At 43.3% G+C, this 144179-nt stretch overlaps 2 protein-coding genes and 1 long non-coding RNA gene across 11 annotated transcripts; all 3 read right to left on the reverse strand.

Moving 5' to 3' along the window:
• Positions 1–6642: 6642 nt before the first annotated feature.
• Positions 6643–14859, reverse strand: LOC115859855 (uncharacterized). The gene is made up of 5 exons (XR_009559443.1): positions 14730–14859; positions 13882–13958; positions 9447–9612; positions 7130–7256; positions 6643–6728 (listed from the first exon to the last, which is right to left on the reverse strand). It is a non-coding gene; the product is annotated as an uncharacterized lncRNA (long non-coding RNA).
• Positions 14860–17359: 2500 nt separating this feature from the next.
• BCL9 (BCL9 transcription coactivator) lies at positions 17360–32289 on the reverse strand. 2 transcript variants are annotated; one of them, XM_030869244.2, is made up of 7 exons: positions 32157–32289; positions 31095–31189; positions 29484–29673; positions 28490–28589; positions 22486–24727; positions 21042–21302; positions 17360–19710 (listed from the first exon to the last, which is right to left on the reverse strand). In XM_030869244.2, exons 1-7 carry the CDS (start codon positions 32207–32209, stop codon positions 18593–18595), a joined length of 4059 nt encoding a protein of 1352 aa, XP_030725104.1. In that variant the 5' UTR covers positions 32210–32289; the 3' UTR covers positions 17360–18592. The 2 variants fall into 2 exon arrangements, with proteins under 2 accessions (XP_030725104.1, XP_030725103.1); XM_030869243.2 differs by having other exon boundaries at positions 30873–31189.
• LOC132597444 (uncharacterized) lies at positions 32251–98163 on the reverse strand. Of its 8 annotated transcripts, XM_060300385.1 has the most exons (5): positions 97857–98163; positions 47259–47397; positions 38831–38966; positions 36845–36936; positions 32251–32469 (listed from the first exon to the last, which is right to left on the reverse strand). In XM_060300385.1, the coding sequence occupies exon 5, from the start codon at positions 32455–32457 to the stop codon at positions 32251–32253; it is 207 nt and encodes a 68-aa protein (XP_060156368.1). In that variant the 5' UTR covers positions 32458–32469; positions 36845–36936; positions 38831–38966; positions 47259–47397; positions 97857–98163. The 8 variants fall into 8 exon arrangements, with proteins under 8 accessions (XP_060156368.1, XP_060156359.1, XP_060156370.1 ...); XM_060300376.1 differs by lacking the exon at positions 47259–47397; XM_060300387.1 differs by lacking the exons at positions 47259–47397; positions 97857–98163 and adding an exon at positions 90053–90072.
• Positions 98164–144179: the final 46016 nt, after the last annotated feature.

Below are 144179 nucleotides of genomic sequence, written 5' to 3' on the forward strand. Positions count from 1 at the left end.
ACAAAGGGGCTTCTATGTACTCTTCCCCACTCACCACCAGGGGGAAGCATGGAGTAAAGAAAACACGCGGCTTCTACTGGGTTCAAATTCTGAAGCTAGTATTTGTGACCCTTGGACAGGTGTCTCTGAGCCTGTTTTTCCTCTCATGTAAAACAGAGATAATTATACCTACTAATTAGGGTTGTTGTGAGAATTGAGTAAATATAAGGGCGTTCAAACTTTCCTTTTTGCCCTTTGGCTATTTCTTCCCCACTAGATTCTTAGCTGTAACAGGTTTCCTCAACTAGTAGGAAACTGGGATTGTTCTTTCCAGCCACCCTCTCCGTAGGCAGTGTCTGCCCTTACGGAGAAGAGTGAGCCTGTGTGTGCGGGAGAACTCTGGCCCCTCGCCCACCAGTTGTGCAGCTGTGGGCAAGTCATTTAACTTCTCTGAGCTTATGCTTTCCCAACTATAAAACAGTGACGTTGCTATTTGCCTCCCTGACGATTTGTTCCGAGGATGGATGTGCAAAGCACTTCATAAACTCCTAACCAGCCCTTGCCCTTGACTCCTTTCTCTTAATGCTTTTGAAAATGAGTGTTGTTAAGGTTAAAATAATTTCCAGAGGGGATCTCATCCTTGGATGGCAAAGTAAAGGGCCTCCCAGGATAGAGGAGAGCGGTCACTCCTCTTCCCCCACATAACTGGGCTTGCTCGGGTAGGCTGATTTCATGGGGAACTCACCTGCCAAACCCTCCTGAGGGCCTCATGGCTTATCTTACTCAAGAGCTCTTGGTCTGGTACGCAGTGGGATGAAATAGCTGTTAGTAGACAGGGCCAGGCATTGCTATGTGCCGGCACCCCTTTAATAGTTGCATGTAGACAGTTTAAAAGAACAGCAAGGACATCAAAACTCTGAAAGTTCCACCTGGAGAGAGGGAGGAAGAAAGAGTTCCCACCCCACCCCACCCCCAGACCTCAGAGCACTGGGTCTTGGCATGGTGACCTGTTTGTATTTATTATAAGAAACTTGGGTCTTTGTAAGTGATACCTGGCCCCCCCTTTTCCTTAGCTGGACTCCTCTAGGGCACTGCCCGTGTACCTGCGAAGGAGGCTGGGAGGGGCTAAGAGCAACTACTTTGTTTACTATATGCCAGGGACGTATCATTCTTCAGCTTTGGGGCCAAGAGCTGTGGTTTGCTGTGTACCCTGGGTCTGCTAGGGCAAGTGTGAGTCCCTTTGGCTGGCTGGAGAATTGTCTGGGGAGAGGCTTTGTGCTCTGTTCAGACCCTGCCTTCTAGTGGCCAAGGGGACCAGCCATGCAGTCCTGACCCTCTCAGTCCACCCCGCCAGCCTCTAGGAACCTGGTCCCTGTCCAAGGGTGAGTGGAGAGAGGGGAGAAACACTTTCCCCAATAAAAAGCTGGTCTTCCCTGAGCTCCTTTCTCTCCACCTGGCTTTTGAAATGTACACTTCCCTGAAGGTGGGAGGTGGTGGAAGAGGGCTGGTGGCATGGAATCTCCATTTCTGAAGCAAAAATCCAAACTAATGTGTAAGGACTTGAGAGAGAACTGGTCTTGGAGTCACGAGCTGTGAGTTCAAGTCCTACCTCTGTATGTACTTTCTGTGTGACTTTGGACATTCTGTTAACTTTCCATTAACAAGCCTGCGTAGCCTCATTTGTATGGTGGGACTCAAATATAGCGCCTCCCTCACAGAACTATCCCAGGGGTCACATATGTAAAGCACTTCATAATGTAAAAAGTGTTATAAAAACGTGAGGCATTGCTCAAATTATTGCCAGAAAAGCCTCTTTGTGGCTCCTTCTGAGTGTTCCTCAGGCAGCCGTGGCAGTGGGCGCCCCATCCTAGATGGCCTGCCACGGGGGGTTAAGATCCTGGTGACTGTTTTAGAGGCACTTAAGCCACTTGTGGGATGGTAAGAGAGCACCCACCTTGGAGTAAAGAACCAGGGACTTGAATTCCAGCTTTACCACTTTCCTGGGCTCTGTGACCATGTGCCACTCACTTAACATGGCCAAGTCTCTCTTCATCTGTATATTGAGGATGATGATACTCTCTGCACGTTGGAGAGGGAAAGGGGTGGAGAGTGTAAAGCAAAATCACTATATAAAAGGGTCTGGGACATGGTAGCTTCTTAAGTACAAACTTTGAATCTGCATCTTCATGTACTTGGGGCTTAAAGAAACTACAATTCAGCAGCTTGTTACATGCCCTGAAGTTTTGAGTTGCTCCTTGTGGTGTAGAGATGTTTAGAGAGTGCAAGCATGTGCTTTGAAATCAAAAGTAGGGCCTAGGTAAACCAGTAAAGGAAGTGTGCTGCGGGGTAGGTCTGTTTATATTGGTTGGAAAGCAGGGCATTTTTCCCTGAGGCAGGTTTTCCATGGAGGAAAATCTGGATTCAAGAGAGATTAAAAGTCTCAAAGGTAAAGGAAAGATGTAAGAAAATGGCCTGTACTGAATCACTGCAAAGGACAGTATTCATCAGAGAATTAATTTGGAAGGAAATAGAGTGTGAAATAGCAGCAAGGCTTTCAACTCTGGCCTTAGAAACCCAGTCGGTGCTTCAGAGGCCCGCCAAGGCCCAGCCTGGGAGCTACCCCCAGAAAAGCAGCCGGGGGATGCCCAGAGACCACAAATTGCTGAGCTCGGGAGGAACTGATTGAGTGTGTAATTAAGGGGAGGGTTGTATAACACTTGGGTAAGTAGAACTTGATGGGGTCAAACCAGCAGGGCTTCTGGGAGATGAGAGAGCAGTCCCTGGAGCTGCTAGTAATGGAAGCCAGATGCATCATGTTAGACACAGCTTACCTGGGCCTGTGGGGAGAAGGATGGAAGAGATCAGGAAGGAGAAAGGTTGAAAGAGTGATTGCTCCCTAGATCAAAGTGTCCCCAGATGCTTAACACCCTCGTGGTTCAGTTCTAGGTGTAAGGTGGCATTCTGGAGCAATGGGCAAATTCCCCGGAGACTGAAGATCGGAGAGGCTGTGACTTGGCCAAGATCCCATAGCACGATGCAGATGTAATGGATGCTGAATCTTGACTGTGGGTCCAGAGTGTGTCTTGGTATACACCAGTGATGGTGACAGCTAGGAGGGAACTGTCAGAATGTAAAGGGGGCATCTTTGATCATGTGTGGGGATTAGGAATGGAAATCATTCACGTTATATTTGTGGAAAAAATGGTCATGTGGAGGCTGAACACTGAAGCAATTAGGCATGTTTAGGAACGCTTGAATTCCTATAGCTGTATCCCTAGCATTCCCCTAGTACAAGAGGCCCCTCATGATAGGCCCTCTGCCCACCTCTCCTACCTCTTGCTCTTCCCTCAGTTCTTGAGACGTTGGCTCCCCCTCGTCATTCAGACCTCAGCTTAAATGCGACTTTTTCGTATGAGAATATTTCCTTATGTGTTTATGTGTATGTTTAATTTAGTGTTTATATTTGCAGAGACACAATAGAAACTCAGTGGTTAGACAGACAGGCTCTGGAGCCAGACAGCCTAGGCTGAAGCTCCATCCGTTAGGATCTGTGTGATCTCGAGCACGTGTCTTAACTCCTCTGTGCCTCAGAACACTTAATCTATAAAATGGGAATAATGATAGTACTGTATTTACGTCATAAGATTTTGTGAAGAATAAACATGTAAAGTGTTTAGAAAAATACCTGGCCCATAGGAAATGCTCGATAAATGTTAGCTATTAGTATTAGTAGTATTAGCATTATCCTGTCTCCCTCTATAATCAGCAGGAACCTTGTCTGGTTTGTTCACTGCTGTGTGTTCCTCCAGCACATAGATCATGACCTGGCACGTGCAGCCTCAACACATATTAATTGAGTGAATTTTCTGAATTAATAAAGTAACTAAATCAGTGGTCAATCATTCTTCAGGGAGATGTTTCATGTTGTACGGTAGGCCTCTGCCCTTTTGGACATGTTTTTCAACGGTTTGCGTAAAAATATAACTGAATAAACATAGAGCGCAGGCTAGTCACATTTACTAAGTGCATAAAACTGGGAGGAACAGGTTATTGAATGAATGAATGAGAGTGAATAAATGATAAGTATGTTAGATATGTCCAGATATGTCCATGTTGATATCTTTCTTTTGTTCCTGGGCCAAATATTACAAGATGTAACTTACTGGGGATAAATACAGAGTTCTTGATCTCACAATCAGTTGCCCACAACAGTATATGGGTTGTAGTGAGCAGTTTGTTCAGTGTGAATCAATAATATGATGTGTTCCTCAAAATTCTAAGTGTGCTATGTCTGCACTGGTCCCTGAAATGAAGGAGGTGATGGCCCTGTTTTGTCCTGCGCAGCCCGGAGCACACCTAGAGGGCTGTGCTCAGATCTGAGAGCCAGACTTGGTAGCAGAGACAGACAAACATGTCAACTGGAAAAGGACCATCAAGGGGGAGGAATGGAGGCGCTGAGGGAACATGGAAGATTTTTTTATGTGGATCCCAGGGACCACACTCAGACCAGTACGTAAGCTATAGGGACATGTAGACTTTAGATCAATATAAGGATAGTCGATGAAGTAATCAGAGCTGCCATGCATGAACTGGGCTGTCACTGGAGGATTTTGAGCTTATGCTGGCATTTTGCCAGACGATGGAAAAGGGTCGCACACCAGCCAGGCGGTGGAATAAATGGCCTTAAAGTCTCTCCCCACCCTGAGAATCTGTGCTCCTATGATTCCACAGCATCCTTCATTCCCTGTGAACAGTCTGAGTCAGAGGCAGGCCTCGTTTTGTTTTTCATGTGGTCAAGGATGGGGTTTGGTCCTCTAATTTGATGATTCTGAACTTTAAAGAAGAGGGGAGTGCTTGAGAATCTGGTGACCTCAGTATAACCCTGTTAAAAGTGTTGCTACCATCACCTTGGGCCGGTTGGGCTTTGAGACTCCAGGGAATAGTGGCCCTTGAAATAGTACCTTCTTGCTACTGCTCCCACCATCCCGTCTCAGAATTTACACTCTGGTGCTTCTTTCTCTAAGGCTTTTCTGTGCTGCCTTTCAGTGCCCAGGAAAGCAGCAAGAGGGCTCCCTGGGTCTCTCTTCTGAAAGAAGAAACACAATTTCCAGCTCCAGCTAGAACCTTCCTACTGCCCAGACGGCACACATCTTGTGAACTTTTGAATTTACTCACTAGCGCAGCCATTTCAGATCTTCTCTTTCTGCATTGTGAGCCCCGGGATGAATCTCAAAAATGCTTTGATAACTCAGCTTGTACAAGGCATATGCATGTATGTTACCTGATATCAGTCTCATAAAAACTCTGTGACATCCAAATGTAAAGCTGCTGGTTCCGAGGGAACAAAGCTCTGAGGGATCAAAGTCAGTGGTCCAGGGAGAGGCAGAGGCAGGACTCAGAGTCCCACCTTGGACCTTGAGGTCAGCTTGGTTTTCTCCTCATATCCCCATACCTGTCCTCTGGGATGTGGCTTTCCTTTTGCTTTGCCTCCTTCACCACATGTGGTACCTTCTTCTTTTCACTTTCCAGTATCTTCCTTTCTCCAAAGCTTACATCCACCTGTGCTCTGGTTCCTTTTCTGCTTCTTGTGATCTTCCTGCCAAGGATGGTAGGAGGACTCTTGCATCCTCAATCCCTCCCACTCAATTGGTTCCTTCCTTTCTGTCTTAAAATAGTAATATTTCCATTATCTTAAACTTTATTTCTCCTTTCCTTCTAGCTATCATCTTATTTCTCTTGCCTAGTACTGCCAAACCTACTGAGTGTATTATAACTCACTATCTGTCTCCTTGTCTCTTTCACACTCAAACCCTTCTCCCTGATACTTACCCTTGCAATCTGGCTTCCTTTTTTTTTTTTTTTTTTTTTTTCTGCTTTATCAAAACTGTACTCTGGAAGACCAAAGCATCATTTAATCAATTTTGAGGCCCATCCTTAGTGCCCTCTCATTCTTCAATTCCTCTGTACCATTTGGCCCTGTGGACCATCTCCTATTTCTTGAAAACCACTTTCCCCCCGTCTCAGGACGTATACAACTCTATACATTTGTAGCTATTCCACCGACTGATTCTTTTTTATCTGGACAACCATTTCCTCATCAGTTACACGAGAGAGGTGGGCTAGATCATTTCTAAGCTTTCTTCCTATTCTATGAATTTCAGTTTCTTTGGTTGAAACTTCTCCCCGCTTCTGACTGTGCCAATCCTTCATGACTTAGTTCTTGGCCTTCCATGTGACTCTCTTTTCTCCCACTTCCATGGACAGATAATCTATACTCATCTCCATGTGGAAAAATTCACATCTCCATAACCAATCCAAACCTTTCATCCCCCTGCCTTTACTTCCAGCTGTGCACACACAGATGCCACGTCATCACTCACTTCATACTCAGCACTTCCTCAACCCCCAACAAGCACTTCTCCCCAACTCCCCCAATTTTTATCCGTGACACCCGAGGCTTGGGTAAGGTGGGGTGAGGAGGGGAAGCTAACTGCTTTTAAACTATATTCTGAGAATATAATGAAAAAGTAAAATATAGGCCCAAGTATCTGGGGGAAAAGATTTAATAAAAGAGAGAGACAAAATGAAATCACTTAACTCCAAATCTCTTTGCTATAAAGGGAACCAATCTTCAAGCCAAAAATGGCCAAACAAACATGGTTAGGAGGGATCAAAACCTTAAAGAGGTGAGCACGTAACACCGGGTTGCTTTTAATGACTTCAGATCTTCATATCCAGTGAATAATACCCTGAGGTAGATAAAGAAGTTATAAATGTTACTTCAGAGAATTATCTATGAGAAATTAAGATATTTTCAGATTTTGAGTCTCAGAGAGCCAAAAATACAGAGGCAAATGTGGTCCTAGTTTTTTAAAACCCGTGAAATGTTAGATTCCAGAATCTGAAGACCAAGAGCTCCTTGGCCCCCGGTAGAGCCTAGAGTGGACTCTGAAACTAATAAAAGTCTGTGAGCACTTAGAGAAGAAAGCAATAATTACCATTCGGAGTCAGTAGTTAGCTAAAGTATTTTTTTTGTTTGGGTTAATAGACCAATAAGTCAAAGATTCCCAAGAAATTGATAAAATCTTTTTGGTTAGTTTATGTTTCTCAGTCTTACATGTTGGCAGTTTCCTTTTCTTTCATGTCATACCTGTGCTTGTAATCACCTGTTCAGTGTCTGGCTTCTTCAATCAATAGGCTATGAGCTTGGTGAGGGCAGGGTGGGACCATTCCTGACCACTTCACTGCTGTATCCATAATTCTTAGCTTTGTAGGTACTGATTAAAAGAATAGATAAAAGGATTAATTGCTTAATGGGTAGGTGGAAAATGTGAACTGGATGATAATAGATTTATAAGTGATTGCAAAAGTATACTTAAAATATTAATGAATTACTGAATTAATGCCAATCTAAAGATTAGCTCTAACTATAAAACTCTTGGAAGAAAACAGGAGGAAAGCTTCATGACATTGGATTTGGCAATGATTTCTTGGATATGACACCAAAAGCACATGAAAGAAAAAAAGTGGATAAGTTGGACATCATCAAAATTTTTAAAGTTTGTGCTTCAAAGGACACTATCAACAGTGAAAAGGTAGCCCATGGAATGGGAGATACAAATCATGTATCTGATAAGGAATTGATACCCAGAATATATAAAGAACTCCTACAACTCAACAGACACAAACAACCCAAGTCAAAAAAGGGCAAAGGTGGGCTTCCCCGGTGGTGCAGTGGTTGAGAGTCCGCCTGCCGACGCAGGGGACACGGGTTCGTGCCCTGGTCCGGGAGGATCCCACATGCCGCGGAGCGGCTGGTGAGCCATGGCCGCTGAGCCTGTGCGTCCGGAGCCTGTGCTCCGCAATGGGAGAGGCCACAACAGTGAGAGGCCCGCGTACCGCAAAAAAAAAAAAAGGGCAAAGGTCACCATATGTGTGTGTGTTTATCTCTTAGCTTTCTATCCTGTTCCATTGATCTATATTTTTGTTTTTGTGTCAGTACCATACTCTCTTGATTACTGTAGCTTTGTAGTATAGTCTGAAATCAGGGAGCCTGATTCCTCCAGCTCCATTTTTCTTTCTCAAGATTGCTTTGGCTATTCAGGGTCTTTTGTGTTTCCATACAAATTGTGAAATTTTTTGTTCTAGTTCTGTGAAAAATGCCATTGGTAATTTGATAGGGATTGCATTGAATCTGTAGATTGTTTTGGGTAGTATAGTCATTTTCACAATGTTGATTCTTCCAATCCGAGAACGTGGTATATCTCTCCATCTGTTTGTATCATCTTTAATTTCTTTCATCAGTGTCTTACAGTTTTCTGTATATAGGTCTTTTGCCTCCTTAGGTAGGTTATTCCTAGGTATTTTATTCTTTTTGTTGCAATGGTAAATCGGAGTGTTTCCTTAATTTCTCTTTCAGATTTTTCATCATTAATGTATAGGAATGCAAGAGATTTCTGTGCATTAATTTTGTATCCTGCTACTTTACCAAATTCATTGATTAGCTCTAGAGTCATGTACCACAATGTCCATTGCAGCTCTGTTTACAATAGCCAGGATATGGAAGCATCCTAAGTGTCCATTGACAGATGAATGGATAAAGAAGATGTGGCACATATATACAATGGAATATTACTCAGCCATAAAAAGAAATGCAATTGAGTTATTTGTAGTGAGGTGGATGGACCTAGAGACTGTCATACAGAGTGAAATAAGTCAGAAAGAGAAAAATAAATACCGTATGCCAGCACATATATATGGAATCTAAAAAAAAAAAAAAAGGTTCTGAAGAACCTAGCGGCAGGACAGGAATAAAGACGCAGACATAGAGAATGGACTTGAGGACACAGGGAGGGAGAAAGGTAAGCTGGGATGAAGTGAGAGAGTGGCATGGACTTATATATACTACCAAATGTAGAATAGCTAGCTAGTGGGAAGCAGCCGCTTAGCACAGGGAGATCAGCTTGGAGCTTTGTGACCACCTAGAGGGGTGGGATAGGAAGGGTGGTAGGGAGACGCAAGAGGGAGGAGATATGGGGATATATGTATATATATAGCTGATTTACTTTGTTATAAAGCAGAATCTAACACACCATTGTAAAGCAATTATACTCCAATAAAGATGTTAAAAGAAAAAAAAAGGGCAAAGGACTTGAATAGACATTTCTCTAAAGAAGACATACAGATGGCCCATAAGCACGTGAAACAATGTTCAGCATTACTAGTCATCAGGACAATGTAAACCCAAACCACTTCACACCCATTAGGACGGCTATTATTAAACAAACAAACAGAAAATAACAAGTGTTGGCAAGGATGCAGAGAAATTGGAAGCCTTGTACATTCCTGGTGGGAATGCAAAATGGTATAGCCACTGTGGAAAACTGGCAATTCCTCAAAAAAATCAAGCTTAGAATTACCATATGATCCAGCAATTCTACTTCTGTAAGTTAATGAAGTTGACTTACATTAAAGATTAAATAAAGGGCTTCCCTGGTGGCGCAGTGGTTGAGAGTCCGCCTGCCGATGCAGGAAACACGGGTTCGTGCCCCGGTCCGGGAAGATCCCACATGCCGTGGAGCGGCTGGGCCCGTGAGCCATGGCCGCTGAGCCTGCGTGTCCAGAGCCTGTGCTCTGCAACGGGAGAAGCCACAACAGTGAGAGGCCCGCGTACCGCAAAAAAAAAAAAAAAAAGGGATTACTTAAAAAAAGTTAAAGCAGAGACTCAAATAGATATTTGTATACCCACGTTTATAGCAGCATTATTCACAATAGCCAAAAGATGGAAGTAACCCAAGTGTCCATTTCCAGAGGAATGGATTAAAAAAAATGGGATATATACACACAATGGATTTACTCAGTGCTAAAAAGGAGGGAAATTCTCATACATGCTATAACACGGATGAACCTTGAAGAAATTATGCTAAGTGAAATAAGCCAGTCACAAAAGGACAAATACTATATGATAATTCCATTTATTCAAGGTACCTCGAGCAGTCAGATTCATAGAGACAGAGTAGAATGGTGGGTGCCAGGGGCTGGAGGGAGGAGGAAACAGGGAGTTATTGTTAATGGGCACAGAGTTTCAGTTTTGCAAGATGAAGAGTCCTGGAGAGGGATGGTGGTGGTGGTTGAACTACGATGATATACTTACTACCACGGAATTGTACACTTAAAAATGGTTAAAATGGGGGCTTCCCTGGTGGCAGTGGTTGAGAATCTGCCTGCTAATGCAGGGGACACGGGTTCGAGCCCTGGTCTGGGAGGATCCCACATGCCGCGGAGCAACTAGGCCCGTGAGCCACAACTACTGAGCCTGCGCGTCTGGAGCCTGTGCACCGCAGCAAGAGAGGCCACGACAGTGAGAGGCCCGCGCACCGCGATGAAGGGTGGCCCCCGCTTGCCGCAACTAGAGAAAGCCCTCGCACAGAAACGAAGATGCAACACAGCAAAAATAAATAAATTAATTAATAAACTCCTACCCACAACATCTTTAAAAAATAAAAATGGTTAAAATGGTAAATTTTATGTTAGTTCTTTTTTAGCACAATAAAAAGAAATAGGTGAAAAAAAAAAGAGTAACTCTAATTGTGAACTTCAGGACTTTATTCTGGGCCCTTTCATCACTTGGAGAGAACCAAAACAAACAATGTTAGAACAATTTTCTAAGGACTTTAAGATTCTGGAATAATGGATTAAAATTAATATTGAAATTAAGGAGGAATAACTGTAAAATTCTGAATGCAGAATATAAATAAGCAAAATTTATATAGGATTAGGGCAATGACTTATTTTACATGAAAAAGATCTTGGCGTTTTCATTTCCTAAAATTCCAAAGTAACCCCACAGCAGAAATATATATATATATATATATATATATATATATATATATTTTTTTTTTTTTTGCGGTACGCGGGCCTCTCACTGTTGTGGCCTCTCCCGTTGTGGAGCACAGGCTCCGGCCGCGCAGACTCAGCGGCCACGGCTCACGGGCCCAGCCGCTCCACGGCATGTGGGATCTTCCCGGACCGGGGCACGAACCCGCGTCCCCTGCATCGGCAGGCGGACTCTCAACCACAGCGCCACCAGGGAAGCCCCGAAATATATATTTTTTAAAGATAACTTTCCCCTATTCGTAGAACCGTGTTCAGGTAAAAGGAAGTAACAGTCTCACTGTGCTCAGTGCTGATCAGACAAGACTGGGGCACCGCTCTCTTCAGTTCTCGGTATTGTACTTTCAAGGAGTTTATAAGCTGTAATAAAGCAGGATAAAACTGTGAGAACTGTTAGGGAACTCAAAACCAGATCTCACGGTTTTTGGTTGATGAATAAGGGGATTTAGCCTGGGGAAAAGAAAATTAAGAGGGACGGAATAATTGTTTTCAACTATCTGAAAGGCTGGCCTGTGAAATAAGGACTGTCTTTATTCTGTATTTACTCTTAAGAGCAGAATTGGGATAGACAGAAAGCTAAAAGAAGGCTGATTCTTCGTGTGGCAGAATTTTCTAAATATTAGAACTGATGACATTCAGTAGAATGGCCTCCCCGGTACTGGGTGGCCACCTGTCAGGAACGCTGTAGGGCAGTAGGTGGGTCCTTTCCGACACCATGATTCTAGCTTCCTTTCATTTTCTCAGTCTTGGCATTGTTTGACTCCTCCTTCTTTCCCCCAGTATCTAATGACATTTTCAGGGCTCTTCCTTCACAGCCCTCTTGGCTTTACCCTTTACTCTTCACCGCCATTGCCAGCAGCCTGACTTCCTCATCCCTGGATGACTTGTGCGTGCTGCCAGTCAGCTCTTCCAGCTTTAGGGCTGCTTGCTTCAATCCATTCTGCATGCTCCTGCCAGACTCATTTTATAAAATATTTACCATGTAATTCCCCTGATCAAGACCAAAGAGTGGTTTCCCAGTGCCTCCCACGTCAAAATGAAATTTCTTTTCTTGCCTTTTGGGGCCATTCTTCTTTCCCTGTCTTTTCCACCTCACATTCTATTACTCAAATGATCTATTTTGGTTAAGCTGTTCGCTTCAATGTCAACTAGCCTGATTGTCTTCACCGGTTCATTCCCACGCCATTCCCTCATGTGTGCTGTCCTTCTGTGTATCCCCCCCCCCCCGCTTTATTATAGAGACCACCTCATGTACCACAACCATACAAAATCTTTCCTGGCCACCCAAACTCACGCTGATCCTTCCTTTCTTTCATTCACCGAATAAATATTTACTGATTGCTGTTAGAATGCAGGTACTATGCTAGATGCTCGTGAACAAGTGATGAGCAAGAAAAATTCTGTTCCTGACTTCATGGAGTGGGTGAGATAGAATAAACAATTGCTGTAGAGGACACAAATAGGATGTTGTGCTACAAAATGATGATGTGCATATGTGTGTGTGTGCGTGCGCGCGCTGAGGATGGGTGGATGTTTTGATGGGGTAATCAGAAAAGGCCTTTCTGAGGAGGTAACAATTAAGCTGAGACCTGAAGGATGTGAAGGTGTCAGTTCTATTTTACAGCCATTGCTAGTATATATCTCTTCAATTAGATGTAGGCTCCTTGTAGGCAGCTGTTATACTTTCCTTTTACTCTGCTGTGCCCAGCACAGTGCAGGATCTAAGATAAATGCCCAATGTTTCTTATAAGGCCCTTGCTGAAACCATGGATTCTGTTATATAATGCTAAAGACCATTTCTTTCCTGGGCCAAGTGACGCCTAGTTCATACTTTGTATGGATGTGATCCTTGTATTTCCTTATTGGTATTATTACACTTTTAAATAATAATGATTATATTTTAAAGGCCTTGCAGACACTAAGTATAATAGGAATGAAGAGGATTGTAGGAATTCTCTAGCTTCATTGACAAGGAAAAGACAAACCAATCTTTATGACAGTATATTGACATTTCAAAACTAGCATTTAATTATTTACATACTGTAGTATATTAAAAGTACATATACATTTGTATAAATAAATCTGTGTGTGTGTATAAAATTTTTTAATAGCTCAACTACTGACAGCTGTAACAGAGAACTTCACCAAAGCCTTGGAAGAACTTTTGCAGTTTGGAGAACAAAATAAATCACAGTAATCCATGATTCCCTGTAACCAAATACACTTTGAATGAAGGCAATGGTGATGACTCAGTGTCTAGCAAGGTGCTGGGCCCGGCTGGACTGCATTTGATGCTGGGAACTGAGCCGCCAGAGGCCAGAGCTCCAGAGATTTTAAAGCCCAGCCGAAAGCACATGCTTAGATCAGACTGATTCATGGGGAAGGGCGAGAGTTTCCAGGAAAAGAAACTCTCGGCGGAGCTGTGGGGTTTCTATGTGGGAAGCGGGGAAAATGAAAGCTCCTGAAAGCTTGGCAAAGACTGAGAAATAAATACAGGCTCCCAGGAGTCTTCAACGGAAGAAACTTAGGCTGTGACCAAAAAAAAAAAAAAAAAAAAATTTTTTTGAAAAGTTAAATCCACCCTCAACACTAATTAACTGGACACTGAATACCACTGAGATTTCTAAGTTCTTTTTGCCTTTGACCCTAGCTCCAGCCACAGGAGAAAGAAAGAGGGAGTCTAGCACAGAGCTGTGGGCAGGTTGTACAGTATGAAGAACCAAACTTCCTGGAGTCACACATCAAACCAGTCCAGTCCTGTCCCCCTCTCCCCACCATGGGGAAGACCTGCACTTTCCTAAGGCTGGGCTTTTTTTTTTTTTTTTAACCTGTTCTTTGGAACCCTGGGGTCCCTCATAATTGCTTCAGGCTCTGAGGGGGGATTTTGCAAGGGAAGCCTGAGTTCTTGTATGTTTGGTGAAATAACTGAATTTTTCCATGCTTTAAATACGTGTGAGGGACTCATTTCTGAACCTTCTCTTTATCTTCTTTCTGTGATCATATACTCACCTTCTTCCTCTGGCAGTATTTGTTGCCAAGCACAACTAAGCACTGAGCCAGAAAGTTAACAGTTGAAGTGTGGTTACCTATAGGCAGAAAACAGATCGGGTCTGTTACAGTAACCCAGATAAGGAGCCATGTGAGGGGGAGAGAGTGAGAGAGAGAGAGGCTTTTTTAATTTACACAATCCTCATAGCATACCTTCTTTTTAATCTAGTTTATGATTTAACTCCCTCCAGTATAAAATATTGGGCCACAAACTGGCTTCTGGGCTCTATAAACTGTTTGCTTTAAATGTGTCATTAAAATTTTACCACCAAATTAAGATTCCTTGACTTTTCTTAAATATAAGTGTTTGTGATTTTGAAAAACATGACTGGTCTGGGTTAGAGAAAAGAAAGTGACAGTAGGCTCAACTTATTTAAGCAGCAGAAGAAATATGATGCAATTTGATGTTTTTTAAAGCAAAAGAGATGAGTCTGTGAGTTTAAAGATTTCGTAGAATAAGCAAGTTTTTGCATGTGATCTTCCTGTGGTTCTCTCACCCCTCCCCCAGCCTATCCTCCACACCCCAGGGCAGTAATCTTTCTGCAGAGCCAATCTCATCACCAGATTCCCGTGCTTAAAACTTGGAAGTTCAAACTCCTCAGCGGGCCACCCCAGGTTCTCCTGTGGCCTGTTCTCTTTCTGAGCTAATTTCTTCTCTCCACCCCCTTTGAAGAGCCCAGCTGGCTGCAACAAGCAGGCCTTTGCTGCCCCCACTTCCTGTTTAAAAGCCTACCACCACCCTCCACCAGGAAGTACTCCCTCCTTCAAGAGTAAACTCAAAACCACCTTTCGTGGAGTCTTCACCGTACCTTCTTCTCTGGCCTGTGGCACTCTGTCCGCACCTTCACTATGGCAATGCACGGAATGGTCAATTCACACACGCACTTCCCGGTCCCAGCCTTAGCACAGTTCTTGACACACACTAGGCACTCTCTAAATGGTTGCTGGTTGCTGAATAAATGAGTCTTTGGGTTAAATACAGCTTTCCTCTCCTCTCAGCACTTTAAAAGTAGTCAGAAAAGGAAAAGGAAGTGACTAAAGTGTAGACAGTTTAAACAGAACACAGTACCCACCCTGTCTAGGGTACTCCTGGCCACTGGGAAGGAGAAAGCAAGAATAAAGATAGAGACCAGGATCCCAGCTCTGCTTGGAGCTGCTGGAATTTCTCACAACAGCCAGGACCGGCTACTTCATCTGTGGGGCTCAGTACAAAATGGACATGTGGAGCCCCTGGTCAAAGATTATTAAGAATTTCAACATGTGGCAGCAGAGCATTAAACCAAGCCGGGCCTTGTGCAGCTGCACAGGTCGCATGGCCAGGAAGCTGCCCTGATGACAGAAGTTGCATCACGATCACAATATCAAGAAGTACAGGAGAGCAGGGAAGCTGGGAGAAATTTTGGATCAATTTTTTGGATCATAGCTTTAAAATATGTAAAATTGTTTTAAAACTTATTTTCTCTTGCCCCAACCCCTCATAAGGCCCCTTCAGTTATGTTTGCTTGTTTTCATTTATAAGTGCAGATCCTTTAAAAAAGTAATTTTATTTCACATTGTTTTAGGGAAAATACCACATACGCTTCATTAGTCCTTAAGAAATAATGCTATGATCCACACCTCACGACTTACCCCAGAAATGAAGTTACACATCATTACTGTATCTCCTTCATTTAATCCCAAAATTTTGGCAGGGGCAGGAGTGGGAGAGACTGCCTTGGCTTTCACGGGATTATGTTAACGTGAAACATCTTTATCACCCCTTCGCTGTTTTAAAAAATCTTGCATCATTAGTTCTCCATGCAAAAGCATCCAACCTCTCAAATGTGATTTTACTTCATAGCAAGAGTGGCAAATTAGAAATTGTTACATTTAAACCCCAAATGAACTTGGTTTATCAGATGTCATCATGATGAAATGTATAAGCTGATAATGTAAATGAATGAAGATTTATTGAAGGGGTCTTTTCAAAACCCAGCTCCTTTGAAACGGGTAAGTTGGTCTGCACTGCTGCAAGTTCTCCAGCAGGGGGCAGCGCGGAGTGCCACATCCCCAGCCTCTCCCAGCAAGGGTCCACAAGACTCCTGTCTGCCTTTGGCTCCCTCCTTGGGACAGACGCAAAGGGACCACACAGCATTAGTGACCACAGCACTATGAGATGCAGCAGGAAGTGGGGATGCCCACGAAGCCGGACCAGTGGACAAACGCCAGGTCCCAGCCTTCCTTTCAGGGCTCTCATCTCACGCTCCCCATGCCTAGCTGTTTCCCTGTTCTCTTCTATTACTTCAGAGCCAGAGAACCTAGGAACAGGGCTAAATTCATGAAACAAAATGCTCGTTGTACTCTTCTAATTTCTCCACAAGGTAAAATTTTCACCGCCCAGGACCCTCTGTAAAGATCTGATTGTGTCAGAATTCTTAAACCAGTGAGCCCAGTTTTCTCAACTGCAAATGAGATGATTACGACCTACTTCCTAGGGCCCCTCAAGAATTTGCAAGGGAACGCAAGTAGAGTGGACGTGACTGGTAGAGGAGGTGCTCAAATTAAATCTCACTTTTGTGGTCTGGGGCTCTTGTGTTACTGAGAAGATAGTGCTGCTGAAGGTGGAAGAGAAAATGACTCTCAGAACACTCTCGGGGAGAGAGAGAAACATTCACAGGTAAAACTCAGACTGTGGAACACCAGCAGAGCCCCATCTGTACAAGCCTGTCTGCAGACGACTCTGCACCTGCTGCTCCTCGCTTAGATTCTCTCACCTGAGAACAAACACGCACACAGACGCCCACTTGCTTAGCTAAAGACGCCTACAACTCAAATACACACACCAGAACAAACCTAACTGTACAGAAACACAAACAGCTGGTCCCTTAGAGGCGTACCTTGCGGGACACACGCTGACGTGCCGAAGGTGTGTGCGTGGAAGTGAACTGTGTAGACTGAGCAGGGCCTGCAGAGGGGACGCGGACAGGCAGCGGTGGGGAAGCAGAACGGACGACAGAGACCCACGATTGCGGGTGCAGTAAGAATACTTCACCTTGACAAGCTCCAGGGACATTTCATGGCTTTTCAAGTAACTAAAAATATACCTTTGGCCTCTTAATTACTTCACACCATTACATTGGCTCTCACAAAAATTCCCAGTAAAGACCATGAATTGCCTCTAGAGGTGGGGCATGGGGACCAGGGCTGCTCTTCTGCCTATAACTAGGATTTCCTGATTGGGACAGAAACAGCACAGGATCAGTCTACACGGGTAGTTACTCCTCAACAGCAAGCAATACGCTTCATCTGCAAAAGCACTTTTATGTACTTCCCCTAACCTTCACCCAGATCAACTCCGATACAAAGCTACTATGCTTCTGGGTCACATGGCAACTAATAAGCCCAATACTGAACAAACAGGAATCCAAATGGACAAAAAAGGCAATTCAATTTTGTAAGAAACAATATATTTTATTTTTCTGACACCACAGCTCTGGTGAGTGGTTTTGTACCAAATTTAATGGAGGTTACACAGAACGTTTGACGCATGGGACGGGGAGGAAAGGGAAGGAAACACAAAATTAAAAACAAAAACAAAATCTTGGATAGCTTTTAGCATCTGTTCCACTCCCACATTAATAAAATTCACTTGGGAATTCCTAATAAAAGGAGAACAGAAAACAAGGTGGGCAGGGAAGGGTAGGCTGGGGAAGAAAAGACGAAGGGCAAAGAAGACCATTGAGCATCCCAAAGACAGACCTTTCCCTCCCAGAGCCGGGACAACGCTCGGCATGGAAGGCGAGGCTTCGTTAGATTTATTTCCCCAAAATAACACCGTGTATTGCAGCTGCCAAAGGGAAAAAGAGAGGAGGGAAGCAGGGGGTCACCAGTGGGGGACACAACAGGAGGAAACTCACTTAACCAAGAAGATAGGGAAGGAGAGAGGAGGGAAAACAAGAGAAAAATGTGAAGGTGGGTCTTCAGATTGGGAGAGACAGTGCTGAAGAGCACTTGAACTGAAAAACAAATGTCCTAAGCATCATTATTTTTAAAAAGAAAAATCTCCCCCCTCCCCCCACCCCTCGCTGAACTTAGTTCCTCTTTTTGTGCTTTTCATTAATACTCTGCTCTGAGGTCGTAGTTTGGTTTTTCTATACACTGGAGTTGAAAGAAAATAGTCCAAAGGTCTGAAGATGGATTCTCCACCTAAAGTAAACAGCCCAGCATTCCTGTTCTCTTGTCCCAAAGACTAAAGTCTCTGCTAAAATCCCTTTTACAATATAGTACAGTACACACAAAAAAAATAAAGCCCAAAGCAAAAACAAAACCAGAAAAGAATCCTGGGAGAAGCCAGTCCAAAGGACGTAAACATACAGAGAATGGTGCAACACATGGCCCATGGCAATTCTCAAAGCACGGCTACAGATCCCCAAGTAGGTGCTATCATGGGATACCCAAGTCCACAAAAATAATTCTTAAAAAATAAATCTTAAAAAACCACACCTGTTGATTAAATGAATAATTTGTTTTCAGATAAATCCATACATTCTCGAGTTCCCCCCTCCCCCAAAGCAGCCCTTGGGTCTCTGTTCTCCTATTGCATGACCAACAGTACTCCTGGAACTCCCTCAAAGCAGCTCTCAGGACCTGGAATCTCATCTTGACAAGGATCGGCACATCCAATCTTAGCAGCTTAAAACATCATGTTTCCTGGGTTGCCAGGTCCTTGGCTAAATCCACCCATGCCCACGTCAGCAGCCATGCTCCGGGGCCTCATCTGTGGGGGGATCATGATGTTCTGTTGGGGTCCCATCATGCCCTGCATGGACATCATCATGCCTGGAGAGCCCACAGGCCCAGGGTGGGTGTAGAGCCCGGCAGGCCCTCGATCCTTGCCAGGAATCATGCCCACGGCAGCAGCTGGATTGCTCATCAGGGTGGGCTGGCCGGGCATTGTAGATTGTGCTGGTGACATCATCCGATGGTGAGGTCCCATCATGCCTTGCTGGAGAAAGGCTGGTGGTCTCATTGGGTTGTGGCCTGGCATGGATGGAGCTGTACCAAGAGGGATGTCCGGAGTTCCCACCGGCCCTGGACCTCCCATGCCAGGTAATGCTAGTCCCATTCTGGGGGCTTGTTCGCCCATCATCCCCTGCATGTGCGAAAACCCAGGTCCAGGACCCTGGGGCTGTTTACGGCCTGGGACTTCCCCTCGAGGGAAATATTGCAGTGTCTGGCTAGGCTTCTCAGATGGAATAATGCGAGACAGATCAAACTCAGGTATTCCGGTGGCTCCAGGTCGGATGACCTCCTGTAGATCTGGGTCTGTAAACACTGAAGGCATGCTGTTCCCCAGGACAGCGAAGGAGTCAGGACCCCCTGGGCCTCCAGGCTTGCAAAGTGCTGCATCTGCTGAACTTTGGGGCAGGTTGCTGGGGCGGCCGAGGGGCCCTTCTCCTGGGAAACCCATCCCTCCTGGGAAGTTGCCCTGCCCCCCACTGGGGCCATTGTGAGGAAATGGAACCTGCTGTGGAGGAGATTGAACTGGAGGGAAGCCCTGGGGGAAACCCATCCGTCCTTGAGGTACCATCGGAGGCTCCTGGGACCCATGCCCCATGATAGGATTGTGTGACATCAAGCCAGGCCCCATCGGGACCCCATGAGGAGGTATGGTGGGTCCCATGGCATTCGGAGAGGGCATCTGATTGGAGTGAGAAAGTGGCTGGGTCATTCCCATTGGGCTGAGGGTTGGCATTGGAACCACGGGGTTTGGACCTGAAATTCGAGGATTCTGTGTATTAATGCCCAGTCCTAGAAAAATAAAGATATCAAAGGAATCAACTTAACCGAAAGCAACTCAGGAAAACTATCATAAATCAAATTAACAAAAAAACTATTGTGCATCGAGTGTGCATGGTACTGTGCTGGGGAAACATACAATGCACAATCTCTGCCCTCAATAAGGTTATAATACATTTTGGGGCACACAAACCAACAGCTCTACAAGACAATATATCATTGAGTCTTAAACTGTAGGACATAAAGGTATATAGAAGACAGCTAGGAAGAAAGTCTCCTGTGTGAAAAGTTACAAGTGAATATGCAAATGAGTACAGTCTTCTTCATTGGAGACATTTAATATAGAAGAAAACAATTTGCTTGGATGACTTAGTATGGTCCTTTTTGGAGACTAATCAGTCCTATGAGTCTAAGAATCAGCAATAACAACAAGGAAACCAAACAGGCCTTTTTCAATTGATACTGGACATCACTATTTTATATTACCTTACAGAGAGAGCATTTCGAACTCTACGTTACGTGAAATGGTAAAGAAAAGCCAACTTTTAATGGAAAAGGAAAACACACAGGTTCTACTATGGTCTCTGGGACATGTAAATATTTGGTCTCTCCATGGAGTTAACCACTGAGAATGGTAAGGATGGTGCTTGTGCCACACACAGAGCATGCCCTAACCTGCCTGATGATAAAGAGCATCCCTAACAATCAGAATGGAACTGGAACCAGACACCCATGGCTCAAAAGTCATGGTCTCTTTACTGACCACCTTCACCATCCCAGATCATGTCCTATTAGTGAGATTTGGGGAGACAGGAGGTGTAGGGGTGAAGGAGAACAGAATGAGTAGGGAAGGGAGGAATTTTATTCTCTCTCTAGTCCTAAAGAAAGTGATTCTCTAGGAAACAGGGGCTTTCCATTGTCTGAAATCCTGTGGCTGCTTGTGGTTTGAGGCTGCCCTTCCAGGAAAATATCTGAGGACTAAAGACATTCTGATCAGCATGTTGAAAAGATACCGCTCTCAATTTTGTGCCAGGAGGACCTCCCCAACCTCTACCAAAAAAAAAAAAAAAAAGCATCTAGGTACACAGAAGCATCAAAATTTCCATAAGAAAGTGACAAGAACTATAAAGAAGCCTGCTTTCTTATCAACAAACACTGAATTAAGCTAATAAAAAATACTGTGATCATTCTCTTCCTCTAGGCAAGACACTTTAGTTTTACTGAAACTAACTCAGATAGTATACTTTTCCAACTTGGTGAACGTCCAGCCATCAAGAAAAGACTTCAAGAAGTTTTTCTTTTGTCCAGAGCTAGCTCCATATCCTATCTTCCTGATTTCTTACCTGGCATATTATTCATTGATGGCAAGTTGGGAGAACGAGCTGGAGGGGAGTCGTCATCTGAGCTGGCCACGGTCTTGATGGCATCGTGGTATAACGGGGTAGAACTGGGCATTGCAAACTTGGACATTCGAGACATCATAATAGACAGTGGGTTCTGGGAAAGGGTCGGCTCTGGAGGCATGGTGTAAGGTGTACTAGAGGGAAGACTTCCCGGGATACTCACAGAGGCAGACTGGCTGGCTGTAGGAGGTGGGGGGCCACCTAGGAGAAGAAAGCAAAATAAAAAAAGGGCAGGGAATTAGATTTCTCTTGAAAGCTACTGGGCCTATCGTTATGAACGAGCAGGGCCAGGAATGAGACAGATGAACAGGACAGTGTTATTAGGCCCAGGACATGAATCATCAGTCTCTAGTCAAGCTCCGTGTGTGTGCAGAGGGAGACTGCAGTGTGAGATGGAGGTGACAGCTCAGCAGATGGGAAGACAAACGCACCAAGAATGCATAAGAAATATTAGTTCAAACTTGGGAAAACCATGGGTTACAGGCAACTCTTATGGATCTCTTTCCCTTGCCAATCACAATTTAGAATTCGACTCAGGCATTAGTATGCTAGGAAGCCAGATTAGCAATCCCACCCCAGGTACTAACCGAATCGCCCTACACACGCTCTTGATTGATTTTCTGCCACCAAGGTGTCTGAACTGAAAAGGTCTGAGGGGGCAACTCCACTGTACTGCTTTTGTGAACTGCTACCTAACGGAGAGACACACTTGAGCTTGGGAGGATAAATCTATCTTATTCTGATTCTAGTCTTCCTCAAGTGGAGACAGCACAGACCTAGTATTTATACCTCAGTGCTCATCTTCCACTGACCTCCTCTGGTCCCGTTCACAAAACCACCATCATCAGTGAGAGCTTCTCCTAGGAAGAAAATACTAATAAATTGTAGCTGATCTCTGAGAACAGCAGTTTACCAAGGAGAATGTTTCGGTAACAGTTTCTATGGTCAACACATATTTACGAGAACCACTCAAGTCTCTCAGCAGTCTCTCCTCTTTGCTTGGGATGATACTCAGACTCTCTTGACATGATGAAGGGCAGCCCTCTGAAGTGGGTGGATCTAGTATTTAAAGGCACATTTACCCACTGTTGAGACATTCTATTCCACCACCGTGAGTTCACTGTGCAAATGTAAATCATTCAGTGAAATGACACACATTTCCCATTTTCCTCCCAGTCCTATCTGAGAAACATATTCTGCACTAAGAGCATAACCCCATGGAAGTACTGATTACGCACTCTGCCACAAATACGTCCATCTTGGCAAAAGCCACCTCCTTTGGTTGCATAATCAGGTTAAGACACCAGTTTTCTTAAAGGATGTAAATCAGGCTTTTGCAATCTCTGGCTTTAAGGTGCAACTGTGAGGATGAAAGCATACTGACCTGACTCTACACTTCCCAGCATGGCTGGGGAGGCCATGGTGAGGGGTGCTTTATGGTTTGGAGGGATCCCGGGGCTCTGAAGGGGAGGTTTTGGAGAGGAGGTCCATCCCGGTGACGGGGCGGGAAGTGATGGAGACTTGAGGTGAACAGGCGAAGCAGCAGCAGACCCCAAGACAGGGGGGGACTTAATGGAAGCAGCAGCAGCTGGGCCCGCCAGCATGCCTGCCAGCTGCGATGGAGTCTGGGGGGACTTGAGGTTCCCCGAGGGCGAGCCCAGCATTGGCGACTGGACTTGGCGCATCGTGGGAGATTTCAGAGGGTTAATGCCTGGGGAATGCACCTGGCTGCCTGCCACAGAGAGATCCACGGGCTTCCGCCCCAGGCCGCGCTGAACGGAAGGAGCGGTGTTGAGGCTAGTGGGGTTACTAGAAGGGTTGAGAGGTAGTGGTGGCATATGACTGAGCCGGCTGTTAGTCCTTTGGTCGGGCCCAATTGGTTCTCTGAGATTCCGCAAGCCACTGTTGCTGCCTGGACCCTGAGACATGGGGAGGAACGGCCTGGGGCCCATGCCATACTCTTGCTGAGGGTGCTCGCCAAAGGGCAGGGGCACCATCTTCTGCTGAGCAGGCAGCATGTCTGCACCGCCGGCGCGGAGTTTCATCATCTCCTCGGGCCCCACCCCAGCCTCTCTCATCTTCTGAGGTATCATCTGAGAGTTGGATCCCATGTTGACATTTAGACTGACATCTCCCTTCATCCCACTAGGAACCATCCCAAACTCGAGTTCCCGACCGGGGCCCATCTGTGGGGGCATTCCTTTTGGAAAGTCACCCCTAGAAGGGCTCAGCGGGCCCTCTACTGGTATTCGAGGGAAGATGGGATTACTCCCCGGCTCCATGTGTCGCTGGGAGCCAGGGATCAGCCTGTTCATCTCCATGCCGGGCCTGATGCCTTCCATGCTCATCCCCGGGGGCAGACCCAGCTGTTTCTCTGCCAGCTGCTGTTGAAACATCTCTTCAGACAATCCTTGGGGGTTTGGGAAACGTTCCCCTCGGCCAGGACCACTGAACACGCCCTGGCCAGGCGGGAAGTTTCGACCGTCTGGGATTTTTGGCACATCGTCTGGCCAGCTGACTCCAGAAAGACCTGGTCTAGATGCTGGGTTGGGGACATTAGGCCCCTCCATTTCAGAGTTCATCATTCCTGCAAATCCAGGGAGGCGCATCTGGCTACCTGGCATGTTGGGGTGGGGAGCCATGGCCCTCGGGGGCAGAGAATGGGGCATGTTGATACCGTCAGCAAAGGGCTCTGCACCCCCAGGCCCCCAGGCCTCACTGGGGGTCATCTGGTACGGAGGGGGAGGCCCTCGGACCACTCCCCGCGGCCCGTGCTGATGGACCATCATGTCCTGGAGGGAGCACTGCTGCACGACCACTTGCTCCTGCTTTCTCCTCTTCTCCTCATAGAACTCCTGCTGCAGTTTCAGCCACGCTATCTGCTCAGGGGTCATGTGATCCAGGTGGTCGGGTCCAATGGGCCCAGACTGGGAGTTCATGGAAGGTGGAACCATTTCATCCGGAGAAAAGGGCACATCTCTGTGTCCCTGAGGGCCAAATGGAGCCCCCACGTCTGTCCGGGGCCCAGGTCCCTTACCTAGGCTTTGGGATTGAGCCATCATGGCCTGTATTGGCCCTTCTGGTTTTTTCTGAGGTCCATCTAACACCCCAGTATTCTGCTGGGGTCCCCCACTCTGTCCTCCCGGGAATTCTTTCTCATCAGGGAAAAGCATGCGCTGGATATCTCTGAGCGTTTGTAAGGAGCGCTCCCGGTGCTCCAGCTGCTCCTGAGACAGTCCGTCGGGGTTCTCTCCCAGCGGGGGGGGCTCTCCACTGGACACCGGTGGAGGTGGGGGGCCTTTGGGATCTGCTGAAGAGCTACTGCTCCCCTGGGAAACGGGAGTCACTGCTCGGTTGTTGGGCGTCGAGTTTGGCCCGGTACCGTCTGGCGGCAGTGGAGTGGAGCTGGCAGGGCTGCCTACAGAAGGAATCAGTTTGTTTTCTACCCCAGGACTATCCCGGTCCAGGGGACGCGGGGGGGCGGCAGGCTTGGGTGCTGGTGCCGGAATGGGTGGAGTTGGCTGCAGTCTGGTGTTCTGGGAGGAAGTCTGGTCCTGGTTGGCTGGAGTGGGGGGCTGTTGTGGGAGAGGTTTCGGATCATTCCGAAGGGCAGATATCTGTGTGTTCTGAAGATAAATGAGATTTTAAAAATCATTGGTGAACTGAACAGAAGGGCAATGAAAAGAGCAAGATATGTTATAAAGGACTTGTCCCAGCCACATAAATCTACACTGACACTTGCTGTAGAAACTGCTCATGTACAACCCCACTCTGGACATGCAGACATTTTGATTTCTTTCTCACACTTTGCTGTCAAACGGCATCCTCTTTCCCTTGCTGAATAACTTTAAAGCATGCCAAGGGAAAGCCACGCTGCCAAAGTGAATACATTTGAGTATCTATTTCGAGGAACAGGTTTGATATCACATGTCTACTATGTGTTTCTGATTCAGGGAGAGATTAGTTTCTTGGTATGTGGGAGGCTGTACCTAACACCTTTTTCTTTCCCCGAAAGTATAACTGGATATGTAGACTTCTCATTGTCAATCAAAAAGTCTAATGTTTTCAACTGAAAGAGAAAGTCGTTGTCACCTCCAGCTCTGTACTCTGCCCGTCAGAGGCGGGAGGTACGGCCGCTCCACTTCAGTGTTTCCCCTGGCACGGTGACTAGTGAGGTACTCCTATCCTTGAGTTTCCAGGGGCCTGACATCTCCGATTTCTGTTTTCAGTTTGTGATCACTGATTCCGTACGAGAATTTGTACATTAACTGTAGTAAGACCATCTGTAGGCAGGAAGGGTCTGCAGAGAAATCTGAGGCTATCTAGCTTGTGCTGTCCCTTGATCTGTTCTTTCCAATAGACAGCACGCGGCCCTTTCTACAGGCTGGATGATCGCCTTATTATTATTTATTAAGTACCGATGCTATACTAAGTCCTGGGTAAAGGCACGCTCACCTACAATAGGTGACACGGACACTGTCAGTGTCTGGAAGAGGGACTTGTAATGTTCTGGGTCTACACCTCGGCACTGCTGGAGGTACTGGTACTAGAGAAGGGCGGTAATGAAGAACAGACAGGCCCAGTCAAGCGACTCCATCAAGGGATCTCTCACCAGCCTCCAGTGAGCCGCGTGATCCCTTTTTGATGTTCACTTGCTCCTACCTGTTCGCTTAATCCAGCCTGTATTTCCAAACCCCTAACACTCTTACTTACATCCCCACCTACTCTCTGGAACGTTTATCAAGGCGCAGATTTGTACAGGAATCATCATACATATCCCTGAACACGAACAGTTCACGTTCCGTGGGTATGTATGCAAATGTTCCACTTGCTGGTATTCTCCATGCATCTGTGTCTGCAGACCGAGACTGGTGGGGGTAAGACTGGCTGAACTTGGATGACTCTGGATGTTGCAGTGTCCTCTGTCTCTCTGACTCCTTAACTGGAGTGTGGAGGTCACCTTAATTTCCTCTCCAGTGCTAGTTTAAGTTTGGTTCTGTTGTTAAGGGTGGTCACTGATTTCCTACAAGGTGACCGTGACAGAAGAAACAGTTTAGTACCACCCTTTATATTTTAGATTTGGAGCAATGGTGATTGGACTATTCCCAATTCACGCCTTATAAACTCCTTTTCTGATTTCATTTTAGTACCAGAGAAGGTGGAAGTGAAAACTGTCTTAATGACTTAAGATCTGTCATTAAGTCAATAAAATGTCGGTTTGAGTTGCAATGTACCCCGTGCATTCCGAAATGATATAAATTATAAATAAACAAATATTTTTAAAGTATAAATTTAAAAATATATACATTTAAAATATTATACGTATCCATCGTCTACCCTTGAGTAGCAGAGATGCAGAGTGACATGAAATTCTTTTCCTAGGCCTAGGAAAGCCTAAGCCTGCTATGTCACAGGGGGGACTTCTATGTTCATATACAACAAGGACGAAATGTCATCCATTCTGTATTGAATTGTCACTTCAGTCGTTTATTGTCATTTAACTTTTCCCATGTTTAAGTCTCATCCAAGTTTTAGATTTTATGCTTCCTGAACTCAGGGACTGTACCTTGAACCTCTAGTATCCCCACAGCATTTGGTGCAATGCCTTGACAATGTAAGACACAAGAAATATCTTTTGGTTCAATTTGGAACACTACATGTATTAAAACAACCATTATACGCATTTTCTAATGTAATTTATAGTAGGTGCTTAAGTTCCAGAGAGGAAACAGACTAACATTTACTATAATTTTGGAAATATCAAGCAATTAAAAGCATTCAATGGTTCTCTCACTTTGAAATAAATAAGAATCATTTTGAAAGTCACTGAGACCTTAATTATGGTATCATCAGCATGTACTCCAGTACTGCAGTTTTTGTTGCTGCTTTTTCTCTGTTCTTCAAGTAACTCAAGAGTGTTTGCTATTTTTTAAAATCCTGCTCTTTACAGAGGGTCTGAATTCAGAATTTCCCAGAGATGGCTACATGACAGAAATCCTAAGATATCTAAATATCTCCTTTTTTATGTTGTACCTCTTCTCTCCTAGTAATTCATCAATATATCAGCGTGTTAGTAGAAAAGGCCAATGCAGTGTGATATGCCTAAAACCACACAATTAGGTTAAATGCTCAGAATGTAGTTTATACCATCAAGATTATCTCCCATTGAACCTTCATACACTGTTGGTGGGAATGTAAATTGGTGTAGCCAATATGGAAAACAGTGTGGAGATTCCACAAAAAATTAAAAATATAACTAACATACAATCCAGCAATTTCAGTCCTGGGTATTTATCCAAAGAAAACAAAAACACCGATTAGAAAAGACATGTACCCTTATGTTCACTGCAGCATTATTTACAATAGCCAAGATATGGACACAACCTAAGTGCCCATCAATAGATGAACAGATAAAGAAGATGTAGTACATATATACAATGGAATATTACTTGGCCATAAAAAGAATGAAATCTTGCCATTTTCAAAAACATGGATGGACCTAGAAGGTTTAGGCTAAGTGAAATAAGTCAGACAGAGGAAGACAAATACTGTATCATTTCACCTACATGTGGAACCTAAAAAACAAAGCAAATGAACAAACCTAACTAAACGGAAACAGAGTCATAGATACAGAGAACAAACAGGTAGCTGAAAGAGGAGAGAGGGGTTGGGGAGAGGAGAGAAATAGGTGAGGAAAATTAAAAGGTACAATCTTTCAGTTACAAAATAAATAAGTCACGGGTATGAAAGGCACAGTGTGGGGAATACAGTCAATGACTATGTAATATCTTTGTATGGTGATAGACAGTAACTAGACTTATCATGGTGATCATTTTGAAATGTACAGAAATATCAAATCACTATGTGTATACCACAAACTAACATAGTGTTGTAGGTCAATGACCACACAAAAACAAACAAACTCATAGAAAAAGAAATCCGATTTGTGGTTACCAGGGAGGGAGAATTGGAGGAGGGTAGTCAAAAGGCACAAACTTCCAGTTATAGAATAAATAAGTACTAAGAATGTAATGTACAACATGATAAATATAATGAATGCTGCCATATGTTCTATATAAAAGCTGTTAAGAAAGTACATCCTAAAAGTTCTCACCACAAGGAAAATATATATTTTTTTCTATGTCTTTAATTTTGTATCTATATGAGATGATGGTAATCATTTCGTCACGTATGTAAGTTAAAGTATACAGTATACAGCACAGTAGGCTGTACACTTTTAACTTATACGGTGCTGTCGGTCAGTTGTATCTCAATAAAACCGGGAGAAGAAAAAAAGACTATCTCCCTATCAGTGAAATTCACCATCTCCCACCTTTACAGTCACTGCAGAACCTTTAAACCATTATTCCGTTTCCAAAATGACATACCAGAGGGGCTGTGCTTCTCTCTGCCTTGCTGTTAGAGATGTTCTGGATGTGGAAAGAGACAATAGTTTCAACCTGGCCCTTCAATACAGCTTCTGCAGCTCTGCAAAGACAGAAGAGATGCACACACTAGGACTTGTTCCTATTTCACTAACTGTAAATTTAAAGCACTTTAACCGATTAAACTGGTATAAGAGAGGAAGGAGAAGTATAAAGAACCACCAGCAATGTTGAATGAGAAGAAATCAAGAGAAAAAGGTTTTCATTATTTGTCTATCATTTATCATCAAACTTCTGAAATTAAAAGATAGCCATTAGCAAATCTCAAAAAGAGGTACTAAAAACCCCCAGGATTTTCTCCTTCAAAGCCATCCACTCTAGTAGGTGTTTTATAGAGCATCCTAGCTCAAAATCCCAACCCAAGAAGGGTAAAATGAATTCTCACACCTAATAATAATTAAAGGCTGCCAAGATTCATTCTATATCTTAATTTTTAAAACCTTAAATGAAAAAAACTAGGGTATATTCACATTTTAAATAAATAAATAAATATCCATTGACCCATCCATCCACTAGAGACGTATGTACCAAAATGTTCACAGTAGTTATCTCTGTAAATTCCTGAGATTTTTTTAGTTGTTTACATTTTCTAATTATTCCAAAATGGACATTACTTGTGTCATTTTAAAAAGAATACTAAGTTGCAGAAAAGTGTATATTGTGCAATCAATCCCTTTTGTGCTTAAAAAAGTATATATATGTATATTTGTACAAGCACAAAAAATTTCTGGAAGGAAAGCCAAGGAAGTAGCATCAATGGTTGCCTCTGGGGAGTAGGGGTGGGGAGGTTTTATATTTTATTTTACCTCTTTCTGTAGCGTTAACTTTAAGTAATAATACAAGTGGGCAAAAAAAGGATCAATCTTCAAAGGGAGTAAGAACTTAGATGCCCAAACACACAAGCCACGCCAACAGCAAGACATAGCCATCAACTTACTTATTGGCCATCTCAGTAGAAAACACATACACCACTTTGGCGGGAGTCTTCTGAGCAGGTGTGGGCTCTGGGGCAGTAGTCTGGCCATGGGAGGGGGTGGAAGACCTGGGGACTGTAGCATTTGACGGGGTCATCGAGTGTGGCGTGTGCTGGGAATCCTGGGACTTTATGTGGTCAGCAGAATTACATTCTAAAAGAATGAAAAGAGTCATGTCATAGAAAGAATAAAACTCTTTTTTCTGCCAGCATTTACAGCATCATAATGCAAACACCTTGAGAATTTCAAGGAGGAAGTACCTTGCTAAGAGGAAACCTCTTCTATTCATAAAAACACTTCTCCCTAAATGACTAATTACAAAGCACTCCTCCCCCACCTCCTTACTTCTCTACTATGCATTCTTCAGATATTAGCATAAATGTCCCTCCTTCCTGGAAACCCCTTTTGGATCCTCCTGGACTGGCTGCCCCTGCTAGTTGAACCCATAGCCCCCGAACTCCCCTTATTTCAGCATTTATCAAATTTACTGTAATTGTTTAATGATCTGCTGTCTAGGTGCATTCAAACCCTTGAGGATAGCAACTGTTTCTGTTTTGCTGACCATGGCACCCCCAGCCCCCAGCATAGTGCTGGTGCTTGTAACAGGCCTCCTACAAACACCTAAAGAAGAAAGGAAAGACAGGGGAACGATCACCCAGGTTCTCATTTCAAATTTGGGTCGGGAAGTAACACTTCCACTGCTTGAATACTAGTTTCATGTTCTGGCCTATAGTTACGATTTTTTACTTTATACTAGGAGGAAAAAGCCTAAAACCACAGCCATTGGTCCTATACTCTTTCTGGCTCACTCCATTTTGGTGCCTACTGTATCTCTACTACATGTAGCCACTCGTTCCTGCCACACTGAAACTGACTGTGACAAACCTGGACTAGTGCCAGGGCTGCCTCTTGTGCCTACAACTCTGGCCAAATGGCAGCCAGAGTGCACAAAACCCAAGTCTTGAAGGATGGATTTGATGGAGAGGAGGAGTGTCAGAAAGACCGCTCCAGGGTGGACCCTGGCATAGACAAGCTGGAGCTACCGGCTTGACACTTAAGTACCAAGAGTATGGAGGCCAGAAACATCCACAAGAACGTGGCTAGGGCCGTGGAACATCCTAAAACGCTTGCATCCTCAAGAGCAAGAAGTCAACAAGGTGGTTCCAAACTATTCTTAGTTAGCAGGAAAACGACCAGAAATAGTTCCATCTTAAACTGCGAGAACTCCTGAATCTGACGCGCCTACTCTCCCCACTTGGCTGCTATTAGGCTCTCTGGCATCCACCAATGTCAGAGGCCTTTCCTCAGGAATACCTACTTCCCTCTGAGTCTCAAATATCTTATAGACATACCTTTCATGTCAGAGTCATCGTTTGGAGTCCCAGGATCTCTCTGATCAAAGGAGTCGGCGGAAATACTTCGCTCCCTTTTCCCCTTGCCCTTGGCACCATTTCCAGCCCCATTCTTCAGCCCCATGCTCCCACCTGGGCCAGGGAGTGCTTTAGGGGTATGGCCCCCACTCTTGGAGTCACAGGGGGATGGCTGGGATTGGCTGGCTGAGCCCCCCTGTTTACCCTGATTGGAGAATTTGGAATCCAGCTGGGGGTTTCCAGATGGGGACATCACTGTAGGGGGACGGACCATCACCTCCTGCTTTGACTTAGGGCTACTAAAAGAGACAAATAACAAAGGGAGATCAGACACCGGATGCAACTGGGCAGCACAAATTAGGGAGGACTGATTTTTATCATGGGTCAAGGAGACCTGGACCACTAAGTAACCACCCCACCTTTCACCGCAGCCACTTGCTTGCTCCCTCCTCCCCTGCTCTCATCTCAGAGCTCTCAACAGAGAGGAGGATCAAGCAGAGTGGCCTGCCAGGCCTTGGGAACCCTAGAGTCACATGGGGACCCATCTCTAGGGCTTCTGTCAATAAAGGACAACGGTTTCTATGTACATAGAGAAATGACTCTCACACTAAGACTAGCTCAGAGTAAACAAACAGACATCGTTAAGATCAAAATACCACCCGCCCCTCAGCTGATGACAAGGAACAGCTGTAACAGGAGACTAGCCTCCCTGCTGGAAAATACGAGCAGGTCCAGGAGAGCGCGAGGAAACCTGCCCATGACTGGCAGGTTAGGGAAACGCTCCAGGACATACTCCCTGAACAAGCAGGATCACACCAGAGCAGACACACTAACCACTGCCGCCAAGGGAGAAGGAAACAATTCTTTTAGGGCGTCAGCTTAACTTCCATGGAACAGAGGAAAAAGCCTCACGGTGGGAGTCCAGGGGCTGGTGTTTCAGTTCTAGGACCTTAGGCCTCCTCACCATTCCAGGTCTCGGTTTCCTCATTTGCCAAGTTTAGCTCACTGTACTGGCTGGTCTTTAAGGTCTTTTTCTTTATGTTTTGGTGAGGAGAGGGGTGGTAAATAGGAGCGGCCAGGTAATAATGGACAAATAATAACAGAGGAAAACTCTAACCTAAACTCTGATTCACTATTCTATCACTATTTAATTATCTTTTTTTCTTTCCCCATTCGCTTCTAATTCAACATGTTGTTCCACCAGTGAGCATTCATGGTCCACTATGACATCCCAAAGGGGCAGCTGGGCCAGGCCCTAGCCCTCACCTCTGTGTGTTTCCTGACGGAGAGTTCCTCACTTTAGGGTTACTGGAATGCATTGATTGAAATCCTGAGCTTGCAGCCACAAACAGGGACGGGCTCACCGAGTTCCTCTCGGGCTGCAGCAGAAACAGCTGCTGAGGACAGCGGCAGTGGCCCACTGCTTGTTGGGTGAGTCCCTTAGCGCTGGCCACCTGCACGCCTTTTTCCTCTTTGTTTTTCTCCGCTGTGGAAGTGGGTCCTGTCCCCTTGCGGCTCCAGCATTCTCTGGGTGTGTGCCTCCTGCTGCCAAAGGAAAATCTCGCATCTCCAGGGCACACTGGGAGCAAAAAGAGCAAAAACAGAGACATCAAACACCCTTACAGCAGGACCAAGGCTAAAGCACCGCCAACTTGATGGCGCAGAGCTAGATGGTTCCTCAGCTTCCATCAGGGTTAAAGGAAAGGGAGATGTTCATATTCCGGCCAAAAGGCCCTGGTGCTAATGCAGCTGAAGGGTGACTAAGACTTTCTGCCAAGCATACAAGCCTCCCACCCAAGCTTCGTGTACCAGGCGTTTGTAAGCAGATGAGAAAGACATTTTTATCTTTAGCCGTATATCCTCCCTTACATTTCTCTACGTCCAAATACAAAACCCTCAAAAACCTGGGTTTTTCTTTCTTCAAAACAATGCTTTGAAACCACTGAGTACTCCAAATCCATAGCAACTATCTGGTGTTTCACCTCTGATGGCTCTGAAATGTAACCAACCCAACCCAATTTCAAACCATGAAACAAATTACTCTCTGTTTATATTCTCAGGGCCTCAGGGTGGGGAGACATTAAAGGAGGTACTTCTGAAATCAACTATTGAGCCAATACAATCAGTTCTGTCCCCTGATTTCTATCATCTTTCTACTAAATTATGCTGAGTACGTGTCCTGTGTTCTCACTGCTTAATGACAGGAGCTGTAGGCATGGGTAAGCATGGGAATGATCCATAATGCGGAAGGTAAAAGAACATCTTTGAAGGCTAAGATATTTTTTGAGCCAATTTGCAAGGCTAATTTGAAGCATAAAGGTCAAGAAAATATTCCCAAACCTAGCCAGAGAACAAATGAGAAAGCCCTTTATTTAGGGAAGGCTAAACAGGGAAAACCAAGATATACTTGCAGTCACTGGTCCTTCCGGGCAGTTCCAATGTGGTTTTTTGGTAACCACTGTCCCCCCGCACCTCCCGCTCTACCTTCTGGTATCTTATCCATGGGGTATAGGATTGAATGAGGATATTAGATGCAGGATTAGTGGCTAAAGAATCAAAGGGAGTTAGAAGTAGCTTAGGTGTTACATACACTTTGAGAGGCTCAAGAACTGGACTAAAATTGGGAGGGTCCATTATATTCTAGGACTTGGCACTGAATATGATCATTGTCAAGTGTTAGATGTCTATTTCTTCATTTAGAAATTTGCAACAGTCCCAGCGATTTTACCTGAGACCATGAGAGGAATTTATGGAAGTTCTGAGTGCATACAATCACGTTTTTTTCTTTTAAATGAAGAAGTCAGGAAAAAGAAATAGAATACAATGTTACGGAATGTTTCTATGCTGACCTTGGGAGAAAGCATCCTAAAAATATTTTGGTCTTGATTATATTTAAGGTTGTATGTTTATCCCCCACCACCTTTAGCTTTTTTTGTTTTTCCAGTTTAGACTATAAAACTGATTGTGGCTGTCAAGTTCAACATAATATATGATCATACACCATATTGTAACCTCCCACTAAACATCGGGAATCACTGGTAAAACAGAAGTGGTAAATGAATCTTGCATGGACAAAGCCATCAGAAAACATTCACCTCAGGAAAAAAAGAAGTTATCACCTATACAGTCCCCTTCTGTAACTTCTTCTGGTACTTTCTGTCTGCATCACACATTCTAGCACTCAATCATACGTCGAATTGAATAGTCCCATGTGTATTTTTTTTTTTTTTTTTGCGGTACGCGGGCCTCTCACTGCTGTGGCCCCTCCCACCGCGGAGCACAGGCTCCGGACGCGCAGGCCCAGCGGCCATGGCCCACGGGCCCAGTCGCTCTGCGGCACGCGGGACCCTCCTGGACCGGGACACGAACCCGCGTCCCCCGCATCAGCAGGTGGACTCCCAACCACTGTGCCACCAGGGAAGCCCCCACGTGTATTTTTTATCTCCCTATGTAGACTATGCTCTTTGAAGACAAGAACCTTGTTTTAAAGTTCTTTGGTTTTTCTATAATACTCAGCGTGACGTACTAAGAATGTGGTTGGACTCTTGGTGATGTACCCAGTTCCTCTCAGAGCAGAAACACCTGGCACTTGTGTTGCACTCTCCTTCCAAAGAAACTCTAAACATATTACAAATATCAAATCACCTCAATCTGCCAGGCATTTCTGATGAGCTGGTAGCAAAGATTATTTCTAATAATAATCATCAACGGCATTTTACATGAATGAACAGAGCACACAGGTGTGAACAGGCTTCTCCCAGGTTTCGCATCAGTGCTCTCTGACCTGCTCTTTCCTCTAAGCCGTCTCCTTACCATTACTTTACGGGTGGAGAGGCAGCACAGAAGGCTGAAACAAGCTTGTGGGCTCACCTAGTGATGGGAATAAAATCCAGGTGCTTTAACCCCTAATCCAAGGGAGTTGTTGAAGTAAGTCACCCTAGCTTTAGCCTGACACCAAAAACAACCGAGCAAGAAATCTGCCAAGTATCTTATCATACAACACCAAAGAATAAAATGAGGCTCTTTCAGCTCCTACATTTTCAGGTTAGTGCTCAAATGTTTACCTTTAAGGACTAGAAAACATCTTCCACAGAATGGTTAATTGTAGCCAGAGTGAGATATTTCCCCAGTATAACTAAATCTCCTAACTCTAAGATCTGCTTATATAATTTTTCTCTCTTTTCTTCTTAAATAATACTTAAAATTTTTACTATGTGTACATACTAACTCATTCACAACAACCACAGAAGGCAGGTCCTACTACTATCCCTATTTTAGAGATGAGGAAACTGAGGCTCTGAAACAGTAAGTAATTTGCCCAAGTAAGTTGGGTCGCACCCCAGTAAGTGGTGGAGCTGGCATTCAGCCAGACACTGGCCATGCTCTTCATCACTGCAGTGCCTGGCTAAGCATGGACTTGGTGGACAAGGTGAGCCAGTACACAGAAAATGCTTAGCAGCACAACATAAACATTCAGGTTAACCATGGCTACTGCCATTCTCTAGCAAGCTCACCTATCCTGCCTAATGGCATTTCTTACCTTCGCCGTCTCCAACCATCATCCCCCTCTCCTAGTGCATGGCCTTGCCCAGGACTTAACAGGGATAAGAGAAGTCACCAGGCAGGATTCCTCACCACCAAATCTGCAAATCTCTTTTTATCAGTACCTATCCCATCTTTCTTCCCTATTAATGAAACTGAAAAAAAAGCCCACTTCTCCCCAAAGGTCAGTCCTACCACAGGTGATCTAGGTCCCATCCCTTCCAGCTTACTGAGCACCCTGACTCTCTCCGGTGGCCACGTCTCTACGTCCTGCATCTCCTGGATATTTCCAATCAGCTTTCAGACATGTTGTAGTATCTTCCAGATTAAAAAACACAAAAAAATTAAAGCAGAACAAAACCAGCTCTGGCATTCTATTCCCCTTTGGAGCCAAGATTCTCTACCAGAGTTGATAAGACACAGTCTTCAGTTCCTTACTTGCCATTCACCCTTTAACCATTTTCAACCAACTTCTACCCACAGATCACAAAAACCATGACTTTTGTTAAGGTCACCACTGACCGCTTTTCTAACCTCATCTTACTCCATCTCGTAGACTCTGCCAGTTGATCACTTCCTTCTTGAAACTCCCCTCTCTTGGTTCCCATAATACCACACCTCCCCAGTCTTCCTCCTTCCTCTCAAGTCACTCTTCATCTGCTTCCTTTGCTGGCCCCTTCTCTATCCAATCTCTACAATTTTGAGTTCCTCACGACTCTACCCTGGGGCGTCTTCTCTTCTTATTCTATAAGCTCTTTACATGCCAACAACTCCCAAATTTCCATCTCCGGCTCAGCTTCTGCTCTGCTGACCTGTATACACAACTGCCAACTTGACATCTAACTAGATGTCTGAAACCTAACAAAGACAAAGATGAATTCTTCTTCTGTATATAGCCTCCCTCCCAAAAGTATTTTCCCTTCAGTTTTCTATGTTTTAGTAAATGGCACCTTCATCCACCCAGCTGCTCACGACAGAAATTTGGAGTCATTCTTGACACCTCTCTCCCTCACCCCTAACCTTCCATATCAAGTTGAATATTTTTGCTGAGTGAAGAAAATCTCAGCTTCAGTGTTTCTTCTTCAGAGAGAAAGGATACTGTATAGCCACTAATCTAGACGAAATTCTCCATTACACTCTTTTCATAGCATCCTGTGTTTTTCCTTCACAACATTTCCCATGTTGTATGATTATGTGATCATTTGCGTAACATTCATCTCTCATGCTAGACTCCATGAAGGCAGCGATCAAGACTGATTTGTCCATCCTTGTATTGCTAGCACTTACTATAGTGTCTGACACGTGCTATTTGCTCAAAAAATATCTGTTGAATAAAAGTTGAAGCTTTCCCCCAAGATCATCTTTCTAAGCCACGCATGCTCTCTAGTGCTATCATCCATCAGGCTACTCACCAAAACCCCAAGGGTCACGATACAGCAGTGCTCATCCTGGAGGGGAGGAGCTTGCGGAGTCCAGGAACCCCTGTCTCAAAGGTGACCCTCACCTGGATGAGGATAAAATAAAGAAGAAGTTTCTAAGTGATTAAAAAAAAAATCAATAGTATCATTGTTACTATCTTAAGAGAAGAACAGGTTTCCTATTTATTCTAGAGTATTAGTTGAAGAGGAAGTTATCACCTTCCATGTAAACAGAACCACCTTCCAATTATTACAGGGTATATTATCCAATCTATAGATATCTCAAGGGCCTTGTGACTCTCCCTCCTTCCCAACTGCATATTTTCTTTTCAGAAACTGGAAAAATATTAATAGCAAATAAAATCAATTTTTCTACTTTTCTGAACATTTAGTAGGAAAAAAACCCCTCACATTTTTGCTTCTTCCCATTCCTAATTAGTACAGAGAATTGAGAGCTGACTGTAAAGGTGAAAGATTCAAAATTCCAGATACACTTTTGAATTCACAAAGTGCACACCATTCACAGTTCCTCCCTACTCTCAACTGTAACTCTACATGGCAAGCATGCAGCAAGGAAATTTATTTTCACATACTTTTGTGGGAACATATGACTGAACAACAGGACCAGATGATTTCCTTTGCTTGAGAGCCTACTGTGTGTGAAATGCTATACTGACTTGAGCTAGATAATTCAATAAAACACTAAGTAACTCACCAGGCAGAACAATTTCCAACATTAGTCCTTGTAAACTAGAATTATAACACCAAGCCTCCCCCTTTGCCCAGAATTTATAGTTTTGAAATGGCAAGGAAGAACCAAGTTCCAGATTGTCCTAAGGCCAAATTATTTAGGAATCTTTAAAAGGAAACTCTATAAGGTTACCACAAAGTTGTAAATAAATTCACAAATTAGTCTAACTTAGGTCAAAATCACCTCTATAATTCCGATTTCAACTCTTCCAATGATCCTTTTCCACTCTCCTGCTCTAAGAAGTCAAGTTTATTACAACTATGTCATGTTTAACAAATTTCGTTTCTATGCTATGACCACTACACCATAAAAGGCATAGTATCAAACTTAGAATGTGGAACTAAAAGGCCTCAGGATTCCATTCCTAGCTCATTCTTAACTTCTGGCATGCCAACTACTCAAAGGCTTCCTCTCAGAAAAAGCACACAATAGGAAGAACCAATCTTTCCCAAACATGTGGAGAAAAGAAAACTATACTATGGACTTATATAGAAAACTTTGGTCCAAACAAAATGCTAATATATGTTTTCATATTCAAAGAGTAAAAACTCACCTACTGTCCTTCAAGCTAACGAACTTTAAGCAAGCAAATAAATTTATATCAAGCTCAAGAGTTTCGACAGAATTTAACCATTCAAAAACGAACGTCATCTGTCATCATTTAGAGTAATGGCTACCCAAAGTAAAATGTCAGCACAAATATCCCTTCTTTGTGAAATTTTCCTTGATTCCAAACTATCCCCAGGAATGTCCTCCATGGCCCCATAGCATTACATTCATGACACTGTTAGAACACTTTAAAAATTGTTTCCCTGTTACATATAGTCAGGGAACCCCCTGAGGAAAGGGTCATCATCTCAGGGCCCAAAAGAAACTCAATAAATGCTGGTTGATTTGTGTATTATAATGAGCTTGAGGCTTGTGTATTGCTACTCTTGCCTCACATTCATACAAATCAATGATGACACAATAAATACTTGTTTAACTTCTTACCATCTGCCTTTCCTAGGAAATAATTTATTGCAGAAGTCCCTGTTCATAGAAAAGTACAAGGTAATTGCACTTACAGTTATGACTTGCATTTAACTTGATGACCTCTGCCTTGGGAACTGCTACAGTAATGAACAAATATAGTTTTAACTTACAAGAGACCCTACAGAAGCAGAAACAAAATCCAAAATGCACAGACTGAATCACAGAAGTTACGTGCTCATCATCGGGCTCTTTACCTTTCAAGATGTCCAATTTGCTCTCTCTTCTAACATTGGGACACAGAGGAACTTTCCAAGAGTGATCTCTGCCTCCCAAACAGAAAGGAATTTTTAGGTCAAAGTGGAGTAACACCAGCTAGTCCCACATTCAGTCCTACAGGAATGAGAAGAATGGAAAAGTTCACAGCCCATCACACCATCGGCAAAGAAAACCACCCATTCCCCAATGCTCTGTGACCAAAACAATATTTGGAAGAAGGAATAGTAAGAAAATTAGGTCAAAAATGGGGAAGGAAGGCAAAACCACTAAAACTCAAAATGCAAGAAGCTGGAGCACTATAGCCTACTTCTATCCTATTGAAGACTGGGAAGTTTAGAAAAGCAAAATCCATCAGGCACAAAAGCCTCATTCTAATCACTGTTTTTAACTTTCTCCCCAACCAAGAACAGTTATCACAGGTTGTAAAATAGACTTTTATTTCATATCTTCTCTATGCCCTTGTTCTTAGCATGGTGAAGATGCTGAAAAAAAACTACAAAGCTTAAAAGGCAAGTGGCCATTAGATAATTCAACTTTCAAAAATCAGCTGGTCTACAGCAGGACCTCTTAACCTGGGATCCACGACCTCTTAAGGGGTCTCTGGAGAGACTTGGGAGGGGTGGCACCTGTGAACCTGGCTGGCGAAAATTTTGATCTTCACAGTCATTAACCTCCAAGTAAAAGTTAGCACCACCTTTAACTGTGAATGTAGGTAACAACCCACAGTAGTATTAGCAATCCCCTGACTATGTCACCAAGAGGAACCACAAAACACTTCACATCACATTACAGTTGTTGCAGATCTCTCAACATAATATTTACACTCATCACTACTTCAAAATTATAGTATCATTAGGCCTGAAGCTACATTTTGTTATTTAATGTGTTGTAAACATACAAACTACTGTATTACAATTGTTTAACAGTTTGATAACTGTTTCCGTGTCATTTGTAATTCTATATATTTTAAGTCATACATTTAAAAAACATGATTCTCAGAAGGGGTCCTATACTTCATTAAATTGCCAAAGGAAAACATGGGAGGTAGAAGATTAAGAACTTCTGATCTAGAGCACATAAAGTTTCTATAGACCCTAACATAGTCACCAAGGCAGACAGACAAGTAAGTCATTCCATTAGCAGTACTTCATAGTTGAAGAAAATTAAGCCACCAGGAAGCCAAGTAACATGTCCAAGGTCACACAAATTTAGAGTCAGCATCAGCCTAGGTTAACACTCACAGCATGTACAGTCCCACTCTCTCATGGGGACCTTTGCTTACATTTCTACAATTGTCATCACTATCCTGTTTTACCACTAAATGGGGAAGAGGTATCACCTTTCAAAACTAATATAAAACCAAAACCTGGACAACAGAACAAGGTAGATGTATAAGGTACTCCTTTTTGTTCCCTGATCAAGCATGCTGCTGTAATTGTTACAGAAGCTGAATTTGGTCTGTTCCAGAGATAGCAGTTTTTTACAAGTGAGAAAAAAGTTGGGCTACGTAAACTTTCATTCCCAGAAGTGTCCAAGGCACCGTGCAGATAAGCATTAACTTGTTAAGTGCTACAATGCATTGTGAGTGGTTAGGGCAGTGGTATCCCCACTTCATAAATGGGAAAACTGGAGAATAAATATGAGAGATTTGTTTAAAGTCACACATAAGTCAATGGTAAAGCCAGCTTCCTGATTCCAAGTTCAAGGCTCTAACTACTATACCAGATCACCATGATCAAATATTAAGTTGATTATAATGCTTGTGAAACCTCTGTACTTTTTTCCCCTACAAGCCAGAGAGCATTTTCTTTTTTTTTTTTCTCTTCGGTACGCGGGCCTCTCACTGTTGTGGCCTCTCCCGTTGTGGAGCACAGGCTAGGGACACGCAGGTTCAGCGGCCGTGGCTCACAGGCCCAGCTGCTCCGCCGCATGTGGGATCTTCCCGGACCGGGGCATGAACCCGTGTCCCCTGCATCGGCAGGCGGACTCTCAACCACTGCGCCACCAGGGAAGCCCAGAGAGCATTTTCTTTTGATCCATGGGAACAGACACACTTTTGAAGGCTATGGGAAAAATATCCCATAGAATAAATTCCAAAGTACGTAAGTGCTTTTTCACTTACACTAGTCATCTAAGAATCCAGGTCAGGAATCCTTAGCTCAGGAGCCAAGTTACTACATAAAACCTGCCTTATAAGAAGAGAACAGTATGGAAATTGTTCCTTCATCTTTTAGTCAATGACCTTCTTATCGATCTACCGTTATGTTTAGGAACTATTATCATCTTACATTCAACACTGTTATTACAAAATAATATTCTAATGGTTCAATACCATTAGATCCTAGATTCTAAAACTATGAAAGGTCATCCCTATCTCAACTCTGCATTAAATTTTCTCTTATCGAAACCACTAATTAATGGAATTCTCATTCCCCAAAGCATCCTTATGCCATCTAACTGCTTTTATTAACCCATTTCTGTGTTTTACAGATTGGGTCTTTTTCAATAGTTAGTAAGGAGGTCTTTCTTAAATTTGTACTTAGGACCATAACATTGTTCACACTAAATCCTTGTTAAACCTTCCCATATCATTAGTATCCAGTCAAAAACCAAAATCAACAGAACAACCATGTTGTACAATCTCCATGAAGAGTGAAAAGTTCTTGTCCACACAGGAGTCTTATCTACCAATATTCATTTGCACCTCCTACCCCTTACTCTCAACTACTTATCCTTCCTACCTGCTAATTCTGATTCATCACTTTGTGCTCAGTGTACAAGAGTCCAGATCTCTGACCTAAGAATAAACACTTAATTCTTGAATATATCAAATGCTAACAAATACTCCATCACACACCATTGATCAAAATGTAACTCTTTACACAGCCACTCAATCATTTTCCCACTAAAGTCATTGCCAGGGATCTGTCCATGTCTGCCCTAACCACAGTCTAACTCTGCACCAATTCTACCCCACCTTAGTCTCTCGCTACCAACACATAGTTATGTCCATTTCTCTACTTTGTTTAGTAACTTTAATAGTCCCCAACTGTCTGCAATCTAGGCTCTAAGTCACTCCTCTCTATCACAGGGCAGGGCTCTGGAGGACAGATTTCAGGCCTCCTCTTTCAAGGCTTGGGAGCCTTCACCTAAGGCCCCCAGCAACACTGTTATAGGCCTCTGGCCCTTCCCTCTGAACATAATAACCAACCCTGCTGTTTTTTCCTTGGGATATCTCCATTTCACCAGGCTCGCCCAACACTAACCAGTGACATCTTAATAGTCTTTGCAACTTTCAAAGGTTAATGGCTACAGCTCCACTTTGGAAACCACTGGTGTGTCCACGACCCCCACAATGACTCAGTGACCTAGACATCCCCACCTCACCTGCTGGAGCCCTTTACTACATGAACATTCTTCTTCGCTTTCACTTCTCCCCAACCCTCCAACAAGTCACTGGCCTGCAAAGTCCCCTGTACTTCACTATCCATCTCCGGGGTCTAACAGACCCCACCAGACTCAACTCGAATTCCCTCATTTAGCTCTCCATCTCGCCCCTCGAATGCCCCTTCACCCCAGGACCCTGGGACCGTCCCATCTCATCGTTTAGTCTCTCCAAGCACCGCCTGGGACATATCCTCTAAAAAATAAACCGAGAGATGCCTCCGTCTCTCCCCACCACTCAGTGAGCGGTGGGCAGAGGACGCCCCCCCATCTCCCCCTACAGGTTTCTCTAGACTCAACTCTAAATCTACGACCTCGACCCCCACCGCTTCTCTCCCCTCACCCCACCCCCCCAGCCCTTGGCGGCTTTCGCTACCCCTGCCCTCAAACCCGCTCAAAACACGCGGACGCGGACCCGGCCCCCCCACCCCCGGCTTCGGTCCTTCCCCTCCCCCTCCCCCTGAGGTGCCACTTACCCCCGAGGCAGGAGTGGGGGAGGGGAGAGGAGGAACAGAGTAGGGGAGGGGGCTTCGGTCCGGGGCGGCTCTCAGCCCCGGGGGGCCGGGGCCCGGGCCAGCTGCAGCGGCGGCGCAGCGTCTCCCCCCGGCGGCGGCAGCGGCGGCGGCGGCGCCGTCCCACTCCCGCAACCACACATAGGCTCCATTGTCCGCCGGCGCCTCCCCCTTTCCGGCACCCCCCTCCTGGTACCGCCCCTTCCCCCTCCCCTCGGCCCTCCCCCAGCCGCACCGCGCCACGAAAGGTACCGCCGGCCCCGCCTCTGACGCGAGCGAAGGAGTGCCCCCTCCCCCCGGCCCCGACGTACCGCCCGGCGGGGGAAGGGGGAACGCCCCTCCCCGCCTCAGTAAGGGCCCCGCCGCCGGGAAGGGCCCGCCCCCCTCCAAGGGAATGTCACTTGTCCCCCTTCCGGAACGCGCGTAATGGTACCAACCGGCCGCTTCCTCCTCCCCCTCCCCTGCCTTCCCGAAGAGGCACCGCCCCCTTCGCCCCGCCCACCAAGTAGCCTCGCCTCCTCGACCCCGCCCCTCCCTCCAATATTTTACTATGGGGCCGCCCACCGCCGGCACCACCTCCTGCTTTGCATGGACACGCCCACCAGGTCCCCGCCCCAGTTCGTCACCCGGCCAGAGGTGACGCCTATTCCCCACCTTAAAGCGGCAGAGCCCCCTTTCTCAACTAAAAGAACCTCCCAAAAGGCCGGTGGGGTGGGAGGGGCGGCCAGGGAGGGTCGCTTCTTTCCCGCACCTTCCTCCCCACGCACACACTCACCCGGACCTCCCCACCGCCTCTCGCAGCATTGAGAAGCAACCCAGTGGAAAAGGCGCGGAGGGGGGAAGGGCAGCGTGGAATTTGGCCATCTTTGACAGAAATACATTGGGAGCTGCCAAAGGAAGGGGTCTTTCCCTCACACTTCCCTGCTGTCCTGGTCCCGGCCTAGTCCTCAATCTTCAAGGCGACCCCCCGCGCACCTCCCGGATGCGGTTCCACCCTGCCCCATCCCCTCTCCCGTCCCTTGTCTTCACCCCTCAATCTCTGCACTGCCTTTGCTGTTGCCGGCTTTCTCCCCTCCCAAGGGTGCAGGCCCCTCTTGGGGTTGAACTCTCTTCCAGCTTCTCCAAAGCACATTCTCGCCAGGTCCTGCAGATGCGTTGGCTGGTGCAAGGTTTCCCCTTCCTTATGGGGCCCGGCCCAGCCCCGCTCACGCATCGCTACCTAGTGCCCATTGAGGATCTCTACCTAGATCCTCGAATCGCTTCACAACCGCTTTTTTAATCGCAGCATCACTTCCCTGATTTTTGGAAGGCCTGTGCTTTGGAGAGCTCAAAGCCCGGGCATCCCGGCACTGTCCCCTGTGAAGTGAGAGGGTAACCCATTAGACTGCACTTTTTCTTAGAAGGAAAAATGATGGCATCATGGTGAGCGCATGTTGCTGAATAAAGCTCAGATTCCCACTACTCCTGTTTTATCTTTGTGGCCCTTGTTGCTGCCCTGCCCAACTGTTATTACAGACCTGTCTGCTCCACAGCCCTCCCCAGAACACAGTGTTACATCTCTGTGTTTGTAGAGTCTTGATCTAAGATGTTTCTGCAACTATATGCACTGGCCCGGCAGCTTTTCTGAATCAGTTAAGCGAAGACTGCTTATGTTATAATGTACTGTGTATTCTCCCCGAAGATAGATGGAGGCAACATGGCCAAGAGAAGTAGATAAATTTTCTTCTGCTTTTGCTTCTATCACCATGGTTTTAACCAGGTACTTATCTCTATGTCACTTTCCCTGTCTAGAAAATAGGAAACCTTCCTTAGGGCAATCTTTTAACGAATGGTGCTGGTTGTAAAGGATGGTACAGGAGAGCCCAAAATGATAAAGCTTTAGAAACCATTTAAAACTGTAAGCTGGTCATGTAAGTTTCTATACCATGGCTCCCCAGCTTAGATTCTATGAAAAACTGTTTTTTTCATAGCAAGATGTTTTCTCTTTGTCTTCTGTTATAACTGAGCATATAAATAAAGAAAAAAGACAAAAGCAGGTATAAACAATATAAATTTAGGATCGATTGAAGGATTCCAAATGGGAAATAATTAAAATGCTTTCTTGTCAAATTTTGGTGATAGAATATTTGATGAAACATAGTAGGCACCTCTGTAAAAGAAGGCAGGAGGAAAAAGTCAGGTATGGACATATGAAAAGACAACTAAATCCAGAAATACACAAGAAGCATTTGGGATTGCTAAGGTAGATGGAAAGAAGGGATTCACAGACTTATCTGTAAGAGAAAACCACTACTAAAATAAACCAGATCACCTCTGCTCAGAGAGCTCAAAAAACAAGCTCATTATAATAATGACACACATGCAAAAAAGTCTTAACCATTTTACTAGGCCTTACACCCTCACTTAACTTTGACACTTTATATGTGTCAAAGTTCGGAATTATTTATTGAACCAGAAGAAAAAAGCAAATGAATATTAAATGTGCAACACTAGGCTAAAAGAGCAATAATACTGAGAATTTAAGCAAGCTGAAAGTCATGTTAATTTAGCTGCCTTGCACAAGGGATAGAAATGCACTTTAAAATATTATTTATTGTAATGAAATAGTTTATCTATTTTTACTAGAATTTTTTCCTCTGAATTTTCTAACTTCCATGCATGTCCATCTCACTTGAGAAAGAATTCTATTTTGCTGTACAGGGATCTAGTACACTGTATATACATAAATACTAATGGATAATGATGAAATCATTGTTAAAAGCATCCTCTAAATAAAAGCTTCAAACTATTTCTGTCACTCTAGAAATTCTAAGGTAAATCATTTTTTAAAATCCAAATGGTAGTATTGTTAAAAATAAAAGCTTTCAACACTAAAGAGATCTGGGTTTGAGTTTTTACTTTCTGAAATTTGCTTCTCATAATGCTGATATGCACTCACTGTGATACAAACATGGGTTGTATGTCTGGCTTCTTAGTTCTTCAAGTAATCACAGCATCTGTTATTTAAGTGTGCCGCCAGTCTTTTCTACCTGTGAACTCCACCTTCAAAACACTTTTGTTCTCTCAGCTCTTGATAAACATATACCTAAATTTTAGGGTTGGAAAGAAACACCTCCTACTTTACAGATGAGAATTCTAAGACATAGAAGTTTAATGACTTGCCAAAATTATGCCCATTTTTAGGGACTAGAATTTAAGTCCAACACTCTACAGCACTGTTCTAACCTCCAAGGATTATTCATTCCTAACAATATTTACTATTGTAGGAGAGAACATGAAATTCTACCTTAGGAATGATGAGATCAAGACTCAGAAGGGTTGAACCCACTCAGGCAGCTGCTGCTAGGTTTATAAGAGGCCCTAATAAATCCTTGCCTTGGTCAAAGCCCTTAGTTTGTCCACGATTTCCTGCTGCTTATACTGTTTCTTACCAATTCGTCTATCTCATTGTCTAAAGCAAAAGTGGCAAATTTCAACCCCAAAGGAATACTACCAAGATAGTCATTTATGACTGAAAATGAGGGGTTAGAATGGAATGGCATCTTGACTTTCACAGTGCTGTAATAAAATAGTCAGGAAGGGATTTCTTCTTTAGGTTGCCCATGGAGGAGAAAAAAATCTCCCTATCCTAGCTTTCACCAGTCCATTTAAGCCAATGGGGAGTCCCAGAGCTTCATCCCCGCCAGGAAAATTGAGGGCTAAGTGTCTCTTTTGTAAGGAAAAAATCAAAATTCCCACCTCCTGCCTTCCTGCAGCTCCACCTGGGGCCATTGGCACTCTGATGTGAGCTTGGGTCTTGTTCTGTGTCCCCACATATCTGCTTTCCACAACCTGGGAATTAGAGGCACCCTATCTGTAAAAGCTCTGACAGATCTGTGATGTGACACTCAGATCCCTTTAGACAGTACCACCAATGTTTCTCCTTCACATTCACACTCAAACCTTCATGGTTGTGCCTCCTACCCTCATTGCCTGCCTTCTAAAAGTCAAGCTTTGTGACATTCAGCCCGCAGATTCCTGAGCCCTAATTGATTGATATATTAAATGCTGATCCCCTTCCCCAGCTTTCCAATTTAGCCATAGTCCATCATGGCTTAACAACCTATGTGTTGCATCTGCTCTAACCATTTCTCCCCAGATTTCTTGGTCTTCAGTCCAGTTCTTCACATCTGTCCTTACAGTCTCATGTCCCCTTTCCTCTTCAGTTTCCACTAATTAACTATTTCATTTCTTATTATTAACCTCTTTCCCAAGAATAATTCTGGGAGAGTATTTCTACTACTTCATTTCATTTTACTCTGCTAGACATTTCTCTAGGAATTTTGCCCCTCAGATACACTTATGTTATTTTTCCTGGGTTCTGCCTTCACTGCTGAACTCTTCCCACTTCCCACAATCTCTTCCCAGCCTCTCTGTGATTGGTACCCAACTACTGCAGCTTTGACCTCACCTCCATGGTTTGCATCCAGGTTGCTCTTATTAGCCACGTTGCCTTTTGGAATCCTTGACCACCCATCATCCCAGCAATGGAAATTCCTAAGGCTGAGATGTACCTACATTTGTTTCCACTCCTGGGCTGGCAGACATTACTAGAAAAAAACCATGAAAACAAGAAAATGGATCTCAATCAAATTTCAAGTGATGAAACTTCAATTGAACTTTATTAGTTTTTACTTGGCAATCCTTTTATGCATCCTCATTGCCTCCTATGTCATTTCCCACAGCAATTATTCCAAATTTTATCCACTACTTCTCCTACATTGCAGGACCAACCTTGTCATCTCATCTCACCTCAGAAGGGTTTTGCTCAGTTCTCTCTCTTCCATTTACTTTCTCTTTACTTTAGTATCTTCAGTAAAATCTTTCGTACACAAATACTCTTTTTTTCCCCTTTCTTTTCATTCCCAACTTATCCAAAGGGTAACCTACGTTCTCTGCTACCACAATTCCTTTTCTTCCTCTGTAATTAACCCAACCACTTACCAAAATTCTTTCTCCAGTATGGCCAAACCTAATCACCAAATCCATCCAATGAATATCCTTTCCTTACTCTCTTACAGTTTGAATTCCAAGATACGATGATATTCTGGTTTTTTCTCCCTCCCCACCCCCCAACTTCATTGAGATATAATTAACATATAACATTGTATAAGTTTAAGATGTACATATAATGATTTGATATATGTATACGTCGTGAAATGATTACCACACTGTTTAGTTAACATCCATTATCTCACATAGTTACAATTTTTGTGTGTGTGATGAGCACTTTTAAGATCTACTCTCCTAGCAACTTTCAAATATGCAATACAGTATTGTTGGCTATAGTCACCATGCTGTACATTACATCCCCAGAACCTATTTATCTTATAACTGGAAGTTTCTACCTTTTGAATACCTTCACACATTTCCCCCAACCCTCTACCCTCTGCCTCTGGTAACCACCAATCTGTTCTCTGTTTTTGTGAGTCTGGGTTTTTTAGATTTCACATATAAGTGAGATCACACAGTATTTGCCTTTCTCTGACTTATTTCACTTAGGATAATGCCCTCAAGTTTCATCCAAGTTATGGCAAATGGCAACATTTCCTTCTTTTCTATGGTTGAACAATATTTCATTGTGTGTGTATATATATATATATATAGTGTATATATATAGTATATATATATAGTATATATATATATAGTATATATATATGCGCCACATTTTCTTTATTCATTCACCTCTTGATGGGCACTTAGGTTGTTTCTATGTCTTGGCTGTTGTAAATAATGCTGCAGTGAACATGGGGGCGCAGATATCTCTTCAAGATCGTAATTTCACTTCCTTCGAATAGATAATTAGAGGTCTGTCTTCTTTTTCTAATTTTTAAATTTATTTATTTAATTTATTTTTGGCTGCGCTGGGTCTTCGTTACTGTGCGCAGTCTTTCTCTAGTTGCAGCGAGCGGGGGCTACTCTTCGTTACGGTGCGCGGGCTTCTCATTGTGGTGGCTTCTCTAATTGCGGAGCCTGGGCTCTAGGTGCGTGGGCTTCAGTAGTTGTGGCATGTGGACTCAGTAGTTGTGGCCCACGGGCTCTAGAGCGCAGGATCAATAGTTGTGGCGCACAGGCTTAGCCGCTCTGAGGCATGTGGGATCCTCCCGGACCAGGGCTCGAACCCGTGTCCCCTGCATTTGCAGGCGGATTCTTAACCGCTGCGCCACCAGGGAAGCCAGAGGCCTGTCTTCTTTCTTGATTTTAATACTTCCTTGACCTGAACATTCCCTGAATGTTCCTTAAACTCCTTGGTTCTTTGATCTTTTCTGTCTCCACTTCTCCCTAGGATGTCTCTCTCTCTCACTCTCCTAACTTCAGCCATCACCTCTTTGCAGGTGATCAACACATCTTCAAGTCCAGCTCAGCGCTCTCTTGAGCTTAAATCCTGCGTTTCTATCCACTCAGCTTGCCCACCTAGAAGTCAGTTTAACACATCAAAAAACAAACTCACCATCTTTCAAAATTGTCTCATTTCTGAATTCACTGCCTCTCACTTAAGCTCAAAACTTTGGAGTAATCCTGACTCAAAGTTTCCAGCTGTCTATGTATTTTTCTCAATCACCAATGTCCACAAATTCCCACTTAAATCAATTTCTTGTTTTCTGTTCCCAAGTTGAGACTGACTGTTGTAATAATTTCCAAGTAGACATTCCTGCCTCCAGCTTTTCCCCCATCAGTCAATTCTCCATGCTCTTTCCAGATAGAGCTCCCTAAAAGACCTGTGTGTGTGTGTGTGTGTGTGTGTGTGTGTATATAATCATCATATATAATGATATATGATATCATATATGATATCATTACATATGTGATATAATTATCATAATATATATATAATATGTATATTATCATTTGTGTAGTACCTATTCGTCTCTAATTACCCTAGCCCTACTGGTTCTTCTGGGCCCAGCTAGGGCCCCTCTACGCTAACATCTCAACAATGTCGTATAGCAGGAACAATATTGGCTTTAGAGTCACCTGGACCTGGGTTTGAATATTGGACTGCATTTTACTGGCCAAATAACTTCAAACTTCAATAGGAAAAAACGTTATTTTCTTTATCATTAATTTCAGTCGTAGATGTCTATATCACCAATTTTAGAACATAGCCTAGACACGCAAACTTTTAATGTCATCTACCTTCAATTGTAGTTGCCAATCCTCCCCTATATCCTGAGAGCAGAATCTGACACCTCTTTGTGTTTTGCAGTCATTTAGTCATTGCTATATTTATTGAGCATCTACTAGGTTCAGGGCATCTTGAGGGGGTCAAAAAATGAATCAGATATCCAATTTTGTCCTCAAAGTATAATTAGACTTATATGGAAGATTCATTCATTGGGAAAAAAAAAAGTTTAGTAAATGCTTAATTTGTGCCAGGTATTGTGCAAAGTACTGAAGATTCAAATAAGAGGACATGTTCCCTGATGTTAGGATCTGGGATCTATCTAGTTAGGAATACTAACAAGTAAACATTTATAATCAAGTATAGTAAATGCTGTGATATGGATAAATACCAGGCATTTGGGGCACACAGAGGAGGCGTATCTAATCCAGACAGCAGAGTCAGGAAATGCAATAAGACCTGAGTGGAATCTTAAAGAATGCGTAGGAGTCAGCCAGGCAAAGGACTCAGCAATGTGCAAAGGCTCAGCTGTGTGACAATGTATATAAATAACCACAATACAAGATAGAAAGTAATATAATAAATAAGTGGCAGAGCAGAGGCAAAAAGTGGCTGTCAGAGGAGATCCATTATTGGGAGTTCCAAGAGGGGAGCAGAAACTGCTTTGTGGAAGTGGAGGCATTTGAAGCAACCTGAAGGGTTCAGGGGTCAGGTTCAGACATGCCGTGGAGCCAGATGCCTCTTTGCCTTCTCAGCATTCTATGCAGTGCCCTGTACACCGTGGCACAGTGCCTTGTTTGCTGGGATGATGGTTATGATTATGATGATGATGGTGATACCTAGGTTTTTCTCATGAAGTTGCCTCTTCCCTCTTCCCAGAATGTTTACAAGGGGAGACTCATGATTCAAAAAAGCCATTTCTGGGTGGAGGGGCTCTCAATCAGACTGCCTAGCTTTGAATCCCAGCTCTGCCATTAGAGGGCTGTGCGACTCTAGAAAAATTACTTAACTTCTCTAGGGTCGAGTTTTTTCTTCCATAAAATGGAGTAATGATAGTATTTCCTCACAGGGTAGTATGTGGAACAAATGAATGACTAATGTAGATGTCTAGGAATAGTGCCTGGCATACAGTAAGTGCCCAATAAATGTTGGTTATTATTATTACATTTGTTCATCTCTGGATTATCCACAATGGGATTGGCCTTCAGAGAGATTTTTGGAGCACCAAAAAGGCCATCTCCTCAATACTTCACTTATTCTGACATCAAATCTCACTCACTGGTATCTCTTCAACTCCCCGAATACACTCCTTTAAATTCTATCATTAGAAATTCATACCTTTGGGGGACTTCCCTGATGGCACAGTGGTTAAGAATCTGCCTGCCGATGCAGGGGACAGGGGTTTGATCCCTAGTCCAGGAAGATCCCACATGCTGCGGAGCAACTAAGCCTGTGCACCACAGCTACTGAGCCCGTGAGCCACAACTACTGAGCCCACGTGCCAAAACTACTGAAGCTCGCATGCCTAGAGCCCATGCTCTGCAAAGAAAGAAAGAAAGAAATTCATACCTTTGGATTTAAGATGTCACTTCCCCAATCCCTTGGGAAGGAACATAATAGGGCGTTCGCCCTGTTTTATTTTAATAATTTATCTGGCCAGACCTCTATCTTTCTTAACTGCCACGTGTACTGAGGAAATATTATGGAGAAGAAAGAAAAGGCTAATTCTGAAGCTTGGAGAACCTTCCCCAGAAACTTAAGCTAGAAGGAGATACTCAGAGGGCTTTCTGAGGGCAGTAGGTCCTCTGGGATTGGAGAAAGAGGTGAGATAGGAGAGAGATGACAAGAAGTAATGAGGACAACAAAAACAAGGTCATTTGTGTCAGTAAAGACAGGCTTTACTAACTTAACAAACAGTGCTGACCTTGACTTTGGAACTCTTCATCCACCACTCCTTTCTCCACTCTGTGCTGTGTTTTGGAATGAATCATTCTTTTCAGGATACATCTTGATTCTTATTAATGAAGGAGACTATACAGTGACCAAGTATCCCTGGTTTTAAAATTCCATAATGACTTTTACATGTTGGCTTTCTTCATGATCAAAAATTAATAAATACCTACTATCTGTCTTAGTGACAAATTAAGTAGAGTGAGAATTTCATTAGAGGCTGAAGAAATAGTCCCTCTCAGGGACCTTACAGTCCAATTGAGGAAGCAAAAAGATTTCAGGGCTTCCCTGGTGGCGCAGTGGTTGAGAGTCCGCCTGCCAATGCAGGGGACGCGGGTTCGTGCCCCGGTCTGGGAAGATCCCACATGCCGCGGAGCGGCTGGGCCCGTGAGCCATGGCCTCTGAGCCTGCGCGTCCGGAGCCTGTGCTCCGCAACGGGAGAGGCCGCAACAGTGAGAGGCCCGCGTACCGCATTAAAAAAAAAAAAAAAAATTAATTCCTAAATTGTATTACAGACATGACACAAACTCTAGACTTGAAGGAAAAAAAAAAAAAAAAGCAGTGAGGAAAGTCTGGAGTAGCAAGCAATAATTTGAAGGGTCAGAAGTTGAACTGGGCCTTGAAGAATAGGATTTGGGCAGTTCCAGGAGGGGACAATGACCCCAGAGGAAGAGAGACAAGGAGCAAGCCAGGGACTGAAAAGAGAATAGCATATGTGTGGACCAAAAATTACAACAGTAAAGGTCATTTCCAACAACCATAATGACAGCTGTCCATTATTGAGTATTTAGTATGTGCCTGTAACAAGCACTATTCTGAGCACTATGTTTATATTGTCTCACTTAATACCCATAATAACGTCATGAGGTATGATCTGTTATTCTCATTTTACAGTTCAGGGCTCAGATGGTTCAAGGAGTATGTAACTGTCCTAAATCGTGCAGCTAATTGGGGGCTGAGATTATAACCCAAGTCAACCTGAGGTGAAATCTCTCAATCACCCCACACTACAGCCTCTCTTCAGTGCAGGTATTAGGATGCAATGGGCATACAATTGGTTAAATAAGTTGGGAATTCATGACACAAAATATAATTTAGAGAAAGCATGCAAGAAGGATACACTGTGAGTTTAAAAAAAAGCCACATAAAATAAGCTATAAGGATAGATTCTACAACATGTGGAATGTAGCCAACACTTTATAATAATTATAAATGGAGTATATATAACCTTTAATAATTGTGAATCACTATATTGTACACCTGTAACGTATATAATAGTATACAGTAACTATACTTCAATTTAAAAAAGACTAACAAAAACCCTAGTATTATAAAAGTAACACGCTTACTTTTTCTTCATGATTTATCCTGTTGGTAACTTTCAACCAAAAGATTGTTCATTCTAAATAAAATAATATTGTAAAAAGAAAAGTACCATGCTTAAAAATTTACAGCCTCAAAAAACAAAACAAAAACAAAAAAAAATTTACAGCTTTTCTATGAATAATTTTTATAATGTCATTTACTGCTAGACATTTAACAAAGATACGTGTATTTGAAAATACTAGCAAATATTGCAATAGATGCCTATACTTATCAAAACAGAACCAAAAACATGTGTATATATGCATTTATATAGCTAAAACAACATTCTAAATCTCCACTAATAAGAAAAAGTCATAGTTTACTGAACACTGCTCGTGGAACCAGGACCTTCCTTTCAGTATCACCCTGCATGGGATTTATAATTACACCCATTTTACAGGTGAGAAAACCAAAATGAAGAGGTTAAATGGCTTGCCCAAGCCTCACAATAGTTAAACAGCTCAGTCCAGACTTGAATGCTAGGCTGGCGGCAACGCCTGTGCCCTTGCTGCTATCCTACACAGCCTCTCTCTTTGAGCAAGGGAAAAACTGTGTAATAATAATACCACTGCAACATACATGGTATTTTTCAAAGCATTTTCACATTCATAGCAACAGCTGGTCCTTATGATAACCATGTGACAGGTTTGGAAGATACCTCCAGCATAGTGAATAATAATAGTAGTCATAATAATCATTAGAATAATAATATTAGCCAGCACTGATTGAGTGTTCCCCATACACCTGGCACTATGCTAAGACCTTTACATGGATTGTATGGTTGGTTCATAACAACTCTGTAAGATAGGCTCTATTATTATCCTTACTTGCGCATGCGGAAACTGGGGCTCTCCTAACTGGTGTTAAGAGAGGTTACGTAACTTAATGAAGGAGGCTGGGCTCAGATAAGTTACAGAACTAATTCAAGGTCATGTGATAACGAGGGTGATTCCTGGACTAGAGCACAGATCCCCAGATTCCACATCCACACATGCCCTTTTCATGTTACTATTCTAATAATGAATCTGCAACTACAGGAAGGACAATTTGAAGAGAGAGCTTCAACCAGCAAGAAGAGCAGCTGGAAGACTAGTGTGTAGAGATGATGCAGAGCCAGGTAGCATAGTGTGAGGGGGAATGAAGAGGTGGCAAGGCCAGGGGCTATCTGAGGAAGGTTATAGCAGCTCACTTCTGCAGCATGTAAATATAAGAGGAAGAAAAAATAGCTTAAGTTTGTCTTCTAGCCATAAAATTGGTGAAAAGAGGGGCATTGTGGCCAGAAATGAGAGTGGTTCAAAAATGGTACCGGTCCACAGTAAGATAACACTACACACCAACATAGGATGGATTTTAAAAAAGACAGACAATGTCAAGTGTTGTGACAATGGAGAGATGCTGTAACTCTCATACATTGCTGTGGGAAGGGAAAATGGTGCAGCCGCCTTTGTAAACAGTTTAGTAGTTTCTTAAAAAGTTAAACATAATTTACCATATGACCCAGCAATTCCACTCCTATATGTCCACAAAGAATTGTATGCGAATGCTCTACAGCGGCATTATTCTCAATAGCCAAACTATGGAAACAATCCAAATATCCATCAACTGATGAATGGATAAATAAAATGTGGTACATCCATACGATGGAATACGTTCAACAATAAAAAATAATCAAGTACTGGTACGTACTATAACATGGATGCCCCTCAAAATCCCTATGCTAAGTGAAAGAAGCCAGATACAAAAGACTATATATTGTATAAGTTTATTGACATGAAATGTCCAGAAAAAGCAAATCTATGAAGACAGAAAGCACATTTAGTGGGACTGGGAATAAGGATCAACTGCCAATGAGTATGAGGAACCTTTTTGGGGTGAAGTATATGTTATAAAACTGGATTTTGGTGATGGCTGCACAACACTGTAAATTTACCAAAAAATCATTGAGCCATACACTTAAAATGGGTGAAATTACGGTATGCAAATTGTATCTCAATAAAGATGTTCTTTAGAAACGTGAAGCTGGTTTGTGAAGGCAGAGAGTTTTAGAATCACAAGTGACCATGAAACACTAAAGTGGAGATGTCCCACCAGGTAAGAGGGTAGGCTAGAGGTGCAGAGGTGAAAGCCAAAGCAATAAAAATGGATAAGATCACGAAAGAAAAAAAAAAAGCACACAAGACAAAAGGAAGAAAGGAAGATGCCAATGGCACACGTTTGGTGTCACTACCATTTAGGGGCAAGGATGATGGTTTACCTGGGCTAATGTGGTATTTACCCTGGTAGCGACGCATCTATAGCTAATATTCAGATTTACTTGTATTCTCTAAGCATACACCCACTGAGAGCAAAGGTACGTGCCCCACAGCTTGGCAAACAGGGGAAAATTGCCTCTAAGTGACTAAGATACACAAGGATAATTGGGAATGGACTGAATATGTTCCCTGTATTTTGATGTTAAAAAGAGAACTGCACAAACACTTTTACCCAAATTAGAAGTAACATCAGCATTAGGGAGTGCAGTTTTCAAGAGCAATGATATTTCACTTAGTTACTAACAACCAAGAAGGATCGATATTATGCTGGACCACCCCTGGAATCAGACTCTTTGGCCCCAATATTGACTTTTGAATTTAGGAGCCAGCAGAGACTCAGGTAAGCTCTACAACTGCTTTCTCACCTCAGAATTAGTGGACCCTTCCTCCTCCTGCCCCCACCCCATCTCTACCCAAAGCTTAGAACTTTGGGGAGGAGACCCTCCCAGGCTAGGGACTAAAGATGTCTTCCCTCCCCCAAGGCCTGACAATCCTTTTTGTTTCTCCTTCTGTCACATTTCTGGTATAAATGAAGCAAAATTAGACTAGAGACCTTGGCTGTGAAAATAAAGGATTAAAAAAAAAAAGATTCAAAAAATCAGGGAGCTCGGGCTTCCCTGGTGGCGCAGTGGTTGAGAGTCCACCTGCCGATGCAGGGGACGCCGGTTCGTGCCCCGGTCCGGGGAGATCCCGCGTGCCGCGGAGCGGCTGGGCCCGTGAGCCATGGCCGCTGAGCCTGTGCGTCCGGAGCCTGTGCGCCGAAGCGGGAGGGACCGCAACAGTGAGAGGCCCGCGTACCGCAATCAGGGAGCTCAAGATAGGAATGGAAGCCCAAAGTTGGAACAACACTGGCTTCAGGACCACCTACCACCCACATTATATGGGGGTGGGGGTGGTCAGCTCAGCAGGGGTTCTCAATCTCGGGTGCAAGGTGGACACCAAGGTAGAATTTAGATGAAAGGAAAATAAACCTTTATTTTCACTAGCTTCTAACTGAAATTTATAATTTCCTTCAATTCTGAATGTAGGCAAGAGATCAAGGTAGAGCAATTCATGACTTTTTACCAATAGAATCACAGATATTTTCACATCATCTTACAGCTGTGGCAGATATCCTAAATATCACTTACACTCATCACTATGACAAAATTACAGTAGTTATTAGATCTGCCAGTAGATCTTTTTTATTAATGCTCTAATAAAGAAACACATGTAATACTATATCACAAATTCGATGCCTTTAAAATTTTGATATTTCATTATAACTATTTTTGTTCACAATTTATTTTGTTTTATGTGTTTAAAATCATTATTTTGTCCATAGGCTTCACCAGACTGCCCAAGGGGTTCCATGTCACAAAAAAGGTGAAGGACTCCCTGGCTGGAAAAACTCCCCAGTCCTCATCCAGCACCACCAAAAATGAGCCTCCCTGCTGCGCCTGCAGTCCCACCATTAGTGAACATTTCCTTTGGGTTTTTAAGATTCCCATTAAATTGCAAATGCCCCCAGATGAGAAGAACTTCTCCAAGTGTTATTAGTTAACCCCTTAAATGGGGCTGTTTAGCAGCTAGCTGAGCACAACACCCTACAATTCAATTAAGCAAACATTTATTGAGCTCCTGCAAGCGGTAAGGAACCAGGCTTGGGGATGGCAAGCGAAACTCTGCAAGGTTTCTCCCCTCAAGGGTGCCAGCAATCTAGTAGGAGGCATAAAACAAGTACAGAAAAGACAGGGGAAAGAGAAATGCTAAGGGGAAAGTGCAAAGAGCAAAGATCGTTCTGGGGGAGGGATGGTTCAGGAGGAAAGAGACTCCCTCATGCTTGCATTCCAGAAGGAGTGACTGAGTGTTCACTCGGTGCCCGGTCCACAGAATACAACCTTAGTCAAGGTCACTGCCTAGGGTTAAGTTAAACAGGTAAAACACGAAGTAAGCTACTGGCATTGAGTTCTCTATGGGGTATAAAAGGCCGGGGAAGCACAGAGGAGGGAGTAACTCAGTGCCGGTGGGGGCGGGGAAAGCCTAGAAAGACTGTTGGTTGCGATGAATGTGGCACGGAGGAAGTGACACATGAGCTGAGTCTAGTAGGATAAGTTTTAAAAAAAAGGGAGAGGAGAGAGAGAGAGAGAGATGGGGGAAGGGAGGAGGAGGGGGAGGGGCACCGCATTCCTGGCAGAGGTATGTGTAAAAGGGCCTGTTCTGAGAATGCATTTTCAGTAGGAGTTTAGGGATAGTGGAGGAACCCGGCAGGAGACGGGGGGTGGGGGTGGGGGACGTGGAATTGTATAGCCGGGCTGTACTGTGTGAACGGACCTTACATTTAATGCTGAGGAGTTTGCATCCTCTCCCTCTGGAACAATCAGAAAGGCTTCTTGAAGGAGGAGACATTTGAGCTGGGCCTGAAAGCCTGAGAAAAATTTCAACAGGTGGAGATGGGGCAGGGAGGGGAGTGTTTCAGGAGAAACGAACAGCACAGCCAGGCACAGGGCCGATAGCATATGGCTTGGTAAGAACGGTGCTGGAGCCGCGCGTGATCCAGAGCGCGCGGCACGCGGCGCACCTGACGGGGGTTGGGGGATGGGGGGATGAGTGTTAACAATTCAGGTTCCCGGCCGCCACGCAGACCCGCCTAGTCGGGACCTCTGCCGGCAAGCGCGTGGTTACCCATATCTTGACGCGCAGTTGTTTAGTGACTTAATAGGAGAGAAGGCTAAAAGGATGGTAGGCTTTGAATGCACGGTGAGAATCTGCATTTAAATCGGAAGGCAGTGGGGAGCTCCGGAGAATGGACCCAGAGGGAGAGTGGTATTTATCAAAGCCGTACTTACGAAGATTTAGAGACACGAGAGATGAGGTTGGAGAGTGCGGGGACCGAGGTAAGGGCTGTTACAGACGTCCAGGTAGGGAGTATAATGAAGTATGGCAGTGGCAGGGGGAAGAGGAGGGAAGGGACAAACGGAAAGACGTTCAGATGACAGACTCTACATGGCTCACTGGGCAACTGAAGTGGATGGAGGGGCTGAGTCACAGAGGACTCCAGGGATTTGAGTTGGGCAGTGAGGAAAACAGTAAGGCCTTTAAAAGCAAAGGAGGGGAGGAAGACGCCTTTACTATAAAGCAGGTGAGGAAGCAAGGTGTTGAGGTGTAAAGTGGCGGGGCAGAGTCAGAGGCCAAGAATAGTGATACTTCTTTTAAGGGAGCAGCCGCTGGTTAGTGGTGTACAAAACGGGGCACAGGTCACACACCAAGACTGGGATGGGGCAGAGGAAGGCTGCAAGGGCTGCCTTTATCACCATTTTGTTGAGGGTCCCCTAACAAGGTGAAGGGCAATCTGAGCTATAAACCCAGGCAAGCCCCTTCTCTTCTCAGGAGCTCCCGTTTCCTCCTCGTTGGAAAAGCAGATGATAATAAAACTTATCACCCACTCATCTCATGGGAGTGCTGTGAGAGCAACCAATATACATACATAAATAAGTCCAAGGCACTTGGCAAGAACAAAGTGTGCTGGAAACGCTAAACAATAATAAATTCAGCCACTTCCTCGTCATGATAGTAAACAAGGTGTCTTTCTAAAAAGCAGATATGGTTAACCAGATACTAAATTTGAGGCTGTCTCTAACAACAGGTAATTAAATCTAAACTCTTGGTTTTCAAGAATTCCTTCATCAGAGAGTCTCAGAGTGACCCTAATATCTCTATCAAACTGAGGCCTGGACCAAACAGCAATTAATAAACATGAAAATTACTTTATCATCCCCCTCTGCCATTCTTAGTATCAATATGTGACTAATATTAGCATCCAAACTACAGACAGTCCCCACCAGCCCCCTACACTGTACTCTTTGTCACACCCCTGAGGTCCCTCTCTTGGCAGAAGGGTGCTGTATAAAATATTCAGATCCTAGGTAGGATATGCGCAACCTACACGGGAAAGAAGGCTGTCAGACAGAAAAGAACAGTACTCCTAAAATGACAAAGATAGGACATCCATTTTAAAGGAACACATCTCTAATTATATGTTCCATGCATAGCAAATCTCTTAATAAATCCCACCACAATCTCTGCTCCCCTAAAGAGCAGACCTGATAGGTAATAACTCCCCTCCTCTGTGGTAAAATCCAATTTTCACACCTGGTAAATGAAATAACTCCACTGTGAACCAAGGTCGGGTTGGGGTGAGCCGTTAACAGAAGGTTAGGGGCTGTGCATCATGTAACAGCTCTTCTGGGAGCCCCTTCCAGAGATTTGCTCCTTTTATGCCAGTTGATACTACTCGGCCAGAAAACCTCCAACCTCCTAGGTTACAAATGCTATTTGTCACCTGGAGTGGTTATAAATGAGTACTACGGTTCTGGGGTCACATAGGTGCGAGGCCTGGCTTTGGCCTTTATCTCTTGTTTGGTAGGAAGGTTCCTTACCATTTGTGTACTTTTAGGAGATAAGCTTATACCACATTCCTGACAAATTGACCACGAGAAGGGGAGATGCTGCTGAAATTTACAATGGTAAAGGAGTAAAACACTGGAGGAACAAAAAAATATAAAGCCAAAAATCCAGCCAGGATGTGTGTACTGTACAGACTTAATCAGGAACAACAAAAGTGGACATCCACAAGGAATACACACACACACACACACACACACACACACTCACACACACACTTAAAGATAACTAGAATGTGGGCCAGAAACACATCTCAGGATACATAAGAATTTAGTAAAGGGGATATCACAGATAAGTAGAAAAAGGAAGGCTTGCTCAAGAAATAATGTTGAAATAATTGTCCTACTGTTTGGGGAAAAAAATTCAGATCCTTATCTCACATCATATAATACAAAATTCCAGAGGGATTAAAGAGATAAATATAAAAATGAATTAGTTTTTTTTAAAAAAAGTAGAAGAAACATAGATGAATATTTATCTGACCTTGGGGACAGGGAAAGATATTCTTAGAATAAAATCAAGGGAAAAAAATAAATAATTCAGTAGATTTGACTACATAAAAATGTAAAATTCTGTATTTAAAAAAAATCACAAAACTAAAAGTCCAACAACCTAATGAAAACAAAATATTTCCAACAAGTAAGATTTCAACAGATGTGACTGAAAAGAAGTTAATATTCTTAGTATATAAAGAACTCACACAAAACAATATGAAAAATGTAAATACCTGAGTTGAAATTTAACACTTCACATACACAGAAAATTAACAGAAAAAATATCACTTGAACTTACGAAAAATTCATTCTAGCTAGTACTCAAAAAAGTAATATAGGGCTTCCCTGGTGGCGCAGCGGTTGAGAATCTGCCTGCTAATGCAGGGGACACGGGTTCGAGCCCTGGTCTGGGAGGATCCCACATGCCGCAGAGCAACTATGCCCGTGAGCCACAACTACTGAGCCTGCGCTTCTGGAGCCTGTGCTCCGCAACAAGAAAGGCCGCGATAGTGAGAGGCCCACGCACCGTGATGAAGAGTGGCCCCCGCTTGCCGCAACTAGAGAAAGCCCTCGCACAGAAACGAAGACCCAACACAGCAAAAATAAATTAATTAATTAATAAACTCCTACCCCCAACATCTTCTTAAAAAAAAAAGTAATATAATAAATAAATCATATTTTCTATGCAGGCCTGGCACAGGATAAACACGTGGTAAATATTTGTTGACTTGTTCAAATTAACAAAAAATAAGAAAATCCCAATGTTCAGAGTGTGGTCAAATGAGTGCTCTCACATGCAACCTGTAGGATTACATATGAAAGCAGGGGTCAGCAAACTGTTTCTGTAAAGAGCAGACAGTAAATATTTAGGGGTTTGCAAGCCGTACAATCTCTGTTGCGACTATTGGGCTCTGCCATCGTAGGATGAAAACAGCCAGAGACAGTATGTAAATGAATGAACATGACTGTGTTCCAAAAATATGCTATTTATGGAAACTGAAATGAGAATTCCAAATAATTTTAATGTCATGAAATATTATGCTTCTTTGGATTTTCCCCCAATCATTTAAACATGTAAAAACCATTCTTATCTCATGGACTGTACAAAAACAGACCATGGGCCAGATTTGGCTTATATGTCATAGTTTGCCCTGTCCTAGAGCAACACTTCTGGAAATCAGTTTGGCACTATGTATCAAGAGCCTTTAAAGAGGCCATACACAGGCTTGCCAGTATTAAAATAATCTGGTACAAATAATTTTTAAAATGAAAAGTGGAAAGTTTGTACTCTTTTCCCTAATTGCCCCGTAATTCCCTTTCTAGGAATTATTTATAAGGAAAAAGGAAATGAGGAAACTCAGACAGAAATTTATGCAAAGAAGTATCTAAACATCCAGCAGACTGGGAATGGTTAAATAAACCTTGGTACGTTCACAATGAAATATGCAGCCATAAATCTTTTGCAAAAAGTATTTTATGACATTTGAAAAATGCTCGTGATAAGGTTATGTGAAAGAGGCTGGATATAAAATGTTTACATTGTCCTATCCTAATTTTGCAAAACATATGTACACACAATTTATATAGATAGAAATATACACATATATGTACATAGAGAAAAGACTGAAGGAAATGCAATAAAATGTGAATGGTGCCCTGGATGCTGGGTTCATGAGAGATTAAATTTTTCTTTATTCTTTTGTTCTAGTAATTCTCTACAATAAATAGTTATTACCCTTGTACTTAGGAAGACACTAATATTGTATTTAAAATAAAATAAACTGGGAAAAAAATCCAGAATCTGAAGTTTACACAGAATAGTCAGAGAAGAAAAAAAAAAAGAGAAAAGCCTTTCCAATGCAACCTAGATGTAAAATCTTGACAAAATCTGCAATGAAAAACAGACCCAGGCAACTGAAATTCGCCTGGGTCTAAAACTCAAGCAAAATCACCACAGGAGGAAAAAAAAGTTCTGATCGAAAGCAGCTGAGACCTGGAATCTATGACTGACCCTACACTGAACATATCCCCCAAAAGAAGCACAGATTAAAGGACCTGTCCTTGTGCACAGTGTGGATGGGGGCACTCAGATGCTTCTTTTTCCTCCCCTTCCAACAACCGCCCTGCCCCCCGCCACCCCCCCCCCCATTGCCAACAATAAACCAAAAAACAACCCCTGTCTCAAGCTTTAGAAAGACGGAATTCTATAAGGAAAGCTTGCTTCTTTCGTTTTGTTTTTAAAGAGGTATGGCTTTTGCTCTTCCAAGTGTTAACTAGCCATTTACACTTGGATGCATCTTTTGCTGGAAAGAGAGTGGGGAGTTAGGGCAGGAAATGGAGGGTTCCCAAGCAAACTTCATCTCTTTCAGTTTGGTCCAGAACCTGACCTACACACAAGTAGTGTATGGCTATCTTTTGGGGAGGTTACTGTTTGCTACTTGATATTCTACCCCTTTATGTTGGTTGCTTCATTTAGTTCTAACAAGAAGCCAGTAAGGAGGACTTTACCCAACATTATCTACGCAATTGTCATACCAGTGAAGACCTACCAGATAAGGCCTAGAGGAATCAAATAATTTGTCCAGGGTCATCTAGGTAATAAGGAGCAGAACCTGGTTTCGAATCTTCTAAGTTTGTGGCATTGGTGGCTGAAATGTTTCTAAAGCCAGATTTTAAGGAAAGGCAGGGTAAAGCTCAAGTGTTACCATCAAACACACCTGAGTTCAAGGTTCAAGATCATAGTATGAGTTGATTTTTCTTAGCCTCAGTTTTCTCACCTATAAAAATGGGGATAATAAAACCTACTTCTCAAAACTTTTGGAAGTTCAGAAACAATAGAAGGAAAATACCCAGCACATTGTAAGTGCTCAATGAATGGTTGCTATTAGGAGAACACAACTACTACCAATTTCCTTTGCTAAGTCAAAGCTTAATCAGAAGGTTTCTTCTAGGAAAACAAAGGAGAGTTAAAGTAAAGTAGGGAAATTGCTAAGGTAACCTGGGAAAAGGCTTTTCCTTCCCCTCATTTCCCAGAGAGCTTTAATTCTTTTCTATTTAAGATAAGGGAAGCATGTTTGGGAGAAGTTTGGAAATGGGAGAACGTTATGGCAGGTTCATGCCTTAAAAAGCAAGTCTAAACTCTTTAAGACCACAAACTACGGTGCATGGTGCTTTTCTAGAAGGGTAGAAGCAATAAACATATTCCTGTAGGAAGACTCAGTCTCACAGAGCCCATGAGATGAGCCAAAGGAGAATCTTCTACCCACAAAGAGGAAGGTGGTAACGTCCTTCACTTCCTTTGTGGTTTTAACCTAAACCACAACTCCTCCCTGTTAGTTATGTCTTTTCTTTACATACATTCAGATGTGTGTTAGCTTTCTGCCACCTAATATGTCATTCCCTTCCCTGCCATATGGAAAAACAGCATATGCTTCTCTCCCTCCAAAGAAAGCTTCTTCAGCACACAGAAATGGTTTTGAGCTGCTCTCACAACCCATCTATTCTATCCAGAGCCGGTCTGTTCCCAGAGACCTCTGGAAGACTCCAGAGTTCTTCCAAAGCCCGGGCCTGTGGCTTGGAGGCAGAGAGGGTGAATACATGTACTGTACATCACTCAGGCAAAAGAGGAAAAGCCTTGCTCTGAAATGAATGAGGACATCAGGGCTTTCAGTTGGGGACAAATCGAGGAAATAGAACGTCTTGTTTTGTTTTTGCTTTTTTTTTTTTTAAGGAGGAAAGAATGAATGAAAGGGGAAATAAGCACAATGTTCAAGCCAAGTAAAGGAAAATCAAAAAATACCCCAGAAGTGGTAGGTTCAGGAAGGTGGGCGGACGGCTGTCTCCTAACTGCTGCTGTAGCTCCTGAGTTAATATTTGCCAGACTGAGCATTCCTGTGAGTGCCGGTGGGATAATGGGCCCCGCTCAGCATCACGTGAGTTCTCCATCTCAGCCGAGGGACGGGATTTCAACCATATCACACACAGCTCTCATTACTTGTAAGGAAATGATCTTACTGAGGAAAGCAGCACAAACCATAAACATATTTACTTAAAAAGGCAAAGCTGTTAGGTGTACCCCTTAACTTCATGACTAATACCGTGTGCTGGTCTTAGCTGCCGATGTCCTGAGTCCAGAATAGCAATTCCCAGAGCGGATCTGAGAGCCCTTTCAGGTCACGGGCTGTGATATGAGAGGGGCACACTCGCGTTTAACTTTCTTGCCAGAAGACGTAGAATAAGTCATTTTCTAGGGAAGAATTTATTAAGCACCATCAATGTCAGACAGTATATCTATTCCATAGTGTAGGAAAAGGAAATTCTTTGCCTTTGAGAAGTCTGTAATTTTGTTAGGGAACCAGTATGCCAAATATCAGAGTTCTAAGCCTAGAATCATTTGATCCATTCTCAACTTTTCCCTCCCTCCATCTTTTAGATTAAACAACAATAACATTGAAACCTAGGGAGGCTGATTGACTGTCCTTGGTCACTCAACCAGTAAATTAGCAGAGATAGAACCAATGTTTCCTAACTCCAAGTCTGGGTACCATTCCCTTATGGTTCACTTTTGATACTTCAAAAGGAACAGCTAGAACAAATAACTACACAAGTTAATATGATACAAACCATGTGTACAGAAGTACTGTGGAAGACAAATTAAAGAAATGCAAAGTCTGAGTTGAGTTAGTCCAGAAAGGTTTCTTTGGAGGAAGTTCTGAAGGATGTGTTTGGTGGGAATTGTCAGAAATTCAGTTTAATTCAACAACAATTTTCTGAGTGCCTAATGTGTACCAAGCACTTGGCATATAGAGGAAGAAGCCCAAAAAGATGAATATCACACAGTGTGTGCCCGAAAAGACAGCAGTACTAACTAAATTTATTAATGGCAAAAGGGGAATGACTGAGGTAAGTTACATAGACAGTTATAAGACAGCAGGAGGAAAAAGCAGATTCTTGGAAATATTGTGATGGCAAAGAAAAGCTGGCCAGGAACCATGAGGAAATATACAGTGAGAGGGAGAATTCAGATTGTATTAAGGTTTTACAGAGAGGCAAATTTTTCTAAATTTAAGCTGGGTAAAACGGAAACAATTAATTAGCTTAGATTTCAAAAATTTTGGAGTTCGTCCTTATAGACATAATGTCTTGATTCATCACATGATCGTAGCCAGATTCATTCAGAGATTGATATCATGGAGACATTTTTTTAAAAACCCACAATGAGACAATAGGTAGAAAACTTTGGAAGCACCGCTCCAAAGCTCATACTAGTAAAATGCTAAAGACAAGAGGACTTAGAGATCATTTGGTCCAATGTCTCATTACAGATGGAAAGATTAAGGTCCAGAGAAACAAAGCAAAAACTTACCTTTTCTCTAAGGAAAGCGAGAAAGGGTTGGGCCCAAAACTAGAGCCACTTTGTTCTAACTCTAGTGCTAATATTTTCTAAGCCAAAAATTGGGACACAAAATACAAGAGCATTTATAGGCCTAATGGAACAGACTATTTAAGATAAAAACAAAAGGTTACTGTGGTCCTTGATGATGCTTCCAGAACATTCCACTGCATTGGTCCTCTTGTTTGCCAGAGGCACGTTTCAGAAGGGAATCACACTCTACTCAGAGTCATGAGAGACTTCCACAGTCATAAGAGAAGCGTCAGAGTCTGTCTCCACCCAAGGTGAGCCCTGGATGAAAAGAAATGCTAGAGGGACTACAGGCAAGTCCTTCATAAACAGAATGAGATGATAAATAACATAAGAGTATCAGTTCCCAGGGCATCAGATTTTCTGCAAAGCCTAACATGCGCAGGGCTCAATAAATTCTAAATATAAACTAAAGTAAACTGATGATGACCTTGGCCAGGGCACTCCTTTGGCATCATAAGATACTCATACAGCAGCAATTTTAACCCTGTTTATCTGTTACTTGTATAAATGCAAATCCAATTATTTGAATATCATGGTTAGATATTTCTCATTATTCAAAAGCCAAAACAAAAAAAAATTCCCCAGTATTAGTGTAATAACTGCCAGAAGATTTGTGGGTTATTCTTGCACTAAAATAAGTCATCCAAGATATGCATCAAGCCCTGTCCACGCAAAATAATATATAATGATGATGTCCTTTATATAGACATTTCTCTTTCGATGGTAACAGATTTGCATGAATTCATACTCATTTTCTCACCTAACTCCTCTAGAGACAGAGACCAGCAGTAAGTTAAGTTGCTAACGTTAAGTGACTGGAACCCATGGCATCTGCCTCATTATGCTGATATGGAATAAACAGCCGTATAGAAACATCATCCTAAGAGTTAGAACAGAACACCCAGGCCGATGCAGGACTCACACTTGACGATGTCATTATTGTTCTAAGTCACGCAGCATTTCTCATTCATTAGGACCATATTTCAAATTTCAATAACCGTGATGTTTAGTAATAATTTCTAAGAATATAGACTTACAGAGCTTTGTGCTTTTGGTTTCTATATATTGAATTCCTCCCTCTCACTTCCTGTTTTTGCCTTGACTAGGAAGTGAGCTAATTCACTTTTATGATTCAGTGTGTACTATGGTGTTTTATCAAGAAATAATACCTTTTAAGGACTTCCCTGGTGGTGCAGTAGTTAAGAATCTGCCTGCCAATGCAGGGGACATGGGTTCGAGCCCTGGTCCGGGAAGATCCCACATGCCGCGGAGCAACTAAGCCCGTGCGCTACAACTACTGAGCCGGCGCTCTAGAGCCCGTGAGCGACAACTACTGAGCCCATGTGCCACAACTACTGAAGCCCGCGTGCCTAGAGCCCGTGCTATGCAACAAGAGAAACCACTGCAATGAGAAGCCCGCGCACCGCAATGAAGAGTAGCCCCCACTCGCCGCAACTAGAGAAACGCCTGCACTCAGCAACAAAGGCCCAACGCAGCCAAAAATAAATAAGTGAATAAATTAAAAAAAAAAGAAATAATACCTTTTAAAATGTATATATTTGCATATTCATCAACTATCTTCAGAAAAACATGGAAAACTGGTTATCTCTGAAGTGGCTGGGGGATGGGACAAGGTGGAAGGGGGCCTTTTCATTTTTATCTTTTTGTGAATTTTATACTTTGGATAAGTATCATCTATTCATTTAAAAAATATGTTTAAAATTTTTTAATGAATAAACAAATATTCTTGTCGAGCTTCTTAATCCCAAAATATGTTGCAGCTGTGACCAAGATTAACTAGCAGTTGATTTCCAAAGTTTTAAAGGCATTGGCTCCATTCTGATCTAGCTTGCCTCTTATTCCTCCACAATGTTTCTTGTGCCACATTTCCTTTTAAACATCCAGCAAAGTTAACTTGAAGAAAAACATCCCAAGAATTGTGTGTCACTATTCAAAACAACTGGACATTCTCGGAGTGTGCCAAAACTCTAGTCAGGAATCAATGAAATACAGATTCTGAGAGTGCTAGTTACATTTTTAAAACTTTGCAGAATCCAGTGGTATATAAACGCACATAAATTTTATCTGGTTTACTCCAATTCTCTTGGGCTTATTAGATTCAATTACCAATTATTTGACTATGGGCAAAAATCTCTAAATTGTAAGATAAGGTTGAAGCATTGAATAGATAAATATGGTGAATGGTTAAGGGACTGCAAAATTGTAATACAGCACTTTAAAATGAGAGGAAAGAAAATCCCCTATCCCTCCCCTCCAGTGTTGTACTTGTACCACCTAGAGACTTAACCTTGGAATTTTAAAAAATAAAAAAAGGAAGCATGATGCAATGGAAAACACACAGACTACAGGACCACACAGAGCTACATCTGAGTCACCCAAGTTATTAGTTGGGTGTCTTTGACAATTCATTTAGCTCTTATTTGTTAAATACCTGCTACAGTGAAGGCACTTCGCTGGGTGCTGGGCACTGGGCATAGAGCAGAGAACAAAGGAGAAATGAGTTTATCATTTGGTGGGGAAGATGGACAATTAAATTATAATAAAGTTTGTGAGGGAACGTGACAAGGAGCTAACCTAGTCTAGGGGTCAGAGTTGGCCTTTTGGAGGAGTGATGTTCAAGGTAAGACCTGAAGGATGACCTGGAGTTATCAGGTGAAGCAACTCCCTCATTTTCAGGTCCTTGTCTGTAAAACAGGGATTATGACTGCTATCTCAGAGGTTTTCTCTGAAGATTTAATGCGTTTTGATATCTAAAGCGTTTGGTGCAGCAACTGGCACATAGTAAATGCTCAATAAACGACAGCTATTATTATTTGTTCATTTTGTACAGCCTTCTCCAGTTTATATATGAGGCTGTGCTCAAAAGTGTAAAACTTACAAAATGAACCTTCAGCCGAATACTTATGTTCTCCTGCACGTGCTACACAGGAGGGGAAGGGATAAGCAGGCCAAGTACACATCCTCTCAGCAGGAACGCCCTCAGGCTCAGGGCAGCACACTCACCGTGACCATGGAGGCAGGGCCCCAAATCTTCTTTGTCACAGGGCTAACGTGTTATATGAGTCAGATCTGAAGTCCTGGCCCCCTAAAAGGCTGCTGGGTCTCCCTGTTTAATCAGACATGAAACAAATGGCGTGCCGCGGCAGAGGCGTACAAACACGCTTTAATTACAATATTGTAACACCAATTAGAGATCTGTCTAATCGAGGACTCGGCACTTCCTGCTCGGATATTACTCCCATGTTGGGATAATTACTGCTAATTAAGCTTGGAACTAATTAGGCTAAATGATCTCATTTATACCAACAAAGATGACTTCTAGGAGTTCATAAGAAAAACCAGGGTGATTTTATCATTCCTGGACTATTTGGCATTTCACACTGGAAATGAAACACCATCCCGTGCCACCAAGGTGTGCAGATAGTTTACTCCTCTGGAATTCTGGTCCCAGATGGCAGCAGGTTCTTCATTTGTCTATGCAGATTCTCCTACACAGTGAAACAAATACTGTAAAAACGCTGTCCTCTCAGAGCATGCTGTGTCCTTCCACAGAGGACAGTCTTCTCCCCATGAAGGGGCAGCCACTGAGATCAGTGACAGTAGTAAAGGGGGACTACTCACAGCCTTGTTCATAGTCCCTTTTGCTTTCCACGTACATTTCATGTACAATCAACAGTCTTACCGCAGTCTTCAGAGCATACAGTATGACATGGGTTTGGGTAAATTATTTATTCTACCTAAGTCTCAGTTTGACAGCTCTAGTGTAGGGCTAATGATAATGCCATGCAGCATTTCTGTGAGGATTAATAAGGTAACACATACGGAATGCAGGATGGTACTTGGCACGTGGTAGCCCTCAATAAGCAACAGAACTTCCTTTTTCTTTAAGGCACCATAATACTCACTTCTGATCTAAGTCCTCATGTTACCTGTCTTGCTACTCTTTTCTGGCATGGGGCAGTGGTGATGGAAAAAGCACATGACAGGGAGTTAGGAAACCTAGTTATTTTCAGGTTTATCTCTAACTAGCTGTGTGACTTGAGCAAGTCACTTCTCCTTCCTGGAAAATAACGACACTTTGCTGCATGTACTGAGCCAGGGCCAGGATTGACTGTTTCACGTGAATTTTTTGACTTAACCTTTATAGCAGCACTCCTCATTTTAGAGATGAGGAATCTGAGACCTAAATAAGTAATTTTCAAAAACAAAAACAATCTGTCACTGTTGTTATATGACAAGGTCAGGAATTGAACCTGTGTCTCACTCCAGAGCCTGCCCCTCTTAATCACTGTTATACTGAATTGCCTTTTTTTTCTTTCCCATTTGTAACTGAAGCAACTAGAAAAGGCTTCTCTGAGAATCTGTGGTTCTGTCCTATGGGGTGAACCTCTCAACCGTATTCTTAGCCAGCAATACTAATCAATTATGAAGTCTTTATTGTGTGCCTAATATATGCGGCATTCTAGGGAAAATAAGATGCTCCTTCCCCAACACAAACACCTGACGAACTTCATTATTAGACTACCTGCCTTAGAGTTCCTGTGCTTTGACAAATGTCTGCCCCTATCAGAATTACATATCTTAACTCTTTTCACAACTATGAAACTAACTTCCATCTTGTGGAAAATCCTCACTTATGCTATCTTCTTTGGGCTCTACCACTGGGGCTTTTGTTTTTTTCCCTCAGAAAAAAATTCATGTAAAACCATGGACTCTGGTTCTCTTTTATCCTCAGAGTCTAATTAGAGACTGCATAAATATTGAGTACTTATACACAGACAGAAATTCTTTGCTGGATTGTTCTACTGGGGAAAACAAAACCCATAAATAAAGCCCAAACCTCTGTTCTTAAATAATAGAGAGAATTGAAACCTTCAAACCATGTACCTTTTCTTCTAGAGAAGTGTTAAGGCAATCAAAATGCAAAGGCTGGCTGGTCACCTATGGTCAGTTCAGATCAAGAATTTCCTGCAGCCTATCTTGGAAGTGATTTCTGTTGTTGCCAGAAGCGCCTAGAATGGAAATACATCGGCCACCTGACTCTTAGGGGCCTTTGCAGCAAAAGCCTGCCTCCAGTCTTTACCCCACTAGAATGTAAACTCCAGGAGGACAGAATTGTTTTGTATCGTGTTTCATCTCCAGTACCCAGAACAGAGCCTAGCATATAGTAGATGTTCAATAAATGTATGTGGAGCACTGGGTTCCAGTGCAGGACTTTGGGGCAAAACCAAAGAAGCTTCTACACCTTTTCAGACGTATGGAGCTCTGGGAAGGTGCATCTTTTCTCCCCTTTGGTGCACGATTCTGGCATCTCCTCAGGAGGTAACCTTAAATAGCCTGGGCTGTTCTTTGACTCCTATGTCTGCAGGGCTGCCCACGGCCACATCCTGTGGTGAAGGCAGTCCCTGGGTCTGATTCCCTCACTCCAGGGTCTCTCTGTGGAGGAAAATGACATGGGATGAGGGAAGAGGATGCTTTCTCACCTGTTGAGGAAGAATCCAAGGACCTCAACATCACCCTGCGGAGGCGCTGGTGGGTAGACCCTGCCTGAATGCCCAGAACACTGAGCATTTCCCAACCCAGGAGCTTGGCTTTGACGGAAAAGTGGGTCTCTGTCTGCAGCTAACTCTTTGGAGATTGAAAAACACTTAACTACCCTTGCCTCTGTCTGAAATAGACTACCCAGGGGCAATGTCAAGTTGGTTCCTCACTTGCAAGGTGAGAGCCTTAGTTATGGCTGGTCAGAAAGCACAAAGAGAAGGAAGAAACAATGGAGTTGGGAGCAGAAAACTCAAGTCTCAGACTGGGTAGCTTAACTTTCTTCCTGTGTAAAATGGGGGTAATAAAAGCAATCCTCCCCACCTCAGAGTTATAAGGACCAAAAGGGGTAATGAATGCTACCACTGACCGCACACTGCAAATGTCACATAACAGTGAGTTATTACCTCTTGCCCACTAATTAATTGTCTCTAATTGTAATGGTACCTGCTTGGGAATGTCTGTGACCCACTGTGTCCTCAGGGACGCCTGGGTGGGCCCCATGGTGTATGGCTGGTGGATGGGAGATGCGCAGGCAGGTTCCCTGAGACCAAGTGTGAGTCTGTCTTTGCCAGAGATTGGTTTGGCTGCTCATCTGGCAGGATGTTTCCAGAGATTTACACCCAAGCAGCAGATGACACACACAAGGCCTTCTTGGCCTCCATCTCTTACTTTGCTGGAGATGGATCTATATGGCTGAAGACCTATGGGAGCTAAGGAGTCCTTCCTTATTTTCTACCGGTCACAAGGATTGGTTCCTTACCATTCCTAAGAGCATGGGCTACCCTAGCAAGTGAAGGACTTAGAGAAAGGCCCTTGGTCACAGGGAACCCCAGTGTGACATATTAGAAGAGCACAATTTTAAGGAATCCTGAAAGGGAGCAAAAATTAGCACAGGCTTTAAGACATAATAGGTGATTAATTTGAGGATGAAAAATGAATATATTAATGAATAAATAAATATTTGGGTAAAGCGAAGAAACCTTTTATAAGAGGAATCATCATGCCATTCTCCTGATTCTCATTTTGTCTTTTGTGTGAATACAGTTTCAATGTATCATTTTTGTTTAATACAGCTGAGATAACTCAGCTTCCGGTGCTATCTAGGGCATGCCAGACAGAGAGCCAGGGCCTCTGTGGCTAGGGTGGTGAGGGAAATATTCTGAATCCCCAAATCACAGCATAGCAGGTCTAAGGGAGAATTTGGGTAAGTCAGCCAACCCCTTCATGTGACAGATAAGAAAACTGTGGGGCTTCCCTGGTGGTGCAGTGGTTAAGAATCTGCCTGTCAATGCAGGGGACAGGGGTTTGAGCCCTGGTCTGGGAAGATCCCACATGCCACGGTGCAACTAAGCCCGTGAGCCACAACTACTGAGCCCGCGCTCTAGAGCCCGTGAGCCACAGCTACTGAGCCCACATGCCACAACTACTGAAGCCCGCGTGCCTGGAGCCCGTACTTTGCAACAAGAGAAGCCACCACAATGAGAAGCCCGGGCACCGCAACGAAGAGTAGCCCCTGCTTGCCGCAACTAGAGAAAGTCTGTGCACAGCAACAAAGCCCCAATGCTGCCAAAAATAAATAAATAAAATAAATTTATTAAAAAAAAAAAAAAGAAAGAAAACTGTGGATCAGAAAGGTTACATGATGTGCCCAGGTCCATAGAACTATGCCCCTCTGAAGACAGCATGTTGGGATATTTGCCTGAGAAAACGTACCAGCTTTCCTCATCTGAGGCAAAAGAAAAACAAAAGTGTTTTACATTTGTTGCTACAGAAGGGAAAAAAAAAAAATCAATGAAGTTGCCAAAAAACAAGGCCTCCCATTTAAAGGCGTCAGAGAGACGGCCCAGTGAATATGGGCCTCCGAGCAACCCAAGACTGGTTCCTACAAATGACAGAGGTACCGGGAAGTCGCCTGAGGTAGAGGTGTCAGTGAGACCGTGTCTTGTCTATTCTTTCACCCCATTTAGCCAGGAAAAGCCCCAAATGGGGCTGGTATCTTTAGGACTATGTACGTCCATCCATTCCCCTGTAACGACTATGACTGTCCCTGAAAATATGATCCACTCTTGCTTCAAGTATCTGTTAAAAGAATATGATCACACATCTGGAGGGCTGAAGGGCTAGAATCTCCCTAGTAAGAACCTCACCATGAGGCCTAACTTTAAAATGGGTCTTCCTAAAAAGTCCTTGAAGTTAGTCTTCCCTGGTAGAAAGAAAGTGGTCCTTCTTTGAGGCTGGGGGTCTGATTGACATTTCTCTGCATTCAAGCTTTTGCTCTTTATTCATTTATCCACCTGGCACTTATTGGGTTTCTATTCTGAGCCACAAAATAGGGTAACTTTGGGAAGACAGAATCCCTGAAATGAAGGGATCATTACTCATACCTCTATACCCCTGAAGACTAGATTATCTATCCTTCTTCTTATCTGAGAAATGTTTTCCTCTGTTGGAGGGGTGAAGAGGGGCAAATTTTAACTGGTTGGTTTAATGCATCCAATCATCTTCAGGCAAAGGTCACGTGTCACACAATTGGAGCTAAAGTGAAGAGGGAGGTTGGCAGGCAGATCAGAGACGAGAAAGGGCAGACCACAGGCAGAGGAAGGGTTCCATAAGCTTCTGGACAGTAAAGCAAATGTCAAATATGAAAAGTCTTGCCATTCATTCATTCAACAAACACGTGTTGAGCATCTACCGGGTGCCTGATACTACACTAGGGGCAGAGTTATAAGATTAAATACGTGGACAACCTTATTCTCAAGGATCCCAGGATTTAGAGGAAGAAACACGAACATACACAACATTATGATGAAATGAAATAAGTTCTAGAAGAACTATGTACACAGTGCTAGATGGAGAAAGAAAATGCTGAATTTGGATATATTTTTAAGGTACAGTCAGTGGATTCTCATGACTAAAAGTAAAAGGTGAGGGAGACAAAGAATTCAATGAGCCCAAGAGTTCTAGCTTAGGGGACCAGATGAAAGGCGGGATTATTTAAGTAGGAAAGGGAATACAGGAAGAGATTCTGGCTTTTTAGATGAAAGTGCATGCATTTTGTTTTGCTCGTGGTGTCCATGGGTGGTTGTAAATGTGTCTGGAATTCAGGAGAGAAATCAGAAAATAATGTTGTATTTGGGGAGGGGGGTGCAAAGGGATAAGATGAGGAAAAGAGGCAAACGTAGAGCATAAATATATAAGAATTTGAAAACATGATCCCTGCCCCTAAGAAGATAATGCAAAGTTCCCATCTACCCCATTGCTTTCATGTAGGTCACAAATGGCTTCAAACTGTCAACTGCAGAAGGCACTTTCCACCCTATCTCCTGCCTGACTTTGCAAGATTCACACTATTGACTCCTCAAGGCCTCTTGCAGTTGTCTCCCTGTAGCTTCTGTGATGCCACCTTTCTAATTCTCTCACTTCCCATTTTTTCCCAGCTTTCTTCTACTTTTGTTTTTTTTTTTTTTTTCTTTTTTTCTTTGCAGTACGCGGGCCTCTCACTGTTGTGGCCTCTCCCGTTGCGGAGCACAGGCTCCAGATGCGCAGGCTCAGTGGCCATGGCTCACGGCCCCAGCCGCTCCGCGGTATGTGGGATCTTCCCGGACTGGGGCACGAACCCGCGTCCCCTGCATCGGCAGGCAGACTCTCAACCACTGCGCCACCAGGGAAGCCCTCTTCTACTTTTCATGAAGTATCAGGGATCCCCAGACTTCCATCTCAAGACTTCTCTTTTCATTCAACATGCTACTCCTGGGTGATATCCCATAGCTTCAATTGCCACTTACAAACAGATGGTTCTCAAACCAATATCTCTATCCCAGACATCCTCTGAACACAATAGGTGACATATAGAAAGTATATAATCAACGTTTGTCTGTTGAAACTAACTGAGCTTTAGCCGGACTTTTCCCAGCCACAGGCTGCATTAGGACATCAGGATGTCCCATAGTCTTCAGATTCAGCATAAACAGAAGTAATCTTCTCCTGTGGCTGATCTTCCTTTTTTAATCCCTATTCTTTTCTTTAAATTCAGAAAATGGCACCTTTAATACCCAGGTACCTAAACCGGAGTCCAGAGTCATCCCAGGATCTACTGTCTCACTACCATGTTGTCTTTCAGATTCTACCTCCAAAATGTTTTAAATACACCCCTTCCTCCTCACTCTCACTGCCAATGACCTTCACCCCTTCCCCCCCAGTTTCACTGTGAGAGTCGGCTATTTAATATCTCTGGCTCTAGTCTTGCCCTGGTCCAAAGTGCTGTCAGAATGATCTTACAGGATAAATTTCAAAGTCCTTGTGGTGGGACAGATCCTTTCTCTCCTGGCCCCTTGCTCATTTCCGTCTACTCTCCCCAAAAAGAATCCTTTTTAAGAAAATATTTACTAAGAAGGCTTGGTTCTCGAGTGGCTTTATGACCTCACACATTCTGTTCCCCCTTAGTGGATGCCCTTCCTCCACTTGCCTCCCTTCCCCATTTGTTTACCCAGAAGGCTCCTCTAGACCTGTAAAGCTCACTGTAAGAGTTTTCTTCTTCCCCTGCTTCCCCCGGCTGCCTGGTGGTCACCTTCCCTTCTCCAGGATTCTGTTTATCATTTTTTGCCACTTTATATTGGACTGTTTATTCATCACTACACAGTACGCTCCCTTAAGGGAAGACGATTTATCCATGATTCCTAGGGATCCCTAGCACCTGGAACAGTGGTAGGTACTCAGGGAATGACTGAATAAATGAATGAATGAACCAGAATGATGGGAAACGGGACACACGTATAAAAAAGCCGTGGGAAAAATGTAAGCATGTATACAATGATACACATAAAGAAATGCACCTTCTCTTGGACAACTTCTGCTCTGGGCCTATATAGAAGGTAGTCTTTCTTCAAAGATGTCCTCAAGTCTAATTATTTCACTTACTATGTCTTTTAGAAAGACTGTGGGAAAGAGGGAAGCAAGTAAAAGAAGTCTGCTAAAAGTCCTCTTGAATTTGCCCTCCCATTTCATCTGATCCCTTTCTATATTTGAAAAAAAGAAAAAAAAGGGCTTCCCTGGTGGCACAGTGGTTGAGGGTCCGCCTGCCGATGCAGGGGACATGGGTTCGTGCCCCGGTCCGGGAAGATCCCACATGCCGCAGAGCGGCTAGGCCCATGAGCCGTGGCCGCTGAGCCTGCAGGTCCAGAGCCTGTGCTCTGCAACAGGAGAGGCCACAACAGTGAGAGGTCCGCATACCGCAAAAAAAAAAAAAAAGAGTAAAAGATTCCCACTCAGATAGGTGTATAGAAATCACAAACTATTAATTTTTGTTCTGTTTGGAACCAAGTAAAATGACAGAGACTGGCTTGTTTTTGCCTTTTTTCCCCAACAAGCTTTCTGGTTCAACATTGCCCAGGTATGAAATTTAATAAGAGAAGGGTTTTAAGCATTCAGTGAGAGGCTGGACCAAATGTGATTCCTTGCAACTCTGAAATTTTGTGATTTCATGAAGTCCAGCATTCTAGGTTGAATGGTCAACAGGGTATTTGTTAGGAAGAATTTGTTCTGTTAGGTTATAAAGCCTCTAAAGGCTGTGGAACTCACCTTTTATGAGATAATTTGGCCACATTTTTGCCCTAAAGCACTTAAAACAGAGCCCTATTGGGAGAAGTAACGTGACTCGAACTTTCTTGGGATGAGTGGGTCCCTTGGAAGTCTGAAAAGATAAGGCATTAGCTACAGAGGTCAGTGGGATCATTAGCATATCAAAAGCTTGATACACAAGGCCTTCCAAAAGAAAGGAGACAGTAGGCTTTATCAAGGAGAGTGAATGGGGTTTACCAGTGTTCGTGTGCACAAGTGAGTTACAGAGCAGTATGCGTGCAATTTGAAAGTGCGAGATTATTAGAGCTGAAATGAAATATAAAATTTGAAATAGATAGCCAGCAGTTGAGCAGAAAGGCAGTCAGACCTGCTGGGTCACTAGCAATGCCACCCTCAAAGTAAATAAGGGGATCTCTGCATTAGGAGAAGGAAGAGATTGATTCTTGAGATTGGGGTGGGGGTGGAGGTCGTAGGACAAGAACGGATTTAGGTTTCATTATGCAGGAACACTACTTGCTTTCACTTTTTTTTTTTTGATAAATTTATTTTATTTATTTATTTATTTTTGGCTGCACTGCGTCTTCGTTGCTGCACACGGGCTCTCTCTAGTTGCCACAAGTGGGGGCTACTCTTGTTGCGGAGCAAGGACTCTAGGCAAGCGGGCTTCAGTAGTTGCGGCACGTGGGCTCAGCAGTTGTGGCTCGTGGGCTCTAGAGCACAGGCACAGTAGTTGTGGTGCACAGGCTTAGTTGATCCGCGGCATGTGGGATGGACCGGGACACGAACCGTGAGGAGATAACATCTAAGCTGAGACCTGACTGACAAGAAGGGCCAGTTATGTGAGGGCAGAGTGTTCTGGGCATAGGGTACAGCAAATGCAAAGGCCCTGAGGCAGGAATAAAGTTGGCGCATTTCAGGGACTGAAAGAAGGCCAGTGAGGCTAAAGCTGAAGTACAGGAGGGGGTGCCAAGAGATGAGGTTAGAGCGAACCGGGGCCAGATCATGTAGAGCTTACACTAGGCCATGGTAAGGAGTTAGCATTTCATTCTAAATGCAGTGGAAGGCCATTTGGAGATGATTAAGCAGGGAAGCAATGGGATCTGATTTGCCTTTTAAAAAGATTATTCCTAATCCTGCCATCCCCTCTCCCAAACACATAAATGTAAGTACATAAGTGCATGCATCCAGTTTCTCTTAAGAGCATCATCATTTTGCCAGTTATCTGTCATGCGTGAGTCTCTCCCCACCCCCATTTAATCTGTTGCCAAATCCTATCAAGTCGGCCTCTTGTGTTTCTGAAGTTCAACCCCACCGGCGCATTCCCAGTGCCGTCATCCTAATTCAAGTCCTCACCACTTCTCACCATTACTCTAGTAGCTCTCTAACTGGTCTTCCAGACTCTTGACTGACGCTTCCACCCCACATACTACTGCCAGATAAATCTTCCAAAAGTAAAGGACTGCTTATGTCACTTTTCTTGCTCAAGAACTTTCAATGGCTCTCCACTGCCCTAGAAACTCGATTATAATTCTCTAGCCCAGTGTCTAAGATCCTTTGCCATGTATCCTAAGCTACTGTTCTCTCCATACGTGCCTACATTCATCCTATGCTTTGGCTAAACTGGTCTATTTACTTTTCTCAGCACATGGCTTGCTTTTATTTATGCTGTTTCCTGGGTCTGAACGGATGCTTCCTCCAATTACATCTGTGAGATGCCTTAGACTGTTCAATCCCTGGAGTCAAATGATACCATCTTCGCGATGCTTCCTCTGCTCTTTCTGACTAGATGTGAACCTCCCACAGGGTTTTGCCTGACTCTTTTTAAAGCATTTATTAAATTGTTCTTTGTATTATAGTTATCTGTGTCCATGTCTTACTCTGTACTAAATTATTAGCTCCTGGAGGATGTTGACTGAATCCTATTCATTTTTTATGCTTGTTAGTCCCTAGCAGAGAACATAGTGTACAGGAGGTACTTGATAAATATTTATTGAATGAATGAATGAACAAATAGACAATTAAACCTAAAATTCATCTTTAGGTGGCATCGTTCAGTAAGATGATTTTAGAAAATTATGAATAATCATTAGAGGGAATAAGAAGGGCCTAGCCCTTTAATCTTCACCATGGCATTTAAGGGCTCCTGGGAAACACAAATAAGCATGGAAATAGGTTTCCATTGTTTTACATGGAATGGATGTGAGAAAAAGTCACTTGGGAGTTGCCTGAAAATCATGTACTGGGTTAACAGTGCCCTAGGACACAGATTCTGTGTCTGTGGCTCCCACTACCCACAGCCCTTCAATCCCCAAGGTCGGTTTATGGGAAATAATGTAGAACCATTGCCCTTAGCAATTAATTTTGAGTTGAGTAGTTCCTTTTTAGAAAAAAAGATAAAAGTTTCAGCTAATTCCCTAATTCTTCACTCTACTATATTAGCATTCCAGAAAGACTGAATTAGCGTGTTGGGGTTTACCTCAATCAGCTGTGTCGGTGAGTTCATTTATCTTCAGCGACGTTGCTCTGGAAGAAAAGTACCGAATGAACTTCCTCACCGAGCAAAGGTTTCTCTTTACGTAGAAAATGGGCACAACGCTTGCTTGGGAAGCAACAAGGCAACCTTTCCTCATTCACTATCTTTTGCTTCATGCACAGACCTTGACTCTCTTTATGAAGGAGGATAATCAGATGTCCCCATTGTTATTTAACTTATACATACTGCCAGTGCATGGTTTAGTTGCAAACCACCTGTTATTAATTATGTCTGAGACTCATGATGCTCCCATGAACTCATGGTGCCTTGTTTTTATCACTATTTAATGGTTAAAAAGACTCCTCCTGGAAGGTTAAGGAATCCACCAAAGATCTGTCCCTCAGCGAGAGAGCAACGTGGCAGTCAACACTTCCTCAGCGTATGGCTCACCTCACGCTGGAGTGGCGCCCCCTTATGAATCCCATCCGTGCCCACACACCTTCTTCCCTACCAACAAGCTGGATACCAGTCATGATTTGAGCAGTAGGGTTGGTTGCCTGGATCTTCTGTGCATCACTTCTGTTGTTTTCTTTTCCTTTCTTTTTTAACTTAACAACTGTAATTTATTTTGAAATACGAAGTCCTCATATCATGTGCTGAGGACTGGAAATTGACTTTATTACCAAGAATTTAGGTAGCTAGCTTTTACCAGCTTCTTAAAATCTCGGTTTTCTCTGGGCCTAGCTCCTGGCCTTCAGGACCAACTACTGTTCAATTGCCCAGAGGGTCCAGGAAAGAATCTTTTCTTTCAGACGCTGTTTTTGTGTCTAAGAGAGATCAACAGGAAGGAAACGGTGCGAGTCCCACCTATCCTTAGAGAGGAATGAGGTATGCACTCGCTTGGCTGGCTGTGGTTTGATGGGGGAAGGAGGAAGAGAGTGCACTTCTTTTATGACGTTTGGCTCCTTGAGGTCGGAAGTATATTCCTGTAGTTCAGGAATATGAAGTAAAAATGCCATTTCTGGATTTCAGCAAAGTCATTTGCAAGGGGTACATCCATGGGTGGAGGAGAAGGGACGTGAAAACATGGATGCAAATCCTGGTTCTGCTAACAAACAATCCTGGGCAAGCTCTTTCACCTGTCTCAGGCTCAGTTTGCCTAACTGTAAAACGGGAACAGTAATATCTGGTTCATGGACGTTTTGCCCAGGTTAAATGGGATGGCATGTGTAAGGCCCCTGATAGTCTTATAAACAAGATAGAGGAATATAGGGTATGACAGAAGAATTTGGTGGATTGGTACCGAACAACTAAAAGATTTCCTACGACCTCCCAACCAGCTCTGTCTTTGGCTCTGTCTGGCTCGATTTGTATAGCAATACTTTTGTTAATGCTCGGAGAAACCTTTTTTAAAAAATCTCATTTGTGGATGTTACAGAATTGGGAGAGATGAGTGTCAAATGCAAAAACAAAAAACAAACCCCAACAAAACAAAAGCCCAAAGTAAAAAATCCTTAGAAAGTCAATTCTAACAAAATAAAGTTTAAAGTCCAGGTTGCCTACATAGCAGTAGGTGTTAAAAAAAAAAAAAAAGAGAGAAGGAGAGTAAAGAAGAAGGGTCTGTGGAAGGAGAAGTTTATACTTCCGTGATGAGGTGCTGGAAACATCAAATGTACTCAGAGGTGGTACCAAGAGAAGTATTGTACCTAAAGCAGGGGAGGTGATAGTTCTCTATTCCATACGAAACAAAATGATCAATTCTGAATGCCTCTCTTTAAAAGGGATACAGACATCAGAATAGCGGCCAGAGAGATTTCTATATCATGTCCTACAAGGAACTCAGATTGTTCAACTTAGAGAAAACAAGTCTTGGAAGGGCCCTCATACTTGTTTGCAAATACGGGAAGGGCCACGTGGTGCTAAGACAGTGTGAGGCTAACTTTAGATGTCTCCACACATAGAACCAGGACCAGTGAGTAGATGAAAGCAAAGCTCACAAAAGGCGCACTGAGCTGCCCAAGTGGCCCTGCCCTGCTGGTGCTTCTCAGAGGCCACAGGGCTCCTTGGGGGAATGTCATCTTCGGGGTTCAAGCACCAGACAGAGACTGAACCAGAGGAACTCAGATTGTCCTTCTCCTCTGAGAAATCCATGGCTCTCTTTGACTCCAGGGTCTCTCAGTTTTCCCCTGAGAAAAGGTTTTGAGGAGACAAGTCCAAAAGTAACTGTTTTTACTAGAATACATTGTTTTTATTATTTATTTTCTAAAATCTCTGAGTCCTGGGCAAGCACTGATTTCCATCAGCGGCATAGTACTGTGGAAAGGGCACTGGATTTGGAGACAGACTAATTTGGGTTAAACTCCAGCTCTAACACTTATCTGCTACTTCACTTCAGGCAAATTACTTGACCTCTCTGAGCCTCACTTTCTTCATCCGGCAATATTAATACTTAATTTAAGGGTTGTTGGGAGGATTGAATGAGATACCACATCTCACTGATTCTAAGATGCATATTTTTCACGTTCAATAGTTCTGAAATCAAGATGTATTTTAACATTGATGGTACGCCATGGTTTAATTGGGAGAAGTTTTTTTTTTTCTTTCACAGTGTCACAAAAAGTAATGTGGATCTTACAAAAATCAATTGCAACTTATATTCAAAGGAATATGCTCACATATATTAAACACTTAGCATAATAACTGGCATACGAGTGCCCAATACAGTGTTAATTCCATTCTTCTTTTTCTAGACAACTGCTTCAAAACCTCTTGAGGAGCAGGGAGGGCCTCAAGAATTAATTATTGGAATTGGCCTACAGATTCTCAATACAGAAAATTAATGAGAAGGTTCACACCAGATCCTACGGAGGCTTATTTCTACTCTACACACACACACACACACACACACACACACACACACACACACACACACACACACACACACAATACACATTGGGACTTCCCTGGTGGCACAGTGGGGTTAAGAATCCGCCTGCCAATGCAGGGAACACGGGTTTGAGCCCTGGTCAGGGAAGATCCAACATGCCACAGAGCAACTAAGCCCGTGCACCACAACTACTGAGCCTGTGCTCTAGAGCCCGCAAGCCACGACTACTGAGCCCATGTGCCACAACTACTGAAGCCCGGGCGCCTAGAGCCCATGCTCCGCAACAAGAGAAGCCACTGAAATGAGAAGCCCACGCACCGAAATGAAGAGTAGCCCCTGCTCGCCTCAACTAAAGAAAGCCCACGCGCAGCAACAAAGACCCAACACAGCCAAAAATAAATTGATTAATTAAAAATTAATTTTAAAAAATTAATGAGAAGGTTTACACCAGATCCTATGGAGGGTTATTTCTACACACATACACATATACTATATATGTACATATACACTCTTTCTCATCCCATTTCCTTGTCATATAAACTTTCTGTACTTTTCCAACTGTGCTTGTTCAGTTTATTTTGTTTCACACATTCTTTGAGCGTAAGGCTAAATGTTTTTGCCCACTTTATCTTAGGAAAGAGGATATCCCTGCCATCACCAACACTCTACCCGCTTCTGCAAAACCTACCATCAAGTTTAATATCTTTCAGCTCTGACTTCTTTCCTCTTCTGGTGCTCAATTCAAGATGCTTTACTTTGTCACAAGAAGCATATAATAAACTCAATGCTGCAAGGATACATCAGTCAGGGAAATTTTTTCTTGACCCCGCTGGTCCAGAACATAATCATCAGAGATGTTTTTGTAGTCAAATACTGTGGTTATAAATGTGGATTTTTCCTCATACAAGAATATTATCTGGGCTTCCCTGGTGGCGCAGTGGTTGAGAGTCCGCCTGCCGATGCAGGGGACACGGGTTTGTGCCCCAGTCTGGGAAGATCCCACATGCCGCGGAGCGGCTGGGCCCGTGAGCCATGGCCGCTGAGCCTGCGCGTCTGGAGCCTGTGCTCCGCAAAGGGAGAGGCCACAACAGTGAGAGGCCCGCGTACCGCAAAAAAAAAAAAAAAAAAAAGAATATTATCTAATCCTTTATAAGATGTTATCAAGTGTATTGTCTCACTATTATTTTGTGTTAGTGAGTTACCTGGGTTAATTACATATTACACAAAATTCACTTCTTTATAGCTGCCTTCCATTTTACTGCTTAATGGTGATATATCATCTCATCTTACAGCAATATTAGGGATTCATTTGCTCTTTCTCTCTAATCCAACTTCTGCACAGTGGATTGGTGCTCAGGACCCTCACCAGAAGACGTGCAGCGGCAAAGCTGAGTTTTGTTTTTGTTGGTATAGTCAGTTAGCTAGTTTATCAACGTTTATTGAGGGCCCACCATACACCCACCACTGTGCTAGGTTCTGGAACTAACCAGAAAGATAAAAGCTAGACCTTCAAGGTATTCATCTTCTAGGCCAGACATGGAACAGAAGCCATACTGAGCCAGGGCTCTCTTAAGTGGTTGACACTTAACTGACTAATCTGCAGTCTCCATTCCCTCTGCAAATGTAAAGACAAGGCCTGCGACATGCTGAGTGATCACAGCCAGTAGTGGCTACTCTAGCAGGCCTGCACCCTGCTACTCCCACCTGTGGAGTTGTCTGCTCACCAGAAGCCAATCTGTTTGTTCCCAAAGTTGTTTATGTTAGTTCTTCCTATTATCGTAATAACACAATTTAATTAAAGCTACTCAAAGTAATGAAATATGAGTGCAAAAGAGATAAGTTGTTTCTATAAGATCCAAGTTGAATGTTTGGGAAAGGCACATAAAGGTGAATTACTGAAAATGTACTGGCAACTTAGGCGTGGGAGAGCCAATTGTAAAACATCATTAAATCTAGGGCTTCCCTGGTGGCGCAGTAGTTAAGAATCTGCCTGCCAATGCAGGAGACACGGGTTCGAGCCCTGGTCTGGGAAGATCCCATATGCCGCAGAGCAACTAAGCCCGTGCGCCACAACTACTGAGCCTGTGTTCTAGAGCCTTCGAGCCACAGCTACTGAAGCCCGCAAGCCTAAAGCCCATGCTCCGCGACAAGAGAAGCCACCGCAAAAGAGAAGTCACCACAATAAGAAGCCCGTGCACCGCAACAAAGAGTGGCCCCCGATCTCCGCGACGAGAGGAAGTCTGCGCACAGCAACGAAGACCCAACGCAGCCAAAAATAAATAAATAAATTTATTTTTTTAAAAAAAATCATTAAATCTGGAAAAATCGGATTGCCTCACAAAATGTCTTTAAGATCTCACTCCACTTTAAAGAAACTGAGACAAAATGATTGTGAAAGCCTCCGAGGTGTGGCTTATACGAGAAGTAGGATGCAAAGCACTAATGGGAAGCCCTAAACTCAAAAGACAGGCCTTGGCCCTACATCAAAAACTTGAGGGATGTTTTAAGTTGAAATAAAGGCTTAAGGAATGATTCCATCATTTTGTATGATTCTTGCTTTAACTAACTTGTTCAGCTAAGTCACCAACTATTAACTGAATAGGGTATAAGGGTTTCTACTGTTGTTAACATAATAGCCTGTTAAGAGCTCTAATACAGGGTGTGCAGGTAGACAAGATGACTTCTTCCAAGGGAGGAGAGGGCTTAGGATGGGCTGTATGACGGAGGTGAGTACTGAACTGTGTGCCCGAGGATAGAGTAGGAGTTCCTAGGGGAATAAGGAAAAGCCAGTCACTTTCCAGGGAAGGTACTGTCACATGAGTCTGTTTTTAGACTTTTAAAATCAACCCAGAGGCAAGTTAGCATAGGTTTGATTCTTTATTCTGCCATTAGTATCTGTCTCTAAGCAAGCTGTCTGTGCTTCAGCATCTGCATCTGGAAGGTGAGGATAATTGCAGTATGCACCTCAAAGGGCTATTGAGAAAATTACCGGAGATGACCTTTAAATAATCATGCATTAATAAAAACAGATGCAAAATTATCTTAAGGCTTTCTGGGAGCAAGGGAATAGGCATGCTGCAGATGCTTCTGGAGATGATGGAAATGTTGCATACCTCTTCTAAAATCTCCTGCCACCAGCACAAGCAGTAGAAGATTCAAGAGAAGGGAAGGTGTGGTGTAAGCCCCCAGGTGCTGGGAGAGATGTCTGCTCTTGAGATGGGCAAGACAAGTAGGAAGGCAGGTGCACTTGACAACCAGCTCTCAAATTCATACATTACCTCTCACCAACCACTTCCACTAGCTTATTTAGTTCTTTCAACAAACCCGTAATTTTACAGATCCTTCATTTTACAGATGAGAGAACTAACTGGGTCTCATAGAAGTTAAGCATATCACTCAAGGTTGTACAGATGATAAACAGAAATGATAAAATAGAACCCTGCTCACCTTATTCCAAATTCTGTGTGCTTCCCAACACCCCAGACTGTCTTTCTCATGAGCCATTTAGTTGACAAACCATGGGCTGCTATGTCTTGTATTTATTCATCTGTTAAAACTTTTCATAGGACAGGATGCTGCAACTAATAGCTAAAATGAGGGTTGGAGATTATCAAGGATTTCAATTGTCCTGCCTATCTCTGACCTCCATTACCAGGGATAATCAGAAGCTAGCTCTAGCAATTTTCTGAAACTTTCATTAATTTTAAATAAATTTATACAATGTCATTTTCCCCCCTTTATCCAAATTAAAATGTCCTTGTCTTTTCAGTTTCTCATTACAGGCAAATCCCTTGTATGTCTTGCAGACAGTCTGTTGTTTTTCTCTGGATCCTTTGTATTTCTGCTTTGTTTTCTTTGAAATGAAAGGACCCAATGCCGAATTCTGATTTTAAGGTGAAATCATAACATCAATGTATATCATTAAAGTGTTTTATTGTAATTACAGAAATAGTCAATGCCAAATTATGTGCACTATATTATTTTCTGCATTATTCTTTATCCCATTCTCAAAGTTAATACAGCCTATTATATCTCATTCATTCTTCTGACTACGGCTGCACAGCAAGCAGATGTCTCCATTGAGCAATCCACAATGAATCCGAGATCTTTTTCCTGAGCACTTACAAGTAGAGTAATTCAGAGCCCATCAGTGAGTGTGAGCTGTTTCAATTGTTCCTTCCAGTGTACATTAGCGTGTACTTGTCTACATAAAATTTCAAGGAATCACAGATATTGGAGATGGAAAAGACCAGTTTGTTTACCAAGCCTGAAGGAAATAATCCTATCAGTTCATGATATTTTAATGATGCTTATTAATAATAATTACAATAACTGTTTATATTACATGGTTTCTTTCATTCTAAAATCAGTAAGATGATACTTTTTTTGAAAGCAACATTTCTTTTCTAAAAGGGAACTGGGGCTCGGACATCAATGTTAACCATACCCTACGCCAATCCAACGAAGCCAAGAATTTGACTCAGTTCAGTTCAATAAACACCTCTGAGCACCAACCACTTGTAAGGCAGGGACCCTATTGGGTATTTTGAGGGACACATCGGTGAATAAAACCTAAGGCCCTGTCCTCTTGTTTATTATCTGTTAAGGGATTTGTGATAGTGAACACATATGTATAGCTATTATGATCATTCCAAGAAAAATACAAGTAACATGGACACCATGGAGCTGGAGAGATTTCTCAGGCTCCAGGAATTGAGAAAGACTTTGTGAGGAAGGTGACATTTGAGCCAGGCCTTGAAAAAAAGATGAGCATATAGTCCATTGACAGAGCTTGGGAAAAGGGGACTTGAGCAAAGAACCAAAATAAATCAAAACAATAGATCTTAGCTGGGTTTCTACCTCACAGCGTAAAGACAAGTATGGACATTCTCAGTGCAAGTGGATAAGGTACGTATGCAGAAGATGTCTACTTGGCCTCTATAAACAGGATTAAGATGTGGAAACTCCATTTAATTAACAACCTGAAATAACAATCAGAACACACAGACTACCGATCATGAATATACTTGTGGAGACAAGACAGAATGTTTTAAATTAGGATGTCTCAAAAAAATTTCAGAAATCCTGGTATTGTATGTAAGGAAAATTGGGAAGTCCCAATTGCAGAGAAAAATCTCCAATCAAAGTGTAGATGGATAAATGACCTATCTGCCGGTACCTTAGTACTACTTAATACCACTCAATACAGCTGAGAACTGATACTGGTGTACCATTTGGCCATTGGAGGGATTTGCAGGCCCTTGCTGGTTTGCTGGACAACTATAGATCCCCAACTGAGGATGCACAGAATAGAGGATTCCATTTTATGATTCCTTCAATAAAAATATAGATAAGTATAGATGAGAAAAATGCCAATGTGCTTCTATGATTTTTTCCTTTAATTTTTAAAAATTTTAAAACATTTTTAAATTGAAGTTTAGTTGATTTACAATGTTGTGTTTCTGCTGTACAGCAAAGTGACTCAGTTATACATATATATATTGATACATTCTTTTTCATATTCTTTTCTATTATGGTTTATCACAAATACTGAATATAGTTCCCTGTGCTATACAGTAGGACCTTGTTGTTTATTCTCTATGATTAATCAGAGTAAATATTTCTCCACTTTTAGTCAAAGAGCCTAATCTTTGAAAACTCTATCATCTGGCAATATATTACCACAGTAGTTAGCTACTTTATACCACCCTTTATAAAACCCTTGACGTGAAGAAAAAGGAAGCTATAGAAGCCTTCTAGTACTTTGATATTCGTCCCCTCAAAACCATTGCAAATGCCAACTCCATCATGAAGCCTTCCCAAGTTCCTTCCACCACCATTCCCTTCACCACCAAATTAATGTTCTCTCTCTTGATTCCACAGTCCTTCGATCCATTGCTATATGCTTTATCATTTGTTGTGTGAGCATCTATCTCCCTCCACCAGAATGAAAGCACCTTAAAGAGAGAGATTCGGCCTTCCGCATTTTGCATTTCCACAGTGTCAAGCCTATTTTTCACTGCCTGACCCACAATAGACATTCAACACATGTTTGTTAAATCATTTCACCAGGTCTGAGAGACCTTATTTTGACATATTTTAATTACTAAAAAAATTTTCCCTTTGAACCCTTTCCAAAATTTGCCCTTGCTGTCTAATCACGGCACTCAGATTCAGATGCAGCATAAGTGTGTGTATGGCTACCGCTATTCTTCATCAATCAGCATGTTTGTCTGGTAGTGAACTGCAGAATTATTGCCCTAAATCAGACCTGAATCTTGACTTAGTCACACTCACATTCATCAACTCTGTGATTTTAGAAAACTTTAGAGTCAGACTGACCTAAGTTCAGATAGACTTACACACAAGCTCTGGTTGTCACTTACTAGTTGTACGACTTTGGGCAAGTTAAACTCTCTAGACCTTAGTTTCCTCTACTATGAGATGAAGACATGAATAGCACCTATCTTGGTTTAAGTATGACAACACGTGTAAAGCTCAGTGCTTTACACATAGCAAGTACTCCATTAAGTATTATTATTGTATCCTCATTCATAAAGTAGAAATAACACCTGAAACTTATATAATACTGTACATGTACCTCAATAAAAAATAGAAACAATAATACAAGACCTGCAGGACTGCTATAAGGAATAAATGATATGACAAGCAAAATTTTGTCCAGCACATTGTTTAGTCAATGTTTCCTTCCTTCCTATGTGCTAGAATAATTGCTACAATTGACTGAGCACCTATTACATTCTAGGTAATATGTACCAGTCACTTTAAATATATTATGCCATCTAATTTAATTCATATAATAAGCTATTGAAATAATAATCATTAGCCCTATTTTACAGATGAGTAAATTGAGTTTCAGAGAGAATAAATAACCAGCCCAAGGTCCCATCACTAGTTGATGACAGATTATTCCAGAAGAAGCTAAAGATAAGAGGAATCAAGTACAGAGCAGAGAAGTAGAGGAAGAAAATACAGGAAGAGAATATAGGCAGAAACTCCTTAACCTTAGTATTCCTATTTGTCCTCTAGCCCCCAATTCCAGGATGATGCTTGCTTTTTTTTTTTTCCATGGCTTGCAGCATGTGGGATGCGGGATCTTGGTTCCTGGACCAGGGATGGAAACTGTGCCCCCTGCAGTGGAAGCACGGAGTCCTAACCACTGGACTGCCAGGGAAGTCCTGATGCTTACTTTTTAAACTAGCCTCTGGGATCCATACCAATATAGTCTCCCTTTCACTATTCACCTACTTTCGTTTTCAATAAATATATGAAATGATGTCACTCATTAAGAAGTAACTCTAATACACTTCCCTCTCTCAATTTCTTTCCTGGTTATAAATTTGCTATTTGTTCCCACAGTCTCATCTCAGTTATAATAATCATCACCCATGAAACATTTTAATTTTTAACAGTCTGGTTATCCTTAATTTCTTAGACTTCCATAATGGGCTCATAATAGACATGTCAAGTAAATTTGTTGCCAGCTACATGGAAGGGAAGATGGCCCTTCCATAGCTCCTACTAAAAGGCAATCCAGTTTTGTACCGAACAACAATCCCCCGTTCCCACCTACCTCCCTTTGCTGTAACATCCTAGACTAGAGGTGTAGTTCTGACCCTTGGGCAACTCCAACCACAGGCTGGTTAAAGTCCTGTAAGGAAGGGCAATGGAAAGATGAGTTGGATTCTTTCTTGGGAATCTGAATTAGGGAATTCTGAGAGAATGAAGCAATTAACAGGGAATACTACAAATGAAAGAATATAAGGACAGAAGCTATGAGGAAGAAGCCAGGAAGGAAGTAGGGTAGAGATGGTAGGGTTTTGGACATGGGGGGATCTTGGCAAGTCAAAGAAGCAACAATTCCGTGTAAGCAAAAGCTATGAGATTGAGAGCAGTTACTCAGAATAAAGCTAGAAGACCAAACCAGCAGGTAGCAAAAGGAGCCCAAGTAAAGCAGACACACAGTGAGAGGACGGGATGGATAGAAGACAGAAAGTTGTCCCTAGAGCTGCTTCAGTAGCTGAAAGGTTTCTAATTCTGATTCCAGGTTCCATCTGTGAGCATGCTCACAATGAACGCCCCTTTTCTTGAGGAAATTTCAGTGAGTCAGTTCTTTGCAACCAGAATGTCTTTTCTAGAGGGTTCAGCACTTAAAACCTTTTTTAGAAGATGAAAGTTAAGTTGTACTGTTCCCCTTCTTTGTTTCAGATGGGTCACAATTGCGGATTCCTGGAAGTCAGTCACTCACCTTACTATCCTGATTGTCCCGACTTCCCCAAATATCTCTATATTTTCCCTGTTCTGAGATAGAAGAAAGTTCTCTTCAGCTACTACCTAAATATCAAAACAAATTTCACCAACTCATTTATCACCTGATTCTTTGAAAAAAATAATAAACTCTTAGGTAAGGGAAGCACAAATCCAAGAATGGGAAACATGACAAATAAGCTGTAGGGGAGAAAAACTGGACATAAGAAAAAGGGGATTCAAGGGTATAAAAATACTTCGTTATGAATGTGTAACTTATTCTTTGCAAGGGGGGAGAAGAATGAATACCCTAATATAAGAAGTTTCCGTTTTTGAAAATGTGGGACATAAGATTGTATAATTTAAGATTTTTACCTGTCATTCTTTCTGTATTTAGTTAAATTTATTAAGAAGCTATATTTCAATATAAACTGTTTATTCATTCAACAACATTTATTGATCACCTGCTCTGTTTCACCCGATGCTAGGCATTAGGGGTACAAAAGCCAAAGACAGCCCCAATCCTCGATGGGGCTACAGACCAGAGTGGGAGCCAGACGATTCCAGTGCAGCGTGATAAGGGCCACATAAGGGAATGCCCAGCCCAGGAACAGTGGAGCAGAGGTAGGGTGGTTTGGGTCTAAGGAGCTTTCCAGAAGAAATGCCCAGGATCAGTTTTAAAGGAGTAGCGGGAGTTGGCTTGGAAAAGACAAGGCAGAAGAATGTTGCAGGCAGAGGTGCCTGGGCACCGGCACAAGAGCTAAAATCCTGCATTCTTTAGAGTATGGTTGCCTTAAACAGCCCAGTATATCATGGATTTCTGTACAATAAATCACCACTCCTCAGAGCAAGTGTGCCCTTGACCTGCATTCAAAAAGTCCCTTGTCCACAGACCCTCAGTGAAATTTTCCTCCTCAAACATATACTAACTACACAAGCCCCAAGGGTTATAGAGAGTCCAATATATCTAGTATTAGGCAAGATAAAGCTACCTCAAGATTCACAAGTTTCTCTTCTGAACAAATGATGGCTTGGCTTCTTTCAACCACCATTACTGTTAATTTTGAGTTTGTGAATTTATTTTTCAAGAAAAAGAGTGATTCTGGTTTTCATGGAAATCATTTCAGTTCTCCAGAGCTTTAGATTAGAGGCATGCTGAATCTTTAAGTGAATAGCATAAAAATGCTTTTGATAATTATTTATATCACTAAAAATTAGATTGACAGCAATAATATGTACAGTATTATTTTCCATCATAGTTTATCATTTATCAATAACCAAACATTACACATATTTCTAGAGAGTATATTCTTACATTCTAAAAAGCGTGCCGGTATACTATTTCACAAACCTATTCCTGTTTCCCATCTTTAAAGTCAATAATATCTTTCTCTTCTGTATCTCCTTCCAAGGATTGTTATGTAAGGTTAAGCAAGATATCCAATGTCAGAAATTTTAGGCAATCAAGAATAAAAGAACAATATAAGTGAAAAAATTATTATATGTGGTTTTCAAAATTCCCTTCCCTAGTTAGAAAGTAATTATATATTATATACTATTTTTTTCCAGACAGAAATAAGACCAATTCAAAGAGAGTCAGTGATTTACTAATCGTCAAAGCAGCCTTGAACTGGTCCCCCTTGCTGTAAGGAAGATGATATTTCTAAAACATGGCAGAAGAACTTACTCTGGGGTTTTAAAAATTGCATTAAAAGCTACCATGTAAAATTTTTAAATTATATCTTTTCAAAGCTTTAGCCAATTTCAAATGAATAGTGCTTGGAATTACGCATAGAAAACATGCTTAATAAAAATGTCATTCACTCTCAACCCTCTTTGTCCCACTCTTGGCCACATTTCAGAAGCGATTTATTACTCACATCCTAAAGGCATCATATATATATATATATATATATATATATATATATATGCACACATACATTTATTTATTTATTTATCATCATATCAGCAAGTCTTCAGCAATATCCTTCAGGAGTTGCATATCATAAAGATCATCAACAGTCCTGTCATCCCCAAAAGCATAACATTAAACATACAGCATGTATCATAAACACTATAATTGCTTAAACTGGTCCCTTGCATCCTCAAAACAGCATGTAAGCATAATGCAAAAAGGAACAGCACAATTTCTGTGAAAAAGCTGTGAGAATGGTGAAGCTAAGAGATGTACCCAGTGCCCGTCCATTTTAAATTCATACTTATTATACAGGAAGACATGCATTCAAAATCGTCGATTCTTTTGAAAATGGTTCTTAAGTCTCCTTGCACATGTGCCTACATGCTGACTGGCAAATTCCCTTAAAATCCATAAGTTAAAATCCCACTTTTTCCTATTGTGCTTTTCACTTCAAAATGTCAACATAGTTTGGGTGTAGAGGAATTAATCCCATATATCCACAAAAGTCACATTTCCCCTTTGGTAACCATAGTTCTTGAACTGGGCCTTGTGTAAGGGGACCAAAAGACCAGATTCATGGAAGATCCTATGCATAGAATCAGAGAAATACTCAATAATGCAGATGGAAGGAAACAGAGAGGATTTAGTCCAACTCGTTCATTCTAAAAGAGGTCCGGAGAAGAAGAACGGGGAGTCAGTCCTAGGTCATAGATTGGCAAATCCCAAACCAGAAACTGGTCCAATGTACTTTGTAAAAAAACATGTAATTATTCAATAAGAATTGGGGATCCCTCTATTCTGATCAACATTCTAAATCTTAGTCTTTAAAAAGGGGGCCCAAACTAAAGCCATTATTTTAATGCCATGTCAACATAGTACTTTTGACCTGAATATCATGGTGATTTGCTGACTGCCTCACCCCTTTGCTTCTCAACTCTTGAAGAGATTTAACCTAAATGGGGAGATTTAAGCAGTTGGCCATCTTGCCCCTATGTTCTTGTGAGTCCTTGGATGAGACACATAACCTTACTCAAATATAACAGAAGGATAACAATATAATTAACTAAACGATATTATTTAATTACAAGAAAGGACTACGCAGATATCATTTTAAAGTGGATTACCATGTCAAGACTTAAAGGAAATGTAGAAAATTTCCATTTTACATCTTATATGTATGTCTCTTTGGGAGTAGGTGGGGCCACAAAATTTCCTTCAGTAAAACTACATGCAAAAGCAATGCTTGTAACCAAGGAGTTTTGGTACCGTCTTCCATGTTGTACTGGTTTTAACTTCAGTAGGACTAGAGGCTCTAGCACTTTTATTTATACAAGTATCCACACACTGTACCTTTTAAAATATCATCACAGTCTTCATTCTTATTCCCCCAGAGTTAAGGATGACTGGGATCACTGCTGCCTGGCTCCCCAGTTCTCTTCAATCTTTTCCCCAACCAGATTCTTGTTTTCTTCACTTCTTAACTCCCCACTCAGATTACCCCTCTCTTTGGATTACTCTTCCAAGGCAACTGGAGCGCCTCCCCCAAAGGCAGCTCCCCAGTGAGTAACAAGGGGGGTTGGGGGGAGTGTCTCGGAAGTGATCAAATACATGCAGATGAAGTCATACAGCTCACAGGAGAAGGCAGTGGCCACAGGTGCCAAATGCAGGCGACTACCCAAGCGCCGCATAGGGCGGTTGCGACAATGTGGGTCAGCAACCTCACTGAGTAACAATGTTGGGTGCATAGAAATGACTCTTTTTCACATGACTTGACCACACAACCTGTGTGGAGTCTCAAAGTATAGGCGCCAGACCTATGATTTATGTGGGGGTGGGGGGCATATCTGTCCTCCTTTTAAACTACGAAATTAAGATAAAAAAAGATGGATTGACAACATTGAAGACAACACCTCTGAGTACTGAGAAAGACGCGACGTAGAAAATAGTGATACAAGCGTTAACACAAATCTGCGTGCAAGGAAATGACTGGCATTTCAATCAAATATTCTCTCCAAACAAGAACGTAAGTGGGGTGTCGGGGTGCTCCTACCTTTGACCTCATAAAACCAGTAGGATTTTAATAACCCAACCAAAAGGCGACCCATGGAAGAGATTTTAAAAATGTTCTCCCTTTATAGATACGTGTCCTTGTTGGTAGGGATGGGCAAAGCCATTTCATTACACTACTATCTTTGCAATTCCAAGATGACAGTGATAACGGAGGAGTGGCCTGCAGCTAAGTGTTTAGTATCAACTGGAAGAACTATGGAACAAGTACAGTGAGACAAGAGCCTCACTAACCACATGTCCCCCGCCCATGCGCATCTGGTTTAACAGTGCTCAGAGGCTATAGCTAACGTGAATCACCCAGATAATGACAGTTATATAGGCTGGCTCACAATGAGCGTGAACTTGTTTAATAGTACAAGTGTAAAAGGGTTAGCAGACATTATTTGTGTCTCTGTTGTATTGTGCAGAGGAGGGTGGCGGGAAAGAGAGAGAGGGAATTTTCTGCTGTCTTTGGAAACACTGGACTCCGTGTGAGTAGGAATGCCACCAGTGGAATGCAAGTTGGCCAGGGCAAGAAGTGCTCGACCACAAAGGCAAAAAGACAGTTAGCTTATGCCTAGTTACAAACTTCAGGTCAATGACTTATACAACTTTATGCCCTGCATTATCGTATCTGCATGCTGTTCAATGTATATTATCAATCTTTTAATTACTAATTTGTTTATGCAGTTAACGTTGATTCTACCACCAAGACTGCAAGCTCCCTGAGAGCAAGGGTGCATCTGCCTTGTTCTTTCCTACATCCTCAGTGCTCAGCAAGGTGCCTGATACATAGTAAGTGCTCCTAAAATACTAGTTGAATAAACAAGTGAATGCACGAATGAATTCATGCAAATTCATGTTGTGACACATGTTTGCCACGTTTGTGCCTTGAGCAGGGCTGAGCGTGCTGTTATAACAGAGCACAGCAAAAAGAACTCCAAAAGGCGCCTCTCTTTGGCTGGCCCAATGCTGGGGTAGGCAAAGTCAACTGCGGAGGCCAGGTAAGGGTGGCTGGCATAACGACTGACACGCAGGGCACTCTGAACCCCAGGGTGTGATCCAGATGCAACCACAGCTGCATTGAGCCCCCTCAGATCGTTGCTGGGCTTTAGTGTCCTCATTTAAAACTTGAGGAATAACCTTTCTTTTCCCTTGCAGTTCTGAAATTCTAACCATTTAGGAAGATATCTGGACCCTGAAATCTTGCCAGAGACAAACCATGGTAAGACCTTCTGCTTACAAAGTAGAAAACAATTAATTTCTAAACTATGAAGTTCCGTTCTAGTTCAATGAAACATATTGGGGGGTAGGGGTGGCTTCTTGCCAGATCCCAGCCAGTTGATACCTTCCCTTCATCCTTTCCCACACCCAGAAGTCAGGTTCTCTAGGCCTCAATGGGAAGAGCATAAATACTCTCAACCAGGGCTGGTGCTTTGCTTCAATCTCTAGCTATCACAGGGAGTCAGTCTGATAAACATTTGCAGTTAGAATGGAAGGAAGCACAGCCTCCCAGACTTTTACCGATTTTTTTTTTTTTTTTTGGACAAGTGGCAGAGTCACAGAAAACCTAGAATTAGGTAAGAAAGCAAAATTCCTTCAGAGAATTCAAAGACAGCTACAACTGAGAGCCTTGAAACAATCACTGTTATAAGAACAGAGGAAGGGAAACCCACCGTTCAAGAAAATAAGCAGACCTCTTTTTTTCTCAAAAAAATTTTTTATCTGACTATGAGGCACCGATTTTAGTCCTTTACTCGCATCTCTCAAGATGTCACTTTAAAAAGCTAAGGTTTTATCCACAAAACCATCAGCGAGTAAATAGCCTTCTCATTCTTACCCTCACACACACAGTAAGATATTTACTCTCTGATAAACAGCAATTGTAAATAAACCTTGTTTAATCTCTAAAAGCCAAAATAAAAATCTTTAACCTCCAAGGTAGAGTTTATAGATGTGCCTGCACGCCCTGCCAGCGCCAGAAAACACAAGGTCTTGAATAAACTCCTATAACGGGAGGCGTATTTTCTGTCTCAAGCATCTTACATTGACCTTCTTTTTTAAAAAAATATGTACCAAGGAGGAGGAAAGGGGAAAACCCAACCCCTCCCACCCCATTCTCTGTACAAATCGGCCAATAAATCTAACGAAAAGACACAAGAGAAAAGGACAGAAGCCAACAGGTGGAAAAAGGCTTTTTGTTTCCTTAGAAATGCTCAGACACTTGATCTGTGTTCCCCGGTCTATTTGTCTCAGGGTGTCTTAATGATGGTTTTATTATCGTGATGATGATGATCAAGAACAATGATAACACTTCTACTTTGTGATTCACAGCATTTCTAGCTCGAAGCTTTCTCCACGCGTTTGAGACAGAATGGTATGTGTTCCGTTTTACCAAATCCCAGGGAGGCATGCAGCATCCCCGGTCGGCTCTCTGGATTTTACAGCCGGGGAAACTGAGGCACGGGGCAGCCCACAACTGCTTCACGGTCCCTACCACCAGAGAAATCCCTGAGACGGGAAAAGTTTCTGGATCGTTTGGCGGCAGAGTTCTCTCGCCCTCCCTCCTAGCCTGCCATGCCGCTCTTCCTCGGAGCGTCTGGGCTCGGGTGGTAAGGATTGGGGTACCTCCCCTTCACGACGAGCCACGCCAGGGCAGGGTGTGGGAAGTCCACACACGCACACGCACACAGGCACACTCGCACACACAAAGCTCTGTGCAATCTCTGCAGGCACTCGGCAGAGCGTCAGACGGCCCTTGCTCAGCCTGAGAAGGCACAGCTCAAGCTTGCAAGGAGGCCTCCTTGGGCTCCGGGCTGGGGCTGCTCCGAACGAGGGCTCTGCCCTTCTCTCGCTCTCTTTCAGGCTGCTCTCTCTCTCTTTTTTTCCCCCCTCACACCCTCCACCCTCACACCCTCCTCCCATCCCTCTCCATCCACCCCTTCTCCCCCAACAACCCAGAGGCACAGATCGTGTTACTGGGGTTCCCTAGAAAGAGGGGCCATCCCCAGCTCTGAGCGCCTGCAAAGACTTCCAGGGGCAAGGCCAGAGCTCCAATTGCAGGACCCCAGCGCTCGTCCTGAGCAGCGCAGAAATGAGACCCCGACTTCCAGGCACGGGCGAACCAGCCTGCCACAGAAGAAGGAATTGTTAGGGCTCTTACCTTTTTTATGAGGAGAAATTCTGGAGAATCATTTCTGAAACTGAGGGGGGAAAGTGAATGAAGACAAAAAAGACCCTTTTCCTGCAATCCCTGGCCTCCTGGTATCAAGACACTAGGACAACATCAAAGCAACTTAGGGGGAACACTTTAGGGGCCTATTGTCTGCTCTGGTCTGATCTGTTTTTCTTCTGACTCCCCCTCTTGCTGCGGTGACACTTGGTACGGCCCAGGCATTCATGCCAAGTAGCTTTCACACATGGAAGCTTGTCTCAAGCAATTGCTGACAAGCCACAAACAAGACATTCTCCCTCCCTTCTCCGCGCCCCCCTCCTCCCCCCTCCACCTTTTCCTCCCCCCCCCCCCACCGTCTCCCCTCCTCCTTTCTTCTGAATGCAAACTAAAACTCTCCAGTGACAGGCAGGCTCGCAGGCTTGGCCTAGCTGCGCACGCAGACACACACACACACACACACACACACACACACACACACTCTCTCTCTCTCTCTCTCTCTCTCTCTCTCTCTCTCACGCAAGCAGCTCAGCTAGTTGCTGCTGCACTGGTGGAGTTAAGAGACAGGAAAAAGCCGAGGCTGAGTTGGGGGCAGGGAGAGAAAACGAGAGGGAGAGGGAGAGCGGGAGAGCAGCCTCCTGTGTCCTGGTAAAATGGCAGAAGAGAGGTGAGCCCTCTGCAAAAACAGCAGTGGCCACTCACGTGTGCACACAGACACACACTGGGAGGCAGTCTGAGCTCCAGGAAGAGTGAAATCAATGACTCCACAAAGGAAAAAGCCTTGTCCCGTCAGCTGCAGCTTGGGGGAGTGGGGAGATAAGAGAGTGGGTGGACCCAGGGCTGGGGTTTCTGTTGAATGTTTAGGTGGTTTTCTTCTTCACAGTAGAAAAAAAAATGTGTTCCCTAAGGATCTAGTCTTTCTTCACTGCATAATGGAGTCTAGAACTGAGCTACTAGTTAAAATAAAACCAGGAAATGTGGTAAATGTGTGAGTAAACTTAACTGTGGGTTCAACTTGTACCCAAGATATTTTTAAGTGGAATTAAAAATAATTTTTTTTTTTTTAGCAGAAACCCTAGAGAGCGGTAGCAAGGAGAGTAGTAACAAGTAGTATAAACTCTGGGAGCTGTGAAGTGTGATGCTAAAGTTACTGATTGCCAAGCTGCTGGAATTTATGGAGGGTGGGCACTGAGAGTTGGAGGGGGGAAGGGTGAGTCTCTGTGAGCTGTTTTCGAGGAATGAGGGGGGAATGAGGTAGGATAATGAACATGGCAAGAAGCAAGCAGGAATTTGATTGGTGTGGAGGGAGGAGGAAGGTGGGGGTGTAAAGGAGGGAAGAGAAAGAGAGGAGGAGAAAAACCACCGCATTAAAAACGAAGAAGAAAAATGGAAGCCCAGAGATTGAAACATGCGGAGTAAATGAGATGGCAAAAGAAGGCATAAAACGTGAGCAAAAAGGAGCACAAAGGATGCGCAAATTTGCAGATGGCATGAAGTCAGGAGGGCCAGTCGAGATCAAGAAGAAGGACGGGATGATTACGTGACATTCATATTTTTAGCCAGTTGTGGAGTTATAAACCCGACAAGGTCTTCTTTGCCTGGGCCGGGATGGTTACCCTTCTACAAGCAAGACCTGAATGGAAGCTCAGCTCCTAACTGGAGCTACCAGATCTGTGTTTTGCAGGAAGGTTATTTATATCCTAGTCCTCTGACTCTTCCTCTACAAAATGCAAATTATGTGAACACACAACACTCATTCCTTCGTTGGGGTACAATAAAGAATAAATTATGACTTTTTACATTTAACGCTAGCTAAGTGGCTCGTCACTACCTAAAAGTCACCGCATCAGACACATCCTTGTTCCTGCTACCTTTTCCCCTTAGTTTGCTTCTCCATTATGGCTGATCCCTAGAACTGTCTGTTCCGACCCATATTCATGATAATAATGGTGATGATAATGAAAATAGTTCCTTTTGATTGAGTATTTACTTGATTCTCAGCATTTTCCAAGCATTTTTTACCATGAAGTCATTTCTATTAAGATCACCTCTATCTACAGATGATAAAAAATGAGGCACAGAGAGGTTAAATAACTTGCCTGAGGTCCCACAGCAAGGTAAAGATGGAGCTGAAATCAGCCTCAGGTCTGTGTGATTCTAACGCTCCAGCATTTACCCACCATTTTATGTCCTCTGACCTGAGTAGCACAGGTTCTCCAGGGCACCCCAAGTCCACTCAGCCATGTAAGTGCACGGTTTCTTTCTGCACCCCATGGCTAGGTTTGGATCCTCTCACGTTGAGCCAGGGGACCTTCTGACCTCTCCTTAATGGGCTACTGATTCACCGTCCACTTCCAAGTGGTGGTGACTCACTATATACAATGAGGCCTCCTAGTCAAGAATTGCATAAAGGGTCAACTTGACCTTTAATGACTGTATGATTTACAGATTGCCAGGCAATGGAGAAAGGCAGCTAAGACCAGAAAGGCTTTCCTTCCTTAAAAAAATTTACAAAGCAAACTAAGAACACCCACAAGGTGTTGATGGTAATGATGATGATGACCAGAGCTAACATGTATTAAGCACGTATCTATATTAAACAACCCCATAAAGTATAAACTATTATTGCTCCCATTTTCCAGAAGAAGAAGCTGAGGCACAGAGGTTCAGTAACATGCTACGTTCACTCAGTCAGGAAGTGCTAGCTGAGCTATGGTCCCAGGCAGCCTGCCTCCCCAGAGACTGTGCTCTCCCCCACTCTGCTGTACTGCTGAGGGAGTGAAAAGAGTAGTTCCAATTATTAGAGTGAAAATCTAAGTGCTCAGTGAGAGAAAGAGGAGAGAGGCAATAATAATCTTCATATTTTCACATGTTCTCCATGAGTAGCTAATGAAGAAGAAAGCATGTACCAGGGCCCCCAAACAGCCCCAGTTTTCTAATTCCTCCACAGTCCCACCTGGCAGAGGACAGAGAATCTCCAGCCTCTGGGTCAGACATGTTGGTAGGAAGAGCAGGTCAGACTGTCTTGCCCCCAGCAGTGATGGCTTCTACCTGCCACCTCTAAAGAGAGAAAAGAGAATCCAAGTGGATAAGTGAACAAGGTCAATCATGAGTGTTTCTAAGTTTATTCTGCAAGACTTCTGAATGTTAAGCATGGAGTGTAGAAGAAATTACCCTAGATTCTTGGGCAGAAGACCTCGTGCCAATTCTACCACTCACCAAGCCCTTGTCCCTGAGCTTTGTTTCCTCAATTATAAAATGAGCTAATGACATTAGCTCTAGAACTCTCTCCAGCGCTGAAATGCCATCATTCTAATAATTGTCCAGTTGATGAGGAAAAGATTAGCAGCCAAGGTAGCTGATGAGATGTGTGTTTGTGTGCATGTGTGCATATGTGTACTGGAGAGGTTGGTGGCATAAAAGGATAGGACAAGAAAGACCCCTGTTGGGCTGGTCTCCCCACATAATGGCGCATCCCTTCCAAAATACCTTCTACATAGTAGCTATTTTCACTTTGTTTTGTTTCATTGCTAGAATTTCCACCAACTACAAATGTACATGCAAAACTAATAATCTTTTTAATTGAAGTATAGTTGATTTACAGTGTTGTTCCGATCTCTGCTGTACAGCAGAGTGACTCGATTTTATCCAGATATACGTTCTTCTTTTAATATTCTTTTCCATTATGGTTTATCCCAGGAGATTGGATATAGTTCCCTGTGCTATACTGTAAGACCTTGTTGTTTATCCATTCTAAATGTAATAGTTTGCATCTACCCACCCCAAATTCCCAGTTCATTCCTCTCCCTCCACCCCTCCCCTTGGCAACCGCAAGTCTGATCTCTATGTCTGTGAGTCTAAAATTAATAATCTTTTTAAAAAGCAAAACTCTAGAGGGAATAAGGAAAATCAGCGTCTTATACTTCAGTGTGAATTATTTCATTAGTCTGCTTTCCTCCAAACACCTAGTTCGTATCCAACAGTCATTTAGATTGGAGGGTGAAGTGGAAAGACCAGGGGAGGAGCAGGTAGGTAGTTTTAGAATTTAGAGGACTCCTTGGTGTAAGGAAGGCCTGATCTGGAGGTTGCTCAGAGCAAGAGAAGATAAAGGGGCACTAAAAGATGGCATAAACTATGAGAAAGAGAGGAAATACTAAAAGCAAATAGTCTGTTTCAAAATTACTTCTGGGGCAAGCCTGGAGTTAAAGCAGGGAGAAGGCCTTTGCTTTATCTCCCTCCACACCCCTTTCCGCCCCTTTCCCCCCCTTTCCCTGCAGCTGGCACATACGTATGATAGGTTCCTCTGGGGTCATTGTGGGGCTTAAGTTCCATCTAAAAGACGGTTTTTATGAAGGAAAAATGCTCAGCTTTCCAAACACCCAACTTACAAATTCACCCTAAAAAACCCAGCCCATTCATAATTTGATATCTATCTATATGTATATGATTCATAATAGATATCTACAGGATATCTATCAATACATTTAACTGTGGGGAGAAAAATGTGGGAGTCAGGAAAAAGAGGCTTTTCTCTCCACATTTCTCAAAGGTGAATTGTCTGACATAAAGGAGAGAATCAAGCAGAAAATCAAGAAACAAGTTTCAAGATTTCCTAAGATAAGGCAGCAGTTTAGAGGCAGGAAGGTTTAGAACTCAATCTAGAAAGAGCCACCTCTTCTAATCATAATTTTAATAAATTATATAAAAATATACCCCCCCCATGATTAGAAGGCAGTGACATTTCTGTGCTCTGGAATTAAAAGAGCCGAGTTCCCATATCAGTGTGCTTATAAGCTAAATGACCTTGGCCAAGTCTTTTAACCTTTCTGAGCCGCAGTTTTATGATACTTCACATGATATCATGAAGTAATGATCTACTATGTCAATGAGCTTTATAAAGAGTAAAGTGCTACACAAATTTTAGCTGGTAATATGTAATAACATGTAATAAGAATAAGAGCACTAACTACGTGCCAGGCATGCTCTTTTCCTGCATTATCGCATTTAATCCTCAGAACTCACTTTATGAGTAGAGTACTACTACAGGGACACAATATAGTGTGGTGTTTACATACTTGGTCTCTAGAGCCAGACATGGCATTGAGTTACAGACTCTGCTACTCTGTGATTTTGGACAAATTACTCAACCTTTTTCAGTTTCAATTTCTTCATTTGTAAATGAGGATATTAATAGTACCTTCCTCATAGGATTATTTTGAGGATGAAATGAGATAATGAGTGCATGTGACATAATTAGCACAGTGCCCAGCACATAACAAGTAATCAACAAATGTGAGATGTTATATTAGTTCTCATTTTACAGACTTGCTGAGATTAAGTGCTTTGCCCAAGGTCACACAGCTCATAAATATAAGGGTCCCAAAACGTGGTTCTGTTTGATCCAAAGCTCCTGCTCTTTAGTGTTTTTTATGTTGTCTATCTCACCATCGACGTTTTTGAACCACAGATAATTGAAAGGACATACTAATTGCATCATCATTTGTTTTACCTTTATGAGCTTCCCACTTGAACTATTAGTCTGCAAACATAAGCAGTCAGGGAATATATTTTCCATACAGAGCATCTTAGAGAAATAATGTTATCATTTAAAAATACTACTTGAAAAGATCCCTCAAAGTAATCCAGAGTGGAGTTCAAGCATCTCAGAAAAGTACTGTGACAAACTCATGTTTTAGAAATTTAAAATTATTAGTTTAAAATTTTCTTTCTTTCTTTCTTTCTTTCTTTTTTTTTTTTTTTGCTATGCCGCCCAGCTTGCTGGATCTTAGTTCCCTGACCAGAGATTTAACCTGGGCCCTTGGCAGTGAATGTGCGCAGTCCTAACCATTGGACTGCCAGGGAATTCCCTCATCTTCTTTTCTTAGCTAAGTTTCAGGTCAGTAAAGAGCATTTAGTGACCAAAAGCTACAGTATAGAAGAAAGAAGAATAAGGTATCCGGGTAATCCACAAACTGTAATATGCCTCCCCCCAAACTTTAAGAGATGGGTAGAAAATTGAGAACTACAATTTTTACAGGCCAAAAAAAAAAAAAAAGTTTAAAGGAACACAACTAAGTTGAAATCACGTATTAACAAGAGATACACATTATTGAACTCTGAAGAGAGATAGCAGGTAAAAATAGACCATCATTGTAGTGGGAAATAGAAATTCCCCTCTCCTTCAGAATAAATGAATATAGCTTCTTCATTCTTCTTAAACAATAAATCAGAAGAATGGACTCACATGTGGGTACACTGAGAGGATAACCATTCTGAAAGTGACCAACAGATGAAATGCCCCAAGGTCTTAACAACATTTATTTTTTGTCCTTCTAAATGAATTAGAAACTTTAATTGTCAGAATCAAGAGAGTAATACAACCAAATTTTATACTTGAGACTATAAAAAGGATGTTGCACACCAAAAAGTACAATGTAATTTACATGCTATTTGCTATAGTTACCAAAGGTTGTATATAAGCATTTGTGAAAACACTACCTTTCAGAATAACTATGAATCACAGAAGAAATTATCTATGCCATTCTCAGAGGACTCTGGCTGTGGTAGGGCAGACATGAGAACTGGCCTGTGAATCAGGTCAGGATGTTAACACCATTTTTTTAAAGTACAGTTATTTTATTTTATTTTATTTTTCTCCAGGCAACTTTCTGAAAAAGGTTTAATTGTTGCCAAAGACCTATGGGTGCTTTTAAAGGAGTCTGATTAGGTGATCAAGGATAGTCAGAGATCTGCTTGAGTTCATATGTATTTCATTTTATTTATAATTGTTATTTAAGTGGGGTAACTAACGATAAATTGAGTTCTGTGCAGTTCATGAGATGTGGCACATATGTATGTGCACACCCACACACAGTCCTCTTGGGAGAAAGTTCAGCCTTGAACTACATTAAGTACCCCAACATTGAAAGTCTTACATTGTCTATTATGAACAAAGTATATATGTAATAATACAACTGGCATTTTAGTGGGACGGAAAATCCATTTTGTCTTGTCTCCTCTCCCTTCTGATCAGGATGTAGAAGGGAGCTTAGAAGAGCCTGAGAAAGGCCTCAAGAATCAATGTCAGCCAAGGCAAGGAAGGCACAAACTAGAACATGGTGCATTTGCCTTGGGCTGTGTCTGTAACGCCTCTTCCCTGAGATCAGCTTCTGCGTGAAGCTTGCAGCTCATCAGAGCAGAAAGAGGCAGCAGAGCTACGGGTGGGAGCAACTGGTTTTGGTAAACAATGAGCGAACTTCTCCCCCAAGGGAGCAGATCAGAGGAGAAATAATAAACGGTGGAGAGAAGCTCTCCAGCAGTTACAAGTCAGCCAGGAAAGGGCCGCCTCTCCTGATTGACCTTGGTGGCTGCAGCAGCTGAGCTTCCCTGGCCTTGGTAAAAGGGCAGAGGGATTCAGGTATGATCTGGGGCACTCAGCTGCTCCCAGGCCTGCTTAGAAGCCAGCATAGGCAGCAGCTACCTAGGCCACTAGCCATAGCTAAGTAATTCTCTGCTCAAACTGGCCTTCAGTTCACTTTGGGCTGACTCTGAGAGGGATACATATAAAAGGATTTCTTACTAGCCTGGCTCCAGAGCTCAAGTTGTTCCGCCCTGCAGAGCTGGAAGGAGATAATTGCTCTGAAACTATTATAGTTGCATTCATAGTACATCTGGACCTGAGGTTGTTTGACCTCTGAAAACCTGGAATGGAAATAATGCAATTACCTGAGCTAAAGACAATTTAATTTAAAAAAACACAGAAGCCAGGAAAAGAAAATTTATCTTTTACGCCACAAGTCTTTTGCCTAGCAATGGAATGTGTACCTTTCATAAAGATGAAAGATGCTTAAAGACTGAATAGAAGGTGATGTTTTCAATTCAATTCAATAGCAGTTGCTATGACCTGTTGTGTGCAAAACACTGTACTGGAACTGGGGACACCAAAATGAGTGAGGCTCTGTCCCTGTTCTAAAGGAGCACGCTGTCTAGACAATGGAAAAGAGAGACACACACAAGTAACCACAAGCCATCATGTGACAAATGAAGCCAGCAAGTATCACAGGCATTTTGAGGCGTCTGCCCAACACATTCCCTCCGTTCTTAGCGAGTAGCTCCTGGACTACCCACTCAGATAAGCTTCAGCACTTATCTTTATACTATGCAACCAGTGCCCCCAGCCAAAAGATCCTCTCTCCCAGAAATTTAAAATTAGGACTCTCAGAAGTGAGTTGATCTGTGAGCTCTTGAACTGAGAGGACTGCTGAGAAAAGAAAAGTAATGCAATCAGCCTAGTCAGAACGGTAGAGATCGGAGTCCTTGTGGCCTGAGAGAGAAAGAAGATCCCTGGTTGTCAGCTTTGGAAACCATGGCTTTAGCTCTGGTGGTGGCTTCCTGAATTTAGGTTCCTTAAGATGTTCCTGATTCTAAATCGCCCCCCTCCCTCCCTCCTCCTAGACTAGAGCTAATGAGTTCCTTTTTCTTGTACCCAATAGAGTGAGAGTGAAGCTCAGTAATTCGGTTCAATCCTTCTCAGTTGGCGAGCACTGTACGAGTTCCAGATGCACACCAAATAAATTGAACTCACAAGACTTTGAGGCCTAGTAGGGATTCTGGTAGTGGGGAAAAGTACACTATGTAGTGCTATAAAAGAAGGGCTAAAAGAATCTGAGAGGGGAACAGCATTCATTTCTTCAAGAGAATTTTGGGAAGCCTTCACAGAGGATGCGCATGTGATCTGAACCTTGAGTAGGATTTTAGTGGATTTGGTGGAATAATGCATTTCAAGCAGAGGAAAGGGTGCTTCCTACTGAGAAAGCAGGAAGGTTATATTAAGATATTACTTCTACGCTTCACTGCCTCTCTAATTTTCAACCAGGCTCCAGAATGGCAAGCTAGTTTGCTCCCTATGACCTGTGGACCAAATCCAGCCTGTTGCATTTTTGTACAGTACAGCCTGCAATCTAAGGATGATTTTTACATTTTTAAACTAATGGTTGGAAAAAAATCAAATGAAGAACAATGGTCATGACATGTGAAAATCATATGAAATTCAAATTTTGTTCTCCGTTAATAAAGTTTTATTGGAACACAGCCACCCTTATTCCTCCACACGTGGTGTACAGTTGCTTTCACACTGAAATCACGGAGTTAAGTAGTTGCGAGAGAAATCATATGGTCTGCAAAGCCTAAACTATTTCTATCTGGCCCTTTGCAGAAAAAGGCTGTGGACCCATGTCCTATACTTCAGCCTCCAGAGGTTTCCTTTGAACATCTGGGATGTGAAGTTGTAGCCTCCAGAGAGGGTACATCAAATATCCATTTATAGACAAAACGGTGTATCAGTATGTACTTTGTAGGGTTGTTTTGAGAATCGTCCATAATACCTGTCAAGTGAATAAAGAGATGTGAAATAGTTTACATATTTTGGATCCCATATTATATACAGACACAGATACAGAGATATCGGTATAGATAGGAAAAAAACTGAAAAAAATATGCAAAGAGCTATCGATATTGATTACTTCTGAGATGTGAATTATGGAGAACTTTATTTATAACACAGCAATGTTAATAATATCAATAATAATCACCTTTAGTGACTGCTTACTGTGTGCCAAGCACCGTGCTCAGTGCTTTATGTATATAATATCTTATTTAAATTTCCCAGGAGCCCTGTTATGAGAAGTATTATTGCCCTCATTTAACAAATGAGGAAACTGAGGCACAGAAGAGTTAAGTAACATGTCCAAGATCACTCAGTTAGTATTAGTAGAGCCATAACGTAAACACAGGCAGTCTGAATCCAGTGCTTTCCCTCTTTCCAGCACACCACACTCGCACTTCTTTTGCTATGTATTTCTTGTTAGATATTTCTAACACTGACCATCTATTACTTTTTTAATTAGGAAAAACACATACTTTATAAATAAATATGTAAATACATAGCATGGTGCCCAGGCACATGGTGATTGTTGACGACGATGATGATGATAAAGAGGAAGATGATGATGACAACTTACATGTATTGACCTCTTCCTATGATCCAGGTTCTGGTACAATGTACCAGGCACTTTGTATGCTAGTTTAATTGAGGAGGTATTGGATAACTTGTTATTCCTGTCACCGTCAGGTGTTTCTCAGAGCTCCAGAGATGGGCTGGGGCTGTGTGGGTCTGGGATGGAGTGTGACATCACAAGTCTCCATTCCAAGGGCTAGGGAGAAGCTGTTCTTAATACTCCCCCCACTTCCTTGCCATTGTAAGTGGCCTGGGAATGAACAGGTATATACAGGTGGACCAAATGGCTGCTGGGGTCCAGTGAAGAAGGGTTCTAGTCTGATTCCAGCATCTACTTTCCAGCTCTGTGATCTCGTTCTAGGCCTTACATTGTCACAGTTGGGCATATTTGTCCTGTTTCTCCAATTCCCCCTTGTGTAGCAGGGCGGTAGGTGTTCGAGGCCGCTGGGGAAGGCCCTGCTGCCCTACTGGCAGGCCTCCCATAGCCTGAGAATCTCTCATGAAAGATTCATTCCTTTGGGTTAAAGCTTTGCCAAGGAGAGGTGACACATTAAGCCACTGACACCGTAGCGATTTAATTTCATGGAATCATAAGATGTTAGAGCTAGGAGCCTCGTAGAGTCTAAAGCCTCATTGTTCCTACCTCTAAACCCATTCTTTTCTTTTTCCCTCTACAATGGGAGAGGTGTCCCTGCTCCTGTCTGAACTAATCCTTCTCCTTGTACTCTGAATCCCACACCCCCTCCTTCTCAAAGACCTCCCTTTATCCATTATACCTTCCCTTTCCATACCACCAGCCCTCCCCCTCTGCTGGCTTCTTTCCATCAGTATTTAAATAAGCTCAGGACTCCCTCATTTTAAAAAATAAAATAAAATAAAAAGCCTCCTGGGGCTTATACCCCTCTTAACTACTACTGCCCTACCTCACTTCTTTCCTTCTCAGCCAAACTTCTTACAAGAATTGCCTATGAACTCTAAGGGGCAGACCACAGAACTCCAGGTTTTTAGGGCAGGCATATGTTTTGGGGGACCTGGTTCATCCTGGAGGAGGAAGAGTAAGTGGCACAGAAATAGGCTGAGGAAAGGAGGAGAGGAAAGTGGAAGGTCCCTGTGGACAAACTGCCTATTCCATACTTTTACCTAAAATCAATACTAACCCTTCACAGCAACAAACAAATTATACTGGTTTGGGTAACTTTTCTGAGTATGCCACCTAAGTACAATGGGGGATACCTTCTAGTAATACTTACCACATCACTGCCTTTGAATTGTTCACAGTTTCACCTGGGAGGCAGGATATACGCACTCAATGAAGATATCAATACCAGAAGTGCGTGATTAAGGTTAAATGAATGATATAAATTCGTGGTCCTCAGACCACAGCATCAGCATCACTTTGGAATTTGTTAGCAAGGTAAATTCTCAGGCTCCACTCCAGGCCTACTGAGTCAGAGACTGGGGATCCCAGCAATCTGTGTTTTAAAATGCTCTCCAGGGCTTCCCTGGTGGCGCAGTGGTTGAGAGTCCGCCTGCCCATGCAGGGGACACGGGTTCGTGCCCCGGTCCGGGAAGATCCCACATGCCACGGAGCGGCTGGGCCCGTGAGCCATGGCCGCTGAGCCTGCGCGTCGGGAGCCTGTGCTCCGCAACGGGAGAGGCCACAACAGTGAGAGGCCACAACAGTGAGAGGCCAGCGTACTGCAAAAAAAAAAAAAAAAAAAAGTTCTCCAGTAAACCAGTAGACAATTTCAGATCATTTCCAAACTTAATTGTACTTCTCTGCTGGTGGAAGAGCAGGAAGGATCTGAATTGAATTGGGAACTTGATTGTTAACAATACTCATAAACTAGTGTGTGACACGGGTACACGATGACGGGTGTGGGAACAGGAGCTGCCACTCTGCAATAGCCCAAATTTTGTAAGTTGGACCTGAGTTTAAGCCAAATGGAACCAACAGGTTAGAGATTAATTAATTAATTAATAATTAATAAAATGCCCTCCAGGAGATCCTGATGCAGAGTCTAGAGACCCAGTGGTGTAGGCAACAGGGACCCCTGGGGCTGGAGGATCAGGTCAGACTCATGGGGCATTGGGTACTTAAATCTGATTCAATGAGATAGAGCGAAGGGTAGAGGGTGACCCAGGAAGGATGAACAGGGTCAGTGAAAGTATAGGGGTTGGAATACATAAACTACATAAAGGCTGGCGGGAGAGGGTATGGTGGATGAGGAAGGTGGGGAACCAGGAGCTGCAGCCGGGCCGAAGGGGAGGTCCCTGCAGAGGATGAGGGCGGGGCCAGGGAGCCTTAAACGCAGCTCTCCTGTGGGGAAATAGAAACCTCTTCTGGCTCTCTCTATAGACAGGGCGCCACCTCCTACATCCCATTTCTTTCTCCCCTTTACCTTCACAGGCATTCTCTCCCAGCCTCTCATCTCCAGAAGCGAGGCTCGCCCCCCTCCTTTGATCTTCGCTGCTCTGATCCAGAATGGTCTCTTTCCCTGCCTCCCCATCAGTACTTCCTCCTTCCTCCTCCGAATCCGCCCCCTCGCTCCTGCTACAGATGAGAAATTATAAACCACTCCTTTGAAAAAATGTTCCTAAAGAGGCTCCATGATTTGAACAAGTTCCTATTGAAAGCGTCAGGGGAGCTACACCTGCCTCTTAGATTCTGACAGTGCGTACCAGGGATTCATTCAGCATGAATCAGAGGATGGTCGTCGGAGCCGGCTTTTCACTGAGCCTCACGGTTAAGTTCCACAGGGCCCCGCGGAAGGCTGACGGTGTGGTTGGAAGCAGCTCTCTGTGGGAAGTCCCTCCCGAAGCCCCGAGGAATGCTGTAAGGCCGTGTGTCCTTGTTTCCCAGCGGGACCTGCTCTCGAGACAGACCCTCCAAACGCACGTTTAGGCTCTGATGTTTAGAGCACCTTATTCCCGGAGAGGCAACTTGACTTTATGCGATGTGCAGTGGGTGGTGAATGCGCAAGGGATTCCTTCTGTCTTAGAAGCTTTCATCAGAAGGCCAAGGTTTTGTTTGCTTGTTTGTTTTTGGCTTCCAGCCTTGTGGGATCTTAGTTCCCCCACCAGGGATTGAACCTGGGCCCTCGACAGTGAAAGCGCAGAGTCCTGACCACTGGACCGACAGGGAATTCCCAGAAGACTGAGGTTTTAAGTTTGAGCTCTTCTGTCTGCTAGCCAGGTGATTTGGTCTAATGCAATTATCTTCTCTTGGTTGCCTTATCTGTAAAATGGGGATAATGAATACCATCTGACAGAGTCACTGTGCAGATCAAATGAGAGGTAAGAGTGCATTGTAAATGACACCAGCCCGTATGACACCCCAGTGCTGTGGTGGTCTCTGAATCGGTCCCCTGTTCTTCCATCTTCTCCACACTCCTTTAGAGCTTGTCCACTGTAGTGAACTGGTTTTCCCAAAATGTGATTTTTATTATGTGGCAGGATAATATTCCAAGATATTATCTCTCCTACTCCATTTCATCTACCAATATTTCTTTTCATCCTCTACCTTTCAGTCACTAAGTGGTATAAGGAACAAGAAAAACAGAGACAAGCTGGGACTCCTCCAGCCTTTCACCACCTCCAAACCCGGAGACACATCACAGCCTTGACAAGGAGCATGTGGCTGGGCGCCTCGTGGAGCTGGCCTGCACTCCTCAGGAATGGAGATGTCTCAGGGGCCCCAGCATGGAAAGTAACAACAGTCAAGGATCAGCTGCTGTCCCCAGGGCTTGCTAAGCCTCACAGAACTTGGTCTCCACCCTGCGCATGGCAGTGCTGGCCCATCCTTGCTGAGGTGTTATTTTCACCACAGGGTGGAACGGGGGGCTGGAAATAAAGTTCTGTTTTGGTTCTTGGATATTTTAGTTTGATGCTTGACATTTCAAAAGCTGTTGCTGACCATGTTGTTTCCCTCATCAAAGGGCCTCAGTGACTTCTTACTGTCTTCACACTCAGGTCCATATGTCATCCTGTCATCTAGGCTCTCTACTGTCTAATCAGCCCTTTACACATCCTAGCCAGTCCATCAGATTTCCTCCAGCTCAGACCTGGCTCCTGAGCTCCTGCTGAGCCTAGCCCACTACCCACTAGGGTCTCCACCCCAATGTCCTCAATGCATCATCTCACACACTCTTCTTTCACTTCTTCTGGTTCCTGTCACTGCTGATGGCCCCACAAGAAATACAGCTATAGGAGCCGAGCTCTGGGAGTCACGCTAGTTCTCTCTCGTCTTTAATCTATGTATGCATCAAATTAATCACAACACCCAGTAGGACTTATTTCCTAAATGGTTTTGGACTCTGTTTCTTTCTCTTCATTCCCACTCCCACCGCTTTAGCTCTGGCCTCATTCTCTTTTATTCTGACTATGGCTCTGGCTCCTCCCCCCTCCCCCCTCCCCTCCCCAGCCCTCCCACACCGCAGACAGAGAGATAGCGGAGCAGACAGAGAGGTAGCAGGGCCTAGGGGTTAAGAGTTTGGTCTTGGAAACCAAAAATCTTCTTACTGCTCCTACTGCTTGAGTGACCTTGAGCAAGTTTGTATCTCTCTCTGGAGTTGATAAAGGTCATTGTGAGGTTGAGGTTTATAAACTGCAGTTGGCCCTAAATAATGTGAGACATTGTTCTCATTATCTTTCCAAAATGCAAATGTGGTATGTCATCTCCTCTGAAATCTTTCACTGATTGCCTCATCCCCTGAATAAAGCCCAAATTCCATAGAATGTCCTCTAAATGCCTCAAGATCTGATCTCTACCCGTCTAACTACCTTGTTTCCCATCAGTCATTATCCACCCTCCACCCTGGCCTCCAATGTCCTTCTTAAAGAGCCTTTACGTGCTGTCCCTCGTGGCTGCAGGGCCTTGGCTCCCCTGTGAGCCACTGAGCCCCCACCTCATTCCCCAGGAGGATGACACCCTTCTGCACCTACTTTACACAGGCCTCTATGGTTACACTCATCACACTCTGGTATACTTTTGTTCTTCATGTGTGTGCCTCCCCCATTAGACCAGAACCTGCTTGAGGGAAGGAATAATGTCCTATTCATCTTTCAGACCCATAACGGATATTTCCAAAAAATTTTGTTCCGTGCATTGATGAATCAACAAAATAAAAGCCGTGTTCATCCCTGCTAACGTGAGTTTCCTCCTAGCGACTTCCTGCTTGGCACGCCACCCCGTGCCCCCATCTGTTTAGATGATACCAAGCCTTCAAATCAAATCAAGTCTCACCATCCTCAGAAAGCCACATGAGACTATTCAACTAGACCCCTTGGTTAACACCAAGCAGGCCTCTTGGGCATGACCCTGTTCTGCCCTGTATTGGAGCCATTCTCATATAGATCACCACCAATTCTTTATTAAAGTATCGGTTCTTTGAGGGCAGCATTTAGCTTCCTGAGCTCCTTATCCTTTATGGCCTTCAGCACAAGGGGTGTTCAGTGTCCATGAAATAATGAGTCAGTAAATGAATGCATGCAAGGAGGAACAAATGAATTAATGTCTCCCCTGTCTTAACTTATTGTAGCAGTTGCCTGTTTTGACACATCTGGGGATATATTCATACATGATCTCATGTATTCTCTCTGCAAGAGATTGTAAGCCCAAGACTCATACTGCTTTACACCGCTTTTCTGTTTCCCGTAACCCTGATCACTGTGCTGAAAAAAAAATGGTACAAATTTCATAAATACTTCTGGAGGAAATGAATCAGCCCCTCTGACTAGTAATGGAAGTAACAGAATGTACAGAAGGAGAAATTGGTCTGGTGTATTACAACACGTTCTACCCAGTGTCCTGCTTCTTCACGTCACTGTTTTTCTCCTGTTCCACTCTTGTTCAAGTCTGTTTCTCTAGCCTGTGGCTAAACATTACAACCAGCTTGGTTCCTACTACTCTCAGCCTATTCAATACCGATAGCAGTTTTCCTGGGGATCCTTCCTCAGTTAATGCCTGCCATTGCCTGCTCCTATTCAAAGTCAACCCTGAAGATGAACCTGTGGGCTTATCATCAGCCTGCAGGCCTGGTGAGATCAGAATGATTTTCTTATAACAAAAACAGCAGCAACAACAATAATAATAGCTACCATTTAGTGAGAGCTTGCGATATGACAGGTGATGAGCTAACTGCTTAAAATATTTTTATATTTAAAAATATTTAATAACAATATCTGATTCTATTTCATCATAAGAGAGTTGCATCGTTTAGGAGTATATAGAATAAAACATCAAATGCTAAACAACAAGGTCTTTCTGTATAGCACAGGGAACTATATTCGATATCTTGTAATAAACTATAATGGAAAAGAATCTAAAAAAGAATATATATATTTATATGTATAACTGAATCACTTTGCTGTACACCAGAAACTAATACAACATTGTAAATCAACTATACTTCAATTAAAAGAATTTTTTTTAATTAAATAAAAGATCAAATGCTGAGCATTTTTTCTGGATTTTATCAAGTAATTCTCCTAACAATCATAATAGCTAACTGATAAATAGCCAGGCACTATTTTGTACATTTCACATATATTAACTTATTTTAAGCCACACCATAATCTGTGGAGGTAGATGTCCTATTATTATCCTCACTTTACAGATGAGGAAACTGGTACAGAGAGGCATAGAGAGATTTACTAGTCTGCTGAAGTTACAGTGGTGGAAGTGGCTGAGTTTGAATTCAGGTTAAGGGAGTCTGGCTCTACTGTCCATGTTCTTCATCACTGTGTTTATTGCCTATGGAGTAGTGCTAATATTATTCTCATTTTATAGGTTTATTTATTCATTCAGCAAATAGGTATTCCTAGGTGTCCTAACAGGCTCTAGGAATATTACAGTGAATGAAGTCAAGTCCCTGTCTTCATGGGGCTTCCATTCTAGATGAGGAAACTGAGGCTGGGAAGTACTTGCCGAGCGAGTACTGATGTTCAGGCTGAATACAACAGTGCTGGGACCCTCGGGTCTGACTCTAAGGCCAATGATCTTAACCTTAGACAACACTGCTTTTCTGAACAGAGTCCATATCGAAGGGCCCGGAGGACCTTGTAAGGATTACTGGAGGTGGCAATGGGTGGTGACTCTGAACTGTACCGACAGCGATCTCTTTCACCTTTCCTTTCCCACTGTCCTCTCTCCTTATCACTTTCCTGCACCTTCAAGTGCACAAAGGTAGAATTTACCTCTGACGGAGGCATTCAGGGCCAGAGAGATTGCTGAGGAAAAGAAGCTCAGCACCACTACTGACTCTGGGCATTGCTTTTCTCACCTTTAAACTATCTTTTCTCTTTTAATATGACCAGAAACACTATTTAGTAATCTTCCTCTCTTCAGTCTTCCTGATAATCTTCCCACTCCCACCTCCCCAGCAAATTCAAGACCTTCATGGCCCTTACAAGGAAGAAGTTCCATCCGACCTCAATCTCTCATACACTGTCCCATTCCTCTGGTCTAAGTCAGCCTGCCTGAGTCACCAGGACAGTTGGTGTCCCTGCGCATCTTTCCTTTTCACTACGTTGAATCACTCCTGCTCCTCTAGGCATTCAGCCTAGATCTGTTTCTCAAACTCACATCCCTGTGACATCTGCTCTAAGTTCCTATTATCATGCTTCACTTGTGAGGCACCAAACTCAACATGGTCTGCATTCAGGAAGAATCGGGCCTATTGCCAAGAGCAGAGGAAGCCAGTCTGATGGCCCTTCTGAGCACACTTTCTGGTGAGGATGCTATAGGGCTGAGTGGTCTGGGGAGCCTGGCTGTCTGTAGCCCGAGCAAGTGCTTATCTGAGGATGGGCTGAAGGTCCTGGAGTGATCTCAGCCTTCCTTCCTGAGTGCTGAGATCTGGAGACTTGGAGAGGGAAGGAGGGATGTACAGGAGTCCCACAAAGTGTATTGCAGGCAGGCTGAAGTTCAGCTTTACTCCTCCCTGCAATCCTGGGCCTGGGAATACAAGAACCCCTTTCAGCTTTCACAGACATCTGGGGAGAGGGGAGGGAACAGGGCTTGGCTGCTTTGCCCTCAGTAAAGTGTCCTGTATGCCACAGATATGGTGTTCCCCATGACTCAGGAAGCTCTCTGAAGGTCCCTGGTGACTCTAAGTCAAGTCCCCGTAGGACTAACGCAAAAGAGGGAGTTGGTCAGAGCCCTGATAGGTGTGGTAGCGAGAATCCACACTCCCTCCCTGTGTCATATTGTGTGACTTACTCCTGTCTCTGAAACAGCTACTTTTCAGGGATATACAGAAAACGTACCAAGTTCACTCTTAGTCTTAATCCAGATTCCCTCCAAGGCCGGGGCTTGTGTACTGAAGATTAATTAGGGGAAGTTATGCTAAGGAATAGGATAGGGAGGTCTGTGAAGATCGAAACAGGGAAGAAAGAGAAGACAATCCATGATGACTTTTGTTATCTGATCATCACTGTGGGCAACCAGAGCTCAGTCCTACATAGGACCCTCTGAAGAGCCCTTGTACAGTGCCTCTAAGAGTTGGCAACCTGCAGGGTGGAAGAAGGAAGTATTAGTCCACAAGCTTCTGCTCCCTGTTGATCAAGTGTTGTTCTTTTGGTGTTAACATCCACACACTTCCAGGTTTGCCTGTGTATCAGAATGGCTGAGCAGTTTCCTGCGGGCAGCGAGAGCAGAGAAGCCGGGAAGAGAAAGCCAGTGCTGGTCAGGGCACCTGAAGCTACAATGCTGCCAGATTTCTCTGGCCTGCAGCTGGTTGCCACAGCAATGGCTGAAATAGTAAGGTGGGCCCAGAAATGTAGGTGCGGCACTGAATTCAGAGGAGGAATTCTCTTTCCACTCCCTCTGCCTTCAGATTCAGATCCCCCAAATCCTTCAAAGTTGTCCTCTCCCATGAAGATTTTCCAAAGGAATCTTATCATAGCCAACTTTTCTCCTTAATCTCCCGGAGCACAGTCACTTAATTAGTACTTTTTTTTTTTTTTTTGCTTGATTTATGTTATATACTATAAAGTTTTCACTCCTTGGATTATAACTTGAAGGCAGAGACAATTCATCCCACTCCTAGGGCCTTTAGAGTAGTAGATGTAAAACAGGCCTGTCAATCAGTGTTCATTGAATTGAATGGTATAAACATTATTAGCAATAAGAGCTCTGCAGTTTTCAAGCATCTGTTTGGAAGCGTTTGCTTTTTGTTGGCATCATAAACTAAGCTGTAGGGATGGAGGAGGTGAATGTGGGTGAAGGTTTTGTTTAGGGCTCTAGATTATAAACTTAGCCACTGGAACCAGGACACTTTCCTACTCCTCAAAGTCTTTAAGTTATCTCTAGCAGAAAATGTACCCTGTGACCTCCTCTTTGAAGACATGACATGTGCTGGACTGAATGTCCCAGCCGGTCATTTCTTCCTGTGCCCTTGCTATCACTTCAGCATGGCTGCCTCCCTCTCTCCTTCGTAAAGCCTTTTGGGGCTAGATCTACTCAAGTCACTGAATATTGACCCAGAGCCTTCTATAGGTAACTCCATGGATTCTCTGTCCCTTCTCCTGGGAAAAAAATAAAAATAACAAGATTTTCTTCCCCATGCTTCCTAGAATAGTGAAGGATTTGCTCTGCTCTACTCAAAATCTTTTGCCCATTCCTTGCTGTTGGCCAAGGCACTAGTGGGCAAAATAGCAGATTAGGGGAGTGGCCTGTATCACTGGAACTAAGATTGCTACTGTCTTAAGACAAAGGTAACTGGTCTTTTTGAGAATTGAACCAATGACCTTGACCTCATTGGCACAATGCTTTAGTTGACACAGGCTAGCCCATCATGCACTCCTTGTTATCTACACTAAAGAAGGGGAGCCCTGGACATGAATAATAGAAGTCATAGGTAATTCAACTCAACAAACAGCTAATGAGGCCGTATGGCATGCCAGGCCTTGTGTTATACAGGAAGGTGCTGTGAAAAGACCATCATATTTGGTATCAGAATTCCTGGGTTTGAATGGTGGCTCTGCCACTTAATATCTACGTGCCCTTAGGTGACTCATTTGATCTCCAAATGTCTTAGTTTTCTCGTGGGTAAAATGGGGACAATAATTTTTTGTTCACTGGGATTTTTGTGAGGTATTATATGTGAAAGTGTTTTTAAACAGTTGAGTCTGAAGTATTATTAGTTTTTATGTAAAGATGAACAAGACCCAGTCTCTATCTTTTTTTTTTAAAATGATTTAATTTATTTATTATTTTTGGCTGTGTTGGGTCTTTGTTGCTGTGCACGGGCTTTCTCTAGTTGTGGCGAGCAGGGGCTACTCTTCCTGCGGAGCACGGGCTCTAGGTGTGCAGGCTTCAGTAGTTGTGGCGTGCGGGCTTCAGTAGTTGTGGCTCATGGTCTCAGTAGCTGTGGCTCACAGGCTCTAGAGCGAAGGCTTAGTAGTTGTGGCGCACGGACCCAGTTGCTCCGTGGCATGTGGGATCTTCCCGGACCAGGGCACGAACCCGTGTCCCCTGCATGGCAGGCGGATTCTCAACCACTGCACCACCTGGGAAGCCCCAGTCTCTATCTTTAAGGCTCTTAAATTTTTGGCTGAGCCTGATGGGGCTAAATTTCTCCCAGAGAGAAAAATGTCCTTGAGGAATAAAGTCAGGGCCCCAGCCCACTCGAGCAGAAGACAAACCTTCTTGTGGGAATAATTCTTCTTCCCTCCATGGGGGTCTCTCTAGCTTCCTAGCCAGGGAGGGGGCTGCCCATGTTAGGCCATCTGAATGGGCAGCAGCTAACCACTAGGTGAGGGGCCCCAAACCTCAATAATGTGTATACAACTTATGCAGAATTGACAGATATATTTGGGTAGACCCCCAAGTAGGATATATGCAGATATTTTGGAGCAAACTGTTCTAGACAAATGGTTTAAAAATCAAATTTGCTGATATGACTGAAATCTTCTCCCCACAAATTCTACTTGATTTGAGAAGATATGTACATTCTGACTGGGGACCAGTCAGACCTTTTACAACTAATTAAGTTGTAGAAATATGCAGTCATGAACATGTTTGGCTAATATTGTAACAAAACTTATTAAGTGAGAAACTAGAGTTATCCAAATTCGGGAACCCTGTAAAATAATTAGAGTTCAGAGAAGTTTGACAAAAAAAATGGAGACCTTTAAAAAAATCAAGACTGGGAAGATTAGGGGATTTAATTCATTAGAAAAATCATGAAGCCAGGAATAAATGAAAAAATGGAGAGATGAATGAAAAAGTCACATCATTTACTGCTTTGACATTTATTGAGTGTGACGGGGCAGGATATGTTCTAGCTGCTGGGGTGGGTAGCAGATCCTCGTCACCTGGAGGGTGTAACCATCTGCCAGCCACTGAGGACCCACAGCTGCACCCTTTACTGGAGACTGTAGGTGGAAAGAACTCCCCGCAGTGATACCTGGGAGGTTATGCCCCCTCATTCCCACCCCCACCTACACATACTCAGGGGGCAGCCTGCAGATGATGAGATGACTAATGTTTGGGGGGGGAGTAGTGAAAACTCACCCCCTTGCCTCAAGGTGGGACAACTCTGTGTTGTTATTCAAGACCCAGAGCCCCCTCCCCCCTCCCTCCATTAGACTTAAGCTAGACTTCAGCTGAGCCCACAGCTGATCTCCCCTTGCCCTATTCTGTTTCCCTCATTCCACGGTCTCACCTGAAAGTACTCCCTCAATAAATCACTTGCATAAGAATCTTCATCTCGGGCTGTGCTTCTAAGGAACCCAACTGAAGGCGAAGAGCAACACTGAACAGATCGGCAGCAGTCTCCACGCTCTGGGAGCTTGTTTCGCTAGAGGATACCGACAAAGGTACTTCCAGCGTAGAGTAACGGTGATATTGTCAGAAAACACACAGTGCTCTGGGAATACGGGTGCCCACAGAGGGCTTCTTAGAGTTGAACATTTCTAAGCTGAGAACTGGAGTGCGACTCCGAGCTGGCTGGGTAAAGAGGTGGGGAAAAGAATTTGCCAGGGAAAAGAAAAAGGCGGCATGGAGGTACAAATGGGAGACACCGCAAGGTTCAGCCTCACGATTGCAAAGGATTCAGCACGACTGAAGCCGAGGCAAGAAAAGAGACCCAAGAGGTTAAGGGGGTCCAGATTATGAAACGCCTAGTGAGCTACTAACAAGTCTGTAGTACTGTACCCAGGCAAAGGAAAAACAATGAGGTGTTTTAAGCAGAGGATACACCATGATAAGACTTCCATTTGTAAAAAAAATCCTGGGCTGTAGAATGGAGAAAGAACTTAAAAGGGCCAGGCTAATTGTAGGGACACAACACCAGTCAATATTGCAGTTTTAACGTAATGGTTAAGGGCTAGAGCATTAGCATTAGAGAGGTAGGGGTTTAAATTCCAGTACCAAAACTTCCCAGCTTGGGCAAGTTACGTATTCTCCCTGAGCTTCAATCTCCTTAACTGTAAAATGGGACTATTAACAGTACTAAACTTTCAGAATGGGCATGAACATTGAGGAATCTAATGTATGAAGAGGATTTTATTTTATTTTATAACGCTTGGCACCATGAAAACACCATCGAAACTATCTCTTATTATCCATGTGGTCTGACCTAAGGCAGAAGCAGTGGGAATGGAGAGAAGTAGATGGAGTTAAAAATTGTGGGAGGAGGAAGAATTGAAGGGACAAGTGACTGGATGTGGAAATCAAGTAAAGAAAGGTGTTGAGGATTTCTGGTTTGGGCAGCAGACTGCAGCACCCCTCCTAGAGATGAGACTTTTCAGGAGCAGGTGAGGATTCTGAATGGAAGCCATGGCTAGTTCTGGGCGTGTTGATTTTGAAGAGTCTGTGAGATACCCAAAGTGGAAATGTCTGACGAGTAGTTGTCTAGTTCAGGAGAGAACTCTGAACAGGAGATGCAGTGGTGGGTGGAGTGTGTACTGAGGACAGAAGAGAGGGTCAGGCACTGTGCTGGACCCAAGAACAAAGGTGAGGAGACATGACTTGCAGCTCAGGGAACTCACAGTCTGGTGGGGGAAGCAGATAATTAAACGTTATTACAATACAATGGATATATTTTTGAACTGAAGCTATGGGGTGGATCCCAGGGGATGAAGGAACTGAGGATGGGAGATGACTCCAAAGGTCAGAACTAAAACTGGAGACAGTCAAGGGGTTGGAGGTGGGGCAAGGAAGGAAAGGGTGGGACAGCTTGGAAAGTATTTTTTAATACACTTAACTCAGAGACGAAATCATTGACTGTAACATCGTCACAACATCAGAAAGAGTTTTAGTGCCCTTGAGTTCCGTGCCTCTCAGAGTTCCAGGCCTCCGCAGGGTTCTGAGGGGCCCCCGTAAATAGAGGCCACCACAGTGTGGAGAGCTGAAACCAAGCAGACACCCCCTATTGAACAGAGTGTCTGTCATTGTTTTGGAAATTGGGACATCGTGTGCAAGCTTTCTTTGGAAAAAGCTGTTGTATCAAACAAACAAACAAAGCAAAAAGCTATTGACTTAATAAGTCAATGTACAGATAAGGAATCCGAGGCCAGAGAGATGAATTTGCTTAAGATCATACAGCTAATTAGGGGTCAAGCTGGGCTTAGAATCTAGGTTTGCGATTCTCAAGCTAGTGTTCTTTCTTGCTGTATCTGAAATCTTGTACTTCTAATGTGCCCTGTCCACATCAAACTGCACCTTCAGATTTTTCTGAACTGTAGTAAAAGAGGTGTGTACTTTAAATCACAGGAATAACGCATGGGAGGAATATTCTTGTGGAGTAGCAATCAAAATCATTTATGGCACGTGGTCGTTCACAGTGAAAGACATTTCACAGCTGAAACCCCTTTCGATTCCTATCAGGGCAGCAGCAGAAACTTAACCCAGGTGGAAGGCCCTCAGCCTTGCTTAGGACCCAGACATTCCTTCCTGTCAAGGGATCCCATTTCATTAGAAATGACCTAAATTTGAACAAATACCACAGCCTGATGGTGGTATGAAAGGTCTACTATGACCTCTGTTTAAAACATCATTCTCAAGGAAAGGTAGAATCATGACTTAACAGATTTAAAATGAACACTCATTAGAGATTTTATTTAATTCAATCAGTGAGGGAACTAGGTAGATGTTACAACTGGTTCAAAAAGGAATCTGAAAGGGAACAGACCCATCTCTAGATCAGGCATATTGACATGAATGTGTAAAAAGAAGCAAAACTAGCTTCTTCCTCAGGGGGGTCTGGGAGTCATTTGAACCTCTACCAGAAGCGATGGAAATTTGCACGTCTATAGACAAGAATTATATTTGCAATGCTATCAGTTATCTATAATGTACAGAGTTGTATAACGTACAGCTCCCATTGAATCAAAATCAGATAATACAAAATGGTGTGCTATAGGGCTTCCCTGGTGGCGCAGTGGTTGAGAGTCCGCCTGCCGATGCAGGGGACACGGGTTCGTGCCCCGTTCCGGGAGGATCCCACATGCCGCGGAGCGGCTAGGCCCGTGAGCCAAGGCCGCTGAGCCTGCGCGTCCGGAGCCTGTGCTCCGCAACGGGAGAGGCCACGACAGTGAGAGGCCCATGTACCGCAAAAAAAAAAAAAAAAAAAAATGGTGTGCTATAGACAACACATAGTTTTCCAGTGATGCGAAAATTTTCTCCTACACCTATGAGGAAAGCAGAGACACATTTCACAAACAAACATGGGGAATCCCAGGTTCCTTTCCCTGTTGCATATATATGTATACATATATATATATATATATACACATACAGATATATACACACACGTGCACGTGTGTTTACATATAAATAAAAGTTTCACAGAACGTTTAAGTACTTAGCCTTACTACATGCAATGCATCCTGATATTTTCTACTCTCATGTTAATGCTGGTACCTACACAAGTTAATTTCATGACTCATCAATACGTTGCTACCCAGTCATGAATGAAAGATTCACAGCTTGAAAACAGGGGACTAGATCAGTGCTCCTCAAACTACCTGTTGTGAAGAACCCATTTTGAATTTTTTTCTTTTTACAATTTCCAGTCCTTCATATACAGTTGACCCTTGAACAATGTCCAGGTTAAAGGTATCAACTCAGCGCAGTTGAAATCCAGGTATAACTTTATAGCCGGCCCACCCTACCTGTGGTTCTGCATCTGAGGATTCAACCAACCAAATCGTGTAGTACTGTCATCGTACTTACTGAAAAAAATCAGCATATAAGTGGATCCATGCAGTTCAAACTCCTGTTGCTCAAAGGTCAATTATACTGATAATTTCGTAAAACACAATAAAAATAAATTACTAGAAAAATGAACTGGAAACTCCCCACAGATTTACAAAACGCAAGCTCAGATTTTTATTATGAGATTCAACAGACATAAAATTGGATGTTGGGGCAAGGTCAAATTGCTATTAAAGTTTTCAAATGCTTACTCGGTTTCTATTCCTATTTCCCACACACTGGAATGGTGGTGGATTCCACGGGTCCTTGGACCACACTTTGAGTAGCACTGACGAGGTGATTCCTAACCAGCTCTGACAGTCTTGGGATTTTTTGTTTTCCAGGAACCAGCACTCCTTAGCATACCTCAGTCAGTGGGAGATTATTGAGGCATACCTGTGGCAATAAGAAGAGAGACACATCATAGGAGCATCTGGCAACAGTGAGTGAAATGCCATATGGGCACTGGGCGGACTAACCCCAGAGGTGGTCCTTCATCTCTGTACTGTTCACCACAAGCATGACCAGGCTGTTCTCTCCAGCTGCTCTTCTGTGTTCATTCTGTGTTCATCTGATGCATCTCATGGTACTGATTGATTTTAGGGGGAGTTTCCCAGTTCAAATTCCTGAAAGAACTTTACTGCCCTATTTAATCATCACTCCTGTTGCTGCAGAACTTCGTGTACTACTGGGGTTACTTGACAAAATTCAGATTGCCTGACTTTATATCAGGAGTCAACTATGCATTCGATCAGAGGGCAGAGAGAAGGCTCTCGTGGTAGAGAACATGGCCATCCTCATTAAGGCACAGCCAGGGCCTCTTCCTTCATCACAGCCAGGAATGGAAGGATGAAGCCAGTTGTCCTTTGAAGAAAAAATTGACCCATCCAAAATACATTCTGTCATTCTCCATTCCAAACTCTGAATAATACTGAGATATTACTCCCACCAGAGACTTAAGAAGGGCAAAGCTGTCACAGCAGCAGCTCTAAAATAACTGCACATACAGGCCCTTCTGACTCCACCACTATCCTACCCTAGAACTAGATAATAAAAAGATTTTGGAGAATTTACCTATACTTGTGGGGTATTTCCACATCTCTCTAAAATCAGGAAACCCTTTGCCTTTGTGAAGTATACTTCTTAAGATCTCTGCAAGTCTTCAAGCTCTCAGTTAAAACAATAGTTTATACTATCCCCCCATAAAATGCAGTAAAGCATCATTTCAGAAGAATGATGACAAACTCAATGAAACATATAGAACAACCAAGTTGTACTGAGATGTAGACAGTGGGCAGTGAACAATTTTCTCTCAAAAGCTGAGAATCATTGCTCAGCATAAGTCATTCTGGTATCTGAGTAAATTACACGTTAATCCATGTCTTCCACTTTAAGGGCTGCTCATGAATAGTCATCACTGGTTATGTCAAATCCTTGCATGCTGAAGTTCTTGTACCTCAAACCCATATCCTTGCATTTCCTTCATTTCATACCAAATGAACAGGCGTATTACTGGATGTTTAGATTCTTTGGCTGTCGGTATTTCTCATATATAAGACGTAACGTGTATAAAGTGCTTAATGCTATATCTGCCACATAGCAAACACTCAATATACGTTAACTCTGGCATACATATATATTAAACCTATACTATCTAGATTGCTTGAGTTATTTCTTGTGCATGTGGTCGTATTGCTGCCTGCTTAGGTTACAGCTATCTTCACTATTCAATATGATTCTGCTCTCACATTCACAGAGCTGTTGTTTTTCTGTGGTGGTCTCTTCCACCAGTTTTCAAGCTCATCTTAGAAGGTCTTTTACAGTCTGGTTAACTCCCTGCACTTATTAGTTCCAAGAATGCTCTGTGCACAGTGGGTACCCAGCAAAGGCTGCTGGCGGGCTGACTGAGTGATTTGCTGTCACCTCCCCTCCAGCCCATTATAAGCTTTCATCACTGCAAATATAAGAACCTCCTTATCTACATCTCCTGCCATCCAAAACAGTCTTCCTAGATCTCCCTGCCTCATTGACTCACCATCTCATTTCACCCTGTCTTCCTTTTCCTGGACCTTCTAACTTCGTTTTTCTCCCCAGACTATCATTTTAAGTCAACGAGCACATTATTGTGGAAAATGTTTCCCATTTGCTCCTGTGTCTTAATTTGGCTGTACCCATTTCTATGGAGCCTACCTGTGTAAATGAGACAATGGCTCCAAGAGCCACTTGTAAAAAATGAAAACCTCCATGCAGACTGTCAGGGAAATTAAACACATACTTTAGACCATAAGCTGAATCTATGAGAGGGAAAGCTTCCTTAGCTCTTCTGTGAAGCTGTATTTGGGTGAATGTTTTCAAAGGAATGTTCTGAATATGGAGGGGGGTGGGGTGGGATGAAGCCTTGGCCATCTGGATGAGAAAGATTCAGATGCTGAAACAGATCTCTGGAGTTAATGAATTTCACAGTCCTTTGCCCTTACTTTGCTTTCAGTCTCAGTCTAGGAACAGACACCTGGTTTGAGCTCGTTAAGTGGCAGGAATAAGTAAGGAAGTGACACAGAGTTGAGGCAAACTTCTCTGCAAACCACTCTCCTTCTGAAACTAGGCAGGGAGCTCTAGGAGTGAAGGTAACTCAGGCAGCCTCCTGGCTCTGTGCTGAGCGTGGCACCAAGGTTCACGCACATTTACGCACACCTGCAGCTTTTTATTTTTAAAATCAAGTCTGGGCTAATTACAGAATTTCATTGTATTTTCATACATATAATAATCTAGTTTACTCTGTAAATGATTCATCTGCAATTCAATTGAACAGCCAAGGAGAACAAAATGTTAAAATAAACATGTGTTTAAATAAAATACAATATGTATAATTAGACATAACAAGTCCCCATATCTTAGTGTTTGATGTGCACAATAATACAAAACAGGTCATTTGAGGCTATGCCAAATATCAGGGATTAGATGACCTTTAAGTTCCTGCCAAGCTAGAGAGTCTATGATTTTGTGATCTGAATGAAAAATGAAAAATTCAGTGCGTCATCCAAATGTTTACAATAATCCAGCTGTTTTTGACGTCAGGTAGACAAAACACCCAGACGACTGACAGAGGCATTTCATTTTCATCCAGATGTTTTTGCATTGTGTTGATTTAGCCTGACACATAGCAAAGTTAAGTGACTTTCTCAAGACCTGTGACAAAATCTTCTGCATATACTGGCAGTAAAATTGTTTAGAGGTTTGCCGTTTTAGTATCTGTAGCACCAATGTTTTGCTACTGCCCTACTGATAGCTTCTGCATCCGTGAGATGAAAACAGTCACTTCAGTTCTCTTCATTCTCCAGGTCTTTGCTCTCCTCATTCTGCCTACCCCTCCCCAACTAAGGTCTGTGTTAATCTGGTCTCTGACCCATGACAAAGTGGGATCCTCCATCACAGGGCTGTGCATCGTGGCCTTTGTCTTCGAAGCTGCTTCCATTCACGGTGATCATTGTGTCTCTAGGACATCATTATCTGGGCCAAGGGCTGCCAGAACAAAATTTCTAGCCATCTTAAGTGTTGATTGCAGAACAGGCAATCACAGCCACCATTCATCCTCCCATTATCATGGTCAATTATACAACTCATCTAGATTTGGCTGTGATTCACAGGACTGGCTGAGGTGACTGATGCTGACCAAAAGTCCTATCCACACTCCATAAATCTAAATGCTGTCCTTGAGTTGCAGCTGCAGCTTCTGTATGCAAAGCCCTATGCTGTTTGCAAATCAGCCCCTTTGACTCAGCTTCTTCCGGTTGCCTTGACTCCCAGTGAATCTCCCAGTGCCTGATTGCTGCCCATTCCAGGCCCATCTGGTACCTCTCATGCCCAGATGTCTCAAGCTTGACCATTCGGTTTGAAATTGTGCTGCTCTGGCGTCTTCCCCTGCAACATTTCCTGGCTTCTTTTCTTCCAGCACCCTGCACCCTCACTTCTTTTACCATTGCCTCCTTCCAGCCCTCTGCACAGACGCTGCTGTTGCTACTCAAGTCCCTCCTGAGTGTGGATAGTGTGGCCTTGGCTGTCCAGAGAGCTGGTAATAGACCAAACTCCTATGTGACCTTGAGCAAGTCACAACACCTCCCTGGGTCTCACTGTCCTTATCTTAACATGAGAGCATCGGACTAAATCAGGTCTGAGGCCCGCTTCAGTTCTAAAATTATATTATCTCTTTAATACTGTTAGACTGGCTGCCTTCCAAGTTGTCACTGCTTATCATTCTATCTAGTTGTTATGCAGGGATTTTGGGGGGCGGGGGTGAAAAAATGAGGCTCTGGGGCGAATATCTTGAAAAATTGTAAAATGCATCTGCTCCCCTTCTCATCTTCACGAGCCCCCTCCTTTTCTTCTCTGTTGAATTTAAAACTCAGAGACTTAAACATACACATTATGACAGTTCTGTCACTTCCCCAAGTTACAGGGTAAAAAACAGAAAAAGGTGCAGGTAAGCTTAGCACTCTGAGTGTTATACAAGCCATGCTGCTTCTGGGCCCAGGATGGGGTTCGGGGGGTGGACAGAGGCTCTGCGCAGGGAAGCCAGAGGGAAGTGGAGGAAGAGAGACGTAAAGGGACTGAGGGAAGGTGCCGGCATTCATGTGAATATAGGAGAGGAGTGTTCACCTGGAGCACCCAACTGGTACTGTGTGTAGAGTTTAGATTTGTTAATTTCAAATGAATATAGCATTTAAAAAAAAGACGTTTAGCATATGTACAGTGTTCGGATGCTTCCAGTGTTTAGACTGCCAGAGAAACAATCATCTGTGGTAGCAAAAGCTTGTCCATTCCTGATATGGATGGTCCAGGGAGATCATGTTAACTGCTTTCTCCTCACACATTTCTACAGGTAAAGTCAGGTTAATCAATATCCAGGGTAGTTTTCAAGATGTCACAAAGGGTGTTAATCTGAGGAGGGGGTGTTGACGTGGAAAAGAAGGCACTTGCTTCTATAACCTCTTCTTATGTGAATGAAACAATAGGGTTTTGGCTATTGTGATTGTTTTTATAATTTGAAACTGCCAACTGATACAGTGATTGACTTTCCCACAACATACACCTGGTGGTGATTAAAAAAAAAATCACTTGACATTATCTCTGATTTTTGGCCTCTAAGCTCAGGAATGGTTCTGAATAAGCAACTCTGCTTCCAGATTAAATCATAAGAGATCAAATGTACGTCCTGTGTTGGGTAGCACTAGATGAGAATGGGACACCCCCCTCTGTTTGGAGCTAGCCAGAGACATTATCCTGCTTTGGTGAGATGGGCTGTTGTCAAGGGAACAGTGTATGACCAGGGAGGATGGATTTACTATGCTGTTCACCCAACAACTCTTCTACCCTCACATATACTCCTTGTTTCTCTTTCTCCCTTTTCTCATATCATTTCCGATCTCTCTCCCCTGTAATCCATGGATTGAGAGTTTGCTTTAAAACTCTTTCAAGCATTCTGTTCCTCTCCACATCAACTTCTCCAATGGCCAGGATGACCTCAGGTTATAATATCCCCTTTCTAACAGTTTCTAGAGTAAGTGAAAGCAAGAGGGATTTAGAGTGGTTAGGAACAGAGATACTTAGTGCAAAGGCAATCACTAAGACTCCCAAGGGTGGGGAGAATCAGCCTAAAGAACTGAATTGGATTAGACTAGCATGGAGCTGTAGGTATGCAGGGGTGAGTGTAAGGTTTTGACGCAGCTGCTGATTGAACCAAGCTGGGGATGGAACTGACAGAGATGATATGGAAGACAACCTGAGCAGCTCCTGGATCAGAAAGGAACCCCCAAGTAAGAAAGCACAGGACAAGTCTCAGCTGATGGGACTCTGATACATCATGACCTCTCAACTGTTGAGGAGATGGTGGGCCCAGAAAGAGGATGAGGAATCTGGAAAAGTAGGGGAGATCAACCATGCATAATTTTTTTATTCTTGTGGGGGTTTGTTCTACAATTTCACAGCTTACAAAGTATAATCACAAATACTGTCTCATGCAATTTCCACAATTACCCAATATAACTGAGAAGTAGTTATAATTAACTCTATTTTGCGGTTCATTCATTCATTCGGTATACTTGGAGAGACTTTTATCCACAAGGCGCTGTACTAGATATTCAAGATACTACAACAGACAAGACTACATCTACAGTTGAAAAGTAATTGCAGTGAGTGAAGTGTGATAGATTATGTTTGGGGAGAATAAGAGTGCCAGCAGGAAGATTTAATCTGGTCTAGGGAAGTATTCTCAAAAGAAGTGACATTTAAGATGAGAACTGAATGGTAGGTAAGTAAGGTTGAGCTAAATGAGGGGCAAGGGATGGAAAATATTGCAGTTAGAAGTACAATGGAAAACAAACAAACAAACCCAGAGACAGGAAAGACAGAGAAAGCAAGCGAGCTGGTTCATTCTAGGAACTGCAAAAGTGTGATCACAGCAAGGTGAAGAATGTCAGGGGATGGAAGAAACAGAGCTGGAAAGAGAGGCAGGAACCAAGTCTTGAAGGGTCTTGGAAGCCGTGTTAAGGAGGATAAATGAGAAGTGAAAAAGAGGACCCTGAGTTTTCTGGTTTGGACAATTGGTGGATAGTTGTGTGATTTTACTGAGATAGGAAGTCTGGGAGAAAGACCAGGTCTTGAGGGAAAGATGGCACGTCATGTTTGAGACATCATATGTCACTGTGCCTTGGGCAGTTGGAGAAAAAGGTCTGGAGCCCAGGAGAGTACCATGGGCTGAAGATAGCAGTATAGTAGTATTTCTCCATAGATGGTTATTAAAGACAAAGAAGTGGGTGAGATTATCCAGGGAGAGTTGACAGAAAGAGGAGAAACAGGCCCAGGATAGAGTTCCCTGGAACTCTCAAAGTAAAGAGATGGGTAGAGGAAGAGAGCCTATAAAGGAGTGTGAGAAGCATATTGTTTTGGTTGAGAGAATATGCTTTGGAATCAGACAACTCTGGCCATATGTCTCTGGGCAAGTTACGTTACCTCTCTGAGCCCTGATCTCTTCCTTTTTAATTGGGTAATAATAGTACCACCCTTATGGAACAGCATCTAGGAAGTTTAGCATAATCTTGGCACACAGTAAACATCAATTAATGCTAGCAATTATTTTAATAAGAAAAATAAGGATGATAACAATAAGAGGAAACAGCAGCTATAGAAGTCAGAAGGTGATATCATAAAAGCTGAGGGAAGAGTGTTTAGGAAAAACTGGTCAATAGGGACAAATGTGATGAGAGGTCAAAACTAAAAGGCTGAAAAAGGTCTACTGTATTTAGCTGTAGGTAGGACATTGATGACCTTTGCAATATGTTTCAGTGGCATGGTATGAGAGGGGAAAGACCTGGAGACAGTGACTGGGGGAAAAACGGATGCTCAGAAGGGTCTGGTGGCTTAGTGGAGATCATGCAGCCAGCAAACTCCATTGTCATATAGTGACCAAAGCTTAGATCATGAGACTCCAAATTTGGTTTGCTTTCCACCTGTATTACTCAAAGAAGGTGATTTAGTAAGTAAACATGACTCCATGACTTGTGCTGAGTTAACTGAGGAAGGGAAGGAATGAAAAAATAAGAAAGGATGGGAGAGGGGGTGATGGGAGTATCCAGCAAGGGACAGAATGTGTCAAGAGGGGTAGTTAGGCAGACCCATTCCCAGGAAGGGGTTATGAAATCAACAAATATTTATTGAATGCCTATCCTGTGTTAAACATGTGAGGACTGTTGATGAAAAAGACAAGACATGACTCCCGCTTCCAGGAACAAGACAAAAACTTGTGAAAGATATAAGGGCTAAACCAGTTGTTAAAGGCAACAAGAGAAGAACCATCCCCAAGCAATATGTGATTTATTGTCAAATGAACTGTAGCATTCCATGAATGAACAAACTTCTTCAGACCTTTCCAAGGAAGGCTCACCCAGTGAAGGCAGAATTCCAAATTGCCAGTTTCCCCTAGATGAACTGGCCGCCTGTCAGCAGGGGGCAGGTACTGAGGTTTCTGGGAGTCGTGTGATAAGAATGGGGCTGCGGAGAGGAGTGCAGGGAAACAAGTCTTTGTGGGGTTAGGGCCCAGAACTACTGGTCCATAATTAGGTTGTAGATGAGAGTGCTGTTCTCCACCTGGCTTGGGGGGGTGGGGGGTGGGGGGATAGCAGAGGGAAACTAAGAGACAGAAAGACACAGAAAAACAGACACAGAGATATAGAGAAGAATATATCAAAAAAAAAAAAAAAGGAACGAAGAAGAATACCCAGCACATAGTCGGTACTCATTGGATAAATGAACAGAAAATCCAAGGAGACACAATCCACAGCATATGGGAAAGGCTGAGCCACATACTGGGAAAACTTCGAAGTCAGACTCAAACCTAACTCTTTATCTGTATACATTTAGACAGGTTTATTTAATTTTCTGGGTTTCCTTTTCTTGCCAGAAAGCCGGGGCCAGCAATGCCTTCTTCGCCAGCCTGTTGTGAGGCCTGAATGAGATAATACGTACATAATATCCAACACACAGTCTGATCCAAAGTCAATGCTCCATAAATTGTCAGTTGCCAATGACAGTTCAAGGTGATTACAGATGGTCACCTTTCGCTGAAGAAGTTCGAGATGCTTTATAAATATTAGAATAGGAAGCCTCCTAAGACCCTGGAAAAGTGGATAACGAATGTTATCATCCCTCCTTTATGCATGGAGAACCTTGGCTCTGAGAATCAGAGTTTTGCCAGAGGAATAAGCAATTCTGTGGGAGGATGGGGAAAGGAGGAGGAGGAAGAAAAGCCCTCAACAAAGATTCTTGAAGCCCGCCTTCCTTCCCTACTGCCCTCCAGCCAGCCGTCCAGCCAGCCAGCAGGTGGTGGGGTCGGATTACACTCTCTAACCCGGCCCTACCACTAGCCGTGACTGGAGCTGGCTGGCTGGGGAGTTTGCAAGGATGCAGTGTAACCCTGGGCATTTATTTCTCCAAAAATCAGGCAGCATTAAGAGAATGAGCTCTGATCAGACCCAGCATCGGCTCCCTTGGAGAGCAGTCTGCAAATCAGGTTCTCTTTGGCAAGCTTTTCCCATCTCCTCCACGACAGCTTGATAATAGTCTGTCCTGGTGGAATTTTTCTCCCCCAGGACATTCCTGCAACTGAGTTTCAAAACACAGGAGAGCCGAGCGCAGAAACTAAAACAGCCTTCCGTTCTCATTAGCGCGCTGTGTTTCCCTGTTGTTCCGATTTGCCCCTGTGGTCCCTATGTGTGAATATGATCACTTGTTAGAGTGGTCTATTTATATGGTCCTTCTCTTTAATTTAGCCCCATTACTCAGCACCCTAGAAATCAAGAGAAGTCAGTGCATCGCGCTAATGATTTCTAAGGCCCTGGTTGCTAGGTGCGCCTGCGGAGAGCCGGAGCCGAGAAGGCTCTCAGCGTCTGAACCAGCGCCACGCCGCCTCCGCGAGCCCATCCTCAGACGCACACTCCAGGGAGGCACATCGTCGTCATGGCTGACTTGAGCGTGTGTGTCAGAAATAGGCTCCTGGAGAATGCCCAAGAATTGAGGTTGAATGGGACCTGCACGCACACGTGCACAATTGTGGCGCTTTGGAAAGGCCTGGCAGGGAGGAGAGGCCTAGAATAGCAATGAAGTGTGAGACCTTCAGGGGGGTTTGGCAAACAGTAGGTGCTCAGCAAGTAGTGGTCAAATGTGAAAAAACAGAACCAAAGCAACCAGGAGAATGGGTCAGATGCTAGATTCTTAGGCCTGAGACTTGGAATGAATCATCTTCTAGTCCCCCCTGGGCCTTGGTTAAGCCCCCACTTGAGCAGGTGGACGTAGCTCTCTACAATTTAAACCTCCAAAAAGTAGGAAACAGGAACCCCCTCCTCCTCCCTTAGAACTCGGTACCTCATCCCTTATCATGAAATTCTTCCCTCCTCTCTGCAGCAAGCTCATTTCCTCTGAATCCGTCCTCAGACGAGATGGAATGGTACGTTTGTTGGCATGTTTTAAGGACCCTCCTTATGCACGTATATGTGTAATGACTCATGCTGTGACTCCGTCTTCTCCCTGACAGCTAGTCTCAGTTCCTTTTGGGTTTGTCAGGGATTGTACTAACTGGCTACTTACATCACAACTCAAGGAATAATCAGGCTGGATATGATGAAAAAACTAGAATGCTACTTGTCTGTCTTGTTCACACCAATTTAGGATTAATAACAATGGCTAAATTCATAGAGCACTTGACCATGTGCCAGGGCTACATGTGTATTATCTCATTTTAACTTTCAGCAACTTTATGAGGAAGGTACTAATATTATCCCCAAATTATAGACAAGAAAAACCAGGCACAGAGAGGTTGGGGGAGCTGCCCAAAGTCACACTTCGAAGTGGCAGAGCTTGGATTTGAACTTGAAGTAGTCGAATGTCGGAGCTGGTGTTCCTGACAACCCTACCGTGAAGCCTCTCTATCGATGTCTGTATATCACACTTCCTCCCCAGCACTGCCACTGGCCATTCGTGAACCTGCTTTTGTTCAATACTTTCTTTTCTGCTCGATCTTTTTCCATCTCTGAGTGAGCATTTTATCTTTCCTCTACAAATTATTTCTGTATCCACTTATTTGTTCAACAAATATTGCTTGATTACCTCCTGGGTGCAGGTTCTATGGTATTAATTGTTGGGAGTTGCAGCGGCATCTTCCTGGTGGCCTTGGTCTACTTTCCTCCTTTTCTCATCTCTTGCCTTTCCTTACTTTACTCCATAGGAAACAAAGTTAAGAAGGATTTTCAGGGTGTGACTTTGAAAGGCTCTCAGAAATTATCTACCAACCCATTCACTTGACCCATGAAGACCCAAGTCTACAGAGCTAGTATGTGGCTGAGCCTTGTTCTAATTAAAGCTTATTCTTCTCCCTCTTCTCCTTGCTTTAACCTTAGTACCAGGTGCATCATAGATAATAAGTATTACTTGGACATCTGTATGATTCTGTGACTCAATTTTTTTGTCTGTAAAATGGGAATAGTATTGCTACTTACCTCTTACAGTTCTAGTGAGAACTAAATGAGTTAATACATGTAAAGAGCTTAGATTAGTACCTGAATTAATAAATATTTGTTTATTATTATTATTTTTAATTCCACTTCAGCATATTTCATTATTTATTTATTAAGCCAGTATTTCTAGATATTTGTCATATTAAGATGTTTTTGTCCTGAACATGGACTTAAAAAATGAACTTCAGTTGATCTTACGATGCTATCAGTGAATTAATAGAAGATATTGTATATAATTTAAAAAGCACTATGAAGGCTTCTCATTCCACCCAGAGACTTTGGCAAGGTCAGATCATGTATTTTCCTTGGCCTCCAGATACCCTGAACATTGGATCCTTACTGGTTCCCACTCCCACTCCTACTACACTGTGGGACGCTCGAGGACATAGCCTAGTCCTGTTTGTCTTTTAATTGTCAGCTCCAAGCACTCAGTAGCTGGCACCCAGGAGGTATTCAGCACAGATTTGTGGTCAAATGAAAGAATGTAGTATCTGCAGACTTGTGTTCTTCCCTCCCCACCCTTCTACTATCATTCCCCACCTTCTTTTTAATACATATGTATTTTTTCTGGCTTGACGTTTAACTCTTTTTCTAATTACCACAGAGTTTAAAACAAAAATATAAACGTCCAATGCAGCCAGATAGGTGGCTTACACAGAGACCACAAAAAGGAACATGTAAGCAAAAATCAATCAGAAGTCTCCAGTGCTATAGAAGGGAGAACGTGATCCAAGTCCAGATAATGCCAGCTTTTTAGATAGCTCTAAGCCTAGAGAGACGGGACAGAGCGGGTGGTTGAGAACGGTCACCTTTGTAGTTGGACGCACCTGGCTTGAATGAGTGCCCTGACCTAGATCTCTAAGCTTCTGCTTTACCACCAATAGAATGAGGTGATAACTGGTACCCCTCTCCTAGGGCTCTTGCAAAGACTGAGATCATTTCTGTCCAGTGCCTGGCACATTTAGAGGCCTTGATAAGTATTAGCTGTAGAGGGGAAGCTGGCCCTCCACAGTCCCCACCCCCATCCCAGGCAGGTAAAATGGTTCCTTGAGAATATCCCATGCCCTTTATTCTAAATCTGTGGTCACAAAGCGTTTGGTCTCTTGAGGGAAACTGACAACTAATTCTGGAGATTGGTGAGGGATCTCTTCTTTTCTATGTGAATGTGTTTGCATTCTGGTTTATCAATCATTTCTAAAAGGCATTTCTTACTTGAGGCTTGCAGATCTTGGACCAGTGGTGACTTTTCCTCTCCCCTCCCTCCATACAAGATGCAGCCACATGGAGAGAACCTGTCAGAAAGAGCCAAGCATCTCTCACCGTGTAAAGAGCGATAGCAGTCATTTTCATCACGACCATCACCATCATAATAGGTTAATAAGATGCAAGTACTTAAGGACAAATGTGAGCCATACATATAAGAATAATAATTTAAAGAAAATAAGATCATTCATTTTAACTCTACTCTCCACTCTCCTGAGCTTTGCTGAAATTATACAACCAAACAAGCAGCAGGCAGACACCCGGTTGAATATGGTTACCAGAAAAAAAATCCCTGCCTTTGCCTTGTGATTGGCTGAGTGTCTCCTGAGGGCCGAGAGCTTTTTAAGCAGCTGGTGCAAATGGATGCCTTTCTGAAATTAACCAGTTGATGAATGTCACAGGCATTAGGCTCCATTCCAGGGTTGGGCCAGGCTGTGCTCAAACTGCATGTTTTCCTCACAGCCTCCAGGGTCTATGACTAACAAGGAGATGAATGGTCCAACGTGGGTGGAATGGGATGAGGGTCGGGGGGCAGTTGGAAGGGAACTGCAAGATGCTCAGCCCTTGGAGGCAGGTGCTTCTCTCCCTTGTGCATCATTGGATCTGTGTGCAATGCCTGCCATGACCACAATTTCTGGATATTTCTTCATATAAGGTCTCAGTCCAGGAGGTTTATGTATGTGGTATGAAGGCCCCGTCTTTTGAGTAGACAGATTAACCCTGGCTCAGGTACTTATTAACTGTGTGAACTTGTGCAGATATTACCCATTCTGAATTTGAGTTTCCTTCCCTGTTTATGGAGGAAATAAGACCTGCTTCCCATGGGCATTAAATGATATATATAAAAGCATGCTTCATAGCACCTGGAACATACTGGCTGTTCAGTAAATGGTAGGTTGTTGATGATGATGATGATTATGACTGTTATTGAAGAAGCTGAGAAGGTCAGCTAAATCCAGATATCACAGACCAAAAGTGCTATTGTCAGAGACTTTCTTTTTTGGATTCTTCTCCTGGTGGGTCCTCTTTTAAAAACTGGATTCAAGTTTTGCATATACTGAGGTGTTAGTAATGCATCTTAGTCACATATCTCAGCATATCCAAGGTCTTTCTTCTTGACCTTAAAGAGGTGAGAGGTTATAAGACTAGCTTTGCTTACATCATGATTTTGCCAAAGGTTGGACCCGTGCCCGAGGGCTACCAAAGTGAGTCTGATAACCGTGAGTTCCTCTAATTAGCCTTTGGAATGGGATCTACACGTGCATGTGCTTTATAGTCCTGGTGGTCCTGTCCTGACTGAGCACTGGGGTGGACCAGGAGGCTGGGCTGGTCCTAACTCTACCACCCTCTACTTGGCTTTGGCTAAGTCTCTCTTTGGACCTCAGTCTCCTCATTTGCAAAATGAGAGGGTTGCATTTTATTGGTGACAGACACCAGGAGTGAGAAAGAAGAATGGTTAAAAGAGCAGACAGGGCTTCCCTGGTGGCACAGTGGTTGAGAGTCCGCCTGCCGATGCAGGGGACACGGGTTCGTGCCCCGGTCCAGGAAGATCCCACGTGCCGTGCAGCGACTGGGCCTGTGAGCCATGGCCACTGAGCCTGTGCGTCTGGAGCCTATGCTCTGCAACGGGAGAGGCCACAGCAGTGAGAGGCCCGTGTACCGCAAAAAAAAAAAAAAAAAGAGCAGACAGAGTTGAGTCCAGGCCAAAGTTGCTGAAGGGAGAAACACAGGGCTAGTAAACCTGGTTAAAAGAGTAATTCCTGCTTCCCAAAGGACCAGTACTTGGGAAACTAGACTCAATATCTCTGAGCCCACCTTGGGAATGTTATAGCCCACTGCCGGGTAGGCAAAACTGTATGTGTATCCTAAAGAGGCAAAGGTTTTATGAGGCTAAACGGCTACCCGGAGGGGGAATTAGATTTCAAAGCCTCTGCGTTTGGCTCACTGTTTAGCCACATGCTGCACCTGTCTCCTGCTTTCTTTCTATTAACACAGGCTGCCCCTCAAACACCTATTGACCATCAGTTAATGGCCAGCAAATCAGCCAACCTGCTGGTACTAACTACTCTTCACAGCCCAAGAATTTGTGCAATAAGTTGTATTCTTCTTAGCGGTTGTTAGCATACGTATCCCAAGGCCAGTTGTTGAGCCTGGCAAGATGATCTTTTAAGTATCTACTTACTTTTCTGGCCACAAGGCTCTGTTGCCTAGAAAAGTCCTTAATGAAAACAGTTACATAAACAAACAGTTGATCAACATAGGCACAGTTTTAGGAACTGCTGGACATCAGCTGGTTGGTGGACATTCATTATGACAAGAAGGTTCATCTAGGAGCCGCACCCCCCGCAACCGCCGTTGGTTCTCTCACCTCTTGACCCCAGCCATGGTGCAGTTATCATGTGCCCTGAGCCTTTTCTCAAGTCCCAGTCCTCTGTGTGTTGCTCAGTGATGTGGGAGCAGGAGACCTGGAATGAGAAAAGCCGGTTCCTACGCCTGCTCTGCTGCTTTCCTTCTGTGTGACAGTGGGCAGCCAGAAACTCCCTCTGAGCCTCAGCTATCTCATCTGTAAAATGGGCAAGAACAATACTCTCCTAAGCTGGTCATGGAGGTCAGTAGGTGTTACCTGCTGGAAAAAACATTGCAAACTGTAGGGCTCTGTGAAACTGTGAGCTCTGTGAGGCCTGACTGGTGATCTGTATTTCGCTGTATGTATAATATCTAATAGAGTGGTTCTCAACCACATAAGAATCATCCAGAGACCCTTTAAAGAATACCAAGGCCTGGGCTCCACTCCCAGCTATTCTTATTTAATTGGTTTTGGGTGGAGCCCTGGCACTGGTATTTTTAGAAGTTCCCAGGTGATTCTGATGTGCAGCCAGGGTTGAGGACTACATTTGGCTCATAGCTGGAGGCTCAGTTCTGTTGGATGAATGAATGATTCTAATTATGACTTCCTCTCCCTGCCCCTTTGGAGGAGTGTGCTTTGTACCGGATGGAAGTTTGCTTCCTGTGTCGGGTTACACTCAGGTGCCTGGCTATTTCTAGAACTGCTTTGTGAGAGCATCTGGATGTTCATGTTCAGAAGATGCTCACGATGACTAACATGCTGGTGGGCTGCACCTCTGAAGGCTACAGTGGGGGCAGCCTTGCAGCTGCTTCACTTGGCCACTGGGCTAGCATCTTTGAGTGGCTGTTGGCCAGGCCGGGGGTGGGTAGAAGGGAACTGGGATTCCCTGGCCTCTGATCTACTCCCGCCAATTAGGTCAGGCCAGCCTTTGGCTATTTTAAATGCTTTAGGAAGTTCCTAGAGTCTTTCCCATTGTTTACCTTGTGGAGACACTTCCGTCAGGGTTTTTTAATAGAACAACTCAACATGAAATTAATTTCCTGGGCGAGTTGGTAGTGAGGCACGCTGGTGTTCCAACTTTCGAATTTTCACTTCAGCTTTTGACCTTACTTCCTTCCAGGAAGTATTCTTTTATAGAATTCAATTAACCTAGGGGTGTGTGTGTGTGTGCGCGCGCGCGTGCGCTGTCTTTGTCTTTATCTCTCTTTTATACACCAAACACACCATGATTCGGTACATCAGATTTACTACAGATAGATATGTCAGGGATTCCTTCTTTCTTTTCCCACCTCCCTGCCAGTCACTCTCTCCAGAACTCCTTTCTGAACCCCTGGACTTCTAGTAGGTCTTCTTTTTATGGCACTCCCACACTTTCACGTTTTTACCTTATAAGCACCTTAAAGAAAAGGGGGGCATAGTGAAAGCACAGGCAGAGCTGAGCTTAAACTCCAGCACTGCCACTTGTTTGCTAGAACTTGGAGGAGTTACTTAACTTCTCTGAGCTTCTGTTTCTGAAATCAAGCCAATGATGCCTGACTCTCAGGTCTCAGGACTACTGTGGGAATAAATGAGATAAGATAACGTGACAAAGGCAAAGCCTGGAGCAGAATGGTGGTTATTGCTGAGGGCAGGATTTGTGTGTGTGTGTGTGTGTGTGTGTGTGTGCTCCCACAATGCTCAGCACACTCTTTTGCCCCTTAAAGGTATTCAACAAACATCCACTAATTGGGGGTGGATGAAGAGACCTGGGGATCCAACTCTTAGGACAGTGGCAAGGAAGCCACTTTCTTTCCCCTGCCTCCTTGTTAAATCAAAGATATATACACCTCCTACGGTTTTGTTTGTTTGTTTTTAAGTGATGTTCAGTGCCCTTTGTACACTTCAACATGCAGCAGTGTATTGTAACCAGATGGGATCATTTGAGCTCATTACTGAAAGCTGCTTCATGAGGCTGAGCTAGTTCAGAGAGGGACCAGGGCCTCAGCAGAAAGGGGAAGGCCTGACCAGTGTTGACTAAATGCCAGGACTCTCAACTGTGCTAACTTACTGACAAAACACGATCCATGGCATGGCAGAAGCGCTATCACCCACAAAACAGACAAGGACACTGAGGTTCAGACAAGTTAGGAAATTTGACCAACTACACAAAACAAGACACAGCAGGACTGGGGATTCTTGGCTCTGAAATCCATGTACTTGCCATTATATCACACTGAATTTTGAATCAGAGGACCTGCGATGGAACTGTGATTCTGCCACTCACCAGCTGGGCGGCCTTGGGAGCGCCACTTAATCTTTCTGAGGCTCCAGTTTCCTCCGCCTAAAGGGAGGTTGGACCACTAGGTGTTGGCCGTCTGTGCCTGTCATTGTTAGTCTCTGCAGCCCTCTAGTGGTGCTTTGCAGGTCACGGAGTGGTGCCTTACCTTTCCAGTGCCATAGTGACAAAGGGCAGATGCAGACTCCCAGGACTCCTGGGAGCCAGGCATGCTTTTGACCTTCACTGATGACCAAGATAAGTGGGGCTCAGAGGAGCCTTAGAGATAGAGATGAACAGACTGGTTCCCAGAAGACATTATTATTTTTAAAACCTCTGGTCGTATTTGCTCTAGGCTGTACCTAAAACTCTCACTCTTGAAGGATAAAGAGTGAAAACCACAAATATGGATGGAAATGTTAATTTTAGAATTATTTGTGGAATATATACGCTCCTGACCTTGTCTGCATCCCACCAACTGTAGTATCATCAGGCCACCTTGGCTGCTGGAGGGATTGTTGAGGAGACACTGTGTTGGGGGCCAACACAGGTAGGTTCAAGCTCTGGCTCTGCTATGTATGTACCAGCTATGTGACATCACTGGTCCATTCACCTTTCTGCAGGCCAAACTCTTCATTGATAAAATGAGGGCAGAGCCCTTGCAAAGTCTGACATGTTATGCCTGTGCCTGGAGTTTCTTCTTTAGAATGGCAGATTTTTAACATTCCACCCGATCATTTACTTTGCTATTCTTGCTGATAGAAAAATGCTTTTCTGGGATAGAGGGTGTTAGGTAAAGATATTACCTGAAGCTATGAAGCCGAGTAAGATGAACAAACATGGCCTTATGTAGCGTCTACGTGTTGATGACTCTTATATCTCCAGCTGAGCTTCTTCTCCGAGATCCAGACTTAGAATCTAAATGTCTATTCCATTTGGAACTCTAATAGATATTTCAAGCCTATCATGGCCAAATAGAGCTATTGATTTCCCACTCCCAAATATATTCCCCCACCCCGGCCTTCCTCACCTCAGCAAATGGTATCACCATCTACCTAGTTGCTCTGGGAGCCCTATTTGATTCCTTTCTTTCACTCATATTCCCACATCTAGTTCTTCAATGAACTCTTCATCTCTACCTACAAAATATATCTCAAAGCTGACACTTCTTCCATCGTCACTGTCTGCGACAACACATCACCCTCTCAACGCCTAGATGACAGCAATGGCCTCTTGACTGGTCTTTGACTTCCACTCTTTCCCCTCTAATCCATCCTCAACAGTGAACATGCAAAATAGAAGAACAGATTGTGTCACCCCCTTGCTTAAATTCTGCCAGGGGTTTTGCCTTTGCATATACAATCAAATCCAAATGCCTTACCATGGTCTACCAGGCACTGGCGGGTCCAACCCTGCCACTCTTGCCAGCTTCCTTTTCCTCCAATTGTCCCTCACTCACTTCATGTTGCTCTGGCCACCCTGGCCTTCCCTCTTCCCTAAGATACCAAAGTCTTCCTCTTCTCAGGGCTTATTCTGTTCTTTCTGCCTCCAGTGCTCTTCCCCTAGATCTTGGCATGGCTGCCTCTTTCTCGTTACCAATATCACCTCCTCTTGTAATTGTGACCCCCTCTGAGGGGCCATCCCTGGATACCCTAGTGTAGTAGCGCCTTAGTCACATCCCCGTATTTTGTGTACTTTCTAGCCCTTACTCATGCATGATATTATTTATTTGTTTAGGAGTTATCAGGCCTCTCCACGCTAGAATATAACCTCCTTTAGGGCAGTGAATGTATTTCTCTTGTTCACCAATGATTCCCCAGAGCCGTGAATTGAACCTGTCACGTGATTTTGTTATCCAGAAGAAAGTGTTTTTCCGATCATGGCGCCTTGGCTCCATTCTCTAGTCTTAGCTGAACACAGTGCTCAAAAAAACCTGTAGATATGATTTATTTCTGGCTCTCATAGTAGCATTGGGTGGGGCATAAAGAAACAAAGCATGAATAAATGCTGCTTTGGGCTAGCAGAGGTGGAGGCAATGCAGGAGAGTATATATGTACGTTTGGTGAGTGTATATATATGTGTGCCTGCATGTATGTTGGGGGACAGGATTTCATTTTATAGTTGAGCATAGTAGATGACTTTCAGTTGCATTATCTACTATTCTGAGCCTAACTTAGTGTAAATAAAGCACCAGGTGGCAGCAGGGGAGTATTACTACATTTTCTTAGCACTTAAGGCAGTTTTCCAGCAGATGAGAGGCTGTACAAAATGGACAATTAGACACAGTCCCTGCACAAAGAGCTTGCAATCTATAGATGGATCAGTTGTCATTATATAAAGGTCTGTATCTTCATTACCAAAAACATATATGCTGAATGTCCTTCTCTGCAAGATCCTAGGCAAAGACTGCAGAGTCTTAGCAGACCAAGGGGGGGCCTTGCTTTGTGGAGATTTTTATTAGAAAATAAAAAATAAAGGAAATACAAATGGCTGCATGAGCCCTGAACAAGTTAAGGAGTGATCATGTATTGCAATTATTTGTCTACTTGTTTTACAGTTTATTGTTTGTTTCGTCCTCTAGACTGAAAGTCTCTTGAATGCAGGGTCCAGTCTTTTTCATCTTTGAACCCTGAAACACTTAGCAGAGAGCCTATCACATAAACGAGACTTAATGAATGTTTGTTGAAAGAATGAAAAAAAAAGTTTTAAAAAATGAGACAGGAAAACAATAAATATTACTACGTAGGAAGAAATTAGCAGCATGCCTTGTATAAAATATTTGAGTTGCATGCTCTTAATCACAGTTTATGGTCATGTTCATCTTTCTTCCTTTTCTCCTCTTCAAGAAGAGTCAAGAATACTTCCATGCCCCACTTCAGTAGAATATTAGCCATTGGGAGCTCTTTAGATCAGGAAATCTAGTTGAATGAATGAGCTTATTATTCAGAGAAAACCCTTAAGACATATTCCCGTTTAGCTGATTAGCATTGCCCACCATTTTTATAGCTAAAGAGCATCACTGTGGACCTGGAGATCATGTTCTGCATTTTATAATCTTCAGCGTGTTAGTATCTATATTATCACCCAAGCAATGAAAGGCAAAGGCCATGTCTTACAGCTCAGTGCTTGAGCCTCTCTTGAGATGAGGTTCCCTTTTTTTCCATGCCAGCCCACCACCTCCCAGCCCCACAGCAGAGGGGGCCGAGAGCAGTTTCTCCCTCCCTGGATGGAGGGGTGGTGAGGTGGGAAGGAGAGGACTGATAGGCCTCAGAAAGAGGAAAGGCAGAAAAGAAGAGCGCCCCAGGCCAGAACCAGCTATGGCACAGGGGAAGGGAGGAGGAGAGCTCTGTGGAGAAGGGGCTCGGGGTGTCTTGAGGCAGGTTCATGCAGGGATGGTTTTCCCTAGGTTAGACTGCCTGAGCCTGCGAAGGCAGGTGAGATTTCAGATCAGATTAGGGTTGTGCTGGAGTTCCTTCCTAAACATAGCTTAAATTCTAAGGAGAAATCATTCTTATGTATCTCCTCCGTCCCCAAATCCAGTATCAGCCACCAGTCCAGGGGTTCTGAATGTAAATTTCCTTTAACAGAGGGAAAGTCTTTCCTTCCACAGTGATAGGTTAAAAGGTTTAAAACTGCAAATGGAGGCAGCACATTGGTGTGAATGAATGTCAAAATACACCTGAAAGTCAGCTCCTTTCCCATTTTGTTTGAGGGGAGGGGAGAAAACCACAGAATAGTAGGGGCTGGAGACTTCAGCCAAGCTCTTTCTTTTTCATCCTTGTGCAGAGAAGGGAAACTGCTGGACCAGCTTTCTCTGCAAAGATCAATTATAGGCATTTTAACAGCTTCTAATCTCTGTTTTCCCATGATCTGTTCCACGTTTATGATAACCTCTAAAAACTAATATAAACCTATTCTGAATTGTAGAGGATTATCTTAAAAACTGAATGTGACCATCTAGTTTTGGTACCTGAGTTTGTGTCTGTTTCTGATCATACTGCTGCCAAGTGAAGGACAAATAACATCCCCAACTCATCTGTAGATGAAAGTTTTGTACTAGTTCCAGAAAGTGAAAGTGCTGGGAGAATTTTCATCACTATTGTGTGACAGAGAATAGAAATGTCAAACTTGAAAGAATCTGTGCATATCAGAGAGTACAGCATTTGTATGGTATTA

Source organism: Globicephala melas, chromosome 1, assembly GCF_963455315.2.
Source record: "Globicephala melas chromosome 1, mGloMel1.2, whole genome shotgun sequence".
Lineage (NCBI taxonomy): Eukaryota > Metazoa > Chordata > Mammalia > Artiodactyla > Delphinidae > Globicephala > Globicephala melas.

Bases quoted from the DNA above. Each gene is read 5' to 3' on its own strand.
- BCL9 (XM_030869243.2), bottom strand. From the start codon at position 32,209: ATGCATTCCAGTAACCCTAAAGTGAGGAACTCTCCGTCAGGAAACACA. The intron at 24,728-28,489 runs GTATGTCATTTT...ATTTATCTTCAG, and splicing joins AGAGAAGCACAGCCCCTCTG to AACACACAGATATCTGCCCT. The intron at 21,303-22,485 runs GTCAGTATGCTT...TTCTTCTCCTAG, and splicing joins GCTGGGAAGTGTAGAGTCAG to GTGGCCCCCCACCTCCTACA.
- LOC132597444 (XM_060300376.1), bottom strand. From the start codon at position 32,457: ATGCGAGATTTTCCTTTGGCAGCAGGAGGCACACACCCAGAGAATGCT.